The sequence below is a fragment of the Hibiscus syriacus genome, unplaced genomic scaffold (assembly GCF_006381635.1).
Source record: "Hibiscus syriacus cultivar Baekdansim isolate YM2019G1 unplaced genomic scaffold, ASM638163v2 tig00111132_pilon, whole genome shotgun sequence".
In the NCBI taxonomy this organism is placed as follows: Eukaryota; Viridiplantae; Streptophyta; class Magnoliopsida; order Malvales; family Malvaceae; genus Hibiscus; species Hibiscus syriacus.
The window spans coordinates 883,944-1,028,122 of record NW_024062992.1 but is presented as its reverse complement, the minus strand read 5'-3'; the positions used below and the strand labels follow the sequence as shown (position 1 = coordinate 1,028,122).

Genomic DNA, 144,179 nt, shown 5'->3' with positions numbered 1-144,179 from the left:
ATGTTCATGGTGTTTTACAATATATGCCTTTACCCATGAATCTTCAACTAAAACTGTCATTAAAAAAGTTAACTTATGAAACTCTAATGTTACGTGTTTCAAAGAAATCGAATTTAGAGCCCCTAAGTGGATTTAGGCTATCTTATCAGAGGAATGGTAAAGTTTATTTGTTAACCGACAATGAAGATGTTGAACGATTCATTGCTTACATTAGTGTTTCAAGTGATGATGTTACATTGTATGTTGTTGAACCTAGAAGTAGTATTGTTGGGTCAGTAGCGGGTAGTAATCAACTAAGTTTTTCTCAAACCCACAACCTTTCTCTAATCCAAATCCCAATCAACTTTCAGCACCAAATTCCGGTTTTCGTATTGACCAATTAGACGATGATGAGCCAAGAGAAAAAATTGTGAGTACTAGTCAGTATTCGAAATTTGATCTTGGTCAATACCCGGACTTTGATATTGGTCAATACTCGGATTTTGATGATGTTTCAGAAGAAGAAACAGACCCTGCGTGTAATGATTTTGATATTGGTCAATACCCGAATTTTGATGATGAAACAACCGTTGCCGAGGAGATGTTGTTGATGATAATGAGGAGGAAGTGGAGGTTGTGAATGAACATGTTGAACATCCATTTTGTAATTCATATATCCTGAAGAAGAAAAAGAAAAGAAAAAGTCCCCGAAGAAAAGAAAATGCCACGGGAGTATAACTGGAATGCCAGAATTACTTCAGATACCGGAAGAAGAGTTGGTAAAGAAAGCAGTTGATTGTTACACAAAAGTTATTCGTATCAAGAAAGATGATTGTTTTGATACAAAGGAAGACTTGAAGATAGCTTTGTATATGAAATGTGTGGAAGATGGCTATCAACTAAAAGTTAACAAATCAAGCAAAGATCGTTTCGAAACAAGGTGTATGATTGAAAAAAATTGTACGTGGCGTATGATTGCAAAGAGGATAAAAGATTGTGAAATTTTTCAAGTTAGGACTTTTATTAATAAACATACATGTTCAAGAACCCAAGTTTTTCCTAACCATAGACAGGCAAACAAAAAGGTGTTGGGTGGTTTTCTGGCTGAGTTAATGTTTTTGAATGGCAGGGTATATCGGGGACATGAAATTATGACTGACATGAATGCTCGGTTTAAGATTAGTATATCATATTCTCAAGCTTGGAGAGCTAAATGTTATGCCTTGAATTGTTGAGGGGGTCGCCAGAAGCATCGTTTGCCCAACTGTCGGCTTATTGTCACAATATAAAGCTGAAAAATCCTGGGTCGGTAACTCATATCAAAACAGATAGAGATGGATGCTTTGAGTTGCTGTTTATCGCCATTGGTTCTGCGGTTAGTAAATCAATATAATTCTGTTGACTCATTTCTGTTAGTTACATGCATTTCACATTTAAATGATTATATTTCTTGTGTATATTATTTTGTAGATTCGTTCGTTTATTACTTGCATGCGCCCAGTTATTATAGTTGACGGAGCACATTTGAAAGGTCGATACCTTGGAGTAAACTTATTAGCAGTAGCCATGGATGCTAACAATGGGATATTGCCAATAGCTTACGGGGTTGGCAAATCTGAAACCTCTGATTCATGGACATGGTTTATGGGGAATCTTAGGGATTGCATAGGTCCTATTAGCAATCTGATAATCATATCCGATAGGGCAAACTCAATTGACAACGCTGTTAGAAGGTGTTTCCCAGATGCTTTTCATGGACTTTGTGGTGTTCATTTTGTATAGAAATCTAAAATCAAGGTTTGATGGTATAAAAAAGCACAAATGGACATACTGGAAGGCTGTAAAAGCTTATCGAGAAGTGGATTTCAATAAGCATATAAACTGTTTAAGACGTGTTTTGCCTCAGTGTGCTCAAACACTAGAAGATGTCGGGTTTGAAAGAAGGTCAAGAGTACATCAAACTTAGAGCAAGATATGGTTTCATGACGTCTAATAGTGCAGAATCAATCAACGCTCTAAGTCGTCATTCCCGGAAATTACCCATTACTATGTTAATGGAGTTTTTTCGAGCCTCTATTCAACAGTGGTACTACAAGAAAAGAAACCATGCATGTATTATTTCTTTGAATTCGTAACTTATCATATATTTTACTAAGTATTATTTATTTAAATTTACAGGAACATTGAAACATCGTGTTACACCATGGACTGAAAAAAGATAACGAAACGTGTTGTGAAGTCAACGTCATGGAGAGTTGAACCATGTTCAAACACTTTGTTTGAAGTACTGGATAATAACTTAAATGGGCTTGTCGATCTAAATGCAAGGACGTGTAGTTGTATGAAATGGCAAACATCTGGTTATCCGTGTGGCCATGTTATAAAAGTTGCTCTTCATCTAAACCAAGATGATTCAAGCACATACGCTATGGATTGCTACACTACAGAAGTATATCGACAGACTTATGCCGAGATTGTCTACCCTATTCCACATCCTTCTGAGTGGGACATACCAGATGACTTACAAACAGTTTTGCCACTAGCCATGGACAGAAGGCTACCTGGCCGACCAAAAAGTCACGATCGTATACCGTCTAAGGGTGAAGAGAAGAAGAGATTGACATGTAGTCGGTGCAAGGAAAGTGGTCATACAAGGTTGACATGTGGATCACCAGTTCCATCACAATCATCTTTTCCTCTACCAAAATATGGATCATCATCAAAATCCAAAGCTCATATGGTGTCAAGAAAAAGGCAATCAAAATCGCAATCATCTTTAAAATCCCAATCACAACTGGCTTCACCTTTTGGGACTGTTAACTTAGGTGATTTTTAAATGCAAACGTTGTATTATGTAGATTTTATGTGTGAACTTTTAACATTTTCAGTTAGGCATGTATTAGTAACTTGAGTTTGAAAATTGCTATGATATGTTCAGTTGTTATCACTTAATAGGCAATCATCTTAATGTCTATCGCAATGCGGAAATTACTATCGCAATGCGAAATGAAAATCGCAACGAGAGAATCGCAATGCGAAATGAAAATCGCAACGCTAATTTCGCAATGCGAAATGAAAATCGCAACGAGGGAATCGCAATGCGAAATGAAAATCGCAACGCGAATTTAATTTCGCGTTGCGATTCTCTCGTTGCGATTTTCATTTCGCGTTGCGATTCTCTCGTTGCAATTTTCATTTCGCATTACGATAGTACTTTTTGCCTTCAACATAATGCAGATTGAAATCAACAAAATCAACCATTACATTTCAATCAATTAAACAAGCACAAATAAGAATTATGTTAACATCAATTAAACAAATCAACTTTTACAAATCACCTTTTACAAATCAATTAAACAATCAAAAAATAAGCAATAATTATTAGAGAAAATAACACTTATACTATTGAATCAACTTTTGCAGCCATACATCATTTTCACGCAGCTCACTTCTGAGATTAACCTGCATAAACCAAACATTTGCTCAAACAACACTTTCTACACATCTAAAACCTACAAACAGCAAATTATTGAATTCTAGGTACTTAACCAAACATTTTCAAACCACAAGCCTATAAACATACCAATTGTTTATGGACATTTTTATAACGCGGATGTAGGTAGGCAACGTCTCGTATATATCGATCTAGCCATATAATATCGAAACCACAAGCCTACTGCAGCTCTATCTATATCGGTGGGAGGTAGATACTTTATACTTCTGTGATCAAACGGTCCAACGCCAAGCATACGAGAGGACCACAATCCCCTCTGGGTCCTTTCGTTTGTTGTGGTGCTGTCTCGTCTCTGCTAACTGTAATATTGAGCTTCTTTGGCTTCTTGTTTCCAAAACGAGTCCAATAATTTATCGCATCCAAGAATTTAGCCAAATAAGAGCTCCATCCCTTAATAATATCTCTTAAATCAGCCAATGATATGTAATTTATCATGCTGTCATATACTATTGCCTTGAAGGATGGGATCTGAAGCTCGACGAGAAGCCAATGGTTACGTTCCAAAATAGGGATAAACACCTGCAATCATAAGTAATAATTCATTCATTTGCGCACTTATTTATGAATACCTTTAAACTCAATCTAAAATAAACACTAACCTTATCGACCTCCCACCATGCAGGATAAAGTTTAGCTTGTCCATTGCCCAACGCAAATGATTCATCTCGTTGATTCTTCAAGTGAACGACGTTAAAAGACGTCGGCATAATTGTATATCGTGTATTTCTTTTATTTTCCTTAAGTTTCCTAATTATTAGAAGACGTGACACCCACGCATCGATATGCTGTTTTACAAAAAAAGACATATATTAGTAACTTACATAAATTTACAAAAAAATAATTAAATTAAAATATAAGAAAAATATAAGACTTGCCCCTCCATCGAAATAGCCATTGTCTTCGACCCCTAATAATATGCCCCACCAAGACCGAACAAGCAACAAATAGATATCATTATTGAGCTTGCATATGTCAGTGAAACACCCCTGGCTTCGCTCATGTAGATAAAAATCAACTGCGGTCTTAGCCCAAAGGGTGTTATCCAGAATTGTGTCCGGTAGTTGTTTCCTCTCCACTTCAGATACCGGTATGGTACTGGCCGGTAACTCATACACGAGCCAACTTGAATCCATCATGTCCGACACGTCAGAGGGTTTCTCAAGAATCCTACATATGACGCCATGTGAATCGGGCTCTTGAATGGTGGGAGGGACCTCTTCAACGATGACAGTGGCCTCTTGAACGGTGGGAGGGGACTCTCGAGAAATGATAGGGGCCTCTTCAACGATAGGAGTGGACTCTTGAGGGATGACAGTGGCCTCTTGAACGGTGGGAGGGGACTCTCAAGGAATGATAAGGGCCTCTTTAACGATAGGAGTGGACTCTTGAAGGATGACAGGCGAGTCTGGCTTCTTCTTGCGGTGTCTTCGCACTATTGGGGTATACAGAGACTTAATAGAACGTGCACACCGTCTGATGCGTGAACTCTGTCGTGCAAGAAAAACCCGACGTAAAGCATCCACCTTATTGGTCCGCTAAATAATTAAATACAAATATCAGTAAATAAACAGACATGATATTTAAACAGTGAAAACAAAGACAAATATATTTCAAACTTTCAACCAAAAGACAAAAAAAAGACAAATACTAACTTCACAGTGTTAAAGAATACACAGTTTAGCAGAATTGGCAGCAACCGAATAAATTTACTTCAACCAAAAGACAAAACAAAAAGACAAATACTAACTTCACAGTGTTAATAAACAATTTAGCAGTATTGGCAGCAACCGAATAAATTTACTAAGCAATCTAAGTGAAATGGTTAATTTAAGTGAAATTACGAGTAAATTTATCATCAAGTTAAATATGGAAAATCTTAAACTTACCTCGTTGTGTAGAGTATGAACCTCATTCTGCAACGATACTACCATTTCGCGTAGAGCGGCAACCTCACCACGTAAAGTAGACACCTCCACACGCCATGCACCATCGTGATCGAGTAGAGTACCGATCTCCTCACGCAAGGCATTGACCTCATCACGTAACTCCCTTGACTCATCCCGTGGAGGTGGAGAACAGGGAGATAGAAGTCATGGCATCTTTGCCGGTCGCCTATCATGAGGTGATGGTGGAGAAGAGGCTCGATGATGTGACGGGATAGGTGATGGCTCTCGTTGTAGAGGTGTATAGTCGGGTCGATCAGGTGATGGCTCTGGGTGAGGTGATGGCTCTCGAAGTGGAGGAAGTGGAGGCTGCTCATCATTCATGCCATCAAGAAAACGCTGACTAGCTTGCCACCAATCAGTGGCAAGCTCAGCCTCCGTGGGTGTCAGTCTAATTAATGGAATGTTGGCCTCCTAAAAATATAAAAACTCAAACAAAGTTAAACGTCTACTATTAATAACTTGTTTATATATGATAGTATTTGTGTTAACTTACATTATTTATTGTCGCATATGGTATTAAGTCTTCCCAATCCAACAGACGTTTCCTCTTCCAGGAAATAGCCCTGGGAATATCATTTGAAGTTTTTATTGCATATGTCTTCATGGCGGGAAAGGCCTCGAATATCCAAATCTACACACAATATAATAACAAATATTAGTAATTGTTAAATAATTAATTATAATTTTGAAAACATTATATAGAAATTCTTACCTTAAAGGCCCAAACAAAGCCTGACAAAGTGTATTTCGACCCATCGCCCCACAAACTTTTGCGGTCATCAAAGGCAGACGACAACTTAGTCCAGATAGCTTTCCATATATATGAACCCCACGGAAACATATTCCATGCATTTAGGTCCTCTACCAATAATATTAGCTCCTGAGGAATAGGTTGTCTGGCCTCTCTGCCTAAAAAGCCGGCATACAAAAGTAGTAGAAGGCATACTCGGACAACATCAACGTCATTCATCCGAGTAAAACCATCTTTCTTATTAAACAATTTCTTCATGTCGTCGACGTGTAAGTTCAGCTTCTCTATTGACTCATCAGGAAAAACCCTGGATAACCATGATGGGCGGGTGATATGACGAGTGTACCGGCCTACATCATCGTGTCCGAATCGTAGACCAGTGATTAAGCAAAACTCCTTCCGCCCAAAACAAGTATACGCCGGTGGAAAATGAAACCATATCTCTTCCTCACCACGTTGTATACTGTCAGGTAGATCGCTAGTCATGGTTTGAAGCCACAAATGGGTCAAATTAGCATCTCCACCCGGATGTTGTACTCTCAGCCATGGCCCAAAGCAGGTTTCTTCAAACAATTTTCTTTGTGCAGGTGAAAGCTTCGAAGCAATTGTAGTGGCTAGGCTAACTTTATTCCTTAATGTCAATGAAGCCGAAAAAAATTTCTACAAAAACAATAAACATACCAAGTTAGATATACCAAAAGCTACACTGTCAAGATATACCAAAAACAATAAACATAAATAGTAGTTTATTCTTGAAACTAAAATTTGCAACACTGTTTTGTCTTTTGGTTGAAATGAAAATCGCAACGAGATAATGAGAATCGCAACGCGGAAATGACTATCGCAACGAGAGAATCGCAACGCGAAATGACTATCGTGACGAGAGAATCGCAACGCGAAATGAAAATCGCAACGCGAATGCGATTTTTATTTCGCGTTGCGATAGTTATTTCCGCGTTGCGATTTTCATTCTCGAAACTATTCTTCTTCTGCATTACTTCAACCAAAAGACAAAACAAAGACAAATACTAACTTCACAGGCTAAACAGTTTAGCAGTATTGGCAGCAATCGAATGAATTTAATAAGAAATCTAAGTGAAATGGTTAATCTATTATTAAAATTACCAGTAAACTTATCATCAATCTCAATATGAAAAACCTAAAATAATGCAAAAATTTCAAAAATAAAAATAAAAAAAACTAACCCTCGGAGGTTGATTTTCCATTTCTGAATGATTGTGAGGGATTTTTGACTGTGAATGGTTGTGAGGGATTTCGCCGACGATGGGGACGGAAATCTTCGGAGATGGGGATGGATTTCGCCGTAGAGAGTGAGAGATGGAGATGGGACTGAGTGTTGTGATTTTGGGTTTGAGGTTATGAGTTGCGATTACTGTGGACGGTTCAGTTTCCGATTTATTAAGAAAAAATTCGTGTTTGGAATTTGAAAAAAAAAATATGCGTTAATACGAATGGCGCTATGTAAATCGCGTTGTGAAAGTCAGAATCGCGTTGCGAAAGTCAGAATCGCGTTGCGAAAGTCAGTATCTCGTTGCGATTTTGTATTATCGCATTGCGATAGTAAGTATCGCATTGCGATAGTCAGTATCGCATTGCGATTTTCCCAATTCGCGTTGCGATTTACTTATTCGCATTGCGAATTGGGAAAATCGCAACGACACTGTAGACCATCGCAACGCGATTTCCAACTATCGCAACGCGAATTTGCGATAATGGAGATCGCGTTGCGAATTAGCGATCGCATTGCGATTTTGTTGGTCATTTTGGCAAATCCGGAAAAAGTTGGTTAAAATCGTATATTATAAGGCATTTTTGGTCACTGAGACGATTTTCTCTAAAATAAAAATAGAAGATGGTCGACGGTGGGAGATGATTATTTTGAAGTCTTTTTAAACTTAATAATAATAAAATGTTATTTTATTATTTATTTTAAATTATTTTTATATTTAATAATATAATAATAAATGTCACATCATACAAAAATAATAATAAAATAATCCATAGTGATCAAAGCATGAGCAATTTGAAAGTCCAGTGAGTAAATTATAAAAATTGAAAGTACAAGAAGTAAAATAAAAGAGAGAATAAAATTCACTGAGGAATGATATAATTTATCCATCTAAAACATATAATTATTAAAATTAAATATATTATGAAATAATATATTGCAAACTATATTAATTTTTAGTTGAGACTACAATATAATATATCCTAGGCAAAAGATATCCTTTCATAATTCCTAAGTACATACGTCCTATTGTTGATGTAAATACGATAATGGATCAATACAAAATGAGAGCAACTTAATCCTTTTTTATAATTTATAAAAACATAATTAAAAAAATTAAAAGATAATATAAGTTAATATATTCTTAACAAAATTAATTTATAATTGAAATCGTATTTAATATTCATCGTAACCATAATTCAATACTATTTTTAAATTTGTTTTAATTATAATTTATCGAAAACTATTGACCTTTAAATTTACTATTTGAGTTATGGGTTAATTAAAATAATAAAAATATATTTAGTATTTTTTATAAACTCATCAAATATTTTGATTTTGATTTTTTACACTGTTAATATTTTTATAGATTTAAAAAAAAGTTATTCAAGTATAGTTATTATTTTTGGATTTTTTTTAAATATTTTGAGTATAAATTAAATATAAAATCATTGGTCAATGACCTATTTAATATTTTAATAGTAATTTAGAAGTAAAACTAAATATTTATCTTTTTGTTAACGTTGTCACATCATCAATTTAACCAAGATAATAGAATGATCATTCTCATACAAATCGTTAACGTTAGTGACTCATTTGTTATTTTTAAAACTTAATTGAAGAAAACAAAATTTTATTCAAATATTAATGACTATTTATGTAATTTATCCTTATCTTTAAGACCGAGTGTAACAAATAAAACATAAATATTTTTTTTTTGTTAACATTGTCACATCATTAATTTAACAAAGATGATGAAATGATTATTTTGTTATAAATCGATAATGTTAATAATTCATTTGTTATTTTTAAAACTTCAATGAAGAATACGAAAATTTACTCAAATATTAATGATCGAGAGAGTAATACATATAACAAATAAGACACCGTGGGTGACTGTCAAGGAAGCAGATGGTTAAAAACACTCGATAATACTTCTTTCGCCTTTGATTGTTAGTTCAATAAAATTCCTCTTCCTCTAAACAGAAGTTTTTCAAAAAGAATCACGTCCTCATGTTCCTTCATCCCTACTGGAAGGGAAACTTGGTAATCAAGATATCTTGAAAAAGGGAATTCCGCATTACTTATTATACTTACCAGAAATGATGTATGTAAATCTTGCTGTCCAGGATCAATCCGAAAACCAAAATTGGGGTTGATTTCTGCAACAATTTTGGAATTCGGTGAAGACTAAAAGATCCGGCAAACATGGAATCATACAACTATGTTACAAATATACCCTTTCGGGTATGCCTTTATTTCTTGCTGGCCAATAAACAACAAAAGTGTAACCTTACAACTGTTTCACTGCATCATCAGACAGACATCTTGGTAAGTTAATGACCACAGTGGTTCGACGAGTCTGAGTTTGATATCGAGTTCTAATCTTCAATGGCATTTCCTCCTCCATCAGATTGTTTTTCTTGTTCTTGTTGCTCTGCAAAACACAATTTTAACACCGATTAAACAGATTTCGAAATGAAGTAAGCAGTCAGTCAATAAAAGGATAGCACAAGATCCCAGAAATTAACTATCAAGTATAAAATAAAGATCCAAGTCCATGGAGTCTGGGGAATGTCCCTCTGTACGCAGATATTTTGTTCTAACTCTTTTTTCCTGAGGTAAAGGATCCTCCAAATATATGGGAAAATAGAAAAATCTAACATTACCCCTATGAGATACATATCCATATCCGGTACTTACACCCGAATGCTACTAAATTAGACACACAGCCTTCCCACTGATTGCAAGAGAGGATGTTTCCAGGGTTTAACCCCATGATTATGCTTATAGCAGCACTAGACCATTACACCGTTAAAACATATAGCATAGAGGTATTTTATATAACTAGATAAGAAAACTAAAAAATCTAAATAAATAAATAAACACCAACTTTCCTTGTATATATTACTCGGACTCAGGCGTGAGGGTTAGAATACATGTATTTACCTGACATGGGTATCTTCAATTTTTTTCTAAGTTTCACATGTAATTGGAAGGTCATATCCCCATACCCGTGTCCAAAAATGTGTACAATGTAAGTGTCAGTTGATATACTTTGAATCCAATCAAATGGGATAGCTCGTCTGACTTTAAAGCAAATTTGGAGCATGAAATTCATTATTATCGCTAAAATCTAAGGTTCCCATGAAAACTGAATCTAATTTGAATATTCCATATATGTAGAAGAAAACAGTTGACTTGCTTACCCATAAGTTTGAACATTGCCTTCTGTGTGCGCCTTTCAAGCTTATCGAGCTTCTTCTGCACATCCCTTCGAAGATCCCAGTTTGGTTTCTTGGGAGCAATGTTGACAAATGGATCCTACACCATTTGATCCACAATTAGAACAAATGTAAAGAAACGCTGTTTTTTTGTTAAACATTATATTGAAGATAAACAAGCACCTCTTTTTCTTCTGATGCTGCAGGTGCTGCTGAAACAGGGTCTTCAAACTTCGGCAGCACCGGGGGAGCAACCTTACCCTCCTGAAGCTCTTTATCATGAGGCACGTAATTTCGAAACTTCATGCTAGGGTTACTGTGGAACAAAAAGGACAACGAAGGCATACATGCTAATGATCAAAACTGTCGGTGAAAGAGAACAAAGCAGACATCCATGTAAACAGATTCTATAACTTAATGCTGAAAACTCCATGTTACAAAAAAAGACCAGCAGCGAAGTAGTACGTTTTGATGATTGAAATATTGAGTTCAATGACAGTATACAGACAACCCTCTTTATATAAATTCTGTGATTCATACAAGTTATAAACTAGAAATACCTAAAATTTATTTAGATCTATGGGAAGGTTGGAAAGTGAAGAGAATTAAGGAAGACCAGTGCTGTTCATTGTTTCAAGAATTTTTCAGGAAGGCAATGAATAACAAGTGTTACCTGTCACAAGATACCCGACAATCCCACATTCATTCAGCTTGCAAAAATCGAGATGATACGAAGGGATAGGATGGATCATTGCCCTCATCCTTAATTTTTACAACTTTGATTCATTGCAGTTGACAAAAAATCACAAGGTTAGAAAAATTTTCTCCTGAACTTTGCATTAAACAACCTCATTCCTACCACACTAGCATGCATAGCCATTGCGAAAAAAATTCCCAGATCCGCCCAACTTCTAATCCTTCTTAACAAGCAAAGTCTCTTAGAAAACAGACACGATCATGGGACCTTCCCACCACACAACCAAAAGCCTTCCTTACCTTCCTCGTTCTCCAAATTATCCATAAAAGGGAAACCTTAGCCTCTCCTTTCCCTTCGAGTTTACAAAAGAACACCCAAAATCATAGAGCAGCTTTTACATATGGAAATATTTTTTTCAGTCCTATTTGGTGCTGTAATCAGTTCAAGCAAGCAAGATATATGAACCCCGGTATCTTAATACATGAATCAAGCAGCTCGTAAGCCTAATTGAGCTTTTTAATTTTTAAGATTATAAGTATATTTTATTTAATACTCCAACGAGTTTGTGTGTATAAAATAAAATTTAGAAACGAAAGAAAAAAACAACAACAATACAACATAGTCAAGATTAATGAAGTGGAAATCAAAGAACCTTCGAGGCTCGAGGTTCTAGCATAATGTTTCTACTAAGCTCGACTGCTTGAGTTATTTAAACCCTAGTTATATCAGTCAAATTCAACTATGAATAATAATATTCCTATACCCTTAGTCGAAAACAGCCATATTTTCACAAGATAAACAGAACCCATCATGAAACCAATTGTTAAAACATAGTTCACATTGAGTTTATGCTAAAATTGAAAGGAGGGAAAAAAATTCTGGGTTGGAAACTAAAAATATGTAAGCTTTTTCATGCTATTCCTATACCCACAGTCCAAAACAGTCATATCTTCGCAAGATAAACAAAATCCATTATCAAGCCAATTATTAAAACATAATGCATAGTAATTTTATGTTAATAAACAAAGAATACAGAAAATTAAGAAAATAAATAGCGTATGTATGCCTTTTAACTTACTCTTCTTCATTAGTTTCATCCCTTTGATTTTCAGCAGCTTGAGCAGAATCTTCATCTGGGGCATTCAAAAGTTCCTGAGCTGCTTTAAGAGCCTTAAGCCTCTCTCGACGTGACGCGGCCGCTTGTTCTATCGATTCCTCTTCGGTGGCCATATCTCGCCGGTTTCAATTGGGTCGAGCTGGGTTTTCTCCGATTTAAATAGGATTACAAGATTTTAAGGTAAAATACACCTTAGGTAATCAATTATGTATTTAATGACAAATTTACTAATTTTTTTCTAAAAATTACAAATAGGTCACTAAATTAATGTTTATTTGGATATTAATATTTTTAGATTATATTTGAGTAAAAAGGAAAAAAATTATCTACATCTAATATGAATATACCATGTGTTGTGTTTTTATCAATGACATTTTTATTTTTTAAAAATGGTAATTTAATATTAAAGTAGAATGAAAATTTAAGTATTAAAATGAAAAATAAATTTAATTCATGAGTCAAACTATGAATTAAGCCCAAGTTAAACAACATACCCATGCAAATTAATAAAATTACATATTTAATTTTTAGGATGAAGTACATTTATAGAGTGTTGTTTTATTGAGTCTCATATCTATTAAAAACTTATAAGATGTTATTTTATTAAGTCTTCAACTATTAAAAGTTATAAAATGGTCATCCAATTATTCATATGTTCTAAACTCATATTTTTCTGTTAAAAATATTGATTGTCTGAGCTAGACATTAACATGGTGACTGAGATATAATGAAATATGATCCTATAATCGTTTGAGTTGTATTTTACGGATCGATTCTCTATTTACACTATGGCATCGAGTTAGTGTTTGAAAACAACGACGGTTCTAGAATATATCATTAAAATGTTAGTTTATCAAATTTTAGTTAGTAAGTTAACACCCAACTCATATAATTATACATTTTTATTTAAAAATTGACGAGTTTAAAATACATGAACAATCAAATGATCATTTTATAATTTTTAATAATCGAATACTCAATAAAACATCAAATATATAATCAAAAGATATATTATAACTTTTAATAATAAAAAATTCAATAAAGTGACCTTCTATAACCAAAGCACTATTTACTGACTTTACCCTAATTTGTATGAGCTCCGCATCATAACAAAGGGTTGGGCAGGAGGTGAATCAAAAGAAAAGGAAATTTACATAATCTGCCAAAACCTACTTTGCGAATTGAATCACAAGTTTGTGATCCGACCAACAAATCCTTCGAACACTAAGCAGTGGCAAATTTGTTTTTTCGTTGCGAAGAAATCCTGCAGTCATGGGAGAAAAAATTGAAATTTGAAATTCTTCTTCAAAGTTTAAGCAGTCTTGTCTGCTGAAAAATCAATACTCGAGTTTTAATTTCACCTCATTTGATATTAGACAACACTGCAAATCTTACAAAGCAGCACGTAGCTTTCCCCTTATGTTTCCTAACCTCCACCGCCACCGCCACCTCCTCCGCCGTCACAACCACCCCGAACAACCAGTTCCCACCTTATAAACTCCCAAATTTCTTTGCAAAAACCCAAACTTTCCCTTTGAAAAACAAGAAAAAGTTTTCATTTCCACCCCTTCCTAATGTGTAGATCTAAAAAAAGCACAGATGTAGTCCAACCAAGATCATCGAATTCATCTCAAGTACCCAAAACCTCAAAATCCTCGAAATTTTCATCTTCTTTGTCTGAACCATCTTCCAGTACCACTTCCAAGACCAACAATTCAATTCTTTCTTCAAGCTACTTCGACAACAACATTTCAAATTACTCATTTTCAACCCAGACTTCCAAAAATCTCTCATCCATCAGAGATTCTCTCCCTGAAAATCCCCACATCTATGATTTCTCCGACATCTGCTCGGCCACCAATAACTTCCGGTCGAAGCGCTTTTCATCGTCTTCGGCATCATCTTCATGGCTCTGTAACCTTCAAGGTAAACAAGTTGTTGTTTTCCAAAGGAAAATGAGACGTTCAATCGAGTTAGCTAACTTGGTTCACACTCTATCAGTGATTTGTAAGAGTCACCATACTAGTTTAATCAAGCTTTTGGGTGTTTCCTTGTCAGGGAATTATATTTATCTTGTTTATGAATATGTGCATGGAATTAACCTTGGAGATTGTTTAAGGAATCCCAAGAACCCAAGTTTTACCATACTTTCTTCTTGGATTTCTCGTATGCAAATTGCTACTGATATCGCTCATGGATTGGATTATATTCACCATTGTTCGGGTCTCGAAACTAGCTTCATTCATAACCATATAAAGATCACAAGTATTTTAGTAGCTGAAGGTTCGTTAATGGCTAAACTTTGTCATTTTGGCACTGCTGAATTATGTGGGGAAGTGCTGAAACAGGAGGGGTCGCCGAAAACTCTTGGAAGATCGAAAAGTAAAGTTGTGAAAATTGAAGGAACAAGGGGTTATATGGCACCTGAGCTTCAATTTACTGGTTTGGTGACTCAAAAATGTGATGTTTATGCATTTGGGGTAGTAATTTTGGAGCTTTTGAGTGGGAAGGAGGCTTTGAAGTTCTTGGTTGATGAAGAGACCGGGGGGTACGAAAGAGTGAGTGTTATAGACACCGCTAAGGAGGCAGCAGCCGGTGGTGGTGCAGGGGTGAGAAGGTGGATAGATAGGAGGTTGAAGGACTCTTTTCCGGTGGAAGCGGCTGGGAAGATGGTGTTGGTGGCATTGGAATGTTGTGAGGAAGATCCAGAGAAGAGGCCTGATATGAACAAAGTTGCAGGGCAGATTTCAAAGTTGTATTTGGAGTCTAAGAATTGGGCTGACAGTATTGGTTTACCTTCTGATATCTCAGGCTCAATTGCCCCAAGGTGAATAAGAACATATTTTACTCAGTTTTGACGATGAGAGCGTCGAATATGTGTTGGCATTGTGGCGGTCAAGAGAATGTTCAAGTTTTTTCATTTATTTGGAGGTCTTTGGAAGATCATATCCTTCATACTCAGATAAAGAAAGATGGAGCAACATAGAAGCAAGCCATCATGATGCCTTTAAGCAATTGATATTTGTACACATTGTGAATATTATACAGATTTGAGATCATTTTTTGGTAGAGATGTTTTGGATCGTAAATATTGAAATTTGAACCTACATCATAAACCACTAGACTGAACTTTGAGGTCTTTTTTTGCAGAGCTTTTTTTTTTACATGATTGTTTCAAATTAGGTTCCTACATATTCTTTATTTTGTTGTACTAACATATTGATTTAAGAGGTTTTCCCTTACATTAATGTATTGTTATGGTTTTGAATCTTTTTTTAATTCAGCACTCTGGGTTGTCAGGATCTTTCCCAACTTGTGTTCTTCAACGAGAACTCGGTGTTTGTGTGTTTTTTGTCTCTTGAGGCCCCGTTTGGTTCATGTCATATTTTATTCCTAGGAGGAATATTTTTTTACGGGTAATGATACCCATGTTTGGATGGGCTACATTCCCAGATGCAGGTAAAGGATGAACACCAACAGTAGTATTTTTTCCTGTTTTCCCGGGAATATCAGTCCCCCATTTCTCTTAGGTATTTTCTTATTCCCGGTCTCCGTTGTCTAAAACACCCTTCTCCTCGCTTGGTTCTGGCTGAAAGAAAATCTGCTTCTTCTATTTGGTGTTCAGATTTGGAGTTCTAGTTCGGTTCGCTACCTCTGCTTCACTCTGTTATATTGCATTTTCTGTTTTCGATCCTACTGATCCTTGCTCTGTCTCCTTCGTTTCTTTTTCAAAGCTACCTGATCGCAAAACTTTATCTCATATTTTCTCTCTTATTTTTTCTTTTTCCAGGTTTGTTTATATTTCTCGTTTGTTAAGCTAATGGAAAAGAAAAATGTCAATGAATTAACAACCATTTTCATGGTTTAGGTTCCTTTTCCAGTCCCTTCAATACCCATCTAAAACTCCGCTTTCTTTTACATGAAAAATCTCTACGAATATTTTACCGAACACCCATTACTCAAATCGTATCCCTAAAACCCCCCATTAAACCCCATTTCTCATTCTGTCGAAGTGTCTCAAACTTTTCCTATTTCCGCTACAACCAATCGCCAAAATCTCCACTTTCTTTTACGAGATAGCATTTCTCTAGAGACTTCTCTTCCTACGAGCTACGTGATGATGATCTTTTGGCTGATGTATTTGCTGAAATAGAACTCGAGAAGCAACAAGAAAAAGAGGATAGGAAGAGAAAAGTTTTGGATGAAAAGGATATTGATGAAGAGGACAAAGAAGATTATATGGGTGTTATGCCACTGATAGAGAAGCTTGAAAATAGGGCGTTAAAGGAAAAGAATTTTCATATATCATTTGAGCAGCGCATGGATTCAGATTTCAAAAACGAGGATGAGGGGAATTAAGAGACGTGGGAAAACTAATTTGAGAGGAAACAAAAGATGCATACGCAGTTGATAAAGAACTTCTGTGAGTCAGGTAAATGAACAAACCTTGTTTTAGTTATTGCGTTGCTTATTTACTCTTACTAATACTAGTATAACATGTATATGGGTGCACATTGTGTAGAATGCTTATAGCACTCAAACACACTAGAGTTGACAATATTTAACACTCTATCAAGAAAAATGAAACACTCAAACAAAAAAACTCCATTGCCACAGGGATTCATGAACGTCTCAAAATTTATATCGAAAAAAAACATAAAAATGACATGTATACATTAATTGCAGCTAAAATTTTGATTTATAAGTGATATTTATGAAATTTTATCAATTGGTCCATTATTAAATTACATTTTTGAATTTGCCAGTGACACTAGATGATACTTTTAAATAGATGAATAGAATTGACAAGTTTGAGGAAAAGCATTTTAAACTTCGCCCTGAATATAGAGCCATTGGTGACTTGATGAATCTACTTAAAGTTACAGAAGGCAAGGAGAAATTTATCCTTAAGCCAAAATTGAATAGGGCAATGAGGCTCCTTCAATGGAAGGAAGCCTACGATCCTAATAATCCTGCCAATTATGGAATTATGAAGGATTATCAAGTTGGTCCTTCTGTTGATCGTGAGGAAGAAGCTGAAGAGGAGAATGAGAAGAAAATAATAAGAAAAGCTAGTAGGGATGAGGATAAAGAAGAATTTGATGACATGAAAGGATAACATACTATTAAAGAAGCTCAATGCTATTGATAAGGAACTGCTAGAGGAGGAAATCAGAGACCTTGCAGAGGAAAGAAATTCTTTGATAGAAAAGAAAATAAGACCTCTTTACAAAAAGGTAAGTGTATACCAGAGCTCCTTCATTTATTTTGCTTCAAAGGTCAAACAAATCAGTTATTTTTTAAATGGTTGAGGAACAGAATTCTAAGCTAATATTATTCTTACATTTTCTTTTATATATATATATATATATATATATATATATATATATATATATATATATATTATTCATATTCATGCTTTTCATAGGCAGGTCTGGTATTTGTAGTTCTTCTCTTTGACTCCCTTTTGTCATTAAAATAGGTTATAACATTGAGAAATTGAACTTCCTTCAACCGAATTTTATTCATTATATTCTCTATATTATGTGAATCCATATATTCATTGTTTTTCATTGCGTTCTGACTCCCCTCCTTTATGGGTATGTATATTAATTTTTAATACAACTTTAAGCATTACCAGTATGACTCATTTGATGATATATATTTGCATTGTATCGTTTCAAGTTACAAGTTTTTGTTTTTCAAACAGTTTCATCTTGCATGTAACTAACTTGGTTTTTGTTGAATGATGGCAGGGTTTTGATATGAGGCTGATAAACATTGATTTCATTTGAATTTGTTTTGTCGTTAAATTGATTTCCATGAAGCACATCCAAAGTTGATATTGTCCAGGGAGGGCAAGTGGTCAAGTACACCGCTTTCTTGGCGTGTGGAAACTATCATGGTGTTGTTGGATATGCAAAAGCCAAAGCAGTCCCTATTGCACTTCAAAAGGTAGCTTTTCACTGCTTTTATTTAAACTTTTTAATTTATACTTGGCTAGTAAATCTTGTCTGTTCAGACATGTTTTACATCCCTATGCCAGCATAGTTCCATTTTAATTTTGGAAAAGGCGTAGTATGCAGTTACAAATTAGCCATGTAAGTGGGAATAAGGGTAAAGCATAAGAAAATTTGACACTGGTTGATCCACTACAGTTTCACCTATGTTAATTGGCAGCTGGGCTTAGGTGTGAGGGTTAGGTGTGGATGTGTTCGAGATGGGTATATTCATTTTTAAAAAAGGTTTTCCATGTATTTGAAATTTCATTAGAGGATCATATCTCTATATTCATATCGGAAAATGTGATGGATATGGATATCATAGGTATTTCAAGATATTTTTAGAGTTGGAGCAATGTATGTTTCAAGTTTCAACTAAACATTGCAATTTTAGAGGTTTTAACAAATAATACAATCACCCCCACCCCCAAAAAAGAAGAAAACAATAAAAAAAAAGGCAACATTAAAAAATATAAAGAAGAAGAATCCATTTTATTTTTCTTTTATATGGATATTTTGAAAGAGTCCCTTCTATGCATGTTTTGCATGATATCTACGTTTTAGATTTTTTATACAACAAAATCGTACAATGTTACTCTAGAATTATTGTAAAGTAAATGTTTTGTTTTGTATGTTCAAAAGCTGTACATTTTAGTTTTTTCTTTGCTATGTTTTTAAATAAACCTTGTTCTGGCTTTTATCTAATTCCTTGGGGGCAGTCTTGCTAATGTTAAGGATTTTTGGATTTTCTTATGATTGCTTTTTATACTGTTACTTCTTACCATGCTGCTATGATTTCTGGGCTAGAGTAGTGAAATCAGTTTAATTTGAAAGGTGTTTAATATCGTCAATATTGTCCCTAATGAACATGTTCGTGAATATCATTAATCATCTTTTAATGTCACTAGCTTGATGAATTTATGTGACATGTACTGACAAATATAACCTACCAACAGGTATATTAGAAATGCTTTCAGAATCTTCACTATATTGAACGACATGAGGAGCACACTATAGCCATCCTATTCAAACATCATATAAGAAGACTAAGGTATGCATAACTCTCTCTTTTTTCACGATTTTTAATCTAGATCTTCCCCTTGAGTTAATTGTTCACATCTTTTGATGCTAGAGTTTCTCTACTTTCACTATTTTAATCTTTTTATGCTTTGGTAGGTCTATCTCTGGCCTGCACCAACTACAACGGGTATAAGATCTGGAAGAAAAGTTTAAAACATCTTGCTTTTAGTTGGCTTTAAGAATATCAAATCAAAGGTAATAAAGTGTTATCGATTCTGCATTTTGGTTGGACTCGGGTGTATGTTGGATATAGATAGATGTTTGACGCTGTTATATTTTATTAATTTTCCCAAGTTTGTTCATGTGTTTAGATGATTCCTAGAGTTTCATTTCTTGTACTCATATATAGATATATGTCATATACATGAGAGATGGAACAACTTAGAAGTGATTGGGAATGGTGTTTAGAATTCAACTCTTTGTATTGCTAATCTGAACAATCTTCCCAAGTTATTGGCTGTAGGAATCCTCACAACACCGTCAAGACTATTCTTGAAGCCTCAATGCAATAAGTAACTCATTCACCCATATAATCAGAATAGGGTATAGAACGACACTTTTGCTTGCAAATTATTTGGATTCTACTTTGAAAACTATTAATTTCTCTTGGTAATTGTTGAATCAAGGTTGAACAGTTGAAGGAGCCAAATTCGAATATTCTAATGCTTCAAGTAGCTTGTGAATTTATTGAGCTCTTTTTTTATATTTTTTTGTGTATCTAATATAGTCAACATATATGATTAAGTTTAGAATGTCATGGCTATTATCTTTTGTAAATCTGAACATTGTACAAACTTTTGATGGTTAATGTTATACTTCTTTTTGTTATGTAAGCTAAACGAAGAATGTAAGCTTATAAAATTGTATTCGGTATGGATGAGTTCATATCTGCTATTCGGTATATTGGATAGTCTTGTCAAAATTATCGTGGCTAATTTCTGTTGCAACAGTTGTTTGTAGTATATGGCTTGCAAGTAATAAATATTATATCTTAGATAACAAAAATAATTTACATCTTTTTATTATTATGAATATCTATGATAAATTATTGTATATAGAAAAATGTAAACCTTGTCGATTGAAAAATACAAGAAGCCTCTCAGTGAATGCGTCACGTATGAACCGAAACTAGTTTCCACAATGTAAATATTTAGTTAAATGTTGATGTAAAATTTTAATATATTTTTACATAAATTATGTAAAATTTAATATTAATTAAAATTAAAATAATACATGATATATTTAAATACTCAAGTAATATATTATTAACATATATAATTTTTATATAAATAATTTTTATTTAAATATTTAGAATTTCACTTGTTAAAAAATATAGAACAAGGACAATTTAGTAAAATATACATTCAAGTAATCTTTTATTCCTTCAACCAAACACTGTAATCTTACATTCCTACCAAACCTACCAAACACAGTAATGTAACATTCCTAGTAATCCTATTCTTTGGTAATCTTTTATTCTCATTGGTAATCTTTTATTCACACTGATAATCTTACATTCTGTGAACCAAACGTACAATAATGGATATACGTAGAAGTGCAGCAGATCCCAGGAATTAATGAAACATCGACCTTGTATTTAGGGACGGATTTAAAATTTTATCGTTTATTGTATTTTGGGGCGGACTTAAAATTAAAATTTTATATTAAGGGTATATTTATAAAATTTTAAGATAGATGAATTTATAAAAATTAAAAATGAAAATAAATTATTAATAAATATATAAATTTAACACTTTTTAAGAGGAACGACTGTTTTCTTTCTATGGATCCCTAATAGCGTTATCAATGCTGTCAAATAGCCTACAGGAGGAGTTTTTCAAAATTTAAGTTCCCTGGTACAAGACGTTCCTTTCATTAGTGCCTGACTAGACATCACTTTTGGTGGGGGGAATACTATTGTCTGGATCTCTCTCTTTCAGTCACAACCAAAGACTATCTACATTGGACATATATTGTACTCCTTCAACATTTACTTTACATTTGAATAATTGATCATAACTTCAAATGTGACAAATTCGTGTCTCACACTAAATCATCTTATTCCTCATTCCTAAAGTTGACAGCCCCGAGTTATTCTCTAATTTTCGACCAATTAATTTATACATGGTCCTTTATAAACTTGCGACGAAAATTATTGCTAATAGATTTTGTGTTATTTTTCTTAAAACTATTAGTCACATCATACCAGTTTTATCGTGAGACAAAACATTATAGATAATATCATAGCCGTTCAGGAAGTTATACACTCGATGCGGAAAAAGAAAGAAAATTAGATTGACAACTTTGAAAGTTGATTTAAAAAAGATCTATGATGGGGTTGATTAGGTTTTCCTCTCTGATTCTATTCAAGGCATGGGGTGCCTGGATAGCCTTCATAATAGCATCATGGATGCGGTTACTTTGACTTGTATTCAAATCCTATGGAATGGGTCCCTTTCTGAGGAATTCAAATCGTTTAGAGGTATTCGACATGATGTTCGCTGCCCGTTTGTTTATTCGTGTTGAGCATGGAACGCCTGGGTCATAGTATTAGCTATGCAATAGACATTGGTATTTGGGAGCCGATGATCCTCTCTCGCGGTGGCCCACCTTTATCCTATCTGTTTTTCGTTGATGATTTAATCATCCTCTGCAAAGCAACTGAAAACCAAGCTACTCTCGCCAGAAGCATTCTTGATTAATTCAGTAGATACTCAGGCCATAAGGTGATAGTCGCGCACCCTTGCATCCGGATTGGCCATGTGGGACAAAGCAGTTGCTTCAGCAAGAATCTTGGTTCCAGTTACCCCACTATCGTACCAGAATTTAATGTTTCTTTCATCGCCTACTGACTAGCGGATATTCTCACGATTAAAGTCCCAGACCCGAGTAAGCGATTTCCAAATAAAAGAGACGTTTCTTACTTCGATGTACGTTGGGAGAAGTTCTTTCATTTTGTATTTTGAGCGAAGCATTTTAACCCACAAAGTGTCCGAAAGCATCAGGAGATTGTACCCCAAATGAATAAAGAAAGCCTCATTTTGGGGTTGGAGGGTCTAATGCCAAGGCCTCCATGGGTAGTCGGTTGGCAACAAGATTTTCAATTGACGACAGCCATCATAGGATTTTCTTTCGTGCCTCCCCAAATAAACTGACGAGCAATTTGTTCGATTTGGTTACAAACAACTTTTGGTATTGCCACCGTCTGCATAAAGTAATTCGAGATTGTCATGAGTGTTGTCTTCGCCAAAGTCGCGCCCGACCATTTGAACAAAGCTAAAGTTTTCTTTTCGTTCAATACTAAAGATGTTGCAGACATGTTTTGTTCTATCCTTAATGGTCAACGTGCTACAAACCTGGGGAACTACTTGGGTATGCTGTTGTTTCATAGTAGAGTGACGAAGAGTACATTTCAATTCATTATCGATAAAGTTCGGAATAAAATAAATAGTTGGGTGGCGATTACTCTCTCTGTGCTGGATAATGGGGATTGAAACATGCGGTTCCTTAACATCCATTTGTAGAATGATGTTATTAAATCCATAATGGCCATTCCTCCCCCAAGTGATGACTCGGAAGCTGACCAACCTGTGTAGCGTGGAAGTGATAAGGGCTACTGTGCCGTGAGTTCAACGTTTTATAATCTTCACAGCAGCGAGTGGGATCTCCAAGACAACTTGGGAATTAGATTTTTGATGGACCCTAGAGATTGAGAGTCGAGCAATTCATTTGGCTTGTCATCCGACACCGTTTGTTGACAAACGCCGAAAGAACGAGGCGAGGTCTCACGCATGATCCCAAGTGCCCGGTCTGTCAACAAGGAGATGAGACTACATCACACGTGTCACGCGAGTGTCAAGCGGCAAGATTGGTTTGGGATCAACTTATTCCTAATAACAAAAAAATGCTTTCTACTCTATGCCTCTTTGTGACTGGATTTACTCTAACATTTATATGAATGCAGGATTGGATCGTGGAAAAAGCCACTGGAGACACGTGTTCGGGATTATTTTATGACGCTTATTTAAACAATGTAACAATTTTTATTCTTAATAAGAAACTATAATTAAATATAATTAAAAATATATAATTATTATCATCTCATAATCACTACATTTGTTTTGCATTTTTAATTACGTCTATGATTAATCCATAATGATGTAGCAACCTCTTCTCTAATTTAGCTATTTCAACGGTTTGTGACATATCAAATATAATATACTCATTTGAATTAGATGAATTTGTTTTTTTTTTCATAATTTTTGTTTATTTTCTCTGTAATCACCATTTTTTACCTTTCATACCCAGTAGCCCCTCCACGTTTCAAACAACCCAGCAACCCCTCCACGTTTCAAGTAACCCAGCAGCCCCTCCACGTTTCAAGTAACCCAGCAGCCCCCTCTACCACAACAAATTCCAGCAGCTTCCACCAACAACATCTAGTCCTCTACAACAGCCACACATACAAGGAGAAAGAAAAAATCATCTTTGATTCTTCTTTTGTAAATTGGGCCTATAAAAACCCCATAACAATATGTAAAACACACAGAAAAATCAAGAGAAATACACAACAAATTGAAAAGAAAAAAGCACTACAAAGGTGGTTTTATTTTTTCAGCTTTATATTTTATTTTTATTTATTTTCAAAAAAAAAGTAAGTTAAATAAATAAATAAATAACAGAAAAGAGAAGAGTTGAAAGTTGTAGGGTGTTATGCGTGTGAAATAAGGAGGAAGAAGATAGTTTTAAGTTTATAAAACTTTTAGGTAAACCATGCGTCAGGTCCCTACACTTTGGGAGTCCATTACTTTATTCACTTAAAATAGGGAAAATCACGAAATAATCCCTCTAATTTAAGAGCCTATTTACAGTTTAGTAACTGATTTCTCTATTTTTTTATTATTTCGAAATTAGCTACTATATTTTTATTTTCTTTTATTTTGATATATTTTCTTTATTTTATTATCATTTTAGTCATTAATTTAGGGGATAATCATGAGAGTGGTTTCCAAAATTCGTTGGTCTTTATTTTTATCCCTTTTATTTCACTAACTTTTAATATGACCTCCTAACTTTATTTCTATTTATTTTTATCCCTATTTATAGTAATATTTTGTGCCTTTGTTTTATTTATATTTAAGTTTTTATTTTTCCAATATTAATACTTTTATTTTATGCAATTTTAATTTAAGAATTCATTTAATTTTTATGTCTTTATTCTTTATTATTTATATTATAGCATTTAAATTTCTATATTTTTTATTCTAATCTTTTATTGTGACAAATATATTGCAATACTTTTATTTCACTTTATTTTCTATTAATTTTATTTTAGTCCTATGAATATATATGAAAAATTCATAAGCATAACTTGATCAATTTCATAATTTGATTAAATGATAATATTTATTTTTAAATATTAAGAAAGAATTGTCTTAACATAACTAGATGTCATATTTTAATATATAAAAATGAATAAATGTTTTGTTTATAAAACCCTAAAAAATAAAATATGTTTAACTTAATTATATTTATTTTTATATTTAATTTTTAGAATTTTCTTATAATTTTATTTAAATAAAATTATGCGATTAAATATGGAATAATGGGATTATAAATTGAAATTAAATATAAATTTGTTAAATTTATTGTAAATACATTAATTAATAAACAAGGTACCAATTTTGGGCATTGTGGGAGTGCTAATCCTTCTCTACACGTAACGACTCCCGACCTCATTTTCTAGTAAGCAGGCCATTTTTTTTTATTTTAATATTATTTTATAAATTTTATTAAAATAATATAGCATTTTTGGTGACCAATCACACCTCGATAAAATGATTGGTGGCGACTCCATAAATTGTATTTTATCTAATGTAAGAAGAAAAAACTTACTTTTTCGAGACGAGATTTAGAAAGCAACGACTCTTGTTTTTGTCGGGCGAAATACCGTCTCGACAGGTTGGCGACTCCACTGGGATTTTTTTTAAAGAGAGTCAAGCCATCAATTTATTAATTAATTGTCTTTACAATAAAAATTATAATTTTGTTTTAATTTTATTTTAATTCCTTGATTATTTTAATAACCATTTTCGGTATAAATAGTTGTACTAACTGGTTTGCTATTGTTTTCAGGTTTAATTATATGTCTTTATATTGAAAGAATAAATTTGTTTGTTGTACATTATTTGTTTCTTTAGATTTAAAGATTATATTTGTGTGTTGTACATTATTTATTTCTTTTATATTTTTCCTCGTATACTGAGCATTGCATTCATGACATGAGCTAAAACCCCGCTCTTATCCTATTTAGCTTGAATGAGAAACTACTCCCCCATGTGGTTTTCACCTCTTTATGGGATAGGGGACCATTCTTTGAGCTCACAACTTATTTTCTTCGTGTGGTTTTCACCTCCGTATGGACATAAGGAAGTGTGTTCCTTCGAATTGAACTCAGTCCGAAAGTTTGTAATGGACCAGGATTGAGGATTTGGCAGTCCAAGGGGGCACCAACAAAGGACAATTCGTTGACCCTTTTTACCTTAGAGCCATAAATCAGCATATAGTAAACCTAGAGCTTCAGTCTAGGTAGAATCTGACCCAAATAATTCTCGTAAGGTTAGCACACAAGGAAAAGAATGTTGAGTATTTTAATTTATTTAGTATTGTTTTATTTTCCGAAATAAATGCATGCGAACTAGAAATCATGCGGTTATATTATTTTTCCAAACAAAGTATGGAACTAGAAAACATGAGGTTAGGATGTATATAATATTTTCCTTTCCATTAAATATTATTAACCATTTTTCTTATCTTTGTCTATTCTGTAAATACATTTTATTTTCTTCTAACTTGTTTATATTGATTTCTTTTGCTTGCATTGCATAATCATGGAATAATCAAGGGTGTTGATTCAAGAGTGGTCATCAAAATAAAAGATTTTCATTATGGACAAAGGGTTTCATGATCAAGTAAACTATAACACAGCTAGGGAATGGCCTCCTGAGGAAGCTCCAAGGATAGAAAAAAGTTATGTGCCCAAATATTGTATGTCTATTGAGGAGCAAAAGGAGATACGAGAGATAAGCGAGAAAATTCCCAAGATGATGGATAAAATATCTGTTTTGGCCAAAAGAAAAGAGATTCCTACACAAAAAGAAAGAGAGCTCAATGAACATAATCCTGCAATTTCAGATATACAAAGGACTTCTGATCCTAACCAATTTGAGATATCACACAGTCATCATTCGTATCAACAATTTGTCTGGAGATACCAAGGAAATGATGACAACTGTAGAAGTTCCCAGAGATGAAAAGAGGTCATGCAATCAAAATTCGTCGGTATTTAAGAGTCTTTTCCCAACACCAGAAACTCAAGATCAATCCAATATGAAAGGTGGTTCTCGTTTTGATGATATCCCTATATCATATAAGGAGTTATACGAGAAGCTACTAGAAGCGCGAGAGGTAGCTCCACACTATGTGAAACAGTGGAAACCTCCATATTCGAATTGGTATGACATCAATGTTCATTGTGAATATCATGCCGGAATTCAAGGACATTCCATTAAGAATTGCACCTCTTTCAAGCATCGAGTTCAAAATCTTTTGGATTATGGAATTTTAGAGTTCAAGGTAAAGAAGTGACCTCGTTTGGTTACTGATTATCCCACCAGGTTAATATCAAAGGTATTCAAAGGTAAGAGTATTAGTGAGGGCATCCAAAATGAAGAAGATTTGCAGAAATATGAGGCTCAAGTTCATCATTTGAAAATTGAAAATGATAAATTGAGTACAGAAATTGAAACCATACGAGAGGATTTTCAAAATATGAGACAAACCTTTCAAATGGCTGGTATGAGAAATACTCTGGAAGAGTGGATAACAGAGGGCATTAAGCTGAAAAAGAATTGCAAGACACACGAAGATCGAACCAAGAAGTTTTCTCATGATTTATGGATTGCAAAAGAAATGCTCAAAACATATGTCATCAATTTGGAAAAATGTCAAGCCGAAAATCAAATGTTGAATATAGTTATAATCAACATGGAAGATTCATATCATATCCATCAGTGTGGAATTGAAGCTGAACATGAAGACATTAAAGCCAGAAATAAGAAATTGATGAAATTTGTGAATATTGTACAAGAATTCCTTGATCATAAAAGTTCTCTTACAAGAGAAAATGAACAATATTGTCTACAAATCCAAGAATTAACCTACAAGATGAAGGAAAAAGAGATTGTCATAAAGGAAGTTGCTGCCCAGGCAAGCAATGTGGCTCATAAACTGATTGATTTAGCTGGCTTTATGCAAGAATTAAAGCAGATTGACAACTCAACACCTGAGCATGAGTGGAAGTTAATTTGGCTTTTGAGGGAAATAGATAAATTGAGAGTTAAATCTATCCCTTATATGTAAAGTTTGATTGATGTATCGAAACTTTTGTGTTCAATGAAAGTTGTTTTAAGATAATCACTCTCGAATGACACCTTTTGCATACATGCATTTGCATTGCATAATTTGCATTCTCATTTTTGCATTTTCATATTTGCATCACATTTATTTATTTAAGTATTATTTCATGTATTAATTATAAGAGCATGTAAATAATTCATGAAAGGTTTTGTAATAGTTAAACCGAGATCATTCATATTACCGTATCATCATGGAAACAATAGGGGGATCACGAGATCAGTTGCCAGAACAATTGACTGGGTTACAACAAGATACGAGTAATGAAACATTGGGATCTCTACAAAATGGATCGAATCATATGGTCCAAGTAATTGAAATTAAGACTGCTGATGAAGAAGATATGACCGTTAAAGAGCAACAGTGCTATCAGATTAATGCATCCAGAATGATAACAAACCTTGGGGCATCCCACTCGAACCTAAAGAATAGCCTCAATAACTATGCACAACATGAGGAAGGATTCAAGCAGGTGGAGGAAGCAATCAGAGCTATGAAATGTGTTAATGCTTCCCACAAAGAACTAGAAGCAAGAGAGCTCAGTTTGGTTCCAGATTTGGTTATTCCCCATAAATTTAGGATGCCTACTTTTGAGAAATATGAAGGCACCAGTTGTCCCCTAATCCACTTGAGAATGTTTTACAGAATGGAAGGGTACCTAAATATTGATGATTTGTTAGATCACTCCTTCCACGATAGTCTCGTTGGGCCAGCAGTAGTATGGTACAATCATTTGAAATGAGAGCAGATTAAGAAATATGTTGATTTAGCTGATGCATTTTTGGGGCAATATCGATATGTTAAAGGCTTAGCTCCTAAACGTAAGAATTTTCAAATGATAAGGGTGAAAGCCAATGGAAGATTTAAAGAATATGCCTTAAGATGGAGAGGAGTGGCAGCACAAGTTCAACCTCCCATGATAGAAGAAGAGATGTCATATATGTTTCATGATTCCCTTCCAGCTCCTTTCTATGAGTTAATGCTGGCAAGTTCGAGAGATAGATTTAAGTATCTTGTGACAAGTGGAGAATTGATTAAAAATGCAATAAGAGAATGAAACTTAAAAGTCACATCCAAAAGCCCGCCTGATAAAAAAGTGAAAACTGATAATGTGAATGAATGTCACATCCAAAATCCCCGTAACCGCAAAAGAAATAGAGTAATTAGTGGTTCAGACCAGCCAAAGAAAATCTTACGATCAAGAAATACTTTGGAGGTATTCCAAACTTCTATCTCAGATCTGTACCCTCATTTGATTGAGAGTCAATACATCACATCAAGGCCAATGAAAGTGTCACCAAACCCTTATGCTCATAGCTATGATCAAGATAGTGTTTGTGATTTCCATTTAGGGGTACTTGGACATTCTATGGGGAATTGTAGGTCACTGTTAAAAGAGATAGAGATGCTTATTGATAATGGGACATTGACACGAGAATTAGTGGAACCATGGATGATAAGCTCAAGTAGAACATCAAAGTATGATTAAGTCAATTGTCATCACATTGGATGAGTAATGGGGTATCTTGATCAAAGAAGAGATCATTTCATCAATCATGGAGCTTTAACTTATTTTGTAGCATCTTGTTTGAACTTGTTTTTTCTCAGTCTTCTTGTAAATTTATGTTACTTTTATGGTTATAAGCAAGGAATCAAATTTTAATCTTGAAATTTTTTAGTATCAAGTAAATTAAATATTCTTTTAATTTTTCAAGAATTATAGATCTTTGGCAAGTGGTAAAATTAGACCTCTCATATTACATACAATTACGTGATCTATTCTTGGTCCTTATCAAAACCAAATCATGACATTACATTTATCTAAGACTCTGAAGTAATGTCTCTACCTGTTTTGAGACACCAAATCCATAAGTTTATCTTTTCGGGTAAAGCTAATTGGTTTATGATACTACCTTTCACCATATATGGCTTCAAAAGTCACACATTTGTCCTTCCAAATATAAAATCTTCATACTGGTGAAACCAAAATACCTCAAAAGTACCAAAATTTCCAAATTATCCATGAATCTTCTTGCAAGAAGAGATGATATAGGGCATCATGTATCAACTTGTCGAAGAGAATTTCGAGTGATTGGGGCATACTCAAAGCAAGAAGAAGAAAAAAGAAAAAGAGGGATTGATTTAGATAAATATATCATGCATTAATTACATTATTTTTATGTAAATAAAGTTAATCCTTAATATTCATTCCCCTGAGATATCTCTTTTCACAAAGACTTATGTGTATGAAATGATGAACGACCTTCTTTCATTTATCCTTTCACAAAAGGAGAAAAATATATCCCTTGTTGTCCCCATTTGAGCCTGAATGATTTTTCTTCTGATTCAACCCTAACCAAGGATCACCCTCCACACTAGGGGGCAAGGTGAATGATATCTGCTCACAGGAATAGAGATCTTCAATCCAGTTTTATTACGAAGACAAATCTTCATGAAGTAAAGAGAGTTTTGAACCACAAGGTAGGTCAAATATAAAGTTCTTGAAGATCAAATCCAGTCAAGAATAACGAAAGAATTTTCGAAATGCAAGAGAAAAAAGAGGTGATCAAAGCAATTAAAGTCATATACTCATCCATCAGGGAAAAAAAGAAAAAGAAAAGAAAAAATAGAAAAAAAAAGAAGAAAAAATAGAAAAAATAGAAAAAATAGAAAAAAGAAATTGAATCAAGATGGGTGATTCATTGAGCCTCAAGTTACAAGGTTGATCAAGTTCAATTAGTACAAAGATCCATATTTAATAAGAAGCACAAGAAATGCTGGAGATATAAGAAAATGGAAACGAACCCAAAAATTGGCAGTCTAGAGGGATCCAGAAAAAATGATGAAATACAAGTAGCAAAGCAGATCCAAGTCAAGCAAGGCAAGATTGAATGCATCATAATGAATTGATCCTTGGTTCAATTACCCTTAAATATTTGTTTGGGCCTTTTTATCCCTTTCTTTATTAACCATAAGCCCTGGCCTACGTTACGTACCTAAAAAGTCCATTCTAATCATACATGGATTTCTATTTAAAATAGATTATCTTCAGATTTCATTCTTCCTCTCAGGATTGATTTTTTATTTGTAAAAATTGGTTTTTAAAATCTTTAATGCATGATATGAAAAATGATAAAAGGGGGTTCAAGATGTAAAATTTCTAAATAACATCTTGAAACCAAAGGAGGATTCGAGTTCAAAACCTGAAAAGGCAGCTCGAATATTGAATGGTGCAACAACGACATAAGAGACAATCTTAAGCTCTTGATGAAGCACCACACATCCCAAAGACGTTCCTGAAATTCTGGAATCAAGAAGTATCTCTATGAGATGAGCATAATAACCATTTCTTCAAGTTAGTGGACGCTAAAAAAAATATATGCTAGACCAACCTGAAGAAACTTACCTTTCCAGAATCAACCTATACCTTAAATCAGTCAATAATTTTGACACTTGCTATAGGACTATGATTTTTGAATGATTTAAAAGAGTAGTTGATATTCTTTGAACTCATGCTTATGATTTGATTCAATTGTGAACCTGTAAAGGGTAATATTTTTACAGAATTCTTCAATTCTTTGATAAAGAAAGGAGGGAAAACATTTTCAAACAGGACAATCTCAAAGGAGAAAGGTCTTTGAAGCAAGTTGACGCTTATTCTACCTATATCAGAGAAAAAGAATAAGAAATACCAGAATAATTAAACACTTCACATTCTTGAAACAAAGTGGTTCAATAAACCAGAAAGTCTGGAGAATTGCACTTGTAAACGCTTTTTTGTGACATTATCAACAATTCATCAAGAAGGATTACCATATTCAAAAAGGCATATATCCCAGTGCATAGCAAAAAGGGCAAGAATGCGACTAAATCAAGAAGGAGATAATCATCTCATTCAGAAGAGACATATATATCAAACATTTCTGTCAGAAGGATTGATTACTTCTTAAATGTTTGTGGCGACAACATGGAGAGAATCTCTCAAGTTACTTAACAACATTGTTGTTTAGTAACAATGGAATGAGAGCATTCAAGAATAACATATTTGGTCACGAAGAGAGCTATAAGTACTCACAATGAGGCATTATCAAAGTTGTACCTCGTAGGAATCATGAGTTTCAAATTCAATAGACATTAAGAGTAAACCTTTTGACTTGAAGGTTGGATGTATTTTGAAGGTCCATATTATCTATCTGGGGTATCTTGAAGGCTCACATCAGCATAAAAAGACATAAATGATCCGTGTGGGTATCTTAAAGGCTCACATCAGCATGAGAAAGACAGAAGTAATCCATGTGAGGCATCTTGAAGGCTCATACCAGTATGAAAAGGTTAGGATATTTTGAAAGTCTATTTCAACCAGAAATAGAATGTTGGGACATTTTGAAGGCCCATTTTAGTCAGAAATGATTCATAAGGGGCATTTTTGAAGGCTCATATCAACAAGAAGCAAAAACTGGGGCATGCTAAAAGCCCATATCATCCTTTAGAAATATCATTGATTTGAACAAATATTTCTAATGATACAGAAATGTATGAAGAATGAAACTGGTGAAATAGTGACAATGGAGATGACCATATATGATCATTTTGTACATCATATGGTTGCATTATACTGGTAATTTTACCTACATTGATGCTGAAAAGTTAAGGCATCCCAATTGTATTCCCATTGAGCTTTGTTCTTAAGTGACGTCCTACAAAAGCTCTGAATGCTATGCAAAGAGATTCACTAAAAAAATCTGGGCAGGAGACATGAAAAGAACTAGGATAAACTCTCCTTGTGATGTGTTTCAAAAGTCAAATCAAAATAAACACTGTTATCCCATTGGTATTTGTTGAATTTGGCATATTTACATCTACATTCTCCAAAGATGATAGATTCTCATTTCAAAAATGAAAGCTTTATTGGATTTTCACACAAGTTCAAGGATAAAATAGGGACACTGAGGTCATAATTCTGACTGCAACAAGAGCTCCGTAAATGAAACATTTCTTATGAGACTTTAATGCAAATTAAGACAAGGAAGACACAAAGATACAAGTTGATCATATGGTTCTTCAGAAATGCAAGCCTGATAGCATAAATCACTACACTGATATTTGGAGGAAACCCTAGAAATAAATTATTAAGTGGAAGAAGATTGAATTCATTACTCTGAAGTCAAACGAAGATTGAATCGACATTTTGCATTCATAAGAACATTATTTGCATAAAAGATCATGCATTACATTTGATTGCATTTGTATAAATACATTTTTCACATAAAGATGTAGGGACAAAGTACCTTACAAATGTAAGGTAGAATTCAAATCCCAAATACATGAACATGTTAGGAGAGACAAACATCTGAAGAATAGCTGAACACAATCCACAAATGAAACATTATTTTAAATTGGGGCATGGTACCCAACCAACAGGTTTCTCATTTAATCTTTTTTAGAAAATGAAATTCTTGAAAAGTAAGAAGTTTCTTACCTAGTAAAGTATTTCCCACAAATTTGTAAATTTTTCAGGTCATCTGTTAGTCTTTCGAGCATGATGCTTAAAACCTTTGGGTCATCTGTCAGTCTTTCAAGCAAGATGATAAGTCCTTAGGGCCATCCGTAAAGCCTTTGGGTAAGATGTTCACATATGATTTTCGCATAAAAATGAGATAGCGATTTTCAAAGTTTCTCATTTAATGTTCTAGAAAATCAAATTCTTGAAAAGTAAGAAGTTTCTTACCTAGTAAAGTATTTCCCACAAATTTGTAAATCCTTCGGGTCATCTGTTAGTCTTTCGAGCATGATGCTTAAAACCTTTAGGTTATCTGTCAGTCTTTCGAGCAAGATGATAAGTCCTTAGGGCCATTTGTAAAGCCTTTGGGTAGGATGTTCACATATGATTTTCGCATGAAAATGAGATAGCGATTTTCAAAGTTTCTCATTTAATGTTCTAGAAAATCAAATTCTTGAAAAGTAAGAAGTTTCTTACCTAGTAAAGTATTTCCCACAAATTTGTAAATCCTTCGGGTCATCTGTTAGTGTTGAAAATATTTTGATGTTTCGATATAACAAATTAAGTATAAATGAATTTTAATATTTTACAAATGATTTTCTAAGTATATTCGATTTAATTACTTGAATATCAAATTATTACTCCAAGTCTTCAAGATCAATTTCAAACCTTACTAAATATGTAAAATTGTGTTTTATACTTAATATATTTTTGAAACAATTTTCACAAAGTATTTTGAACCAAAATCAAGCCTAAAATTAATTTTTCAAAGTGATGCACCGATGCACCAATCTATGCATCGATGCACCATGGAATAAATTGAACATCGAATGCATTTCATGCATCGATGCACATACTATGCATCGATGCACTCAGAGTTTTTATGAAAACATCGAATGCATTTGATGCATCGATGCACTCTGGCTATTTTGAAACATCGAATGCATTTCATGCATCGATGCACTCTTAGTGCACCGATGCACTAAGAGTCCAACAGTCAAAATATTTGAATTTTACACTTGATGCACCGATGCACCTTGGGTATGCATCGATGCACTGACGCTCCCAACTGATTTAATTAATTGTTTTCACACTTAAACAACTCTATTGACTCCACTAATCATCCCCAACTTTCAGAATCATTTGAAGGTGTATTTAAACAAGCTTAGAAGCCATTGATCAACAACAAGAAAACACAAGAAACAAGAATCAAGAGAGAATAAAAGAGAAAGCATCAAACCTCAAGTTTGAGCATTTCAAGCCTATTTTTCATTCAATATTCATTTTACTTTCAAGAACACTACTTGTACTAAATTGTATTCATTTTTAGTGTTCTTTTCTTTGTTCTAGAATTGTGTAAAGAATCTACCTTGTGAGGATTTCCTTGTAAGTTTTCAAATTTGTAATCTTCTCTTTGAGAAAGAGTGTTCTCAAGAATTGGGGTATATTCTTGAGGGAGTTGTAAGGTTATCTCTTTGGCCTAAAAAGAAAGAACAAATTAGTGAATTTTTTGGAAAATCCTTAGTGTGGATAGCTAAGGTAGTGGACGTAGACTTTGGTTGAGAAAGTCGAACCACTCTAAATCGCTGTGCAAATCTTTTCAATTTTCTGCAAAAGCTTTCACCAAAATTTTAATTGCCAATTCACCCCCCTCTTGACCAATTCCATCGATCGATTAATTCAAAAATTGGTATCAGAACCTCACTCATTTGAAGGTTTAATCGCATCTTGAGTCGATTCAGAAAGAGTTACATCGATTATCATGTCATCAATGGCCTCTACTTCAAATGTCGACTCCGGTCTCGATTCGATGCCCGTCAACAAGCCTCTTTTCTTCAATGGAGCTAACTATGCCTATTGGAAGAATAGGATAATGTATTTCATTCAAGCAAGTGATAATGGGAGCATGGAATGTTGTAGAAGACGGATATATCAAGCCTCTCACTCATCCAAGATTGTGGAGTAAAGGAGAGACAAGAATGTTCCAGCTCAACTCCATAGCCATCCATATCATATTTTGTGCTCTTGGACCAGATGAATATGGAAGATTTTCATCTTGTACAACTGCCAAAGAAATATGGGATAAACTACAAGTCATTCATGAAGGCACCGACGAGGTAAAAGAATCCAAAATTAATCTTCTAACACATAACTATGAAAATTTCAGGATGAAACCAAATGAAGATATCAAAGCTATGACGGATATATTCTCAATGATTGTCAATGGTCTCAAATCATATGGAGAGATCATTCCAAATGAAAAGCTTGTGAGGAAGTTAGTTTAATCACTTCTAAAATCGTGGCAATCCAAGAAGACGGTAATCATCGAGGCTAAGAACCTAAAGTCCTTAACACTTGAAGAGCTAATTGGTTCCCTTCTCACTCATGAAATGATGCTTGAAGATGAGGTGGACCTCGATAAGATTGACGAGACACCAAAGGAGAAAAAGAAAAATATTGGAGTTGTTCTCAAATCCACAAAAGATGAGAGTGATTCGGATGAAGATGACGATGACGAGGAAATGGCATTGTTTGCCAAACGGTTCAGAAAAATGATGAGACCTTACCGGGGAAGAAAATTCAAACGAAATGAAAGCCTAAAAAATGAACCAAAAGAGAAGGACCCTATCATTTGCTATGAATGCAAAAAGATGGGGCATGTCAAATATGATTGTCTACAATTGAAGAGAAAGGGTTAATCAAAGAATAAATACAAGGCTCATGTGTCTACATGGAGCGATGAAGAATGTTCTGATGAAGAGGAACAAGAAGTAGCAAACTTGTGCTTGATGGCATTCGGGGAAGATTCTAAGGAAAAGTAGCATTGCTACAAGGCACGGGAAACAAATTCAAACTCATAGTACCTTGATAGTGGATGCTCAAGACACATGACCGGGGACAAAAGCCGTTTCATAGAGCTTAACGTCAAAAATGGAGGAGAAGTGACTTTTGGTGATAATTCAAAAGGTCACATTGAAGGTATATGTACAATAGGTAATACCTCTTCCATACAAATTAAAAATATTTTATATGTGAATGGGTTAAAGCATAATCTTTTGAGTATTAGTCAATTATGTGATAAGGGATTCAATGTCATGTTTGAAACTAATGGTTGTAAAGTCATTGACATTGCATCTAATCGGATTATGCTTATTGGTCATAGAATAGGAAACATTTACATGGTGCATTTAGATTCTATTGATATGACTAATTTATGCCTAGTTGCTAAGGATGAGCATGATAGTTGGTTATGGCATAGGAGACTAGGACATGCTAGTATGAGCGTTTTGCAACGGCTAATTCAAGGTGATTTAGTTCGAGGGTTGCCTAAACTAAAATTTGATAATGATAAAATATATGATGCTTGTGCTAAAGGAAAATAGAAGTGAGTTTCTTTTAAATCCATTAACGATGTATCAACTAGTAGAGTATTACAATTAATCCACTTAGATCTTTTTGGGCCATCTAGAACTACTAGCTTGGGTGGAAAACAATATGCATTTGTCTTGGTAGATGACTATTATAGATATACTTTGGTTCTATTCTTAAGTACTAAAGATGAAGCATTAGAAAAATTCATCACGTTTTCAAAAGTAATCCAAAACGAAAAAGGTTACTCTATAACTAGTGTTAGGAGTGATCATGGAACTGAATTTGAAAATCTTGCATTTACTGAATTTTGTAATTCAAATGGTATTAGCCATAATTTTTCAGCACCTAGAACCCCTCAACAAAATGAAGTTGTTGAGAGGAAAAATCAAACTTTAGAAGAAATGGCTAGAACCATACTTTGTGAAAACAATTTGCCAAAATATTTTTGGGCAGAAGCCACAAATACCACTTGTTATGTTATTAATCGAGTAATGATTAGGCTTATTTTAAAGAAAACTCAATATAAACTTTTTAAAACTAAAAAGCCTAACATTAGCTATTTTCATCCTTTTGGATGTAAATGTTTTGTTTTAAACAATAGTAAAGACAATCTTGGAAAATTTGATGCTAAAAGTGATGAAGGAATTTTTCTGGATTATTCCTTAAATTCTAAAGCTTATCGGGTATTTAATAAAAGAACTTTGGTTGTAGAAGAGACTATACATGTTGTTTTCGATGATAATATCCTTCCGAGGAAGGATCCTTGTTTGAATGATGATGTAGGTGTTATAAATACAAATAACGTTAGACATGACGTTGGAGAACCATCATCAAAGGAAGAAACGAAAGATGAGGAAACCCATGATCCTCTCGAGAATCCAACCATTGAAGAAAGGGAAGTATCTTACCCAAGAGAGTACAACTATGTCAAGGATGGTGAAATTATAGGTGATCCATCCAAAGGGGTAACAACTCGATCTTCTCTTAGAAATATTTGTAATTATGTTGGATTTATCTCATGCATAGAGCCTAAGAATATTAAAGAAGCACTAAAAGATGAACCTTGGATTATGGCTATGCAAGAAGAGTTAAATCAAATTGAGAGAAGTAAAGTTTGGACATTAGTTGAAAGGCCTATTAATAAATCTATTGTAGGTACTAGATGGATATTTAGGAATAAGCTTGATGAGAGTGGTAATATAGTGAGAAACAAGGCTAGACTTGTTGCTCAAGGGTATACTCAAGAAGAAGGCATAGACTATGATGAAACATATGCTCCCGTAGCTAGGATAGAAGCAATTAGAATGTTATTAGCATTTGCATGCTTTCATGAATTTAAATTATATCAAATGGATGTTAAAAGTGCATTTTTAAATGGTTTTATAAAACAAGAAGTGTATGTGGAACAACCTCTAGGTTTTGAAGATTCAAAATTTCCAGATCATGTTCTTAAATTGACAAAAGTGCTTTACGGTTTAAAACAAGCTCCTAGAGCTTGGTATGAAAGGTTGTCAAACTTTTTAAATGAAAAAGGATTTTCAAAAGGGAAGGTTGACACTACATTGTTTTTAAAGCATAAATGTAAAGATTTATTAGTAGTTCAAATTTATATTGATGATATAATATTTGGTTCTACTAATGATGTTCTTTGCCAAGAATTTTCTAAGCTAATGCAAAGTGAATTCGAGATGAGCATAATGGGGGAGCTATCATTTTTCTTTGGACTCCAAATCAAGCAAACAAAAGATGGCATCTTCATTAATCAAGCTAAGTACGTCAAAGACATGCTCAAGAAGTTTGGACTGGAAAATGGGAAACCGTATGACACTCCAATGAGCTCATCAATAAAGCTTGACATAGATGAAAAGGTAAATGTGTGGATGTTAAATTATATAGGTCAATGATTGATTCTTTTCTTTATCTAACTGCAAGTAGACCGGACATTATGTTTAGTGTTTGCTTATGTGCTAGATTTCAATCATGCCCTAAGGAATCACATTTACTAGCTGTTAAGAGAATCTTTAGATATCTTAAGGACACTCCTAATTTAGGACTTTGGTATCCTAGAGACTCTAGTTTTAGCTTGCATGCCTTCTCTGATGCAGATTATGGAGGATGCAAATTAGATAGGAAAAACACCTCTGGTACTTGCCAATTCCTTGGAAATATGCTAATTTCTTGGTTTTCAAAGAAACAAAATTGTGTTGCATTATCTACCACTGAAGCGGAATATATTTCAGTTGGTAGTTGTTGTGCACAAGTTTTATGGATGAAACAACAACTTTTTGATTATGGAATTGAAGTAGGTACCATTCCTATCAAGTGTGACAATACTAGTGCTATTTGTCTCACTAAAAATCCTATCCAACACTCTAGAACTAAGCATATTGAAATAAGACATCACTTCATTAGAGACCATGTCGCTAAGGAAGATGTAGTTCTATAATTTGTTGATACTTTGCATCAATTAGTGGATATCTTTACAAAACCTTTAGACAAAGAAAGATTTTGGACACTTAGGAGAGAATTAGGTTTAACTGACTTATCTTCACTTAGTGTTTAAAATAATTTTAACTTTTTTAAGAATAAATGAAAAATGCTTATAATAGTAATTTTTGATTGCATTCATTGCTATTAGTTAGGGGAGTTTATGTTCTTTGGTGAAAATTAATTTTATGTTCAAATGTTGTTTAAGGATTAATTTGATTGATTGAACATGATTAATTTTCAATATATGAGTTGCCAGTACCACTAGAGCTAATTAATTTAGCATTTTGAGTGTTTAAAACGAATTTTTGACATTTTTCCGCTTAATGCATCGATACACCTAACAGTGCATCGATGCATCCTTGAATGTGCATCGAAACACCATGAAGGTGCACCGATGCACGCCTTGAATGTGCATCGATGCATAAGGCCATGCATCGATGCATCCGTCGGGTTTTGGGTTTAAAAAGATTATTTTCTTATTTTTTTAAACCCTAAAACTAAACCTTCTCTAGCCATACGCCTCTCTTTCTCTCTAAATCCACCATTTGCTCAAAATCAACGAAAATTTGTCAGAATCTTCTAGCTTTTCATCTCTATATCCTGCTACTATCATTAAATCGTGCAACACAACATCTCATTCTCTTCAATCCAAAATTTTTCAAGGTATTTTTCTAAAAACTTCTAGTTTATCATATTTTGATCTTAGGACTAGTTCTAGGATGAACATTATATCGGGCATTGATTGTTTGATGATTTCAAACTAGATTTTACAACCAATTTCATTAAAAACTCACAAATTTTCAATTTTTTTTTGAATTTTTGAAATTAAAAAAAATCAAAAATCTAAATTTGATTTCTAAATTTGATGTTTTTGATTTAATTATGTTGTTTTCATAAAAAAACTATGCATATTGTAATTTTCAAACATAGTTTTCTAAATAGTTTTTCAAAACTATGCTCATTAGGATTCGATTTAGAGAAACTTGAATTATTGCGGACTCAATTGAGTTTTGGGATTGATTAAATTGCATACATGTGTTTCAAATTGCAGGTTATATTCCTTTTTCGATTCCTAAACCATGTCTAATCCCAAACGCCCTAGAACTTCATCGAGTCATTTTCGTTCAAACCAACCTCCTAATCCCGTTCCTCCTCCACCTACATATCTTATAGGATCCTGTTTTAATATGCCTAAAAATCATTGAGACGACTTGTACCATAGGTATATAAATTCTTTCCAATCTTATAGAATCCAGGAAGAGCGTATTCCTTCTCTTCAAGCCATGATAGATATTGACTTCGAATACCTTCTGATTCTTAAAACATGGAAGTTTAATAAAATGTTTCACCTCAAACCTATTGTATATCATTAGTTAGTCCGCATTTTCTACTCTAATGTGGTATGCATTCAAAACCAAACTCAATGTGGGACTATAGCAATTAGATCATATCTTTTAGGACAATATATTAATATTGACCCCGAGACTATAGTTTTCCGTTTTGAGTTAGATGACAAGGTTTATTTAATGAGAATGAAACTGTTGATTATCCATATGTTCCAAACGCTAGTGTTAGTACTCTACGTTCTCATCACGATCGTTTTCTTCATTTGATGATCTCTTGGTGGTTTCGACCATCCGGAGGTAGGTACTCCACTCTTCGTGCTAGGGATTTATGGTGGATGCATTGTCTCAAGAATAAAAACAAAATAAATCTACCCCACATTATTTTTAGTCAACTAGTAGATATCATAAACATTGTTCCTTCAAAACATGTCGAAACATTAGTTTATGGATGTCTTCTTAGTAACCTTTTTATCAAACTCGGTCTACATATTTCTCTTGAAAATCCTATTCCTCTCCAAAACCCAATCAATCTTACCTCATTGAAGAAAGTGGATTGGAAACAAGACGAGGAAACCGGTCTTTGGGTCTTTCGACCCGGTAAGCAAACTCCGGGAGCGAGTTCTTCACGAGCTGCTCCTCTCGTGCTCCTCCTCCTCCTCCAGCACCGGCTGCTGACGATGATCCAGAATTGCAGCAGCTCATACAAGATATCGACGATCACGTACCAGACGATGAGCCTGCACGGAAAGAAGATCAAACGCCACCATATTTTTAATTTTTCTTAGAGTCGTTTGATCTGAGGTTTGCCTCCATGGAGTCTCAGATTACTGAGTTTCAGCGGGAGATGCGTGAACGAATGGACGCTCTCACTCTTGAAGTTCGAGCTCATTATCCTCCTCCTCCCGATCCTCTGATGGAGTAGATTTGTTTCCTTGTTATGCTTTCTTGGTTTTCTAAAACTTGGATTGATTTTGATGTTTCTAGATTGTTTATTTTGGATCCTTAAATGTTTGAATTTGTTAGGAGTTATGTTTTGGATCCTTGGGTGACTGAACTTATTATATATATTTGGTTTGATTTTAACTTTATTATTTTGAGCTTAATGTTTCTTAATTTTTGCATCATTTTAGTTCATTATGAGCAATTATGCCATTTCACATTTGATTATGAATATTGATTATAAAACTAATGGCTAATCTCTCTTTTGATCTTTGATCTTAGAAGCTTAAGCTATATATATATATTTAATCAATTGGATATGTTTTTCAAAACCTTGTTTAAATCGATTTTTAAGTCTTTTTGATTTAACAAAAAGGGGGAGAAATGTTAAAGTGTTAAAATGTTTTAAAGGGGAGAAGTGTTTAAGTAAGGGGGAGTAATTTCAAACTTAATTTTTCAAAATTTATTTTCAAAGAAAATCTTAAAATTACACACATGTTTTATTATATCAAAAAGGGGGAGATTGTTGAAAACATTTTGATGTTTCGACATAACAAATTAAGTATAAATGAATTTTAAGATTTTACGAATGATTTTCTAAGTATATTCGATTTAATTACTCGAATATCAAATTATTAATCCAAGTCTTCAAGATCAATTTCAAACCTTTCTAAATGTGTAAAATTATGTTTTATACTTAATATATTTTTGAAACAATTTTCACAAAGTATTTTAAACCAAAATCAAGCCTAAAATCAATTTTTCAAAGTGATGCACCGATGCACCAATCCATGCATCGATGCACCATGGAATAAATTGAACATCGAATGCATTTCATGCATCGATGCACTCAGAGTTTTTATAAAACATCGAATATATTTGATGCATCAATGCACGATGCACGATGCACCAGCCATGTATCGATGCACTTTGGCTATTTTGAAACATCGAATGCATTTCATGCATCGATGCACTCTTAGTGCACCGATGCACTAAGATTCCAACGGTCAAAATATTTGAATTTTACACTTGATGCACCGATGTACCTTGGATATGCATCGATGCACTGACGCTCCCAACTGATTTAATTAATTGTTTTCACACTTAAACGGCTCTATTGACTCCACTAATCATCCCCAACATTCAGAATCATTTGAAGGTGTATTTAAACAAGCTTAGAAGCCATTGATCAACAACAAGAAAACACAAGAAACAAGAATCAAGAGAGAATAAAAGAGAAAGTATCAAACCTCAAGTTTGAGCATTTCAAGCCTATTTTTCATTCAATATTCATTTTACTTTCAAGAACACTACTTGTACTCAATTGTATTCATTTTTAGTGTTCTTTTCTTTGTTTTAGAATTGTGCAAACAATCTACCTTGTGAGGATTTCCTTGTAAGTTTGCAAATTTGTAATCTTCTCTTTGAGAAAGAGTGTTCTCAAGAATTGGGGTATATTATTGAGGGAGTTGTAAAGTTATCTCTTTGGCCTCAAAAGAAAGAACAAATTAGTGAATTTGCTGGAAAATCCTTAGTGTGGATAGCTAAGGTAGTGGACGTAGACTTTGGTTGAGAAAGTCGAACCACTCTAAATCGCTGTGCAATCTTTTCAATTTTCTGCAAAAGCTTCCACCAAAATTTTAATTGCCAATTCACCCCCTCTTGGCCAATTTCATCGATCGATTAACTCAATAGTTAGTCTTTCGAGCATGATGTTTAAAACCTTCGGGTCATCTGTCAGTCTTTCGAGCAAGATGATAGTCCTTAAGGCCATCCGTAAAGCCTTTGGGTAGGATGTTCACATATGATTTTCGCATGAAAATGAGATAGCAATTTTCAAAGTTTCTCATTTAATGTTCTAGAAAATCAAATTCTTGAAGAGTAAGAAGTTTCTTACCTAGTAAAGTATTTCCCACAAATTTGTAAATCCTTCGGGTCATCTGTTAGTCTTTCGAGCATGATGCTTAAAACCTCCGGGCCATCTGTCAGTCTTTCGAGCAAGATGATAAGTCCTTAGGGCCATCCGTAAAGCCTTTGGGTAGATGTTCACATATGATTTTTGCATGAAAATGAGAAAACGATTACCAAAGTTTCTCATTTAATGTTCTAGAAAATTAAAACCTATGGGTAATTTGTAAAACCTTCGGGTCATCCATAAGACCTTCAGTGCAGGATATTTTCAAAAAGCCTTCGGGTCATCCATAAGACCTTCAGTGCAGGATGTTTTCAAAAAGCCTTAGGGTTATCCATAAGACCTTCAGTGCATGATGTTTTTCAAAAAGCCTTCGGGTTATCCATAAGACCTTCAGTGCAGGATGTTTTCAAATGAGATCTTAGAAACCAATCCTTCAGGGGTTTACTAATTATCTCAAAATGACTGTTAAAGGAAGTTGAGCCTAACAAAAGAGGTTCTTTGACAACTAAGAAACTAAGCCTTCGGGGGTTTCTTGATTTATAGAGTTCGTAATCTAAAGAACTCATATGAAGAAGAAGAACTTGTTCGACCTTAATTTGATTTGTCACTTATGGAGTTGAATTAGAGAAGAACCTCATTCGAGGGATCAACAGTTTTTAACCTTAGCTCGATTCATCGCATATGGAGATATATCAGCATCAACATTTCCAGAAGGAGTACGTAATAAGAAGAACTCATCTGAAGAGGAAGAAGAAATTCATAATCTGAAGAACTTATTCAACCTTTTGCTCGACTCTATCACAGAAAGAGATAGATCAGCATTGTCATTTCCAAAAGGAGTTCGTAATAAGAAGAACTCATCTGAAGAGGAATAAGAGTTCATAATGAGAAGAACTTATATATCAGAAGTTTGAACCATTAAAGCTAAAGATGGTACTTTATGTCTTTGCTCCATTCCTGTTCCACAGTAACGAGTAAAGAGGGGCAACTGTAATCACAATTTTTTACCTTTCATACCCAACAACCCCTCTACGTTTCAAACAACCCAACTGCCCCTCCACGTTTCAAGTAACCCAACAACCCCCTCCACCACAACAAATTCCAGCAGCTTCCACCACTAACTGTTGGTCCTCTACAGCAACCACACATACAAGGAGAAAGAAAAAATCATATTTGATTCTTCTTTTGTAAACTGGGGCTATAAAAACCCCATAACAATTTGTAAAACACACAGAAAAATCAAGACAAATACACAACAAATTGAAAAGAAAAAAGCACTACAAAGGTGGTTTTTACATCTGGTTTTATTTTTTCAGCTTTATATTTTTATTTTTTTTCGAGAAAAAGTAAGTTAAATAAACAAATAAATAAAAAACAGAAAAGAGAAGAGTTGAAAGTTTTAAGGCGTTCTGCGTGTGAAATAAGGAAGAAGATAGTTTTAAGTTTATAAAACTTTTGGGTAAACCATGCGTCAGGTCCATACACTTTGGGAGTCCATTACTTTATTCACTTAAAATAGGGAAAATCACAAAATAATCCCTCTAATTTAGGAGCCTATTTATAGTTTAGTCACTGATTTCCCTGTTTTTTTATTATTTCGAAATTAGCTACTATATTTTTATTTTCTTTTATTTTGATCTATTTTCTTTATTTTATTATCATTTTAGTCATTAATTTAGGGGATAATCATGAGAGTGGTTTCCAAAATTCGTTGGTCTTTATTTCTATCCCTTTTATTTCACTAACTTTTAATATGACCTCCTAACTTTATTTCTATTTATTTTCGTCCCTATTTATAGTAATATTTTGTGCCCTTTTTGTTTTATTTATATTTAAGTTTTTATTTTTTTAATATTAATACTTTTATTTTATGCAATTTTAATTTAAGAATTCATTTAATTTTTATGTCTTTATTATTTATATTATAGCATTTAAATTTCTATATTTTTTATTCTAATATTTTATTGTGACAAATATATCGCAATACTTTTATTTCACTTTATTTTCTATTCATTTTATTTTAGTCCTATGAATATATATGAAAAATTCATAAGCATAACTTGATCAATTTCATAATTTGATTAAATGATAATATTTATTTTTAAATATTAAGAAAAAATTGTCTTAACATAACTAAATGTCATATTTTAATATTTAAAAATGAATAAATGTTTTGTTTATAAAAATCTAAAAAATAAAATATGTTTAACTTAACTATATTTATTTTGATATTTAATTTTCTTAGAATTTTCTTTAAATAAAATTGTGCGATTAAATATGAAATAATGTGATTATAAATTGAAATTAAATATAAATTTGTTAAATTTATTGCAAATACATTAATTAATAAACAAGGTACCAATTTTGGGCGTTGTGGGGGTGCTAATCATTCTCTACACGTAACCGACTCCCGAACTCATTTTCTGATAAGCAGACATTTTTTGTATTATTTTAATATTATTTTTTTTTATAAATTTTATTAAAATAACATAGCATTTTTGGTGACCAATCACACCTCGAAAAAATGATTGATGGCGACTCCATAAATTATATTTTATCATATGTAAGAAGAAAAAACTTATTTTTCCGAGACGAGATTTAGAAAACATCGACACTTATTTTCGTCGGACGAAATACCTTCTCGACATTCTCTTTCACCATCTTCAAATAATTCGTCCTTTTCAACTTCCAACTTAATAAAATTATGCATATCTCGATTGATGTCTGCCTATAAAATCACGTGCGTGATACATGTGTCCATCAAATGGTGCTAAAAAACTTGATATACTTGGATATCCAACATCTATCACATATTACTTGCCTACAATTAAATACAAAACACTTACAAATAAAAATTAATAATCAAATAATTAAACAATACATTCAATTGAATTGATCGAGAACCAAATAAAATCAGCTTAAGCAACGACAATATATTTGGACTAAGGATAATGACTTTTCTCTCACAAACATGAACAAAGAATGGCATTCTCGATCTTGAGTTTAAGGAAAATAATTAGTGAAAGCCTCCTCACCATCACACCATAGGTTTTGCTTTTCTTACTACTATAAATGAATTGCAAAACTTTCTCATTCTCAATAACAATACCACAAACAATTTGTCATCCTCACATTATATCATAAATTTCAGCAACAACAAAATAGATTTCATTATTGCTTCACTGACAAAATTAAGTTTTCTTTGAGTGATACCCGAGATGCAATATATTACAAAATTTTATTTGATTAAATGATAGCTAACAAAATTAAGGTAGAAAAAAAGTGGAAGTGGTAATAGGTTTGCATGGATGAAGATAACCCGCTGGTCACCACGGTGTCACAGGCGGGAGAAACAACTGATCAGACTAACAATGGTAACAAAAGATTTCGCCCTTCTGGAGGGGAAGAAGCAACCGAAGAAAGAACTTGGACCAGATTTTGGAGTGATACTGTGGCAGATTCACCAATCTTCACTGGCATTTTTCAAGGTTCTTCGATACATGAGGAAGAAGAATACGAATCTGAGGAAAAAGAGGAAATAGTTAGTGATGATATTCCTACGGTAAAGATTCCCAAAGAAATCAAAGAGAAAATCAGAAAACCATGGAAGAAAGCACTAATAATAAAACTACTGGGTAAATCCATTGCCTACAAAACCTTGATCAGCCGAATTACTGCTATGTGGAATCTTGAGAGCGATTTTGATTGCATCGATCTTGGAAACGGATACTATGTGGTGAAATTTCAAAGTATCAATGACAGACTAAAAGTTTTAACAGGGGGACCATGGTACCTAACCGTACAGAAACGGAAACCATTTTTTTTTTTTTTGCGGAAGAAGCGTCTCTTCAACAGCAGTTTGGATCCACATCCAGGTTTACCCATTGAATATTTCGACGAGGGAATCTTAGTTAACATTGGTAAACTGGAAGGGGCACCCTTTAAAGTAGATTACCGTGCGACATGGGCAACAAGAGGAAGATTTGCAAGAATATGTGTCGAAATCGATTTGAGGAAACCCTTATTATCCAATGTTAGACTGGGAAAATTCACATTCAACATCGAGTATGAGGGACTACATATGATCTGCTTTAAATGTGGTATGGTAGGACATAAAGAAGACCAATGTCCGATTAGACATCTTGAGAATGTTCAACAAGAAACTACACAGGAAATGCAAAAGGAAGATGTGAACCAGGAAGCCCAAACCAAGTAAAACAACAAGAGACCATTATTTCAGAAGCTATGACTAAAAAGATTAAAGATTGGAAGGCGTCGGCATTTGAAAATATTTTCAAGCAGAAGCGCACTTTGAAAAACAGGCTGAAAGGTATTCAAAATTCAGCCAAGTATTTCAGGTCTGAAAGGTTGCAATCTCTTGAAAGATGTCTGAATGAAGAGTATCAACAAATCCTAAATCAAGAAGAGATCCTATGGTTGCAGAAATATAGATTGGATTGGACCTTGAAAGGGGAAAGAAACACAATTTTTGGTGTACCGAAAAAGAAGTTTTAATCAACCATGTGGTGGATTTTTTCAGCAAGCTGTTCGAACATAGAGACGTGACTAATTTGAGACAAGGCTATAATAAATTCAAGCTTATTTTATCAACTGAAGAGAGAATTATTCTAACCAAGGAGGTTACCATGGAAGAATTAAAGGCAACAGTTTTCTCTATGAAAAGTCTCAAAACCTCGGGGCCAGATGGGATTCAACCGATTATCTACAAAAGCAATTGGGACATCGTTAAGGAAACTTTATTGAAATTTACTCAATCGGTGTTAGACAATGGTAATATTGATCCTGAAATTCTGAAGGTGTTCTTGATTCTCATTCCTAAAACAGGGGCAGCAGATAATTTAACCCTTTTTCGCCCTAGTAGTTTGTTTAATACTTCTTATAAAGTTTTTACTAAAGTTCTTGTTCAGCGTTTCCATCCAATGCATCAAAGAATTATTGGCCCCTTTCAAAAAAGCTTTCTACCATACAGAATAACGGTCGAAAACATCATCGTGGTTCAAGAAGCCGTGCATACTCTCATGAATCTTAAAGGAAAAAAGGGAGCATGAATTATGAAAATCGATCTTCGGAAGGCTTATGACAGAGTGAATTGATCTTTCCTCCGCAACACTCTTCATGACTTCAATTTTTCAGAGGAAATTATCAAGCTCATCATGTTTTGCATCAAAAACAGCAAAATTAATCCTCTGTGGAATGGTGAAACAACTGAATTTTTTTGTCCATGACAAGGACTCAGATAGGGAGATCCTTTATCCCCTTATTCATTCTTGTTATGGAACATCTTTCTCATGTGATTTTAGAAAGATTTGAATAATAAAATTTGGAAAGTTATTAAATTATTTAGAGGAGGGACTAATATTAGCACCTACATTTCACAGATGATCTTCTACTTTTCTTTGAAGCAAACGTCGAGAAGATTGATAGAGTTAGTGAGTGTCTTCAAGAGTTCTGCGATGCTTCGGGTCTGGAGGTTAATCTCCAAAAATCAAAGCTCTTTATCTCACCAAATGTTAATGAGGAGTTTGTGAATCGCCTCAGTGAATGAAGTGGTATTCCGAGAACAAATAACTTAGGCATCTACTTGGGAGTTCCTATAATTCACAAGAGAGCTAATTCAGAAACATATGCTCCGTTGATCAATAAAGTGTTAAAAAAGCTAGCTGGTTGGAAAGGAAAAATGTTCTCTTTAGCAGGACGACATACTCTAATTCAGTGGGTCACAACAGCTATCCCTATACACACCATGCAAACTACCTTACTCACAAAATAGGTTTGCACTAAACTGGATACTATCAATCGAAATTTCCAATGTGGAGGGGGAACATATCACTCCCATAATCATTTAGTGAACTGGGATATTGTCGTAACTGATTTCCGGCGGTGCGACGAGTCTCGACTTATTTTGTGAAAACCCGATTTTGTAAAAGAAATGTTTCGGAGTCGCCATCGACCTTTTGAGTTAGGTAGGTCGAATACCTAAAATTTTTCTTTTAAAAGAGTTTTTAGGAAAACATCATTTAAAATATTTACCGATCTATGTGTAACCAGAAATTCATTTTTTAATAATAAAACGGGTTCGGGGGTCGATTACGTGTGGGGAAGGATAAGCACCCCCACAACGCCCAAAATTGATACCTATCGATTATATGTTGTCTCTAATTAGTAGAAATCTAAGAATTTGAATACATATTTAAATCACGATTCCATTATTCCGAGTTCAACCATACAATTTTAGAGAACAAAAATTCTAAGGAAAAATAGAAAATATTCTCCTATTTCTAATTGAAGAGAAAATACTCCCTAAAATAATTTAGGACGAATATTCCTCTTTCTAATTGAAATAAAATGAATATAATAATTTTTCCTAAGAATTTAATATTAAAATAATTTGTATATAATATTATAATATATAATAATACAAGCAAAATAAATCTCTAAAAAATAAAAAAAACATATGTTAATGGTACAAATAGACAATATACATATGAATCTATTCATTACATGGTGACAAAAATAAATGCATAGTAACCTTAGTATCCTAAACATTAATAAACAAATATCATGTCATGAGACAAGAAAATAACAAAATAGAAGCACCAGAATCATAATAAAACCATAGATACAGGACTAAAACAGAAAAACATAAATATCAGTAGCTAATCTCGAAAGAAAAAAAATTCAGAAAAGGACTAAATTAACATAATACAAAACCAAGAACCCAATTCACAAATCTTACAAAATAAAAAGAAATGGTGACCAAACTGCAATAAATAAATAAAACAGTAGCTAAACTAAAATGAACAAAATAATAAAAATGGTGATCAAAATAAAATGACAGAAAACAAATTAACTAAAATTGAAACAAATAAAAAGATTAATTGGTGGCTATTCTGTAAAAATGTGCTTAAATTTAGGGGGCCTAATTAAAAAATAGTTCAATAAGTAATAACACATGTACAAACACGGTAAATGACAGAAATGATCCCTCCCTTGGGACTGGAATGCAAAACATGGAAAGAACTAAGGGGACCTAAAGCGAGATGACCCATTAATTAACCTTATATAATACACTTTAACCTCTTTTCATTTCATTTTAAACCCCAACCTCTAAAAAAACTAAACACTCTCAACTCTCCCTCTTTCCCCTCGGGCGAGAAACTCGCCGGAGCCTAACGTCGCCCCTCCAGCTGTCGCTCCAGCCACCACATGAGTTGGTCGGAGCCCCTCAACTAAACCCAAAACGCTCGTCTCTCTTTGATCTATCCACTCAAACCGAACCTTACACACACAAAAAAAACCACAAATGACCTCGACTCTAACCCGAAAAGAACTCGACCTCCTCACAGATGACTCACCCTACGACCCCAACTACAACGAGACCCCTTCATTTCTCAGGTAGATTCGAAACTATTCCCCATTTATTCATTTTTGTTATTTTACTGGTTAGTTGGGATGATTAGAGTTAAAAAAACTTATTTATTTTTTTATACATATTATCTCGAATATATATATATTATGCTCGAAAGAAAATAAAAGGTTTATATTCGTCTCCGGTTCGAACATGCAAGGTCTGGGCTTTTTAGAAAAATTACCACAAAAATTTTAAGAAATAGGGTACTATATGGTGTCTGATCGAGCAAAAAAATAACAAAAGAAAAAAAAACAACTAACTATTAAACTCGAAATAAACAGATCATAACTAAAAACGCATTCGAATAATAATAATAAAAGAGACAAACAATATGTGTTAGACAACTTTTGTAGTCTTGTTATTTCTTGAAGATGAGTTTACAGTGTGTTCTTTGCAAGGATTTTCTGACCCTTTTTACAGACTGTTTGCTTGGGTTAAATACCCAGTTACAATTGAATAATAAGAAACACTCCACTTTCTTGTGTTCTGTCTTTGCAAGTGGAGTGGGGTGTTGGTGTTTGGAGCAGCTCGTTGGCCAAGGTGGAGGCATGGGTATGGTATGGGATTTGAAATAAAAAATGATGTGCAAGCACATGGGATAGTGGTGGGGTTTGTGCTTCACGTGGGGAATAGGTTTGTGCTCATTTCAATTAAGTATGGTGCTCACAGCTGCCCCTATTTGCTCATTACTGTGAAACATGAATGAAGCAAAGATAAAATAGCACAATTTTTAATCTTGATCTCTTCTTGTCACGTTGCGAACTCTTCACTGGGAATGTCAATTCTTCTCATTCTGTGAAATCGTCGAGTCCTTGCTGCAAATGATGTCATCTTGCTTCATTTTCTTGGCTGAGTCTCCATCTTCAAGTCGTGGGTTCTTCTCATCCTGGTATTTTCACTGGAAATGATGATCCTTCTAGCGATGTGTTGCTGATTCAACTTCATTTGTGATGAATTGAGTATCAAAAATGTTGAAAACACCCTGCCCGAAGGTCTTATGGATAGCCTGAAGGACTTATCATCTTGCTCGAAAGACTTATAGATGACCCGAAGGATATAAGCATCATGCTCGAAAGACTTACTGATGGCTCGAAGGACTTACTCTTTAAGAAACTCTTGAAAATCAAGCTCAGTTTCTTAGTTGTCATCAAGGAACCCCTACATATCACGTTGGTCCCTCGAGTGAGGTGTTGCTGATTCAACTCTATATGTGATGAATCGAGTATCAGAAATGTTGAAAACACCCTGTCCGAATGTCTTATGGATGGCCCGAAAGACTTATCATCTTGCTCGAAAGACTTATAGATAACCCGAAGGATTTAAGCATCATGCTCGAAAGACTTACCGATGGCCCGAAGAACTTACTCACTAAGAAACCCTTGAAAATCAAACTTAGTTTCTTAATTGTCTATAAGGAACCCCTACATATCACGTTGGTCCCTCAAGCTTTGTTTCTTATAAAATTTCATTGAAACCCCTGAAAATCAGGCTTAGTTTCTTAAAAAATATTTTGAAAATATCATGTTGTTTGGGTAACGTGCCCCCACATCAAAGTAATGATTCTTCTTGGATTGGGCTCCTCAATTCTTGAGGTTATGCCAATTGAAATATAATTCCCTTCATTCAAGGCTTGAATTCTGTCTTTTTATTCTCTTCTTTTCTTGGAAAATCTGTAAAAAAAATATGCTTTGATGCATGAAATATGAACACAACATGTAATGCATGACTTTCTTATGTGCAGAAATAATCATCTTTTGGCTTCAAAATGGAGATCTCGGCCTTCCTTCACTCTTGTATAGAGTTTGCCCCTAACAATAGCATGGTCAAACTAATCTTCTGGAACAATTATGTCCCTCTCATCTTCTATATTTTGTCTTGCTTCTTCAACATGATTCTAGAAGAAGTGCTTTCTCATTTGAATTCTTGTTGCGATCAGGTAGATGACTTGGCTCCTTGTACATCTTTGACTTGACATTTCAATTAGAATTGTTTCTCTAGAGTCTTTGGCTAAATGCAGCGTGAAGATCCATTTCTTTGGGTAAGCTCTAGTTGTATTCATCTTTCGACCCTGGCACTCCAAGCGACGAGGGTTATTCATCATGTATGTTTGGTTTAAATCTTGTGATTTTAAAGACATCTGGCTTTGGTAATGCCTCAGTGTGGGTTCTCATGGCTCTCTTTGTGCCAAAATCTTTGTCTCGAATGGTCTTGCTCTTATATCACTAACCAGTAATGTTAACGGATAGCTTGAGGGCTTCTCTTCATGATTTCACCATCAGATTGACACTTAAAAAGTGATCAATTTCTCTAACGTGACTGTCTTTCATATTTTCTATGAGCTAGGATATGTGTCACCTTCAACTAAGGCGATCATCTGGTTCTTATAATTTCACAATGAAGTGTTAGAAGTTCCATCATCTAGTCCTTATGATCTCTCAGACTATCTTCTTTTAAGAAATACTTCATTGTTCTGGCATCGTTTGCTCTTTTCTTCGTTAGAGGCAGAATGAGCTTCATCAGCTTCAATGACCTTTTTCACTTGAGACTATCTTGCTTGAAAATGTTTCTCTTCTTTCTTTCTTTTTTAGAAATGTGAAAAAAATTGTTGAATAAATTTAAAAAACGTTATCAATTTCTTCAGGCTCACAATCAAAACAATTTGTAAAACAAGAATTCCTTGAATATCAAATCAATTAATTTTTCCTTTTAATCATTCAAAAATTATATATATTTGAAAAGTGTAAAGATTAATGTTGATAAAAGGCTCAGGTTAATTTGGGGAGGTAATGTGCTTCAGGTTATTTTGGGGAGGTAATGTATTTCAGGTTGGCTTCTTGCGTTCTCGATTAAGGATTTCATTGATCTAATGAAGCAACAATCATGCTTCTCTTCTAGAAATGTTCACTGGTTCCTAACCTTCGCGAACGCCTTTGGATTGTGCATTGCTTTATCAAGAGATGTATAAGATTGTCCTTCTGTACAGTGGTTGACAATCTTCGTGTTCGAGCCGCCTTTTCAAGTTTCCAACTCAAATTCTCCTTTAGTTTCAAAACGTCATCTAAAATTTTACGTCTTGAACCCTCTTTTTATTATTTTTTTCTATCATGCATTAAAGATTTTAGAAATCTAATTTTTGCAAATAAAATTAACCCTGAGGGGCGAAATGAAATCTGAAGATAGTCTCTCTACTTAGAAATCCATGTATGATTAGAAGGGACTTTTCAGGCACGTAATGTAGGCTATGTCTCATGGTTATGAAAGAAAATGATAAATAGGCCCAAACAAGTGTTTAAGGGTTATCGAACCAAAGATCAATTCATTCTGCCATCTTCAATCTTACTCTGCCTTATTTGAATCTTCTCGCGTGTCCTTTTTTTTATTTTCTTTTGGTGTTCTCTGATTTTCTAATGAATTGATTCTAGATCTTTAAACTGCTCATCTTGAAGTGTTGGATCTGTCTATTTTCTTCTTTTTTCTTTTTTCTTTTTTTCCTTTTTTACCGCTTTCTTATGTTTTCTCTTTTTCTCTTTTTTTTGTTTTTCTTTTTGTTTTTCTCTCTTTTTTCCTGTTTTTACTTTCTTTTTCTGTTTTTTCTATATCTCTTCTTTTTCTCTCTGTGTTGTTAACTCGATTTGATCTTCGAATTCTTCGTATTTGATTGATTCACCTTGTGATATCTTGTTATTTCTTCCTATGACTTGCCTTTGTAGTGAAATCCAGATTGATGATGTTCACTCATGCGAGTAGATGTCATTTATCTTTGCCCCCCATTGTTGAGGGTGATACTTGGTTAGAGTTGAATCATAAGAAACAATATTATAGGCTCAAAAGGGGAAAACAATGGGTATATATACATATAAAAGGATAAATGAAACAAAGCTGTTCATCATCTCATACACGGAAGTCTTTGTAAAAGAGATATCCCTAGGGGGACGAGTATTCATGATTAATCGTATTTACATGAAAACAATGTAATTAATGCATGATAGAATTATTTCAATGATTCTCTTTATTTTTTCTTCTTTCATTTTCTCATAGTATGCCCCAATTATTCGAATTCTCTTGCAAAAACTTGATCTGCAACACTCCATCTTGTCTTTTTTGCAGGAAAGGTCCTGTCACACCCTCATAATTTATTGAGGTTGCTAAACGAATGTTGGTTCTATGCCTAGGAAGGGAAATGTGTGATTTTAAAGTCGTTATTCTGAAGAAGGTAATGTTATTGAAAGGTTTTTTCTGTCTAGAAGGAAGGAGTTCACATTCTGATATCCCCACTGGAGGAAATGAAGAGCTTGATTCAGGCAGACAAAGTGGGAATTGAATTCATTAGGTGGTAGGGTTAAACACTGTCGTTTTTGCCCTTTCTTTATACCAAAAAAAATCGTTGAATATAAGACTCCAAGTCGTCGTGAGTGACGAGGGAAGCACAAGCTTTAAAGCTTTCAGGATCGATTCTGCAATTGAAGCCCAAATTCTACAAAGCATCGGTGTTCTTTTGTTTGATTGTAAATATAATCATAGATATTTTTTCCCTCTAATTTAAAACCTGAAAACTCGAAAACAGTTTTCTAATGAAACACCGAAATCATCATCTTTACGTTTTGAGTTTTTCACTGCCTTTTGTTTTTGTTTAAAAAACATTTTCTATTTTTATTCAGTTTTTTTTTAATATTTTTTCATTATTTTCTAAGAAGATAAAAATAACTTCCATTTCTTAATCAATAATTGAAAATAATTATTGTTTCAATTTAATTAGTATTATAAGAGGAGATGAGATTAAACATATTGAATCGTTGAATATAATCTTCCAATAATTGATTCGTCGGGTTCAAACCGTTCTCTCGCGTCTTTCGCCTGAAGATGTCTCAGTTTCGGCGGGTACTTTTTTACAGTAGTTTTAATGTTTCTGTGTTTCTCTTACTAGGGCTTTATTCATATGAGCTGAAAACTGGGGTGTGCGTCTGTGGAACTTTACGAATTGGGGTTTCTTTGCATTTGTTTCAGCACTTTCAATCAATAGAACATTTGGGTTTTTATTTTGTCTAAAGACAACCTTTTGGGTTTCCTCGTCTTGCATTTTTTGAAATGAAAGGCTGTGAGTTGAGATCAGTGACGATCTAGAAATTAAAAAATAGGGGTCCAAAATTGTGATAACCTATTTTAAAAAATTTTGGGAATGTAAATTTTCTTATTTTTTTCTATTTTTATTAACAAATTAAACTAAATTTAATATTTTGGCTCCCCTAGGGAGCCATGTACATCCGCCCCTGGTTGAGATATATTGAAAATCTTGATCTTTTCTTGTGCTGTGGATTTTTTTCCCTGGTACAATGTTTTCAAAACAGTGTGGTAATATAAAACAGTTCATAGCTATGTTATTCGAATTCGGTGTGAGTTTCAGATGTAGGTACTAGTCCAGTATATTTATGCTCAATTTTTTGAAGTTTTTCCATGTATTTAGAGAGGTTCCTCAAAGAGGGTCATATTTTTGATGTAAAGTGTATTAGCATGCATTATTGCAATGCATGTGAAACATGGCTGTATTCTTAGGGGAGGGATATCTAATTTTTTGTGGTATTATCAGTAGTCTTGTTAAATGATAGCATAGCGGGGTAGAGGATAGAAAACCAGAGGTTACTTTGAGTAGTTTAATGCCGGGGAATTGTGAATACAGGTCTGATTGTGATGAATCTAAGTTCAATTTATGAGAAATAGAAATTTATGCAAATGTCAGTGTATACTTTATGATAACATAGGCACTTCTTTACAGCTAGGGGCCTAAATGGCTCCATGTTTTGAGTTTGGTTCATTGTGTTTAGCTCATTGGCTGGTTTCATCAATCTGTTATTTAGAAATTTTTACCGGGACTTCCATTCAAAGATCTAGTGTTAACGATTTTGCCTAGAACTAGCTGTTCAGAGTTTAAGGTTTAGTTCTTCTGCGTTAGAAATGTTTTTGGGTCATTGAGGTGGTAATAGTTTTTTTAGTGTAACAGACGGATGTTTTCTAGCTGCGTTAAAGGGGTTAGCTTTCCATAGTTTTCTCAATCCTACATATTTAGCAGATTCCCTTGAGGAATGGCAACTGAAAATCAAGGCAAGTCTGATTTAGTAGTGGATAATGAAGTGGTTGTGTATGCTCATTATCATGTTTAAACTGTAAAGTCTTCCGATCGATGAGACTTTAGGCCTTCTTTTCTTTTGTTAGTAGATGTGCCAAGAAAGTTGAACACTATAACCTTTGTTATTCTTCGATTTTCTTGATGTACCATTGTTTGACACTCATATTTGATGCATGGAGTCTCCAACTATGTAAATCTTCAAAAGAAAAATGAATGTACTCTTTTCGAACATGATTGTTTGACACTCACACTCGAGTCTGAGTAACATGTCGTCCGTATATATGTCTGACACGGATGTGTTCAATTGTTAAAGTTTTTCCATTTAAAAGAGTTCTTTAGGGGGTCACATCCCGGTACTCTTCTCCTAAAATGTTCTGGACATGTGTACCTAAAAGATAAATGAAGATTCAGAGAACCATAGATTGCAATTCTTTTTTGCCTTTCTAGTTCTGAATGTTAACCCTTTGCTGAAAGAACCTCCTTCACCAGCCTTATCTTCTGCAAGTGTATCCTTGGGCACTAGGTATAACTTTTTTAGAAGATGGCTCCAGAATCAACCCGATCCTTCCGGCCAGGCTAATGATAACACCAAGATCCACGAAGCTGACAGTTTAAACCTGCTTCTTGCATGGCCAATGTACCTTCTGAGACGAACGGTTCTTCCGTGAAGCATAATGCTATATCTAACTTGAAAATGTCGGCAAGACACGATCTTGCAATGATATTTACGTGCAAAGTCTGTGAAACGCGATCTGTGAAGACAGTTTGCCGTGAATCTTATGAGAAAGGTGTGGTGGTGGCAAGATGTGGAGGGTGTAATAATTTACATCTGATCGCGGATCGGCTCGGGTGGTTTGGGGAACCCGGAAGCATAGAGGATTATCTAGCTGCTCGAGGGGAAGAAGTGAAGAAAGGCTCTGTTGATACCCTGAATCCAACTCTTGAAGATTTAGGTGGAAAGGGGGCCATTTAAACACGCAAATATGAAAGGGATGAGACTTCTTTGACATTTTTCAGTCTTGTTTATTAATAAATTTAAATGCTATTTTGATGCGGATAAATTTAAAAATAAATAATCATTAGGAATAGTTGAAAAATTGAAAAGTAAATAACGAACAGCATTAGGCAGGTTGAGGATGAATTCTCATAGGTGACATCGGGAAAGCTATTGGATCCCTTTTTCTTATATTTTTGCATATGGAGTTCATTCCATGTTTATTATAATTTGAATTTTTTTTAAATATATTTTCTTTAATTTTTATAAAAATATCTTGAGACAAATACCCTCCTTTTCCCACTCAAATTACATTTTTACATTCCTTGAAGTCCCCACTCCACCCTCCGTTCTCCACATCGCACTCTCTAGAGACCTCTCAAATTTTCCACTTGTCTTGTCACTCACAAACACCTCCAAATCCAATGGCCGCCGCCGCTCCACCGCTCCACCATCCGATGTCCCGGACGCATCCATGGCGGAAACAACTCCGATAGGCCACCCTGTGTTCACCAGGATCCGCCTAGCCACCCCTTTAGACGTCCCTTTCATCCACAAACTAATCCACCAAATGGCCGTCTATGAAAAGCTGACCCACCTCTTCACCGCCACGGAATCCTCCCTCTCTTCCACCCTTTTCGTCTCCCCTCCTTTCCAGTCCTTGGCAGTTTTCCTCCTCGAACTTTCCTCTTCTCCTATTCCTCCACTCCACTCCCTTCCATTTCCCCCTCCCCCTCTTTCACCCCCATAGAGAAAACTTTGTACTTCGACCTCCCCTTAGACGACCCTGAAAAAGATGCCTTTTCGGTTCATTATGGAAATGATCAAGTTGCGATCGCTGGGTTCGTTTTGTTTTTCCCCAACTACTCTACATTTCTGGGGAAACCAGGGTTTTATATAGAGGATTTGTTCGTCAGAGAATGCTATAGGAGGAAAGGGTTTGGGAAAATGTTGCTGTCGGCAGTGGCGAAGCAGCCGGTGAAAATGGAGTACGGGAGAGTCGAATGGGTGGTTTTGGATTGGAACGTAAATGCCATTAAGTTTTATGAACAAATGGGTGCTCAAGTCTTGCCTGAATGGAGAATTTGCAGGCTGACCGGTGATCATCTTCAAGCTTATCAGAATGGCAATCTTTAGCTGTTTTATTTGAGCTTCATGGTACTCGAATAAATGAGAGGGGGCTTCTGTGTGGTTTTAGTTGGATTCTCAGTCAAATACTGAAACTTAATATCCAGAAATTCCGTTTTAATGTTTCAGCTTATATTTGTGTTTGCTTGTTTCAGAAGTTATTGTGGTTGTGTATATTTACTGTGATCTTTTGACATCTGCTTTCTAAATGAAAAATGGATTTAATTCAGAATTTTATTTTTTTATCGGATTGAACTTTTGCTGTTAGCAAATTAATTTCATGAAATTTTCATTACTGATAAATTAAAATTACTTATAAAACTAACTCAAAACTAATTAATGAACAAACCTGAATGAGAGGCCACAGCCTTCAACCTTGCACTTATATGGGCGTTCTCCGGTGTGCACCCGTATATGGTCAGTCCTAGCCCATGCCCACTTGAATGACATGGAACAACCTTTCCATGGGCACTTGAGGGGCCTATCATCATCATGGACTCGTTGATGAAGGATTGCATATTTGTGGGAACGGAATTTCTTTCCACATCCATCATACGCACACCGATTCCATTTGTGCAACCTCAACTCTTCCTTTGTCTCGAAACTCAAATGGCAGCCTCCCAGGTCACATCCATGAGACCCTTTTTTTTATTGTTTTCTTACTCTGGGTATGAACTGAAGGTTTCCTCATCTCTTTTGTTGGCAGCCCCTCAGAAGATGCTTTACACGCATTAAGACTACTGGTTGCATCTTTCCGAGCCCTTGGTCTCAACCCTTCACATGGACTTCTAATAAAGCCATAACCACCAACCTTTTCAGGTGTTTTCTCCAGTTCTCTCTTCTTCTTTCTTCCATAGATGGCCCTTGGCTTACAACCTGCCATAAAAGACCCGTGATCTTCATTCTCTTCCAACGAACAAACTTCCTCGCCATCATTTGCATTCACGGTAGTATGAGTTACTCTATTTGTTCTTGAGTAGCTTTGGGTTGCGATAGTTGTCTGATTTACAGGACTATGACAGCAAGAAACAGTTTCTTCATATGCTGTTGCAGCATCATTCGGCTTCTCCAGATAACCGCTATCTTGGTGGACCTCAGAGCAAGCTTCTATCACCAATTGAGTAGGGTGCTTTTCTTGGATTGGCAAATTGGAACCAGTTATAACTTCATCCTCAGCGGTTCTTTCTGTACCTCGAGTTTCTTGCAATACTTCAACATCTAAGGTCACATCAGTATGATTGATACAAGGATTCTTGGAAATTGTGGAATAATCTTCAACAGAGAGGTTAGCAGACCGATCACTTCCCCCTGGCATGACAGAACCAGAGAGAAGCCCTTCCTTGCTTGCATTAATCTGGATTTCCTGCCGCTCTTCTTTATTCTTGGAATTCGTACCATCACAAGAATATGCTGCAGCACAGGGCTCCTTCGGATCCTCAGATCTTAACATCGCCTTGCAGTTATTTCTGCTGGTAGCTTCAGTTTCTTGCTGCGCTTCGTTCTCAGAAGTCATACATGAGTTTATGGAAAATTTTGGAACAGTCATGTCCTCCCATCCTTGATCAAATCTTCCAGCACATCGCTGAGCAGAATGATAACTTGTTGAGCTACCAAGATTTACCGAACCATAGCCAGAAGCCAGTGCCTCACTCTGTCCTTCAGAAAGTGGATTGCTGCAAACCTCAGTAGCAATGGCAGTGTTCTCCACATACCTTTCATCATCCGAAAAAATGCAGCATTTAGAACCCTCATCGGCAGGATAAATCTCATCACTCTTACTGTTACTCTCCATAAGCTTGATCACGCTTTTCTTTTGAGAACTAGCACAGGCTGTCAAACTCCAAGTTTCATCATCCAGATCCAATTCCTCCAAAATTTTGTTCTGGTCCTTTTCTGCCACTGAAGAAGGCAGGATCTCAAGTTGTCTCTGAATTGAGTCACTTCTGGCATTTATCTTGGATTTATTTCCACCATGTTCATCAAGGAGTTGACTCGACGCATCCAAATATTCTCTTGGCAACTTAATCTTCAACATTTCACTGCCCCCGCCAGCTCCAGTAGAAAAATCATGTTCTCTCTTTTTCCTTCTTAAATACTGAATAATTTTATGTCCATAATTAGAAATGTTACTATCAAAATTTTCCACCAATATTTCATTTACTTCCGTTACGACGCTTTGATGTGGTTTGGATGGTGATGGATGGTTTAACTTGCTTTTTGAACGGGATTTTCGTAACTGCCATTTTATGTTTAATAACTCCGAACTGCTGTATTTATCAGCAAAAGGACCACTCAATGGTAGTGCATGCTGAACCTGCTTAAATGGATAGTTTTTTCGGACTTTGATACAGTACCGCGAGTTAACACCAAGTTTGGAGGTCCAGTCTTCCTGAATTTCATCATGTTCATCATCAATTGCAAAATTTATCAAATTCAGATCCTCCTCGAATGTTGCATCTAGTGGAACATCACTGTAATTAAAAGGGATGCCAATAGCGTCCGCAACCGGTATTGCATGTGCCTTTATTTTCTGATAATCTGACAGATCAGAGAAAAGATCTAAAGAACTATTTCAAAACAACGAAGAAGCAAATATATGAAATGGTTGAATAGCAGATAGCAGCAAATATTACAATTACAGACCTATGTTATGTTGACAAAATCTGACATTTTTTTACCCGGATTTTTAAGAAGACATATCCTTAAATATCTGGCAATGGTTCAAGGAATAATTTCCTAAAATTACCAATGCAAGCTGTAAATACTGAAATCAGTTCTGATTTCAGTATGATTTAGACTAGCCTAGTTTAAGCTAATATTCCAAAATAGTTGAACACTCTTGTAGGCTATAAAAGGCTGTATTTGATTGTCAATTAAACAAGTGAAAATTACGATTCTTTTCTTAATTCTTCTATTTCCATTGTTATCTAGTTTTAACATGTTAACTCAGACTTGGGTGTTTAAAATTCGGGTATGAGTCCAACAGGGATGGGTTCAAGTTTTTTTAACAAATTTTCATGTATTTGGAGGATCATTAGAAGATCATATCTCCATACTCGTGTCCAAGTATGATGCAGAAACAGATGTCAGGAATGGGTAGTCACGTCATGGGTCTGCTGTTCATTTCTACTTTTTGATCAGTCATTGATAAAAACTGGAATGCAGCCTAAATGTAGATAAACTGATTTGATGAATAGAATATTCGGGCAGGCAGATCGGAAGTCAATCTTACCTGAATGGCAAATCACCAGTATTTTTGCTCCACCTTTGGACTGCAAAAGCTCATCAACTTGAACAGCATGCTTCAGGCAGAAAATCCGAGGTCTCAAATATTTATTACAGGTGTTCCATCCTTTGGAAAACTTGGTTATCGATTGTAATGGTGAATCCTTGGAAGGAAGTGATAGATCTGCAACATGGTTGAGGTTGTCTGCAGAGTAAAGCACTAGGTTTACTTTAATTATCATTTGAAAAGCCTGAAAAGATGGTGAAGCAAACTTCTCCAGTTCAATTAAATGCCTTCAATTTCTACCGTGAAAACAAACAAAGAGCCTCAATGGAAAACATTCAACCCTCTTCCATAAACCTGAATATTGAGAAAATCATAGCACATCCAACCTATGCTACTACTGGATTTGGGTGTGAGTGTAGGATATAAGTATGTATTCAGCATATCATATCCAAGTCCATATATAAGTAAAACATCGCTGTTGGACATAACTACTTTAAGAAAATTAAGATAAGTTCTAGACTCCAAGTTTAGGGCAACACATTTAACTCACACGAATATTATCAGACCATGTATGTGACAATTTGAGTGATGGACAACATTAAGTCAGAAATGAACTGATGATAAACTTGAGAAACAAAAGTTTATGAGAAAGGGGTCTCATACCCAAAACTGAGCCCTTGACACGGCAAGAACTCTTAGTTCCCAAGACTGTTGGACCTTGTCTTGAAACATGATACGCAGGTAGTTCCATCATTGCTCCCTCAGATGGTTGTACCACAGACATAAATGGATAACCTAGAATTCCGCAAGCCACACAGACCAGTGTCCCTGAATTAACTTGTAAATCACATGTCAGATCGTCATCATTAGAATATAAATGGTTCAGATTTTCCATGTAGAAGCTCATCTCATCTAAGAGATTCTTTTGATCAGATTTATCTTCAATGTGAATGTCAGAAATATTTTCTTGCAGCATCCCAGATTCTGTAGCATTTCCGCTGGGTAATTCGGAATCTTTGCTCGTATAAGGAAGTAACAAAGGGTCCCACATTATTGCACTATAAGTCGATTCTCTTTTTAGAAGAAGAGATAACAATTTATTTTCAGTTAACAAATCTTCTATAAATGCCTTCTTTACTAACACCTCTCGTTCTTCCTTCAAGCGATCTCTCAGACGTGAACTGCGAGAACCAGGAAGCAAGGATCTTGGTATCCTATAATGGAAACAAATTATGTGAAACAGACATGAGAAACGAGACAGCTCAATAGATATTATTACAACCAAATTTTAGAAAAATAATGCAAAGAACTACAAAGATTTACGCAGAACCCTATGTGAATTAAGCTTGATATTAAAAAATGGCATAATTTGCGAATTATGGATTAACTGCAGTTGATTAAAGGACAAAAATAATGCCATAATTTTGGTTACAGATTGTTCTAAATACACAAGTTCATTTTGTGTCTAAAACTGTTATAAATAAATAAAACAATTAAAAAAACAAAGATGCCATAAATTTTGGGATGAACTGCAGTTGATTAAACAGTATAAACAAAAACAGTGCCATAAATTTTGTTACAGTTTCCTAACAACTAAAAACATAGGTTTCAAACATAAGTACTAAACAAATATAAAGAGTCGGATCAACATAGCATATTACTATTTTATCAAAAAAACATAGCATATTACTATACTGAGCCTTATATTTATTAACTTTAAATTAGAAACAGAAACAGCTGCCTGTAGGCCCACTGTTTCAATTCTTGACATGCTATCTGCATCGGGCAACCCTCATCCACTGAGCAAAGAAATATCAAGAATATAAATCTTCATAGTGCCAGATTTCTGAACAAACAGATATAGCATAACTTCAATCCATGTTTTGCTTAGATAAATACAAACTGACCTTGACACAAAAGACATGGTCAAAAGGTATAACAGCTGCTGATGAGAAAGCATTGGAAGATAGTTCATAGCCGCTCTACGCACAGCAGCTTCTTTAGCGACTGGAAGCCACTGTGGAGTTCCGAAGTTTGCAGCTTCCCCGCAATTAAAACCTGTTTAGTAAAACAATTGACCACAGCAAACAATGAGAATTGGAAAGTGATAAAAAGTCCACAGTAAATGTATGCTCAATTTATTTTCACGGATTTCAATGTATTTGGATGGTCCAGGGAGGATCATATCACCATAAATATGCGTGGTTATGCATTGGACATTGGGACTTCAAAAACAATGAAGAAGCAAAGCAACACAGTCTCAGACAATATTCAGATGTAGGTTCACAATGACCACACTAAAAGGCCCTTCCGCATTGTGGTGGTTTATGAAACATTGGTACACAGATAATTTCAGGTTAGTCCTAATTCTAGTTCCATGGTAAAATCACACATACGTCATAAGAGTATTTTTCACATAAGACGTCCACCTTCAGAACTCATTTTAAATACCTTTAAGCATGATGATTAATGAGATCACCATCAGCAAGACCTTGCTCACAAATGATAGATAGATAGCCTCATCCCCCACCCAACCTAGACCAAAACGCTTTGACAATGAAATTCTTCCCTGTCCCCTCCCTTTTAGTTCTTCTCCAGAAGGAAGAAAATTAGAAGGGAAAAAGAGAACTATTTTTCTCATAATTACGAGTCAATAATTTCCAAAACTAACAGAGGAAGTGAAACTTATCAATCCCGTTTGGAGCCTCAAATTTTTTAAATATAAACACATTTGTTATGCCACGCCGATAATTTTCCAGACAATTTACCCCTATGAGAACCTCTCTATCCATTCTTACCAGATCATGTCAAGCTAAAATGTGTGCCTATTAAAAAAAACTGTTTCTTGAATAAGGCATGTTCATTAATATTTTGCACAGTTTCCATTATGTGCTTCTTATAGTCAATAGAACATAAATATGCAGTATTAGATCCCCATTCAGGAGCAACACAATTGATGAAATTCTCATAAAGGTGAAAATCAACTATAAAGAAATTACCATGGCTGAATCCTACGTGGTCGGCTCTCGAAAAAGTCACAACAAATTCACCAGGATTCTGTACTAACCTGAAGAAACAACAGAATAAAGTAGAATTTCAAAATTTCAGAAGAAAACACCAAATCGCAGACTTTGCAGTACAAAGCAAGCCTCAAAAGTTTTCCAAGAATGGGATGTTAACATCCTCACATCTGCAAGTTCAATATCATTAGGAGATCAGGGAAGACTAAGGATACAATTACTCAAAAGAATAAAATCAACTCACCTACAACAAGGAATGCCAGATGTGACAATCATATCAGGTGATAGAAGAGTTGTCTTTTCACCCAGTAATGACAGAGCAGCTGGCAATAAAGGATACAATTACTCAAAAGATATAAAAGTTGCAATAATCAATTATGTCCGATAGGATATCAAACGTTCCTAATATATGATGAAATGAAATAATGTCAACAAAATATGTACTATAATCCATAAACCATGAAATGAAATCATGCAAAACATTCTTGAATCCAACCCCGATGTAATTCTCAACAACCTAATATAAGATGACAAAAAAGTGACATACCTAAGCGGTCAATGTTACCACCATAACCCTCGGTGAGGATAACTTCCTCAAACATGATCTCCAGGAACAGCATACCAAGTCTTTGAAGAGCCAGTATGAAGAAAATTCATGCTATGAAGCTCATGATCTTCAGCATGCCATGCAAACCAGCTAAACAACATGCCATGCAAACCAGCTAAACAACATGCCAATATAAACCATGGGAGAAGTAACACCAGAAATATCATCAGGCATAAAACGTGTAAGTGAGTCAGCGGAGAGAGCAATCACTTGAAGATTCCAAGGACTATTTGATAGCTTCCAACCAGCGGTACCTTCCATATCATTTCCAGCATTTCCATTCTTTCTTTTAGAATGAGAACTTCCATCTGATGCCATGGTTGACAATGTAGTTGATGACTTGGGTGTTTCTACATGTTTATCTAGGTTACATTTAACGGAAGTATCTTTAATCTCATCCCTCTGTGAATTATTTACAGTATCAATCTCATCTTTCTTAAATTCTGAGTTTTTCCTCCTGTATGACATCCTATTCCTCCTCCTCCTATGAAAATACTGAAATTGATCGTCCGGTTCCCCAAAACCTGATCCAGGGACATCATTAGCATATTCCACATATATAGACTTCTCTGAAGCCAACTTCCAATATAATGCCTCAATATGCAATGGTGATACCTCCTTAAGCACACCCAATAAACTATTTGCCAATGTCTTAGACTTGGATTCAAACTGCTCTACTGTATAAATCGCCCCACTTTGCCCCACTTGCTTCTGAGCACCACATAGTGGACTATTAGCCACCCCTTTCATTCTCTTCCCACTCTCTCCCAGCTCCTGATGTCGAGTCGTAAACACCGCCCTTCTTTCCGCTTCATCACCACCAATATCCCCAAAACTCGAAACAGAATCAACATTCACATCACTTCCTAATTCCGGACATTTGGACAGCGACCTATTCAAATTGTTAAAAACATACTTTTTCGATGGTTTTGGAAATGGCGGGATAATCTTACATATACCATAAGAACTAACTTCTTTCTCAATCTTTGATATATATGCAATGGGGTCAGCAAACTCTGTATCAGTCGGCCGAAGTTCAGGTGCCAATGGCAACCTTTTAAGCCACTTTGGTACTTCAACATTTCCCATTTACAACAAAGATTCTAAACAACGAAGAACAACATAACCCAATCAAATCATGAGCCCTTAACAAACATTGCTCATGGGTGTTTCAAAGTGAGGCATGACAATTAACAAAAACCCTATTCTCTAAATCGCTCGATTCCATTGTTCTAACACGTTTCCAAACGTGGATTTCTCTTGTTTCTTGGTTTTCTTCAATCGAAACTACATAAAACCCCAAAGTTCTAGGGTAAAAGTTCCAAATCCATTGCTTTTAAAAATCTATCAAATAAATTGGGGGAAATAAAAAAAAAGAATTAAAACCTGGAGAACCACCTGAAGCCGCTTGAAAATCTTGACAATAGTCTTTACAAAGCGGGAAACAACATGGGGAGGAAGCTAGGTTTAGATCAACCCAGACGGTGCAAGTTAGCAGGGGAGGGTGGAAAAGGCTAACGTGCAAGGGGATGATGGTGCAGTTGTATGGACCGTACGATATTCGATGACATGATGTGGAGGGCTGTAAATGAGAGAGACATATCGCGAGCTATTTAACAACTCGGTTAAAATTTAATAAATATTTGAATCGAATGAACTCGAACTTAAATTAGAGCTCGACTCGAATTCTTAACGAGTCGAAACGAGCTACTTGATACTCGATTCGAAAATATAATATATTAAGATTTTTTTTTTTAAAAATAAATTATTAATAATATTAACATTTATGTGTTTATTTTTTAAAAAATACAATAAGACTTTTATGTATTTAAGGTTCATGTTCGAGTTTGAGGATTCAATCTTGTTAAGTTTAAGAAAAAAAATTTCATTTCGAGCAATTTTCGAGCTGCTTACGAGCTTCAGTTCAAGATTTCAAATTCGAGTCGAGCTTAAAAATTTTAAGCTCGCGAGTTTTCGAGTCGAGTCAAGCTCTATTTTAGATTTTTCGATTCGAGTCGAGTTCAATAATATTCGAATTCGACTCTTTTACACCCCTAATAATATTCGAATTCGAATTCATTTCGAGCAATTAATCCTTGTGTTGTTTAGAAACCTTGCGGATAACTCAGTTAAATGATCTCGATAATTAAAGATAATATTATTTTTTAAAAAAAATTATTAATTTTAAATAAATATAAAATAGAATTTGTTCGAAGATAATTTCTTATGACATTAAATGCTCAACTCTTAACATTTTTTTTCTCAAATTTGAGATTTTAAAGAATAATAATAATTATTTACCGTTTAAATTTAAATAATTATGTCTATAAAATATATATTATCAATAATTAAAAAAATAAATAAATATTATCTTATAATCATCTCATATTATTATTATAATAGTTAATAAAACGCTATAATAGATCAGCTGTGCAGCGGTTGATGACAGTAGATCCCTTATAAGTCCCATGAAAAGATGTATAGTGCAGTAGCAAGGCCCAATGGAGTTGACACAACCAATCATTTATTATTTCTACGTTGTTGGTCCTGGAAGACTTTGCCCCAAAATCGAAGCCAGTTTTACTCCAATGGAGGCTCCGATCAGGGCTACAAAAATCCTGGGTTTCACTCTCTTCTTTCTTCTATTCTTCGTATGCAGATCCTCTCCTTTACATAATCTATTGATCTCCAACGCTGAGCGTAGAGTAAGCATCAACCCCTCCCTTCTCTCATTTCTATATTTCCACTTTTTAATCTTGGATTTATTCCAAATTGTTAAAATTATGATGCGTGGTTCAGAAATTTATTTTAAAAAAACTCATTTTAGGTAAGGAATTATATGTGGGTTTATATTTTAAATGCTCCAATCGTTAAAGAAAATGTAAGATGCTCGATCTTAATATTCTTTGTCTTGTTTTGGTTAATTTGGTTCCTTTTGAGCTTACTTATTTAATTTTTTTGGCTAATTTGGCTTAGGATATACAGTTCCAATTTTTTAAGAACTGAGTTTAGGTAAGATTATATATGAGTTTTGGATCATAGAAGCTCCAAATTTTAAAAATAAAAATTACAAGATACTTGATCTCAATATTTTTATTTCATTTTGTTTAATTTGTCTTCTTTTGAGCTTATTTATTTTCTAAATATTGTTTTTGGTTGTTGCAGATTGAATTGACCTCCCACATTGTCAAAGTTTACCTGACTTTGAAGGTAATTTCTCTCTTAATACTACAAGTTTATTTAATTTGATTACTATAATTTATGTATGTGTGTGTGTGAATATATTATATATGAATTATTAACGAATGACGAGAGCGATGGAGACTTTTCTGATGAATGGGTTGAAGAATCACCGGAGAATCAGTGCGATGTTGATGGGATTTTGAGGGACGATGTTGCCTAAGGGGTTGGAGTGATGAACAAGGTTAGTTCGATTCCGTGCGATCCAGATTTGCTGACAGGTGGCGTCCTTGCCTCTGCTACCGGAATTATTGAGGAATTAGTTCCGAGAAATCAAAATTCGGTGGAGGTGGATATTAATAAGAAGGACAATTGTGAAATCCTAATGATGCAGAAACTATCGGGTTCAAATAGGGATATTAACGAGCAAATTCGAGATGGTGAGATTGGGTCCATCAGACATAATTCTCCTGATAAAAATACTTCCAACTTACGTATTGTTCCAGGTTACATCGAAGGAGGTTCGATTCAGCTTGATGCTCAAGGGAAATTCAAGTTAGTGGGCTCTCTTCCAAATCATGGCTGCTCGATAGAAAAGAAGGCGTCAAACAACAGTGTCGGAAATAAAATCTACAAGAGAGTATATAGTAGAAGTAGGGGAAGGAGCAATTCGAGAGAGAAAAAGGAAGGAAAAAGCAAAGTCCTTAGGGCATTGTTCGGATGAGGAGGAAAAAGCTCGGGCTAGTTGGGAAGTAAGCAACTTGATGGGTGTTACGTTTCGAGGAGGAAAAAAAGCTTTCATGGAAAAGGCGAAGACAGTGTTTGAGAAAAATACGATGGCGGATGAACAATGATATCCTGTGGGTAGTGGGTGTTTTTTTTTCTTTTTTTTATGTCGAGTTTTAGTATGATAACGTGGAATGTGCAGGGGTTGGGTAGGAAAGAAAAGGTTAGGGCTGTGAGGAATATTATCTTAGGGAAGAGGCCAATGCTAATGGTCATTCAAGAAACGAAGTTGGAGAGTATCATTCCTTCCTTAAGGAGGAGGTTGGGAGTAAATCTTTTGAAAGGTTTTGTAAAATCTCCAGCAGTCGACTCTTCAGGAGGATTGTTAACGCTTTAGGATGAAAGTAAATTAAAGGTGGAGACAGAATATGTACAGGACAGGTTTATTGCAGTAAAAGGTAATCTGAAAGAAATGTTTATTTCTTGTTGGTTTATTAATGTTTATGGACCGACTGTTGATTTGGAAAAAGAATCTTTTTTTGAGGAGTTGTTAGCCTTTGAAAGGTCCTATTTATTTGGGATGAGACTTTAATGCATACCTGTCAGAAGAAGATAAAATGGGGAGAGGTCACAACAGGTTCTCAATGACAATCTTTAATGAGTTTGTACAAAAAGCTAGCCTGAATGATCTCCCTATGTCGGGTGGTAACTTTACTTGGAGAAATAATAGGGATTGTCCAACATTTGTCAGATTGGACAGGTTTCTAGTGGATTATAACTTCTTGTCGGTCTTCCCATCTGTGAGTCAGATTTTGCTCATGAGATCTTTATCGGACCACAATGCAATTAGTTTGGAAAGCAAGGGTTTGGATTGGGGGCTGAAACCTTTCAGATTGTTCAATTACGTGATGGAAGAAGATGGATTCAAGGATAGAATGGTCGAGGAATTTTAGAGAGCAAGGCTGGGTAGTAGAAGAAAAGGAATATACAATATTCTTAGAAGCGCCAAACCGGTAATGAAGGACTGTTCTAAAGTTAGTTTCAGCAGTATACAACGATCAATTTGGAGTTGGAAAAAATAATTCATGAATCGGAGCTGCAAATGCAACAAGGTTCCACTACTATCCCTATGGAATCTTTGGGTTCGGCAAGAAGGAAGCTTTGGGATCTATACAAAAAAGAAGAGGCAGTGTGGTTACAGAAATAACGTGTTAAGTGGTGCTTGGAGGGTGATTGCAACACTAGATTTTTCCATATGTGTGCAGCAAACAGAGGAAGGGTGAATGCTATTAAAGTCCTGAAAGTGGGGGACATTTGACATCAAATCCTGAAGAGATTAAAGAAAACGTGGTTACTTATTTCAAAGAAGCGTTCAATAAGAACCCTACAGTGGAGGTGGAGGCGATGGAGTTTAATTTCTCTAGGATTTCAGCGGATCAGAATTTGTTTTTAGAGAGACACTTCTCAGTGGAAGAAGTTTGGGATGCAATTTCGTCGTCGGATAGCAACAAGGCACCGGGACCTAACGGATTGACAATGGGGTTCTTCAAAAAGTTTTGGCAGGAATTAAAAGATGACACCATGAAGTTTTTTTTGTGATTTCTTTGCAGGGAAAAAATGGGATAAAGAGGTAAATCATTCATTCATTACCTTAATCCCGAAAAAATCGAATTCGGAAAACGTCGAGGATTTTAGACCAATAAGCCTTATGGGTGGACTATATAAGGATATTGTCAAAGGTGTTATCCAGAAGATTAAGTCAATGTATGGATGCAGTAGTTGACCCTTCCCAATTTGCTTTCATTCTGGGTAGGCAAATCACGGATTGTTCCTTTATCGCGAACGAGGGCATCTACTGTTGGAGGAGGAAAGGTCTTCAAGGAGTAGCGTTTAAGGTTGATTTTAGAAGAGCGTATGACTCAATCGATTGGAATTTGCTATTGAAATTAGTGGATTGCATGGGGTTTGGTCAGAGATAGAGATCTTGGATGAAAATGTGTGTTTCTACGGCTTCCATTTCGGTGTTGGTGAATGGTTCTCCTTTGGATGAATTTCGGATTGCGAGAGGTCTTCGTTAGGGTTGCTCTCTTTCCCCGCTCCTTTTCAATTTGGTTGTCGAACTGTTGAGCTTGATGTTGTCGAAAGTTGTGAGGTTAGGCTTGTTTAGAGGTTTTGAGATTGGGAGTCCGGGAGATACTTTTGAGCTCTCCCATCTTCAATTCGCAGACGATTTGTTAATTTTTTGTAATGCGTCTATTGGGGAATTGAAAAATGTTAGAAGAGTGCTTCTGATTTTTGAGTTGATGTCAGAATTGAAGATTAATCTTTCAAAGAGCAGGTTATTCGGTATCAACGTGAATGATGAGATTATTTCTGAGTGGGCTGTTGCAATAGGGTGCACAGTGGGTTCTTTTCCAACGGAATACTTGGGGCTTCCTCATGGGCCAAAGAAAAATTCAATGTCTCTATGAGATACGATTATTCAAAAGTTCTACAAAAAGTTGACCGGGTGGAAGTCTGCCTCTCTATCCATCGCTGGTAGAGTGGTGTTGATTAAGTTGGTCTTTTGCTCCTTACTAATATACTTCATGTCGTTTTTTTAGATTACCGAGGTGTATTTTGAAGAGGCTCAACTCAATTATGGCAAATTTTCTTTGGGGGAAAGTCGAGTATTAAAAATAAAATTCATTGGGTTAATTGGGAGATTGCCTGCAAACCTAAGGTGTTGGGAGGGATTGGGGTTCCAAATCTTGAGCTTATGAATAGAGCTTTATTAGGAAAATTGACCTGGAAGTTTGCCAAGGAGAAACATTCCTGGTGGAAAAAGGATAATTTGTTGCAAAAACAATAGTAATCCGAATACTATGGGGTGGATAGTTCGGCCTCTTACAAAGCTTCTTGGATATGGAAAGGGGTTGTGAAGAATTGTTGTTCCGATGATGAGTTTGGGGAATGTTTTGCGAAGTAACTTTATGCTAAAGACGGGCAATGGGGACTCAATAAGATTCTGGCATGACGCTTGGCTGGATGGAGTTTCATTGAGGGCACGTTTTCCTCGCTTGTTCGCATTATCAATCAACAAGGAGGGGAAGATCACCGATTTCAGGAAAAATAATTCGTCAAGCTATTTCTGGGATATTCCCATGAGGAGAAATCTTGCTGATTGGGAGTTGATGCAATGGAATGAGCTTATGGCATTGTTGTATAATTTAAATCCTTCGTCATCGATGGATGATAGTCTTGTATGGGCGGGAGAAGGAGATGGGAGGCTTTCAGTGAAATCTTGTCTTGAATTTTTTTGAGATCGTCGTTCGATAGTTTTCCTTGAGAAAGAAATATTTGGGCCGGTGTAGCTCCTCCTAGGGTTGACTTTTTTATTTGGCAAGTGGTGCACAAGAAGGTTGTGGTCAAGGTAGAGCTAATAAAACGTGGGGTGCAAGGTATAAAAGATCCTAATTGTTCGTTCTGTGGGTTGGTTCAAAAAACGATTTCTCATCTATTCTTTTCTTGCAAAGTGTCTTAGGGGTTATGGGATAGCTTTTTGCGCCGGTGGGATATTTCCTTTGCAATTCCAGAGTGCCCTGTAGCCTTATTTTCAGTTTGGATAGATCTTGTGCCATGCACATGCGTTTGGACCTTCATCCCAGGAGCAGTTCTGTGGTCAATTTGGAAAATGAGAAATTATATTATTTTTAATAATGGGAAATTAGATTGCACTTTGTTATCTTTTCTATCAAGGTACAGAGTGACATCATGGTTTTCTTCAAAATTTCCTAAATTGATGGTATCTTTTGATAGTCTTGTTGGGGATCTGGTGCTAGCTGATCGTGTTATGTTCGATGAAATAATATCACAAAAGGTATTCAGTTGGTCTCCTCCTCCTACTGGTTTTGTTAAAGTAAATGTAGATGGTGCGATGGACAGGTGGTGGTCGAAGGGAGGAATTGGTGGGCTTATCAGAGATGAGAAATGAGTGATGTTGGGTTCATTCTTAGAAAAAGTGGGATCCGGTCCTCCTATTATGGCAGAATTGATGGCAGTGAGGAGAGGTTTGAATCTGTTTCTAGATTCGAATTTGTCAGTGAATCGAAGACTCATTTTGGAATTAGATAGTTCAGTGGCAGTGGAGTGGATAAAATATCTAGCTAGCTCCACTCCAATGTTTCTATCCATTGTTAAAGATATTGCAGCCATTGTGGTCAATAAAGAGGTCATTGTCCGTCATGTGGTGAGAGTAGCTAATTGTGAAGCGGATGAATTTGCCAAACAAGGAATTGGTTAAATGATGGGGATTAATTGGGTTGTTATTTTTCTATTATTGGTATATCAGGAACATTAGGGAATGTTATTTGTTTCTAATTGGTTGATTAACCTATGAGGTAGTTTTGTTGTAGGGTATAAACATATTCATGTAGGTAGTGATGTTTTGCATTGTGTTGAGTGGCCTGCCATCATTTTTGGGTGGTAGTCTGATCTTATTGTAATTGGTTCTTATGCAATAAAATCTCTAAGGCACTCTTTTCCTCCTTCCAATGTCCGTTGACTCTTTGTTGCTTGACGGTTATGAAGGGGTTTTTAATGAGGCCTTCCCTTTTATCAAAAAAAAAATATATAAATTATTGTTTAAATCATTTTAGTGTAAAGGAGTCGAGGTTTTATATTTCAGTTTTGAATTGGGTGCCTAAAATTGAACTGTGAATGTAAGTTTCTGCTAGTTTTTCCTATGTCGGGCACTTGTTTTTTAATGCTTTTATCATTTTATTTTGTGCTTGCCATAATTATTGTTTAAATCATTTTAGTGTAAAGGAGTCGAGTTTTATATTTCAGTTTTGAATTGGGTGCCTAAAATTGAACTGTGAATGTAAGTTTCTGCTAGTTTTTCCTATGTCGGGCACTTGTTTTTTAATGCTTTTATCATTTTATTTTGTGCTTGCCATTTTTTTTGTATGTGTCTATGTGTTTCAATACATATATTTTTGAAGAATTAACATTTTACAGAAATAAATTTAAACTATTTTTAATAGGGAAATGCATAATTTACTTTTTTATCAAGCGCTTATATTTCAGTGAACTATTTTTAGGTAATTATGTGGTTTTTTAATCAAAGAGGATTTTGCCTTTTAGCAACTTCTGATGCAGCAGATTTTATATAGCAAAACAATCATAAACAATGGAATCTATAATTTCTTACGGGTTTATGCAGGTGAACTAATTCGAGGCACCTTTAAGTACTAACATCAATAGTACGAGTAATATATTATTAACATCTAGTGTTCTGAGATTTTTATGTATTTTACTGTGCACAATTGTATATAAATATATGTGCTTGTATGTATCTCTTTTAGGTTGAGAATGCCGGTAGTTCGACTACTTCATAAATTCTTCTTGCTTTCCCACCCACTCAAGTTGATCATCTAGCAACAGTTGAAGCAGTAGTGACAAAAGGAAAGCGGAAGAAGACTACTTTAGTCCGTCTTGATGTTAAACCGACTGAACTGCCTGATGCACCAAATGGCACTAAATATTTTACTATTTATTTGGCTAATCCCATAAATTCTGGTGAAAGTACGACACTAGAAGTGTTGTACTTGTTTACACACTTCCTAGAACCTTTTCCAGCAGAGATAGGCCAATCAGAATCTCAATTAGTATATTATCGTGATAGTGCGTTAATATTGTCGCCGTATCATATTAAGCAACAAACAACTTTCATTAAGACACCAAGTACTAAGGTGGAATCGTTCACAAGGGTGGTACCCACGAGCCGTGCAGGCACTGAAATGAAGTATGGGCCATATGAGGATCATCCACCATACTCTTCTTCTCCAATTCTTGTACATTTTGAGAATAATAGCCCATTTCCTGTGGTTGAGGAGCTTGTTCGTGAAGTTGAGATATCTCATTGGGGCAACCTTCAGGTCACAGAGCAATACACATTGGTTCATGGCGGTGCTCGGCACAAAGGTGTATTTTCAAGGTAGAGTAGATACTGCCTAACTGGATTCAGCTTGAAAGATCGAGAAATGCACATTTCTATGATTTTATAGTCGTTTTCTGGTGCATACTATTTTCAGGGTTGAGTACCAATCCAGGCCAACTTTGAGTGGTACGTCCTCATTGCGATACCTTCTGGCAAGACTACCTCCTAGGGTTCATTCTGTCTACCGGGATGAAATAGGGAACATCTCATCATCACACCTGCGTATGGATTCCCGTAAGGTATTCAAATGTGTTTCTCTTCAATTTTGTCTCTCCTTTGTTCCCTTGCAGCTTTTCTTTAACTACCAAATCATTTACCTTGCCAGCTTTAGAATTTTCTTGATTTTTGAGTTATTCCTAAAAACAAATATCCCAGTTTCCTGGTTGTCTGACCATGCAGATGTTTAAAACCCTTGTATTTGTAATTCTTCTGTTGGCATGTAAGTTTCTATTTGAAATGACTTAGGAATGTGTTTTTAGGAACGATGGGTTTTATTCCATTTCCACATTGATTCCTATTACAATAGTATGCATTTATAATGGAAAGAGGTCCCTTGCATCTTGCGTTTTAAATGCAAGTTTTTTTTTATATTTCTGGCTTAGTTATATTTTGTTACTATTGCACAACAAGGTTTTTCCCAGTCTTTTAATCATCCATTTATTTCTTACTGCATCACTTCCCATGTTCCAATTAAGCAAAAGTCAACGTAATATGAAAGGTTTTCTTTTTAATCTTTTTATATCGTTCTATTGCAGCTTTTTTCTCTTTGGTATGTTGATTGTTGACTAAGTTTGTTCTCTTATAGTCTGAACTGGAAATTGAACCACGGTATCCTTTATTTGGAGGTTGGAAAGCAACTTTTGTCATCGGTTATGGGCTACCGTTACAAGACTTCCTTTTCGAGTCATCTGATGACAGGCGTTACCTCAACTTTACCTTTGGATGCCCCCTTCTTGAGACTGTGGTTGACAAGTTAACTGTCAAAGTAGGCTTATAGTTGTTTTTACATTTGTTCAAAATTTGGAAATATGAATTTACTATGATCGGACCTAATATGCTATGCTTCAGGTTGTGTTACCTGAGGGATCAAAAGACCCATTGGCTGTGATTCCCTTTCCCGTGGAGCAGCATCTTGAGGTAATTATTCCCAATTTGATGATCTCTTTTGAGTTTTCATATCAGATTCACAATGCATGCATGTATTTATATACGTTATGGTCAAGCTTTTGTCTTTTGTCATATTCGTCAACAAAGATGTGTTCCATTTGAATCTTGCAGACCAAATATTCTTACCTTGATGTTGTGGGAAGGACTGTGGTGGTCATGGAAAAGAAGAATCTTGTTCCCTCGCACAACTCTCATTTCCAGGTAATTTATCACCTCTTCCATTTGCATTATACCTTTTCATTGGTATCAATTTTATCGTTGTCCATGATGAGTCCATCTCCTCGTGATTTTCTAATTCGGTGCAAAGATCACCATGGTAACTGAAACCTTCAAGTGATGAATGATTGATATACAGAAGTACTATTCTGGAGGCTCTTCGAATGAATCTAGGTAGTCTTTAGTCCTTGCAAGTCTGATATTGGTGCAAATAAGTAGATTTGATAAATGTGTTATAGAAAACTGTCAAAATGCTGGCATAGACTTGTTTGTAGGTTCGGCGCCAATATCAGATTTACAAATTAAATTACTCAATTCTATATCACCAAGATTGAATTGCAGTTTCGACTATAATAGAGTAGAGACACTGCCTAGATCTTTTAGCCTCAAAAAGCACGCCCATTAATGTTAGCAGAACATGATTTTCTTCAATCTCATGTGTTTTCTTTATGGACCCCTCTTTGCAGGTTCACTACACCTTCAAGCCAATCTTCATGCTTGCAGAGCCTCTGATGCTGGTGTCTGCATTCTTCTTGTTTTTCGTGGCTTGTGTAGCTTACCTGCACATTGATCTTTCCATCCGTAAGTGAAACATCGTGGTGTTCACAATCGGAAAATTATCAAATAGTTCTAAATTGTCACTCTTTAGATTGCTGTGAAGCCAGATTCCATCAGGTGAGATAATACACAAACTCTAGAATTAGGGCATTGTCTTGTGTGCTGAAATCACAAAACCTGAGAAATTTTCTGGGACGAATAATAGTTTCCCACTAGAAAAACTTTTGTTTTTACCATGGTTATCAAAATCGGACCGGACCGGCTGGTTCAACCAGTTGAACCGTGAACCAGTGGCCTGTCCGGTCCGATTAACTTCCAAAATCAGTTTTGCAATGAACCGATTGAAAACCGGCTGAAAATCGGTGTGACCACTGGTTCTGTTTTTTTCTTTTTAAAAAAAATTAAACCAAAACGACTTCGTTTGTTAAACGAGCCAAGTCGAACTCAAGTATTGCTGAGCTCGACTCGAACTATAAAAATTTAAAAGTAAGCTCAACTCGACTTAAAAACTCACGAGCTAAAAATTATCAAGTTCAACTCGAACTCGAAATATAATATTGAAACTTGAACTCGAAAAGGCTCGAACTCAAAAAAAATTTAGAAGCTCGATTGAAGCCTGAAATTCAAGTTCAATTGAAGCGAAAGAATAGTTCGTTCTATGCTCACCAAAAGGTTCCATGATTTTGAATGTCAAATTACTTCTATTATTTATAGAATTCAATTGTGATGCTATTCTATGTTTCTTAGTCATGTGGGATTGTTTGGTTTTCATATTTTTACTCTTTAGACTTTTGGGATGTTATTCTATGTTTATTAGTTATGTGAGATTGTTTTGTTATCATATTTTTACTCTTTAGACTTTTGGGATGTTCTTCTATGTTTCTTAGCCATGTGAGATTGTTTTTTTTAAAAAAAATTAAACTAAACGACATCGTTTGTTATGATTTTTTTAAGTCCCAAATTTATTTTTTGATTATAGTTATATAATTATATTTATTATTTAATATGTTTTACCTTAAATATTATGTTTTAGTTGATTTGAATCATTTTGTTTAACTGGTTTTTAATTTATATATGTTATGACTTGTGATATTTTTATACATTTTAATATTGTAAACTTAAAAAAAAGTGTTATATATATGTTAATATTGCTTTGAATATTATGTAAAAAAATTTTAAAAAATTATTTTATATAAAATCCGGTTCAAACCGGTTGAACCACGGTTGAACCAGTGAACCAATACCTTCACCGGTTCATGGTCTGATCTAGTTTTAAAAACATTAGTTTTTACAATGCAATTGTTTCAAGTTTTGGGGTAAGCAATGTTATCCGTACTTGGGGTGAATATCAGATATGAGTTTTGCTTCGATCATTCAGCAGTACCAATATCCAAGCTTGTATTAGACATAAAAGAAATGAAGCGTTCGAGTCCGGGTTCGGATCCTGCCAAACTGATTCGAATAATCCAAGTCTTTGAAGTGATCTTAAAACTGCAATGGTCTAAGTTTTCATCTGCCGATATTAACTTTCCATTTTTTTTTGGAAAAAGTATTAACATATATTTATCTAACATTTGTGTTTAATAGATTTTTTTTTGAGTGGATACAAGTATAATTATAAAGTCAATGACAATCAAGTGCAATGTACAATGAAAATCATAAAGATTATCAATATATCTAAGAAGTGTAACTAGAGTTGATATAACAAGATATAATTGAATGAAAGTTGGATTTGTACGCAACTAAAAGTAGATATTAAGAACAAGCTGCCTGAGACTAAAATTTGAACTTGTAATAATTAAAATAAGAAATCATAAAGAGATGGGATAAGAAAGGTACACGTATATTGTTTTGATGTTAAATAACAACTGGGGTTGTGGATGGCGATGTCCAACTTCCAAATTTATGATAGCAGTGAGTCATTCAATAAATGTTTAATTTGAGCAGAAGGGACTAGGAAGTACCAATTAAATGAGTTAGATTTGACGCTTCTGCATTTATTTATTATATGCAGTCACCGCATCGTTAATATTGAATCCACTACCTTTTTAAATTTCAGCCGTTCAACAGTTGTTCAATCAAAGCTGCTCATAACTTTAGTTCTGGTCTATTAAATCCTAAAATCATCGATACCTGCTTATAATTTTGGTTTGAGACTTTGGTCAATCGTTGAAGCGAATGCTTTTCTTGTTATTTAACTTTTTAATCGGTCACTATCGTCTGAGTGTACTGCTTCAAGACTACACAAATATATAATTAACAAGGGCCGGGTCATTGAGATAAGCTATAAACCTATGCGAGGAAAATTGGTATGTGGATTATTTCACTAACTAATGGTCGTGAAAGAGCCATAAAGTTTGCTTCCATCTCTAGATAGTGAGTCACTCATATCATTTAATTTTCTAGATTGTTTGTTGAGTGAGTTCTCTGAGTGATCTTTGATCGGTTATGATAATGAATTTCCATTCGAGAAGGTATTGTTGCCACTTCCTTACTGTTTGGGTGTAGGCTGATAACAAACATCTCCGGATGATATGTTGAAGCCCCTTGCATTCTCGGACTCAACTTCTGGCTATAAAAAGCTAGTGGTCATTGTCCTTGATGCAGCACTACCCCGATTCCCACTCCGGAGGCATCAATTTCCACGGTGAACTCTTTATCAAAATTCGGTAATCCTAAAACTAGAGTGGAGCAAAGACAACCCTTCAACTGTTTGAAAGGCTTCTCGGGTCATTCAAACAAGTTTCCCTTTCAAAGTAGATATAATAGTGGTGCAACAATCGTGGCAAATCCTTTAATAAACTTACAGTAATATCCCGTTATTCCAAGAAATCCCTAAAATCTTTTCACCGAAGTTGATTTCGGCCAAAATCGAATAGCTTCCACCTTTGTTGGATTCACTGCCAAGCCTTCCCGTGATATCACATGATCCAAGTATTCAACTGTCTCCAGCCCAAAAGCATATTTAGAACGTTTTGCCACGATTACAAGATCTCGCAATGTTAGCAGGACTTGTCCTACGTGCTTTACATGTGCTTTCCAATCTTTGTTATAAACTAATACATCATCTAAAAACACAAGCACAAACTTATATAAAAAGGGTCTGAACAAGTCGTTCATGGTTCAAATTTTGTAGTGGCATTACGAGAAATTTGTAGTGGCCCTCGTGTGTTCATAATGTGTTTAGGAAACGTCCTCTGTATTTAGCCTTATTTGATGAAACCCAGCAAGCAAGTCAAGCTTCAAAATTTTTTTTATTCTTCCAACTCATTGAATAGCTCTTTGATCGTCGGAATCGAAAATTTATACTTGAGGTTCAACATTCGATAATCGACACAAAATTGTCAGGTTCCGTATTTCTTTTTCACCAACCGAACTGGGGACGAAAATAGACTGGCTCTTACGAATAAGTTGTTGTTCCAGGAGTTGTCGCACCTGACGTTCTACTTCTTGTTTCTGAAAATATCGATATGGCTTCTTGTTTATCAGCTTGCTATTTGGATCTAAATGAATCGAATGATCATGTTCTCTTTCTGATGGTAACCTATTTGGAGCTAAAAACATATCTGTAAATTCTTCTATCACTGTACACATCTCTTTTGGCTCAGTTTGGACATTCCTTCCATGTCTTATTTCAATTACAAGTAATAATAATTGGCCGCTAACTTGGTTTCCGATATTCGTCAAAAAGCTTTGGTAGCACACTGATTGAGGTTTTGAACGCACTTTTCCTTATCACTGATGCTCCACTTCACCTTGCTGATATTGACAACGAAGTATAGAGAAATCCATGGTGACCAGTCTTAACGAAGCCATCCACGCAACTCCTAAAACCATTTCAGTCCCTTCTAGCGTAGAAATCAGACTGCACTTCGGTACCCTGAACCCGCAGCTTGAGATTTCGGACACATCCTTCATTCTGTAATTTCTCCCCACTGCCAACCAACGTCCTAAAATTTGGGGTAGCCATGATTTTTAATCTCAATTATCTCGTCGTTCGAGACTGCATAAAGTTGTGGGTGCTTCCCCATCGATTAATATTCGTATTGTTCTGCCCTTAACCTCTCACTGAACCCGCAAGGTGTTGGGTGTTACACATCCGACAAAGACGTTAAACAATACCATAAACTGCTCATGGCTTTCTTCCTCGCGATGCAACCGTCTTTCCTTCTCATCAACAGTCGTTATTTTTTTCTAACTCATTCTTCTAATGGCGATCTTCACCATCCAAAATAAATAGTTGAGGGTTTTTGCACTAGTGTTTCGCATATTTCTCGTTGTAGTAATAGCAAAGGCCTTTCTCTTGTCATACATGAGCCTCCGCTATCGAGATTCTTCGAAGATAAATGGGATTTTCCCTAATAAGAGGAGCCTCTAAGGGTGAGGTTTGTCCTGGTAATGCCATAGGCCCTTGTATCTGATAAGTGGGTGTTGGCAGTAATGGAGGATGTTTGGACCTGGATACTCGCCCCAATATTCTATTGCATCCCTAATTTTGGCCTCATAAAATTGATTTAAAGCTAACACATCCATCATGGTATTGGATCGTTAAAGCTAGCATCTCATGTTTAATATTTTGCCTAAGCCCGAAATAAAACACTACGTGAGAAACCCTTCAGTCAAGTTCGTCGTCGTACGCAAAGCCATCTTCTCAAACTTTGTTTAATATTCCTCCAACGTAGAAGTTTGGGTCAGTTTTGTCAGATGTCCTTCCAACGACTCAATCTATGTCACCGTAAACCGCGAATGAATTGATTCTACCAAGTGATTTGTTGGCTCAACGGGGTAAATTGACTTTTTGAAATTTAGGGAGTAAGGATTATAAATATAGGAAAAATTTTAAAATGATTTATAATGATTCAACTCCATCAATGAAGTATATGTTCACTATCTAAGCTCATTATTTAGGATTTTCCAGTAAATCCATTAATTTGTTCTTTATTTTTTAAGGATAAAGAGATAACTTTTACAATCTCCCTAACTTTTCAAAGGCTTAGCTAGAACCAAAACCCTTTTAAAAAGGAAAAGAATTGTAAACAAGAAAACCTCTAAAAAATGTGTTTACAAATTAAAGCTCATAAAAACACAAATATTTGCAAGAGAAAGAGAAATAAAGAATGAAAAACTTTTCTCTTGTGTTTAATTGGTTGGATAGGTGTTGATCAACCTTCTTCAAATGTCCTCAACTTGTTTTTATATGTTGGAATGAGTTACTATTCGTTTTCAACCGTTTGGAAAAATTTGGAGCAGTGAAAGACTTTTTGCACACAAAGTATCAAAACTCTATAGGGAAAGTTTTGAAACTCTTCAAGTTTCAAAAGAGCCGTTGGAAAAATTTAACCGTTGGACACAAAATATCGAAAATTTAGGTAAAGTTTCAAAACTCTTGAGATGATTTCGAAACTCATGAAAAGTATCAAAACTTTTTGGGAAATTGTCATTGAAAGTTTTGAAACTTTTGGTCATAATACTCATTTTAAAGTTTTGATTGGACTTTAAATTATTTTGATGAAAATTTTAAATAAATTCAATTTAGTCAAAACTAAAACATTTTTCCCTTATTTGTTATATCAAAATATTAGTTCTACATGATTCCATCCGGTCAACTATCTTTGACGTTGCATCCACCGATACCACTTCTTGGTTGTTCCCTCCATGCAAAACGAAACCATGATGACGAGATGATGGTCTTCGGTATGGTAGAGCGGGATGAAGCTAACAATTCTTCGGGATATTTGCTGGTGAAAACAGGTAACTCCACTTACACTGGTCGTGGAGCAAATGGGAAAGTGTCATATTTTCCCCCTTTACTTTGGCCTTTCCTTGGACGACAACTGCCTCTCCATTTTCGTCGAGTTGAACCCCAATATGAGCAGAAATGGAGGTCAATTGACGACCTAGTTCTTGCAACGTTCGTTGCGTACTCACATTCCAACGAGTTTGTTCTTCGACGTGCTTTTGCTGTGATGCAGTTGTTCTTCCTCTCTCAACGAAAACACCAAACTATCGTGATAAACCTGAGAATAGAAAATCTCAGTATATATACCAACTTGGCCTTTCTCAATTGTCGGTTTCTGCTCACCAGATTTCTCATAATCAAGGTCCGTCACCGAGTGTGATGACTCATCTATTCCATCCATAATATACCCACTTTTAAAATTAAAAAAAATGAAAATTTTGAACTTGTATTACTTGGATTTTAGATCAACTATTAGCTCCTATGACAAAATTTTGAACTTGTATTACTTAGATTTTAGATCAACTATTAGCTCCTATGACAAAATTTTGAACTTGTATTACTTAGATTTATTTACTCACGTTCAATCTAATTATATTGAATTATTTATTTTTAATTTATATTTTCATGTTTAAAAATATTAAATTTAAAAAAACATTGCGTGTAAATACATTTTTATTTCATCTATTGCAAAATCTACAAATGTTAATATATTATTTGATTTCAGAATTTAATTTTTAAGATCTAAATTGGTACATAAATTTAACTTATTTGAATTTAACTTCTATTATATATTTTTAAAACATTTTTTCAGTGATAACGAATTCAAATTTATGTATTAAAATGTGTGACAAAAGTTAGATTAAATATCAAATTGGTTTAAGAAAAAAACGTAAGTATCAATTTTGATCTGAAAATTAGATTTAAATACTAATTTAGATTTATGTAGAAACCAAATTTAGACAAAGAAAAAAATATTATTTTAAATATAAAATCAAATTCAGATATCAAATAATATATTGATTCAATATATCAATTACATATTTTTAAAATAAATATAACAAGGAATGTAATTTAAAATAAATATGACAAGGAAAAGAGGGAAAATTTTCTACACTTTACCAAAAGTAATGCTAAATCAAATTATTTAAAAGTATAACACGTTGAGTCAAAATAGAGTAAAAACTCTAATTGATCGAGAAGAAGAAAAAACTCTTTAGAATAATCTCACAAAATTGCAAAAGGGAAGAACTCTTAAGAAAGCTTTCAAATGCTTGTAATTAAGCTTTGATTGTTAGATGATAAAACTCAAATACAAGTAGGGTATTTATAGGTTACAAGAAATAATCTAAACCACTCATTAAAATAAGCACTAAATAATCTAAACCATTGAAATTAAAACATGAGAAAAATACTTAATTTTCACCTAACTAAATTGATGTAAGCAATGACATCAAAACTAAATTGATGTAAGCAATGACATCAAATTAATTTAGGTGTGAACTTATTTAGGCTAATATTGAATTTTCAACACTCCCCTCAATGTTAGCCTCCATTCTTTGAATCACGCCATGCTGACGACGGAAATGTTCAAACTTTCCAACACTCAAGCTTTTTGTAAACAAGTCAGCAATTTGCTCATCTGTCTTGATTTGCCTCATCTCAATCTCTTCTTGCAAAACTTTTTCCCTAACAAAGTGGTAATGTACTTCCACATGTTTAGTTCTTGCATGAAAGACAGGATTCTCCACCAGCAGAATTGCCGATTGGTTGTCACAATACAACGAAATTGCATAATCTACTGGTTGATGTAGATTATTCATCAACTGTATCAATCATGTACTCTCTTGAGCTGCCATTGCTGCTGCTCGATACTCAACTTCAGTGGTTAACAATGATACCGTTGGTTGTCTTTTGCTACACCAAGAAATTGTTCCGAAGCCAAGCTTAAACACATATCCAGTTGTTGATCTCCTGATGTCATGATCTCCTGTATAATCAGCATCACAATAACCAACTAACTTGCAGTCTTCACCTTTCTTGTACAAAAGACCATAGTCAATTATATTCTTCACATATCTCAGTATTCGTTATACCGACTCATTACACCAACTGCATAAGAAATGTCAGGTCGGGTCAAGGTTAAGTAGATCAGACTACCTACCAATTGTCGATACATTGGTGCATCTTCCAAATCTTTTCCTTCATGTGCACACATTTTGATATTTGGTTCCATTGGCGTTGAAGTTGACTTGCATTCGAGCATTCCAAACCTCTTCAACAAATCTTTAGCATATTTCTGTTGATATAGAAATATTCCTTCGTGTGTGCTATCAACCTCTAGACCAAGGAAGTGCTTAAGTTGTCCAAGTTTCTTCATCTGGAAACGAACTGATAAATTCTCCTTCGTCTGAAGAATTTCTGCCTCATCATCACCGGTTATGATTAAGTCATCCACGTACACTAGCACGATAGCTAGCTTACTTTTATTGGCTTTGACAAACAAGCTAGAATCTGCAGGTGTTACTGAATAACCACTTTTCGTTAGAAATTCAACAATCTTACCATACCACGCCCTAGGTGCTTGTTTCAATTCGTAGAGTGCTTTTCGCAGCTTACACACATATTCAGGATGATCTTGATTCTGAAAACCCATTGGTTGGGTTATGTAGATCTCTCGATCTAGCTCTCCATGAAGAAAAGCATTCTTCACATCCATTTGCCACAAGTTCCAGTCTGTGTTGGCTGCAAATGCAAGTAAGACTCGTACGGTTGTAAGTTTCGCCACTGGACTAAATGTTTCATCATAGTCTAGTCCATACTGTTGATAGAAACCACGAGCTACCACCTCTCGATTGACCCATCTGGACAACGCTTTTTCTTGTAAACCCATTTGCAAGATATGGGTTTCATATCTTTTATCTTTGGTACAATATCCCAAGTTTGGTTTTGATGAAGTGCATCGATCTCTTCTTTCATAGCTGTCATCCACTCAGAACTCTTCGATGCTTCTTCAAACGTCTCAGGCTCCGTTGCTTCTTCAATTATGGCTGCATTGGCATATTTGGGATTTGGCCTTCGTATTCTTGTTGACCTTCGGAGTTGAGATTGTGGAATTGATTCTTCTGTTTCACTAGGCCCACCTTCTTCGTTTGGTTGTTGATACACGCCAGTTTGCCAAGGATTCCGAGTCACTATTTGTTCGATATCATCGTTATTTGGATCTTATGATTCATCTGAACTTGTTTGAAGTTGAACATCATGCTCCCCCATCTTTTGTTGTAGTTTGTCTCCAAATTCTCTCAAATATGGCAACACCTCCTACTCTGAGGACCACCAAGAAGATGTTTCATCAAATACCACATTTCGTGACGTGTAGCATCTTCCACTAATTGGATCACAACATTTATACCCCTTTCTCTGGCTGTCATATCCCACAAAGATACATCTAACAGCTTTCTTGTCAAATTTGCTCCGTAAATGATCAGGAACAAACACATAACATACACAACCAAATACTCGAAAGTAGCTAACTGTAGTTTTTATGTTCCATAGTTTCTCAAAGGGTGAAACAAATCCTAACCTTGGTTGAGGAAGTCTGTTGATCACAAAGGCTGCAGTCCTCATTGCTTCAGCCCAAAACCTTCCTGGTACATTCTTTGCATGTAGCATACTTCGACAAATTTCTACAAGATGCCGATTTTTTATTTCCGCTACACCATTCTGTTGTGGCGTGTTGGCACAAGTGTACTGATGATGTATTCGACATTCCCTTAGGTATTGAGAGAACTCGTTTGATCTATATTCTCCTCCGTTGTCTATGCGCAAGTAACATATCTTATTTCCCACTTCTCCTTCAGCTGAGTCTCTGAACTCTTTAAACTTTGAGAAAGTATCAGATTTTTCTTTCATAAAGAAAACCCACACATACCTGGAGAAGTCATCAATGAATGTTACCATGTACCGCATACCGCTAATTAATTGTTGCTTAACCGGTCCGAACACATCAGAGTGAACCAACTCCAACGGTTCTTTTGTTTTAAACTTCGACTCGTCATATGGTAATTGGTGTGCTTTACCATACTGGCATCCCGCACAGACCGTGTCTGTTCTCACGTCTAGTTGAGGAAGCCCCTTAAGCATCGACTTTTTCACCATCACACTTAGCTTGGAATAACGTGACCTAACCGCATGTGCCATAGATATGATGTCTCATTTTTCCTTGTCCTATCTACATATGCAGACTCTGCTGATATCACGTAAATTGATTTCAAACGTCGTCCCTCCATTGTTGGTGTTTCTGAGATTTTGACGTCATGATAAACCTTCATGATAAACCTTCACATCTTGGGGACCAAGTAAGACATAATGGCCTGATGATGTTAGTTGAGCCACAGATAGCAAATTTTTCTTCATTCCTAGGACATGGTAAACATCTTGGAGTTGCACCTGGTTAGTATTATATCGAGGCGTAACTATTGTCTTACCGATGTGAGTTATCGGTAACCTTGAGTTGTCAGCTGTCACCACAACACGACCTCCATTATACTCAGACAGGTTTTGTAACTTATGTTTGTCACCCGTCATATGATTTGAGCAGCCAGAATCTAAGATCCAATCATTCTTGTAGTCAATCTGTTCTGGTGTTGTTACCGTGAGAGCTAATTCTTCTTCCTCTGTAGCAAATAACGCTTCAGCATCCCAACCATCTTCACTATTCTCCTTCGAACAAGAAGTAGCAGTATTACTTTCAACAGGCTTTTTCTTGGTCCAACAGTCTTTTGCCATGTGACTCATCTTCCCGCAGTTATAACACTTGCCATCGAACTTTCTACTATTACCGCGATTCTTGGATGCTCCCCCTGAATGAGGGCCTCCATTTCCTTGGTAATTTTTCACTTTGTCACCATCTTTTTTAGATCCACTGCCAGTATACCGCTGAAAAGTGCCTCTGCTTTTGCTGGTGTAGAGCGCTTCCTCTTCACCCTTCAGCGAGACTCCTCCCATTTGCTTGGCCATGGCTTCTTGACCTGCAAGCAAATTTTCGAACTCAACAAGCGATGGCTGTGTCGGCCATCCCTGTACAGTGACAACAAACCCTCGATATTCGGGTCTCAAACCATGGACAATTATTCTTTTTATCCTGGCTTCCCCAACAGTAGCTGTCGGATCTAATTCTGAAATTTCGCGACATATCGACTTCACCTTGTGAAAGTATTGGGCAACCGCCATGTCGCGTTGCGACATTGATAGAAGTTCATTCTCGAGAAGTTACAATTTTGTATCGTTCCTCTTCGAAAAGAGTGTATCAAAAGTGTCCCATGCTTCCTTTGGTGTTTTAGCATCCCGAATGTGCTCCAATATTTCTTCTTCAATTGTGGTCTTTAAAGCAAACATTGTTTTGACTGCTTTAATTTTCCACTTTCGCAAGATTCATTGGCATCTTCTGTCGCCGGTTGTGTAACTTCACCACCACCGATAACCTCCCAAAGGTCTTGACCTTGTAAGTATGACTCCATACATGTTGCCCACGTGTTGTAGTTTTTGTTGTTGAGCTTCTTGATTCCTCCAACTACTTGAAGATCACCCATATTAACGGCAAGGCTTTGACTACACCGAACAAGCTTGAGTAACAAACGTGCAGAGTACTAAATTACTCTAAACACAAAGAAGCTCCACAAGGTTTGTAATAACCCCGACAATAACTCAAGAAATATTTTTTGATGTGGAAGATCAGTTAAAAACTGCAGCCACATAGCATACTCAGAATTTCAAGAGACATTAAAAACGTGGCTCGGATACCAATTGTTGAGTCAAAATAGAGTAAAAACTCTAATTGATCGAGAAGAAGAAAAAACTCTTTAGAATAATCTCACAAAATTGCAAAAGGGAAGAACTCTTAAGACAGCTTTCAAATGCTTATAATTAAGCTTTGATTGTTAGATGATAAAACTCAAATACAAGTAGGGTATTTATAGGTTACAAGAAACAATCTAAACCACTCATTAAAATAAGCACTAAATAATCTAAACCATTGAAATTAAAACATGAGAAAAATACTTAATTTTCACCTAACTAAATTGATGTAAGCAATGACATCAAATTAATTTAGGTGTGAACTTATTTAGGCTAATATTGAATTTTCAACATAACATAATTAAAACATATCATAATACAATATGTGGAATTAAACTATAAAAATATAAAATTTTAATTAATACGTCTGATTAATTGTAATTAAAATAATACATAATTAAATTGACACTTAAAATATATTTGAACCTAAAATTAAATTAAATTTATATACTCTTGAAAAAGACGAATGTTTGATAAAGTTGTCTAAAAATTTGAAATTCAAATTTTTTGTTAATTATTTATTTTATTGATGTTACAAAATTTTATTTGTGTTCATTTTATATTAAATTTTTTGTTATTAATATACATGTTTATCTTAAAAAATATTTTTAAAATTTTCATTATTTAACAGTTTAGATGGTGATGAAAACTATTTTAATTTTTCACATAATAATTAGATATTTATATTTTTGAAATAGGAACATGATAAAATTCTCAAAGAAATATATATTTTGTTTTATGTATTCAACTGAAAATATGTTCTAGTAATAATAACAGACTCAGACTAATGAGGTATAATTGAATTTTTTTTTATAATGTGTTCGAAATTTTTAAATATTTTATATATTTTTATGAATTTTGATTTTATAATCATTTATAATTCATTATTTTACAACTTCTCATATTTCTTAAATTTTATTTTATTTTTTAAAAATTAAATTTTTATTTTTGGTATTTTTTATATTTTTGAATATTTTATTATTTGAATATTTTAAATTTTAAATAGTTTCTTAACTTTTTAGTTTTTCTTAAATATTAAATAAGTTTCAAACTTTTTAAAAGGATCAATTAAACTATCAAACTTTCAAAAAGAGCCAATTAAGCTTATTTATCATAGTATCATTCACACGAGAATCGTCTTATTAGCATCTTAAAATATAACGTTAGTAACGTACAGAAAAAATGTTTTTATTTAATTTATGTATATAATTTAAATATTTATGGAATAACTATGAAATGTATTCCCTAATTTAAAAAAAGTTATATTTTATTTCTTTCGAGTTGAATTTCTAACTCTGTCCCTAACAATGTAACGATCAGAGATAATTTTCGTTGGTCAAAAGGTCACATTAACTAATTTTTTGAGTTTAAAGACTTAAACGGATTAAAGAATTCTAGGACTCAATGATTTTTCTTTCAAAAGCTTGAGGGCTTATAAACCATTAAACCTTAAAAAATCAACCAACTTGACAACATAACTTTTACTCTTCGTTAAAGGCTACTTTAGTAATTTAGCACGTAGAGACCATGAAATCATGCTCTATTTGCAAGAAAATAAAATAAAATAGAAGATAAAAAAAAAGAGTTGGCTGTGAATTTAAAAGCATATTGATTTCACGTTAATTTGATTCTCTGATTCCCTTAGTTTGGATCAGAATATAACTTTCCCCCCTTAAAATCTCAAATGAAAATCCAGAAAAAGAAGAAAAAAAGCATCATCATAGAATAAATGTTTGCCCATTAATGTTGAGGAAGAAAGAACTACTACTTGTTTAAGTTAGAAAGATTAAAGATATAATAAATACAGAAGAAAGAGGAGAAAGTTCGAGTTATTTCGGAGTAGTTGAAAGAAATGGGTCTCTCTCAGAAGGAAGCCAAAATGGAAGGCTGATGGTACAACAATATCTCCATTTCTGAGAAAAAGAGGTGACTTGTTTTTAATCTTTCTCTTCGTTCAGGGTTGAATAATAGATTTTCATGTGTTTCGAAAAGAACCCATTCTGCAGACTCTAATGAAAATTCTGGGTTTTTTTTTTATGTAGTGAAACTAATGTTAGTTTATATTTTTTATACATTCAATTAAGACATACATGTATTATTGCATGTATGTATGTATGTGTGATATAATGGATTTCAACTTTGTGTGGTTTTTTTATTTTATTTTGATGATTATAGGAAACAATCAATAAAATCAATCATTTGCCGAGAAATAATAAACCAAAGGAACTAAGAGTACATTAATGATAGTCAGATTCAGCCCATTTAGAGGCTTTTTTTTGTTTGTTTTTTGTTTTAATATTTTGAAAATTCTGCTCAAGGCTTTGAGGAATTATGCTCTCTTACCAACAGATCAAAAAAATATGTTACCAACTTCAATTGACTAAGTATATAGTTTTAGTTCCTGTACTGACAGATCCAAAAGTATGAGGAAAATAAGCCGAAAGAACTGTCAGTTGGCCATTTCGTTCATCCGTTCATGCGGAGGCTATGATATCTGATATAACTGTACCCTCATCTTGGAAAATATTTGGTTGTGAAAATGGCGAGGATTTAAGCTCCTAATGACATTATAAGTGTATAAATCCTTGCATCATTGACAATTTGTGTTGCTAATACAGGGTTACGGCTTTTCAAATAAGCAAAACATCGGGATTCGCATGGAGGGGTGTGTTGCTCTTTGGACACAGTTCATGGTTGTTGTACTTAATTCTATTTTTCTTCTATATGGCTGAAGATTCTTCTTGTTGTCAGCATTGGAATGATCATCCAGCTATAATGGCTGTTGGCATGGTGGATGAGACCTCGGAGGCTATTTTCCTTGCACTTATGTCTCTTGGCCCCTCAAGATCAGAGTAAGATGTTCATTCGTGTTCGATTACCTCAAATGCAGTATCTGTCTAAATGGAATTTTCCAATTTCTCGATGTTAAACAACGGTTTGTCTTTCAGATGGGACTTCTGTGTCTACCAAGGCAGCGTGGTCGAGTGCCTCGAGGAGCATACGGATATCATTCACAAGAAGTTGTATAGTGATTGGCTACCATGGTCAGATTCTATGCTTTGTCTGAACATAATTCACGCTTTATGTTTCGAATTGACCACAGAAGGTCTTGCAGGTGAATGAAACGGAGAGTTTTATTGCTTCAACGCTATTGGAGACAAGAGGATGATGGCACATGCGGTACTAATTAAGGCAAACTCATGAAAAATTGCAGGAATGTCGGTTTCGAACCTAACGTTCCATTATCTGTTCTTGTCGTAGTGATTCTGTACCATTCCATGGTCCACGAGAAATGTCCCCCTCAAAGCGGCTATGTTCTTGCTCTACTTAAAAGTAATGTAAGCTCTAGAATAGGAATTCATAGGAGTTCTCGATCCTCTTGAGTGCACATGAAACATCACTTCATTTTTGTTTATTTCAGATTTTGTTCTATGTTTTGAACGTTTTGTGTTGCAAAAAAGCATAGGTAGGGGATATGTCATCACTCCCGTTAACCGGGGGCAACAGTCAACTGTGAAGCGCATGCTTTCCATTGATTGGAAGTTCTGGAAATTCTATGTACGACCATCCGCTGCTAGATCCTTGACAATTTCAATGCTCAAGAGAGTTGCAGGTGTCTCACTACTCACTAATAGTAGTCAAAGTTCCGGTAATTCCATTCCATCAATGTTGTGTTAAACGTTTTATTGCACTTGTATTTTGCAGCATTAAGGGAGCTGTTTAAAGGAAAACAAGGAAATTATTCTTCCAAATGTTTGTCCAGGGAGTGGCTAAGGCATATACACTTGCCTCGAACCGAAAAAATAGATAATAATATCGACACTGAGAGTGCTGAAAAGATTGAGGAAGATGATTTGATTGAGAATGAGGAAAACCGGCACAGACTCAGGTGACTCCAATGGGTCTGATTGAAGAGTCTGATGAATTTTTTGATGTACCCGAAGCATCTGAATTTACGGATGATGATCATTTGGAAAGTGAGTGGGATACTGAGCCAAGTTCCAATCTGTGTGCCCTGGTACACACTAGTACAGATTCTGACTGTTATATATCCTTGTAATATTCTGAAATTCCCAAACCCGAAGTTGATACAGTTTGATGGCAGCATGCACTGCATAGGAAGCCAGTTTTTACTGCATTTTATTTCTAACCATCAAGGGATTTTGATCGACTTGAGTGTCTATCAATGACACCCTTGGTTGATCGATCTACCAATGCAATAATGTGATAGGATTTTCTTCGAGATCGGCTCTTTCTATGCCGAACTGCTTCAAGCAAATCGGACTAACAGCTTTCTTTCTCCACCGTTCTTATTCTGTACTTCAAAACCATTCAATAAAATTCATTTCTATGATCTGCACATTTTTCATATTTCTGCAGAACTCAAATTACCCTAAATTAACATCAGCAGCCGATTTTGTGAGAAAGTTACATGATCTTGCAAGTGAGTGCAACTATGTTAGCCAAGGTTCTTCATATCTATGTTATTTGGACTCAGTTTAGAATGTCAGGGCAACGTAACTTGAGATAGATTAATGGAGCAAATGCATCATTTTCTCAGTTTTAAAATTACTACCTTCTGATTATCAAGCGTTTGATCTCATTCTTGCTGCAGCTCAAAAGAAGGGTTACATGGACTTACAAGAGGTGGCCAAGGAAGACGCCCTTCCCTACTGCTATGGAAACTCACTCCAAAAGGACCCGACCTGAACTTTACCTTGCAGTTGGTCGGACGGCAGTTCGTCGTGGTTCTTGAATCGTGGTAAAAGTTACTTGCAAGACAACCAAAAGGTATTAATTCATTCATTCACGACAGTTTCGTTTTCAAAATGCACTTGATCAAAGTCAGATGTGAGTGTTGAATATGAGTATACTCATATATTTTTAGGGACCTATTGCCTATGTCGAACATGAATACTTCTATGATGGTTGTGAGAGAATTAGAGGAATAGAGAGAAGAGAAAATAGGAAATAGAAGTAGAGAAAGGATGAATGAATTCAGTTTTCATTCAAAATATGCATATCCATTTCTTTACAAGTACCCGTTTTATTTACATACATATTACTAAGGAATCTAGCTAATCCAGCTAGCTGTCCTTGCATAACTAATTCAGTTTTCATCACAGGAATTGGGCTTCCTTTTGGGCTACCCGCACACCACTTGGATATGCTGGACTACCCACCTGGATCTGCTGGACTGCTTGGTTAATTTCTCTTGTGCTCTTCATGTGCCCACTCATCAGGTAAGTAATCCCCAATTCATTCTCAATCCCTAACCCTTGTCTCTCTCTTTCCCCCAATTCATTTTCGATCTCTTGCCCTTCATCTTCGATCGCTCGTCTTTCTCCTCCCACTGTGACAATATCCGCCCCATGAGACGATCCTTGTCCCCAAGGATCAAATGATGGAAACTGCTCTCGGAGCACGGAGTAGTCTTCCTAGGTATCATTCATCCCATCCAGGTTAGTCCATCGAACCAGCAAATGAGTTACAGGTTTATTGTGTCGATTAACTATGCTTCTGCCCAATATCTTACAGGGTTCTACTTTGAACTGACCTTCTTCATCAACCACAGGAGGATCTGTTGAAGATTTTGCTGCTTTCCTAACATGTTTCTTCAAGAGACTGACATGAAAGACTGGGTGCAGGTGCGATGTCTTTGGTAAGTCTAATCGGTATGCCACCTCTCTAATTCTTTCTGTAATTTTGTAAGGACCATAAAATATGGCTGCTAATTTCAGATTTTTTTCTCAGGGCAAGGGAAGTTTGTTTGTACGGTTGCAATTTCAGGTAAACTTCATCCCCTACTGAAAATACTCTTTCTGACCTTTTCTTATCTGTTTTTTGTTTTATGCGATTGCTGGCATGTTTTAATTGTAACTTAACCAGCTGTCTGATTTCTTCTTTGCTATGCATTATTTCCCATATAGCATGTACTTGTGTTTTTGTATGCCATACCATAATAGGAGGTTATAGCCATATAAAGCTTGAAAGAGTGTTAGTTTTAGGGCAGTGTGGTAGGTGGTATTGTACCACCACTCAACATGAGGCAACCATTTAGCCCACTGTTTTGGTTGAAAAAAATAGAGGCCCTTTAGATACTATTCTAAACATTGGTTTACCCATTCTGTCTGTCCATTAGTTTCAGGATGGTAAGTAGTGTTGAATACGGTTTTAGTCCCCAATTGCTTCATTAATTCTCTCCAAAAGAGGCTAGTGAATGTCTTGTATCTGTCTGAAATGGCCATTTTAGGCTGGCCATGAAGCTTATAAATATTATCCAAATACAGTTTAGCTACAACAGCTGCAGAGTAAGTGTGTGACAATGCCAAAAAATGGTTGTATTTAGTAAACTTGTCAACCACCACTAGAATACAATTTTTCCTAAATGATGTAGGTAGACCCTCTATAAAGTCCATAGTAATTACCTCCCAAGCCTGTTGAGGAATAGGCAGTGGTTATAGCAGTCCTGGTTTAGCAACATGCTCCACTTTAGTTTGTTGACACATTGCATAAGAGATCTTACATAAGTTGCCGCCATAGCTTTAAGTCTGGGCCAATAGAAATAAGATCTAATCCTTTGATAGGTAGCTTGGCTTCCTGAATGACCTCCATGAGGTGAATCATGCAGGGTTTGAAGAATCTGTAGTCTAAAAGACCCAACAGTACCAATATAGACCCTATCCTTAAATCTAAGGATACCCTTTGAATATTTATCAGCAGTTGGATTAACAGTTAATTTGGAAATCCATTCAGTAGCCATTAGATCCTCCTTATAACTTTCCTCCACTTCCTGAACCCAGCTAGGAATAATTAAGGTAGTTCCCATAGTAATACACTACATTGATCTTCCCACTGTCTAGATAAGGCATCTGCTACCACATTTGATTTGCCTTTTTTGTATTGAATAGTGTAGTCCAGTCCCAATAGTTTAGTCAATCATTTTCTTTGAATTGCAATAGTTAATTTCTGCTCTAATAGGCACTTCAAAGGTTCATGGTCTGTTTTGATGACAAAATGATTGCCCTCTAAGTAATTTATCCACTAAGAGACTGGTAATAGAATAGCAAGATACTCTTTTTCATAAATGGAGAGGGCAACATGTCTAGGACTAAGAGCCTTACTAAGATAAGCAATAGGTCTATCATCTTTATATAATACAACACCCATGCCTCCTGAACTGGCATCTGTTTCCAAGTAAATATTATTGCCAAAATCTGGTAGAGCTAAAATAGGGGCAACACACATAGCTCTTTTTAGATCTTCAAAAGCAGTCAAGGCTGCATTGTCCCACTTAAAACTGTCTTTTTTAAGCATCTGTGTCAATGGTCTGCTGATAGTGTCATAATCTTTAATAAACATTCTGTAGTATCATGTTAAACCCAAAAACCCACACAAAGATTTTAAGGATTTAGGCACATGCCAATTCCTCATTGCTTCCACCTAAATAGGATCAGTAGCTACTCCTGCAGCTAAAATAATATGTCCCAAATACTCCACTTGAGTTTGTCCAAAAAAAAACATTTGGACAACTTTGCAAATAATTGGTTAGCTTGAAAAACATCCAAAATCATTTGTAAATGAGTAATATGGTCTGTCATAGAACTGTTGTAGACTAGGATGTCATCAAAAAACACCAAAACAAACTTTCTAAAGAATGAACTAAATAATCCATTCATTAATGCATGAAATGTAGCAGGGGCATTAGTAAGACCAAAAGACATTACTTTAAATTCATAGTGGCCCTGATGAGTTCTGAATGCAGTTTTGTAAATGTCTTCATTCTTAATTCTGATTTGCCAATAACTTGATCTTAGATCAATTTTTGAAAAATAGACAACACCATGTAGTTCATCCAATAAATCTTCCACAACAGGAATATAAAATTTATCCTTGACTGTTATAATGTTTAGCTGTCTGTAATCCACACAGAACCTCCAAGTACCATTCTTCTTTTTAATTAGGAGACATGGAGAAGCAAATAGACTTTTGCTAGGTTGAATAATAGATGAGGATAACATGGTAGCAATTTGTCTTTCCACTTCAGCTTTCTGGTTATGGGGAAATTTATAGGGCCTTAAATTAACAGGCATAGACTCATGCCTAAGAGGAATAGCATGATCATGGTTCCTTGTAGGTGGAAGGCCTGTAGGTTCAGCAAAAATAGATTTGTATCTCTCTAATAGAGGTTGAATAACTGTAGGAATAGGTTTTGAATTCTCTGTCATATTTAGCAGTACTACATGCCCCAAAATAACATAGTCTGAAGCTGTCATTTTCAATAGTATAGCCCCTGAAATTTTTTATAAAAAATTTAAGGGTTGTTGGCCATGTATAACAATTTGTTCATCTTGATGTACAAAACTTAGTGTCATTTTGTTGAAGTCCATCAAGATTGGACTGAATAATTTCATCCAGTCAACACCTAACACCACACCACATCACTTACACCCAACACCACATCACTTACACCCAATTTAAGAAGTCTAAAATCGTGAATAAAAGAGTGTCTATGCATCTGCCATTCTACCTTATTACATCTTGTTGAGCTGTAGAGTTGTTGTCCATTAGCCACTGTAATAGCCAAAGGGTAAGGTATAGTCACTTGAATACCAGCATCAGCCCATTGTGGTGTTAAAAAACTGTGGGTACTATCACTGTCAATTAAAATGTTTAATGGTATGCCTTAAATGGTGCCCTGAATTCTCAATGTATTATGGCCAATACACCCAGTGATAGCATTCATAGATATTTTTAGGCTCTCCTCTTCTTGTAGCACTTGCTGATCTGAATCATTTGGTAAGGTTTCTGAAGGTATAACAGTCTCATCTTCAATCATCATGCTCAAATGTCTTGTCTTACATTGATGGCATGGAGCAATTTTTTCACCATATTTAAAACATAAGTTATTTTATCTTCTGTAGTCTAGAAGATTTTATTTTTGGGGTATAATCTTGGACTCTTTGGTGGGAAGTTTGGTTTAGAAGTAGGTAATGGGTTTGGGTAGGGTGGGTTTCTAAAAGATGTTCGCACTCGTTTATTCTCAAATTCAACAGAGTGCTCATACAGTTTAGCTTGCATGCAAGATTCAGAAAGCATCTTAGGTTCTAGAGCCTTGACTCTGTGTTTAATGTCTTCTCTTAATCCACTGATAAAAAGAGAGACAAAGAACTCTTCACCTAAAGTAGGGTTTTGTAAGAGCATGTGAGGCTATAGTTCCTCAAATCTGTCCTGGTACACCTCAACTGACCCTTTCTGCTCCAATTTTGTAAACTCCTCAACTATGTCAGCAAAGGACCTGTCACTGAACCTATGGCAAAGGTCTGCCTCAAACTCATGCTATGTCATATGGTGTTTCTGCATGATGTAACCATCAAACCAAATTTCTGCCTTACCTATTAAATACATCGTGGACACCTCCACTTTTTGTTCCTTCGCAATACTACATAGAGAAAAGTACTTAAGGCATTTTTGTATCCACCCTCATGGATTAATTCCCTCAAAAAAAAGGCAGTTCAATCTTGGGTCTATGCCACATTAATCCTGAAGTGTTAAAAGACCCCCGTACCTCTTTTATCCTCCTCTAGGTCAACTATATTGTTCTTAACAGCATTGTTCTTGCCCATCTGATTATCATTTTTAAAACTAGGCAAATCTTCTGGTTTGGATCTTAAAATCCCAGGTTCATCAGGTTTATAAGTAAACCTGGTCTTATCATTAATCACTGTAACATTCACAGGTTGTTTTCCACATGTTTTAGAAGTGTTAGGGGTTTGTACCTGGTCATTAGTAGACTGGTTCTGATCCCCGTTTCTGCCAGTTAGAATCTTTAAAAGTTCCTCCACGTACCCCTGATTTGTGGCTATCCTAGATTCCAAAGAAGTGATACGATTCTCTTGGTTCTCCCACCATTTAGGAATCTTGGTTTCATCTTGGGATTGTTTGACCAAGGTTGTTAAATCATCAAGTTGTTTTTGTAGTGCAGCAAAATCGATTGTTTCAGACATTGTTTGATTTTTCTCTGGCATTCCCAACGTCGATTGCCAAAAAAATTAGGCTCTGGATACCAATTGTGATGGTTGTGAGAGAATTAGAGGAATAGAGAGAAGAGAAAATAGGAAATAAAAGCAGAGAAAGGATGAAGGAATTCAATTTTCATTCAAAATATGCATATCCCTTTCTTTACATACATAGTACTATGGAATCTAACTAAGCCAGTTGGTTGTCTTTGTATAACTAATTCAGTTTTCATCACAGAAATTGGGCTTCCTTTTGGGCTACCTGCTCACCATTTGGATCTGCTGGACTACCCGCCTGGATCTACTGAACTGCTTGGTTAATTCCTCCCGTGCTCTTCACGTGCCCACTCGTCAGGTAAGTAATCCCCAATTCATTCTCAATCCCTAACCCTCGTCTCTCTCTTTCCCCTAATTCATCTTCGATCTCTCGCCCTTCATCTTCGATCTCTCGTCCTTCTCCTCCCACTGTGACAACTTCAAAATAGATAAAAAGTAGAGTAATATAATCGATTCAATTTAGTTGAGTTACATCAAACAACTTTTTATTCCTTAAAACTTCATCTTTCCAATCCCCAAAGTTTTACTTTTAATACGATTTATCCTTGAGGCTGAAAATAAATACAAGTTTCAGGATTCATCTTCTTTATTTTCCATAAAGTATCCCTCTGTCCAACATATATCTCCTAAAAATATTTGTACATGAGCAATGGAATATCATGCCAGCATATAACACTCATTCGTCTATGTAACATAGCTGGATATACTATTTTTTTTTTTTTGAAGATTTGGATATATTCATTCAAATATATACATTGAATTCAACATTATTTCCTTTTCGAATTATCTGCATATGTAATTTTCTTTTTAAATCTTTTAGCTTCAATTATCTATGTATTAAACTTCTAATCTTTCTTAAATCAAGGCAAACGGGACCTTGATGCAAATGGTAGGGGCAGACTGGTTAATATCCGATAAACGAGAAGATGATCTTGGCAACCGACTAGGTGGTATCGTGCAGGTTCCAGCTTTAACAATGTGTTATTTGTATGGGTACAATCTAGTTGAGCCGAACTCTATTTGTAAGAGCCTCGAGCTTGACTCTGGCTGGATTGAGTTTCACTTTTAAAACTTCAGCTCGATTTCGAGAAGAAAATCAAACTGTCCGAGCTTGTTCAACCAGGCCAGATTTCCTATCAAAGAACAGGCTCGACTTGTTAGCTGGTTTAGTCATGCATTATAACGCTAAAATTCAGCTTGTTTGACACATGTTTTAATCAAATCTGAATAACTTGCCACCATTAATATCTTGTTTACACCTCAAGTATAAGCTTATTTCAAGCAATTGTTCCATGTCACTAAACATCTGAGATAACAAACCAGTGGTAGAAAACTAAGTTTGTTGCTAACATCATTGCAGAAACATGCAGGTCGAGGTGGATCAGAATTTTTCTTTATCATTAATTTCCAGGTATGACTGATTGTTCTACATCTTAAATCACCTTCTCTGTTTTCATCAATAATCATGTGACATACTTCCACAAATACGAATCAGATTCCCAACGACGTCGAGGCATACACTGGCAATATACTATATGATGAAATCCCCTTTGGAAGATCATCCTTTGCTGTACAAATTCGTAAACGGAGATGATGCCTATAGGAACTCGAGATTGAAGATTATACCATGCATTTCTAAGGTGAGAAATGCTTTGATATACAAACATCATGGTTTGAATTTCGAATTTAGCATGGTTTTTTACTCTAAACAATATGCATGTTTAGGGATCATGGATAGCAAAGCAAAGTGTTCGAAAGAGAGCAGCCATATTGGGTCAATTTCTTGAAACTCGTTATTTCAGAGGGAACAATTACATCGAGGTACATTTCTTTATTGTTTTGCAAGTAATTGATGCTGATTTCCCGATACTTGAAGGGTTCATACTAATATCCAAATATGCATTATATGTAAAGACATTTCAAGAAAAACGAAGTATCAAAGTAACGTAGGATATAACGATCACATATGTTTAAAAAATTTGCAGGTTGACATTGATGTTGGATCATCAACAATGGCACGGGGCATATCTAACTTTCTTCTAGGATATCTTAACAATTTGGTCTTAGAAATGGCTTTTATTTTACAGACAAGTCTTCTTCCAACGTGCATAGTCAGATAGGCATGAACGAAAACAAAACACGTCGAAAAGTAACTCCAATATGATATGAAAATATTAAGGTCTTACAATCAAATTTATAATTGTTGTACTTCCTCATGATCTTCTCCGGAGTCATACAATAATGTCATTCTCGGGTATTCCTTAAAGCTTCCCAAACAGCTATAATCCTCCAAACAGCTATAATCCCTTCATTTGACCATTGTCAATCCCATCACGGTCAAAGTCTATTATATAGATATGACTAGATCTATTTATGGGGATTTGACATAACTGACACCAATTTTCTTTAATATTCTCTTTCTGACACCGTTTGACCAATATTTCCCGAAGTAGCACCCTTTCAGCTGAGTTTGTAAAGGCGCGTCCCCGGGGACGCGCTTTACCCGTGTTTTCGCTGAGTTGGATGCCACGTATGAAAGGCGCATCCCCGGGGACGCGCCTTTCGCCAGCTCGACTGCCACGTATTTTGTTTAATAATAAATATTTTATTTTTATTATTATTATAAATTAATAATATATTATGTAAAATGTTTCGATTATAATATAAGAATTATCAAATGTATTTTTAATGTGTGTTAAAGGTGTAGTGAATTATCTACATTAATATGATATAACAATATGAAAACCAGTTTTGACTTTATTGTAGTTATAGGAAAAATGTATGAAATTATAATATTACACATATGGTTATTATTATTTTTGATTTTGATTATCGATCTATTAATTTTATCAGTTAATTATTTAAATGTTATCAATCTAGTCATCTCATATCAATATTTAACGAAAATATTGATGCATAAGTTAATAAATTAGTATAATTACATATTTAATCTTCAAGACTTACATATTTTATAAAATTAGTCTTATTGAAATTTAATTTAATAAATTTAATCCTCCAATCAGAACATGAAATGTGTCATCGTATACATAAATTTTTTAATAACTTTTAATTTGTTTAATTTAATTTTTTTCTCTACTTAGAAGGTGGAATTATTATTATATTTTAAAAAAATTATAACTAATAATTAATTATTATATTAAATAAATATATAAATATTTATGTATTTAAAAGTTAAAAAAATTATTTAGGTGTACATACATTGACAAATTATATAAATGCAATAACATTAAATTATTAGAAACAAAAACATTCATTTAAATACAATATTAATTACATAAGAGTTAACGGTTATATGATGATAACAGAGCTGGACATTTTTTTCTATTGTGCCCGATGTTTCTACAATGCCCACATCGTTTTTGTTCTGTTGACTTCTCCCGAATATCCATATCACAATGTATTCTAGTAGATTTTGGACGACCTGAGTCCCTCAATAGCAATGGATCTGGTACAATTGTAAGCCAAGTTTGAATCTCATTTGGGTCTCTTTCGTTCCTATGGGCGGAAACTCAAATTCATATACCTTGAATACTTGTGAAAGTTGGTATACGGGATCAACATAATTTTTGTAGTCCAAATGCGAATGTGAGCAAGCAGCAATGACATGAGAGCATGGATATTTGAGTGCTTGAAAGAAACCACAATCGCACCACCTCTCTTGCAGATTAACTCTGAAAGAGTTAGCTTCAATCCCTTGCAGCGGACGTGACATTTCGGTTACACGAAACAATTCACGGGTGCGAGAAAAATTTGTAACTAACATCCCATTTTATGCAGCCACTTTTTTCTGTAAATCAACTACTAGTCTTGGGTGGTAAATATGTCCGTTTTGCATCCAAGTAAGAGCTTGTCCACCGAGCTTTGCAAAGAGTTGACCCAAACGAAAATAAGTCATTTTAACCAACGCCGTGACTGGTAAATGACGCGCCCCCTTTAAGGTTAAATTTATTGCTTTAGCCAAGTTTGTTGTCATATGACCATAGCGATACCCCCCGTCATATGCATTTGTCCACATTTCTTTGCTGATGTCCATAATGTACTCGCACCCCTTCTTATTTTTGCCAAACAGCTCTTGTAGCATCGACTCAAACCTTTGAGGTAAGAGTTCGTAACCTAAGCCATTAGGAATATGTAATAGTTAATATGAAGTATAAATAAGTAATAAGAAATTGATAGAAAAATTGGGAAAAAGTAACATACCCATCCGCACTACTAACTGACGTTCATCGTTCTTCTTGTATTTTCCGTAATAGTTTGCAGCAATATGACGGACACAATAACGATGTTGAACATGTGGAGGTCTATACATTGTACCCAAAGATTCCATTGCTGCTTTTATCCCGGCTCCTCGGTCTGAAATAATGCATACTCGTTCCCTGGTGACAACATGTAAACGTAAATTTTTAAGGAAAAAAGCCCAAGACTCAGTGTCTTCTCCTTGAACGAGGGCAAACACAACATGAAGAATATTGCGGTTTCCATCTTGAACCACAGCCAATAATAAAACTTGCTTGTATTTCCCATACAAGAAAGTACCATCAATTTGGACAACTGGTTTACAGTACTTGACTGCATTAATACACTGAGGGTAAGTCCAAAAGACACGGTAAAATTGGCAGCGATCGCGAACCATTCGATCATTCACGTAATGATGTTGAGTTATGAACTCAACAATTGTCCCGGGATTAAGTCTTTGCACAACATGAAACCAACTGGGCAGCTCGTTGTAAGAGGAATCCCATTCACCATGAAGTTTGCAAATGGCATTCTGTTTTGCCAACCACGCTTTTTTATATGAGACAGTGTACCCATATTGTGACTGTATAGCAGAAATCAACACTGCAACAGCTATATGAGAGCTTTGCTTCACAATGGGCATGATTGCTTGACAAATAATGTTGGAGTCCAAGTTGGGATGATCTTGGTTTATACCTGTTGCACAACATGTATGAGGACCGTTGTATCTGGTTAGTTCCCATAAGTTGTTCTTCCTCTTCCTCTTTGATACACGGACCATCCATTGACATCCGTTGTCACGTTGGACATAGTAGCATACATATTTCTCCATGTTAGATCGATCAACTCGGGACTGAACTGAGTTACGAATATTGTAACTCTTTATTGCCATCATTGTTTCCTCCTTCGATGCGAACTCCATTCCAATATGTAAATTACCGTCATTGACTGATGATTGAAGTCCATAGTTGCCAACATCAGGAAGATCTGGAAATTCATGCTCATACATTGCATCATAATCAGCCTCATACATATGTGCAGGAAGTTCGTTGGTGTTGTATTTATCGGAACGTCATCCTCATCATTATCAGAATGTACGTTAAACTGTGGTGAGTCAGGTTCAACGAATAATCCCGTTTCAGCACTATCTGCACCTGGCTCTCGAAGAGGTTCTTCTGGTGGAGATGAGGGTTCCTCCGATAATCCAATGTTGAGGTCAAATAAGTTCCCTCTTGCGTGTCCTCCCCTTGAACTTGAGGCCATTGTATCATGTGGGATGTGAATAGACTGTCGTCTCGTTGGCATTTCCATATGTAAGTCGAAAACATTGGCAGATGAATGTTTGCCCCTTGAAGTAGAAGAGATGTTGCCATATGGATTATTGGTGAAGCCACGTGAGTTGAGATCATAAGCAGTTGCAGATGAATGCCTTCCTATTGAACTTGATGGCATGGTATCTGGCGTTGGATCCGCCATTAATGATGTGAAATCATTACAGATCAGTTGTGTCGGGCTATCAACTTGATCAGTTTGATATGCAATGCCAAAGTGAGAGGAATATGAGAGACCACGAGTTACACGAACCTCAATAAAAGTGACATACATTTCAATAATAGATTATGAACTCCCCATATGAGCATCAACCATCATAGAAACATCATCATCGTTTGAAAGCTGAAATGATGTATACGTGAGCGGAAAAAGTTCAGTAGGAAATCTGTACTGAAGTGAAGATAGTCTTCTCTGGCCTGCTACACTAATCGTTAATGAAATTTTTGTGATTAACTCCTCAATTGTGGTGTTTCTCTTCAAGGTTAAGGGGATATAATGATCTGACTCAAAAATAACCCCCTCTTCAGCTTCCTTAATTAGTCCATCATACAAAACAACAGCAGAAAGACGACTCATTTTCAGAGAATTTGAGAATTTAGAGTTTGGGAATTTGAGATTTTGAAAGCTTGTGAACTGAAGTTTGTTTTGAAAGTTTATAATATGTTGCATATAATATTGTCTATAATCGGAGTACAATTCACATGAAGGCGCGTTCTCGGGGGCGCGCCTTCCATTATTTCAGAGAATATGTTATCATTGCCCTATTATGTCACTCATGTCCCTCGGGGACACTAGATATATCAGTACCTATTATTTCACTATTCACATTAAGGCGCGTTCCCGGGGGCGCGCCTTCCATTATTTTGTCAGAGAATATGTTATCATTGCCCTATTATGTCACTCATGTCCCTCGTGGACACTAGATATATCAGTACCTATTATTTCACTATTCACATGAAGGCGCGTTTCCGGGGGCGCGCCTTCCATTATTTTGTCATAGAATATGTTATCATTGCCCTATTATGTCACTCATGTCCCTCGGGGACACTAGATATATCAGTACCTATTATTTCACTATTCACATGAAGGCGCGTTCCCGGGGGCGCGCCTTCCATTATTTTGTCATAGAATATGTTATCATTGCCCTATTATGTCACTCATGTCCCTCGGGGACATTATTCATATCAGTACCTATTATTTCTCAGGGGACTTGAAGGCGCGTTCCCGGGGGCGCGCCTTCCATTATTTTGTCATAGAATATGTTATCATTGCCCTATTATGTCACTCATGTCCCTCGGGGACACCAGATATATCAGTAAATCAGGTAAATTATAACTAAAATTTAACTTCTTTGGAAAGTTCAGCAAGTTAAGAATAACTTAAATTAAAACGTTATGTGAAGTTTGAATAAATTAGATAAAATGTTATGGATAAATTGAATAAATGTGAAGTGATAAGTTGATTGTGACATTGAAATTGTATGGAATGAGCATTGAAATGTGACATTGAATAAATTGCCAATTCACCCCCTCTTGGCCGATTCCGTCGATCGATTAACTCAACATAAGTTGATTTTAATGTATACGTTTTAATATATATGTTAATGATAAAATCATATGTATGGATAAATTTAATTTCAATTTAAGTATTGTGAACTATAATTGGAATATAACTTTTAATTTCGAATACAATTGGAATATTAAGTTGAAATTTAATGTTAAATTTCGAATACTATAATTTATATTTTAAATTTAAATTTCGAATAATATTATTTTTATTTTTATTTTAAATTTCAAATAATATAATTTGTATTTTAAAAACATTTATCAAACATTTAATGTTAAATGTGAATAAAAAATAACATTAAAAAATATGTATGTAACAACCATGAAACATTTAAATAACATAACCAAATTACATAAAATTCTGAAATATAATTATTTAAATAACATTAAATACAACTGGATCACCGATGTCGTCTTCTCGAATGAGTTCCACATGGCGGTGGTTGTCTATTTCGTGGAGGATTTCTTCGTGGAACTTGTTCTTCAGTCTCCTCATCTTCACTATCATCATCAGCAACATTTTCTTCATTTGGTGTAGATGACGCTGAATGGGCTGAAGGGCCTGTATAAAATAACGACCCTGGAGGAGTGCTAGTAACAATCCCACCGCTCCTCGGGAAGTGTAAAAACTGTGGAAACATTGGCATCGATGTCTGTGATCCAGATGGAGATTGAGGTGTCTACGGAGAAGCACCACCAGCCAAATAAGATGCATATGAACCATATGCTGGATCTTTAAACATAGTCGTATATGCACCTCCATATGGTATAAAACCCTGCGGGCTAGGCATGTAACCTGGTGGGCTAGGAATGTAACCCTGCGGGCTCGGAATGTAACCCTGCGGAGATGGCATATAAACTGGTGGGCTTGGTATATGAAGTGGAGGGTTGGGCATGTACCCCTGCGGCATCGACGAATAAGGATGTTGTGGTGGGACTGATGCAGAACCGGTAGCGCCTTCTCTCCATCCACGCGTCGGGGGACGATGATATTGAGACGGTTGACGTCTTTCTCGGCGCCTAGGAATGTTAACCCCTCGTGCTTCCGCCGAAAGTAGAAACGGCTTCCCATTTTCATTAAACCAGTCCATATAGTTATCCGTAACCATATGACCAGTTTTAGCGTAATATTGTCGAGGGGCCAACAGTGTATATCGGTTCTCCCAAAGCGCAATCCAATCTCTGTGTCTCACCACCCAGTTAACATCTTTCTTTCCTCGTCTATCTATGTTATGTACGTCGTCTAAATTCCTAGGAGCTCCAGGAATATATTGCGTACAACCATACTGACAGAGCACGCGATCAACTGGATGCCACTCAATAATAGCATAACATATAAGAGGTATAACCGATATCCATACCTCTAATGACCCACTAAGGTGGGGTGGGATGCAAGCTTTCACTTCATCGCTCGCATAAGGTATCCACTGAAACTGAAATATAAATATACAATTCAAATAAATAAAATATTCTAATTATATCTAACATTTTAAATTAAAATATTAATAATTAAACAAATTTAAAAACATACCTCAGACCCAGCTTTCGTATCAATAAGTAAACGAATTTCCTCTAACCCAGTAGGTATACTTTTATGGTCCTTTCTTTTCATCGACCACCTATGAAATATAATATAAACTAAATATCACCCTATTTAATTGAAAATATTTAAATCAAAATTTAGTTCGAAAATTACCTCAACAATAAGGGGAATACGTATGGTTCATTCACGATCGGGCATAAGAAAGGCATGCGGAACCACGCCCATGATTGTAGAAGAAGAAGACATCCACCGATAGCAGTTTTCTTATAATTTGTCGCCCGACACATTTCTCTAAAGAGAAATGCCAAAACTGCAGCGCCCCAACTATATCTTCCAGCTTCATCAAAATCGATCAGATGCCGCAACCACATACAATGCACCTGGTTGCGAGATTTGTCGGGCATCAATATTCCTCCAATTATTCGTAGAATATATGCCCGAGCACATGCCTTTGCTTGATCCTCTGAAGCATTTTCATTTAAAACCTCAAAATTAGCTTTCAACCAAGATAAAGCTATTCTACCTCCATTAAACTCTGGCGGAGTAGCTCCAAGATAATCAATGCACATTGATTGCCAATCACCATCCGCCATACCACACATCATATTTCCGTCGACGGGAAGCCCCAGATGCATAGAGACATCCTCCAATGTAATTGTCGCCTCTCCACATGGAAGGTGAAAAGTGTGTGTCTCGGGCCTCCACCTCTCAATCAGTGCAAAAATTAGGACAGGTTTGAGTTTGCAACCGCCTATAATTGTTGCAATATACCCGAACCCGGCAGAAGCCAAATATGGCAAAATACGTTCCGGTGTCGGTATATGTGGATTTTTAATAAAAGTCTCTAAAATATGATCAGTATCCTAAATAATATACATTATAAAAAATAAAAATTAATATAAATTCATAATAACTTTAAAATAAAAATAAATTTAAATATTAACATTAATTATAAAAAATATTACCATATCGCTAAAATGTCTGGAGATATGATCAATATCCAATCGCAACAGCATTTCGTTTTCCATTATAACTGTAGACAAAACAATATAATTAGCAAAAAAAATTAATAATTCTAAATAAATAATAATTATATAAATATATTTTAATAAAAAATAATATTTACATAAATATATTAATATAAAAAATAATAACTATTTAAAAAAATACTAACATAAAAATAAATTTCTTACCTCTAATAACAAATTTAAAACTCAAATAGTTAGAGAATTTGAGTTATATAAGAGAGGAGAATATGATTTTGGTGTGAAGAATGAGGGAGGGTTGAGGGGGTTTATATAGGGGAGGAGGAGGGGTAGTTAGGAAAAATGGATGGGGGCATTTATAGCATTTAATGGAAGGCGCGTCCCCGGGGATGCGCTTTCCACACGTGGCAGTCGACGCCTTCCACACGTGGCATCCAACTGAGCGAAAACACGGGTAAAGCGCGTCCTCGGGGACGCGCCTTTGCCAACTCAGCAAAAAGGGTGCTACTTCGGGAAATATTGGTCAAACGGTATCAGAAAGGGAATATTAAAGAAAATTGGTGTCAGTTATGTCAAATAGCCTCTATTTATTTTATCGACCTACAAATATAATCATGACCATGTGCTTAGTACAAGCACTGGATTTCCATATATAAATTACCATGCAAAACTGAGAGGGGTTCTTCTTTAACTGTCTTTATGAATCTATCATTGTTCATCTTCCTTAGCTCACTTACTCTACTACTCCATACATTGGCGAATCTACATGTAGTTCAAGGTGGGCACATGTACACCTTGAAATTCGAATTTTTATATGTTAGTTATTTATTTTATTGATGGTGTCCACCCTGAAATTTTATATATACCTACTCTATACGAAAAATTTCAGCTATTATTATACATGTGTTCACGCTTAAAAATATTTCTAAATCCACCACTGCCTTCATATAATCACTGATTACGGCTCTCCGCACAAATAAAAAAAATGAACCATCTATAACCGTCATAACCCACATTTTATCATCAACAATTCAGTCTATAACCATCATAACTCACATTTTACCATCAACATATACATGTGTTAACACAATGTTGTTTTAAAATTTGTACATTCCAAGTGGAAAAAGGAAAGAAAAAAAGAAGATAAATATTAAAACTATACATGAAATTCATTAAAATATACAATATAATACATAAATTTTCAGTTGTTCTTTTTTTCTTAAAAAAAACCTTTATTTGTTTAAGTTTTATTCACTTGTAATTTTGTTTAAGAAATGTAATTTGGTTGATGGATTGGTTATGATCAAAAGCTAATTGTTCAGGGTAATACAGAAGAAGAGCTCCCTGAAGCCGTTATCGGAACATGCAGGCTTAACCACCCAAAGCATTGCCAGCATTGCCATGACCAAATGTTTTGAATTCCTTTATTCAAAGTTAACCCATTTTAGTACACATGAGTGTTTCACTCATTGTATTTGGGGATACGAATTTTAAATTTTATTTGCTTTATAAAGCATACTAAAGAGATGTACACGTTATGAATGAACTAATTTAGAAAGAAAAAATAGTATAAATTTGTGAGATTCCTAAATTCTTTAGGAATTTCACAAATATGTAGATTTTATAATTAAGGATTAAATATACAAAAGGTGCCCAATCTATGCCCACTTTTTTAGTTTAGTGCTTAATGTTTTTTTATTCCATTTTGGTGACTAACGTTTCATTCTGTTACTAAAAATGAGTTCAGCCGTGACGGGCCGTTAAGTTTGGTTGTTAACCCATTAAAAATGACAGTTGGCATATTTGTTTAGGGTAAAATATATAAATAATCCCCAAACTTTTAGGGCGTTGCATTTTGGTCACCCCGAAAATTAAATATAAAGTAACTGGAGCTTATCTCGACGACTGATGGAGGAAATGGCGACGGGAGGGAATGATATTGGCTGGGTTTTGATCGAAACAAAGCGAGGAACCAGGTGGCGGTGAGGTGAACGGAGCTCAGGATCGGCGCAAACATCATGAAAACATCGGTGGTGGTTTAGTGTTTCCTGACGAAGCTTTAAGTCGTTCTCTACGGCGAACGACTATAATTCATGGGGCGAGGGTGGTCGGGTTTTGGTCATGGGCAGACGACGGTCATGTTGGTGGAGACGGTGCGACATACGAACGCCTATGGTGGTCGGAATCGTGAAGAATATCAAAGGTGGACTTTTAGGTTTTCGACGGAGCTTCAAAGGGCTACCCATGACGATCGGTGACGGTTTACGGTGAATAACCATAGGGGTTTTGGTCAGGGAACGGTGAGGAATGTTTTTGGTGGTAGCGGTGCACGTCACCACCGGGAAACGACGACAGAAGAATAAGAAAAAAAAAAGAATGAGGAGTTTAACGAGATGATGAAAATGAAACATCCTAAAAGTTTGGGGATTATTTATATATTTTATCCTAAAAATATATATCAGCTAGCATTTTTAAAGGTCAAACTTAACGGCTCGTCACAGCTGAACCTATTTTGAGTAACGGAATGAAACGTTAGACACTAAACTAGAAAAATGGGCATAAGTTGGGCACTTTTGGTATATTTAAGCCTATAAATAATCATGTTTATATATGATAGTCTGTCATTTTCACTCTTCTTAAATCCAAATTTAAATTCTTGATATACCAATATTTTTAACATTTAAATTATTTTCATTTCTGGCCCTCGTGAAAGGTGAAGTCATGTCATTTTTCACCAGCTTTCATAAGGATGTTTCGATTGAGTCCGACATGAACAATACATTTATCACTCTTAGTCCAAAGAAGTTTGATGTTATCCGAATTGATGATTTTAGGCCAATTTCTTTGGTTGGCAATTTATATAAGATTTTGTCTCGCGTTCTTTCAAAAAGATCGACGACATGCATTAAAAAAATTATTGGCAAAAATCAGTTTGCGTTTACTGCAGGAAAACAAATCATGGATTGCTCCCTCATTACAAATGAAATGATTGATGATTTGGGCCGAAGGAAGAGGGAAGCAATTATCTTCAAAGCTGATTTTCAAAAGGCTTATGACTCAGTTGATTGGGCGTTTCTGGATTTTGTTTTGAAGAAAATGGGTTTCGAAAAACTTTGGCGTCGTTGGATACATATTTGTATCTCTTCTCCGTCCATTGCAGTCCTGGTAAACGGTTGTCCGACAAGTAATTTTAGTATCCGGAGAGTCCTTCGGCAAGGCTGCCCCCTTTTCCCTTTCCTTTTCAACATTGTGGGAGAAGTTATTAGTTTTTGTTGAACAAAGTTGTTGAATAAAGCTGCTGAAGTCAGAATATGCAAAGGGCCCCTGTGGGTTCAGGCAGTTTCCTCATCTCTCATATTCAATATGCAGACGACTTAATCGTTTTCTCTGAACCTAGTGCAAAATCAGTATTGAATATAAAGAAAGTTCTAAAATTGTTTAAAGTTGCTTCTAGGCTAAAGCTTAACATGGAAAAATCATCCATTTTCGAGATCAACGTTGATGACAGCACCATCCAAGGGTGGGTTACTCCTTTCAATTATGGTTGGGGAAATCTCCCTTATATTTATCTTGGTCTCACTCTAGGTCATGTAATAAATTCCAAAGATATTTGGAAATCAATCATCGATAAATTTCATCAGTGTTGGTGCACATGGCACCGAAAGGTGTTGAAGAAAAAAAATAATTAAGTCAAGAATTGTAGGCACCGAATGGTAGGTGCAGAATTTGTTGATTTTTCAACAATGGTATAACCTCAATTTTAGCCATTGTAAGTTAGGATATTTACAAAGTCCTTAAGCTTCAACTATAAATACCCTAGCTCATTTAGCTTCAAAATCATCCCAAAGCATTCTAGCTTTCTTCTAATACTAGAGAGAATTTAGAGAGTTTCTTGAGAGTTGTTTTCACCTTTTTATCAAGAGAGAATTATCATTGTTTTCTCCTTGGTAGATCGAGAGAAGTTGTAATTCCTATTTTCTCATAGTGAAATTCTTCTACCGTTGCCCGTAGTTTTTACCTTATATTATTTAGGGGTTTTCCACATAAATTGTGTGTCTTATTTATCTTCATTTTTATTCAGTTGCGATTTTGCTCTTTCCGTTAGCTGTCTTCCGCAACAATTGGTATCAGAGCTAGATTTGAGTGTGTAATATCTGCTTATTGTCTTTGTGGTTGCCACCAAAAGGTGGATCCTCCAACATAAGAAAGTAAGAAGTTATTACCCATTCTTTGAAGGTTCCAGAGAAATATTCACGATAGTGAAATAGTGGGAGCTATCCGTAAAAGAAGTTATGGCAACGAAATTTGATATTGAAAAATTCAATGGGAGAAATTTCTCATTGTGGAAATTGAAGATGAAGGCCATCCTGAGAAAAGACGGTTGTCTAGCAGCTATCAGTGAAAGGCCAGTGGATTTCACAGATGAAAACAAATGGATCGAAATGGACAGAAATGCTATGGCAAACTTTCATCTAGCATTAGCAGATGAAGTATTGTCAAGCATCGAGGAGAAGAAGACAGCTAAGGAGATATGAGATCGTCTCACCAAATTGTACGAGGCCACATCGCTGCACAATAAAATTTTCCTTAAGAGAAAATTGTACACTCTCCGTATGCCATAATCTACTTCAGTGACGGAGCACTTAAATACACTGAACACTTTATTTTCTCAGCTTGCATCCTTAATCTGTAAAATAGGAGAACAAGAACGTGCTGAATTTCTACTTCAAAGTTTATCGGATTCATATGATCAACTCATCATCAACTCGACAAACAGTAATGTCACTAGTCTTGTCTTCGATGACGTTGCAGCTGTTGTTCTACAAGAAGAAAATCGGCGCAAGAACAAGGATGACATACAAGTAAATCTGCAATAAACAGAAGCATTGACAACGATGACAACGATGAGAGGGAGATTAACAGAACGTGGCCAAAGCAGCAGTCACAAACATGGTAGATCGAAGTCGAGGAGCAAGAAGAATTTAAAGTGCTATAACTGTGGAAAGAAGGGTCACTTGAAGAAAGATTGTTTGAGTCTAAATAAAAACTCCAACCCACAAGGAAATACCGCAAACACTTCAGATGATGGAGATGCTCTATGTTGTGAAGCGTCAACCACCGTGGAAGGTAGAAACAAATTTGCAGATATATGGCTAATTGGTTCGGGAGCAACATATCACATGACCTCAAGAAGAGAATGGTTCCATCATTATGAACCTGTCTCAAGAGGATCTGTGTATAGTTGCAATGATCATGCCTTAGAGATCATTGGCGTGGGAACCATAAAAATTAAAGATGTATGATGGAACAATTAAAGTTGTTCGAGATGTGCGACGCGTGAAAGGCCTGAAGAAAAATTTATTATCCTACGGATTGTTGGATAATAATGCAAGTAAGATTGAAACACGAAAATGAATCAAGAAGGTGTTCCGTGGAGCTCTTGTGGTGCTGAAAGGCGAAAAGATAGCTGCAAACTTGTACATGCTGAAGGGAGAAACTTTGCTAGAAGCAGAAGCCTCTGTTGCCTTATGTAGTTTAGATTCTGCAATGCTATGGCATCATAAACTTGGACACATGTCAAAACAAGGAATGAAAGTCCTTGTGGAGAAAAAGCTACTTCCAGGCTTAACAAAGGTATCACTTCCTTTGTGTGAGCATTGCATAACAAGTAAGCAGCACCGGTTGAAATTCAACACGTCAAATTCTAGAGCCAAAAGTGTTCTAGAATTGGTTCACTCTGATGTATGACAAGCACCAGTTACATCCCTAGGCGGAGCAAAATACTTTGTTTCATTTATTGATGACTACTCCAGGAGATGTTGGGTGTACCCTATTAAGAAGAAGTCAGATGTGTTTTCCACTTTCAAAAACTTCAAAGCGCGGGTGGAACTTGATTCTTGAAATAAGATCAAGTGTTTCAGAACAGATAATGGAGGAGAATACACAAGTGAAGAATTTGATGACTTTTGCAGGAAAGAAGGCATAAAAAGACAATTCACACTGGCAAACACTCCTCAACAAAATGGAGTGGCAGAGAGGATGATGAACAGAACCTTGTTAGAAAGAACAAGAGCAATGTTGAGGGATGCAGGCCTGGAAAAATCATTCTGGGCAGAAGCAGTCAATACCGCCTGTTATTTGGTGAATCGAGCTCCATCAACTGCAATAGAGCTGAAGACACCAATGGAGATGTGGACTGGTAAACCAGCAGATTATTCAAACCTCCATGTATTTGGAAGTATTGTGCCCGCAAAGTGATCATTAGCAGAGATGTTATCTTTGTATAAGATAAGCTACAAAGAAAAAAAGATGATGATAGCGCTGAAAAGTCAGAGACTAAACAAATACATGTGGAAAAGGAGTTTGAACAAGGAGAATCTTCTGAAGCAGAACCAATACATGATGAACAAGAACCAGAGAGTTATGAAGCTCCAACAACTCGTCAATCAGATCGTGTGAGAAGACATCCCAATTGGCACTCAGATTATATTATAGAAGGTAATATTTCATACTGCCTTTTAACAGAGGACGGTGATCCATCAACATACCAGGAGGCAATAAACAGCTCAGATGCTTCACTGCGGATGATGGCGATGCAAAAAGAAATTGAAGCCTTTCATAAAAATAATACATGGGACCTTATGCCACTACCACAAGGAAGGAAGCCAATTGGTAACAAATGGGTCTTCAAAATCAAGCGAAATGGTGATGATCAAGCTGAGAGGCGTCGTGCAAGACTGGTGGTCAAAGGATATGCTCAAAAAGAAGGTATTGATTTCAATGAAATATTTTCTCCTGTGGTTCGACTAACAACAGTTCAAGTAGTTTTGGCAATGTGTGCTACATTGAACTTACATCTAAAGCAGCTAGATGTTAAAACAGTTTTTCTTCATGGAAATCTTGAAGAAGAGATTTATATGCTCCAACCTGAAGGTTTTGAAGAAAAAGAAAAGAAGAACTTGGTTTGCAGGTTGAACAAATCTCTGTACGGTCTAAAGCAGGCGCCGAGGTGTTGGTATAAGAGATTTGATTCCTTTATTATGTGCCTTGGATACAACAGACTTAATGTAAACCCTTGTGCTTATTTCAAGAGGTCTGGTGATAACGATTTTGTTATATTGTTGTTGTATGTGGATGACATGTTGGTTGCAGGACCCAACAAATATCATATTGAAGAATTGAAGGCACAACTGGCTAGGGAATTTGAAATGAAGGACTTGGGATCATAAAACAAGATTCTAGGGATGCAAATTCACCGAGACAGAAGTAATAGGAAGATTTGGCTTTCACAAAAGAAATACTTGAAGAAGATCTTGTCACGATTCAGCATGCAAGATTATAAGCCAATTTCTACCCCTCTTCCTATTAACTTCAAATTATCCTCCAGTATGAGTCCTAGCAGTGAAGAAGAGAGGATAGAGATGTCTCGAGTACCGTATGCATCAACAGTGGGAAGTTTAATGTTCGTTATGATATGCACAAGACCAGACATTGTACAAGCAGTGGGAGTGGTTAGTCGGTACATGGCGAATCCAGGCAAAAAGCATTGGAATACAGTGAAGAGGATCCTGAGATATATATCAAAGGGACCTCAAATGTTGCATTATGTTACGGAGGATCAAACTTACTAATCAATGGGTATGTCGATTCTGACTATGCAGGGGATTTGGATAAAAGCAAATCTACTACAAGATATGTGTTTAAAGTTGCTGGTGGAGTTGTAAGCTAGGTTTCAAAATTGCAGTCAGTTGTGGCTACATCCACAACAGAAGCAGAATATGTAGCAGCTACACAAGCCAGTAAAGAAGCAATTTGGTTGAAGATGCTATTGGAGGAGCTTCGACACAATCAAGAGTATGTCTCTTTATTTTGTGATAGTCAAAGCGCCTTGCATTTAGCAAGGAATCCAACATTTCATTCAAGGACAAAGCACATACGAGTTCAGTACCATTTCATTCGTGAAAAGGTGGAAGAAGGGACGGTAGATATGCAGAAGATCCATACCAAAGACAACATAGTAGATTTCATGACAAAGACAATCAATGCTGATAAATTTACTTGGTGTCGATCCTCGTGTGGTCTGTCAGAAACATAAGCAACATGATGGTACAAGGTATAAAGAATGATGTGAAGATATGATTGTTCCAATCAAATCTTCAAGTGGGAGATTGTTGGTGCACATGGCACCGAAAGGTGTTGAAGCAAAAAAAATAATTATGTCAAGAATTGTAGGCACTGAATGGTAGGTGCAGAATTTGTTGATTTTTCAACAATGGTAGAACCTCAAATTTAGCCATTGTAAGTTAGGGTATTTATAAATTAGTCCTTAAGCTTCAACTATAAATACTCTAGCTCATTTAGCTTCAAAACCATCCCAAATCATTCTAGCTTTCTCCCAATACTAGAGAATTTAGAGAGTTTCTTGAGAGTTATTTTTCTCCTTTTTATCAAGAGAGAATTATCATTGTTTTCTCCTTGGTAGATCGAGAGAAGTTGTAATTCCTATTTTCTCATAGTGAAATTTTTATACCGTTGCCCGTGGTTTTTACCCTATATTATTTAGGGATTTTCCACGTAAATTGTGTGTCTCTTTTTATCTTCATTTTTATTTTCTCAAATTATCAGTTGTGATTTTGCTCTATCCGATAGCCGTCTTCCGCAACAATCAGAAGGGTGGACGCTATTAAAATGCCCACTTTGATAGCATTGGATCTAAACAGAATGATTGCTAATTTCCTATGGAGGTCGAATTCGAAAAAATCAATCCATTGGGTGAGATGGGAAAATGTTTGTAAACCGAGAGATTTGGGGGTTCTCGGTTTTCATGATATGCGTCTTCGAAATCGAGCGCCTCTTAACAAATTTTTATGGAGGTATAGCTCCGAACCCGACTCTTTGTGAAAGAAAGTTGTGTAGACACCCGTTTTTGTCTATGGTGGATGGGTTGCCCAAATGGTGTTTTTTCCCCTCGTGATTTTTGTTGGATTGTTTCGAACTCTACAGGCGAGAAGGATCCTATTTGGAAACTGGTTTGGGCGAATCTCCCCCCAAGGTTGAGGCATTTGTTTGGAAACTTGTTCATCACAAGATTTCTCTTTTGTCGAACTTGCCAAGCGTGGTGTCCAAATCTTTGAGGTAGCCCTTCTTCGAATTGGTATATGGTGTAACAGTAAATGGCCTGATTTGATTCCATGTGGTCAAGATTTTATTAGATGTCCAAACTCATCCGCTCATGGTTCTTTGGTTTAGAGGTATGTGGTATGTCATCTATCGTCTGTTTTTTTATTTTTCTAGTTTTGTTTGTTTCTATACAGTGACATGTGGTAGCCCTTTTAGTTGTGATTATTGATGTGCCCCAAGGAGATTGGATCATTTCATTATTTAGTCGGGTGGTCGTTTGCCTAGTTCTACTTTCTGATGTGTGTGGAATGTGTTTATCTGGTTTGAATCTATTACTGAATTAGCCCTTTGTGTTGATTTGTGATCGGAATTTTACATTGTTGGTCCTTTTTTTTTACTTTGCCATTTGTCTGCACATTTGGAGCCAAGGGAGTTTGGGTTATTTGCAATTAAAATTTGGAAGGCTGTTCTCTGCTATGTTGTTTCATTGTGGGTGTCTGGGTTGTTTGAAAATTAAGATTGAGAAGGTTGTTTTTAGCTGCGACATTTTCTGGAGAGTTCTTACAGTCGTTTTAGTTTTAAAGTACTGTTTTGTCGCTATAGAGTAGTAGATGGGGTATTAATTTCGTGATTTTTTTCGATATCGATTAAGTACACTCTTTTTCTTTATCTTAGATTTTGAAAGGTTTTTTAATGAGATTTTATCGATCGTATGGTTATATAGGCTCTTGCTTCATAATTAAATCATACAAAATTTTTCCTTTCAAAAAAAGGTTATTTTCATTTCAAAAGTTATTTTTTACTACAAAATTGTATATGCAATAATTAAGTTACTAGGTTTTTGTCGCAACCGTCTTTCAGTTGGGCCTCGGAATTGGGCTTCGACTTAGAAAAATGTGGATTGGAGTCGCCACCGATCATTTATTTAAAAATAAATGGGTTGATCGGATACCCTATTTCTTACCTGATCTGCTTTTTACCAGAGATGTGTCGGATTCGGGAGTCGGTTACAGTCAAGGAAGGGTTAGCACCATTGAACTGCCCTTTCGGTACTATATAATTTCCAGTTGTCTTTTAGCAAGAAAATTGTAATTTTAAATTAAAAGGTAAAATAACGATTCCAAAATTTACCCTTGATGAATTTGAAAATGCATCCTTAAAAAGTTCCGAGTAGCGTTAGGTAAAGTAAAAGAAATTAAATCGACTAGTTGAAATCAAGTAATAAAAAACGACAATAGATAAAAAAAAAAAGCAAAAAGGAAAATAAATAAAACAGAACAATAATAAAACGTATGTACAGAAAAGAAAGGAACAAATTAATGAAAACATGTATGGAATAAAAAAACAAAACGAATTAATGAAAGGAAAACTAAAGAATATGTACGTATATAATGCAAAGTAAATAACAAATAAGATCAATAAAAACGAAGAAAATGTTAATCGTATACATAGGTATATATAATGGTAAACTAAATAGAAAATAATCAAACAAAGTTAATTAGGATATACGTGCAATAATAATAGGTTTATACAAATTGTTACAAATATATACATATAAAACGATATATATAACATAAAAAAAATTAATATATATATATATATATATATATTAATAATACAAATTAACGAAAAAAATATAAAAATATATATATAATAAATAAGGGACCAGAATTAAATAAAATCAAAACAGAATGTCAAATTCGAAAGTAAATTGAGTTTAAAAACTGGATTTGGGGTTCAAATTGAGATCTTAAAACACAGAGAGGATCAAAAGTATAGTTTACCCTTTTCAAAGCAGGAAACACGCGGGTCAAGGATGTGGGTCGGGTTGACACGCGGGTTATATTCGGGTTGGCGGGTCGTGTATTTAAACCAAAAAAACGTTTTAAAATTCATTTCTCTTCTTCTCTCGCCGCAACCCTCCTTTTCTCTCTTCATCCTCTCCTTTGTTCATCGAGGATGAAGAACACCATCGTGCGCCACCTCACCGCCGCCGTTCATCGGTGGCAAAACCAAAAAAATTTTACCTTCTCTAAAAGCTTTTTTCCTCGACATTTAAAATATCCGAATGTTTTTTTTTAAAAACGGCCTCGGGAGGGTTAGATCTAAGTAGATAGATCTCGACTGCCCTCCCCATTCATCGGCCAAAATGGTTTTTGTTGACAAAAACGGGTAAAGAAAACGAAAGAACACGAGAATTTTACGAGGTTCGGCAATGTGCTTACGTCCTCGGTGCCTAGGCGACGCTAGAAGTTTTATTCAATGATATTTTAGGTCTAGGTTACATCTCTATTTATAATAGAAAACCCTGGTACATAATTACAAAATCAACCCTGTACCGTACCGCGGGGGCTGCGCCCCCACACCCCCAACCCACATAATTCGTAACCCCACAACGAGACTTTTTATGAGCCATACATAACAAATCTCCACCTTGGCGAATATCCTGCCCCTTGGAAACTTCAATGTGGGTTGGGTTACCTTGCTTCTTTAACAACTCGAAACATTCAGCAAGTCCAAGCAATGCTTGAACTTGTCTGTCGTAACTGGCTTGGTGAACATATCAGCGGCATTCTCATCAGTATGTACCTTCTGAAACAAAACCTCTCCAGATGCAACCAGCTCTCTGATCTTGTGGAACCTTACATCAATATGTTTAGTTCAACATTCAGCAAGTCCAAGCAATGCTTGAACTTGTCTGTCGTAACTGGCTTGGTGAACATATCAGCGGCATTCTCATCAGTATGTACCTTCTGAAACAAAACCTCTCCAGATGCAACCAGCTCTCTGATCTTGTGGAACCTTACATCAATATGTTTAGTTCTAGCACGATACACCTGATTCTTAGCCAAGTGAATAGCACTTTGATTATCACAAAGCAACTGAACTCCACCTTGTTGAACACCCAACTCGTTCACTAAACCAGTAAGCCATAAAGTCTTTTGCAGCTTCAGCTGTCATGTATTCAGCTTCAGTTGTAGATAGTGCCACGATAGATTGAACAGTAGACTTCCAGCAAATAGGCCCTCCACCAAGAGTAAACACATACCCTGTCGTAGATCTTCTATTATCCAAGTCACCTGCATAATCTGAATCCACATATCCTACAACCAAAGGATTATCCCGCTGACTCCCAAAAACAATTCCATGTCCCATAGTACCCTTTAAGTACCGAAAGATCCACTTGACTGCATCCCAATGTTGCTTACCAGGTTTAGACATGTACTTACAAACTGACTAACAGCATGAGCTAAATCAGGACGAGTACATACCATCGCATACATCAAGCAGCCAACAGCATTAGAATACGGAACCTTTGCCATATTTTCAGCTTCCTTATCTGTCTTAGGGCACTGTTCTAATGAGAGCTTAAAGTGATTCGCCAATGGAGTGCTAACTGGTTTCGCGCTGCTCATCGCAAACCTTTCTAGCATTTTCTCAACATAACCCCATTGAGATAGCCGCAGTTTCCTTGAGTCTCTGTCCCTGCAAATTTCCATTCCAAGAATTTTCTTTGCAGCACCTAAATTTCATATCAAATTCCTGACTCAATAAAGTTTTCAAACCGATAACATCATCCATGTTCTTCGCAGCAATCAACATATCATCAACATACAGTAATAGAAAAATAAAAGAACCATCATCAAGGCTTAACATAGACACAACAATCATACTCACATCGGTTGTAGCCAATCTTGATCATATAGGAGTCAAACCGTTTATACCACTGTCTCGGAGACTGTTTTAACCCGTACAAAGATTTCTTCAAACTGCAAACTAAATGCTCGTTTCCAGGTTGAGTGAAACCTTCAGGTTGCCGCATGTAGATCTGCTCCTCTAAATCACCATGAAAAAAGCAGTTTTAACATCCATCTGCTCTAAATGCAAATCCCAACTAGCCACCAATGCAAGTAGCTCGGATTGAAGTGTGCCTGACCACAGGAGAAAGATTTTCATCAATCAACTCCTTTTGCTGTGAAAAACCCTTCGCTACCAAACGCCTTGAACTTCTCCCCTCTTTTTCTGTTACTGCTGGTTTCTTCTTATACACCCATTTGCAACCAATCGGCTTCTTACCCTCAGGAAGGGGAACTAACTCCCATGTGCGATTGTGATTCAAAGACTCCATCTCCTCAACCATGGCTGCCATCCACTTGTCGTTTTCCTGACTAGTAACGGCATCATGAAAAGTAACTGGATCATCACTGCTAACAGTAAGTGCAAAAGATACCAAGTCTTCAAAACCCAATCTGTTCGGAGGCTTTATATTCGTCCGTCTCACCCTGTCTCTGGCGAGACTATAATCCTGCAAATCATCCGTAGTGGAACCACCAGAAGTCGGTTGAGAAGTTTCTGGTTTCTCAACTGGAAACTGCTCGAAATCTACCACTGTCGTGTCTTGCTTCTGCTGCAACATAGACTGTTCATAAAAATGACATCTCTACTAATCACAACTTTCTTCGCAACTGGATCCCAGAACTTGAATCCTTTGACACCTTCTTGTAACCCAGAAAAATGCACTCCTTCGATTTTGCATCAAGTTTGGATCTCTCATCAGCAGGTACATGCACATAAGCAGGATAACCAAAATCCGTAAGTTATCAAAACTAACATCATGACCAGTCCATACCTCTTCTGCAACTTTCCCAGCCAGCGATGCCCTTGGCGATCTGTTGATAAGGTAACACGCCATGTTAACAGCCTCAGCCCAGAAGTGTTTGGGAAGCCCCGCATTCAACCGCAAACATCTGGCTCTTTCATTCAACGACCTGTTCATTCGTTCCGCAACACCATTCTGTTGTGGTGTCTTGCGCACTGTAAATGCCTCTGAATCCCATGCTCCTTACAGAATTGTAGGAACTGTGAATCTGTGTACTCCGTACCATTATCAGACCGCAAACACTTGATTTTTCATCCTGTTTGGTTTTCTACCTCAGCTTTCCATAGCTTGAACTTCTCAAAAACTTCAGATTTCTTTCAAAAAATACACCCAAACTTTCCGTGAAAAATCATCAATAAAAGTAACATAGTACCTAGATCCCCAAAGACGATGTCGTGGAAGGCCCCCATACATCAGAATGCACATAATCAAGAATCCCTTGAGTTGTGTGCTTCGCAGTCTTGAAACGGACTTTAGTCTGTTTACCAAGAACACAATACTTGCAAAAATCGAGCTTACAGCTTTGACACCATGCAACAAGTTTCTCTTGTGTAATTCTGCCATACCACGTTCACTAAGATGAGCAAGGCGCATATGCCACAATTTTGTCGTATCATCACAGGACTCAACAGAGTGAACTCCACCTGCAACGGTACTCCCTAACAATCTATAGATATTCCCTGCAGTCATCTTGCCTTTCATCACAGTCAATGCTCCTTTAACAATCCGAATGGTTTCCCTATCCTCGTCAGCCTTAGGGGTAAAACCATTCTTGTGCAAAGTGCCCAAGGAAATCAAATTCTTCTTCAAGTCTGGGATATGTCGAACACCACTCAACGTCCGAACGGAGCCATTGTGCATCTTAATTCTAACATCACCAATACCAACAATATTGCAACATCGATCATCACCCAAATAAACTGAACCAGAATTAACCGGCCTGTATGTCGAAAACCATTCCCTATTTGGCGTTATGTGATAAGAACATCCAGAATCAAGAATCCAAGCATCCGTCAATTGTGTCGTTGAAATAGAAAGCATATCACCCTCACTGCAATCAGAAGTATCATCCTCGACCACGTTCACAGACTTGGATGAGCCATCACGCTTCTCATCGGTCTGCTTTTTCAACTTCGGACAGTATCGCTTCATATGTCCCGCCTCCTTGCACTTGTAACAGTGAATCGTCTTCTTATCCCTGGATTTGGATCTGGAATTCCGCTTCTCGGACCCTGCCTTCTCTGGCTTCCGTCCACGATCTCGATTACCCTTGACATATAAGCTATCGGCTTGAGAGCTTTCCCCTGCATTCTGCTTCCGCTGGTTGTGAGCCAACAAGGCTGCAGTAATCTCCTCAACGTTGATAGTCTCTTTCTCATATGTAAGAGTAGTCACCATGTGTTCGTAAGAGGAAGGCAACGAACACAACAGAATCATCGCTCTGTCTTCATCCTCAATTTTCACATCAAGCCGAGCCAGATCAGAAACGATTTGATTGAAGACATTCACGTGTTGCGCCAAATCGTGATCGTCCTGCATCTTCAGCCCATACAGCCGCTGCTTCAGATACAGTTTTGTCGTTAAGGATTTGGACATAAACTGACTTTCCAACTTCCTCCAAATTTCGTCTGGAGATGATAGATGCATGACGTGATACATGACCTCGTCCGCCAAGCATAATCGTATGGTTCCTGCCGCTCGCTGCTGCAATTCTTCCCAATCTTCCTCATCCATCGACGCCGGCTTTGTAGGTCGCAAAGCCTTCAAGATCCCTTGCTGCGCCAATAGATCCTTCACCCTCGTTTGCCATAATCCGAAGTTACCCTGACCATCGAATTTCGCGACTTCAAATTTTGCTCCTGACATCTGATACCAATTGTTGACAAAAACGGGTAAAGAAAATGAAAGAACACGAGAATTTTACGAGGTTCGGCAATGTGCTTACGTCCTCGGTGCCTAGGCGGTGCTAGAAGTTTTATTCAATGATATTTTAGGTCTAGGTTACATCTCTATTTATAATAGAAAACCCTAGTACATAATTACAAAATCAACCATGTACCGTACCGCGGGGGCTGCGCCCCCACACCCCCAACCCACATAATTCGTAACCCCACAACGAGACTTTTTATGAGCCATACATAACAGTTTTTGTCATCGTTTCCGAGCTAAATCTCTGGCAATATTCGACATGCAACCAATCAAAACGAACGAACGAAGGTAAGGAACAAAATATGCTACCTTTTTATTCTCTTTTTCGAAAATATTTACAAGGGCTTGAATCTTCTTGGCTATTGCGTGTGAGTAGTTGTTACACAGTGATCTCATGTGTGAATCCAGTGTAAAATCCCCCCCTTTTTACTGTGTGATTACATTGAATATTTATAGCCTAGAATTTTAAGTATTTCATTCCTATTATGACTCTAACTTGGTTGTTTGGTTGTTTGTTGGTTGTGGGTGACTTCGGGATAACCTTGCACCGAACGGCTCGGAGTGGGGGGCGTGTGGCTGTGAAATCCGTAGAGGAAGTCGTGAGGCGTGGGACTCTCGGCCAAGACTCCATGCGGCGCTGGTTGCTGAAACGAGAGCTAGGGTTTTACACGGTGGGCGGCTGGGGTGTATCAGGTCACGTGGGACTTGGGCTTGTAAATAATAAATAAATAAATAAATAAATAAATAAATAATATATGTTTATTATATATATATATATATATATATATATATATATATATATATATATATATATATATATAACGAATGAATGGATGAAATGAGGGGTGTCTACAGTTTTATAATAAAAAAGACGAATTTACATTAATTAGTTTAACCTATTTTTAATGCAATAAAATCAAAGGAAGAGACATAACTGAAAGTTAACAAAATATATAAAGGAAAAATAATTATTTAAATTATTGGGTTGTTTTCTTACTAAATAATATCTTCTATCTTCTATCTTTTATTGGATTTTTATTATTATATAATCTTATTTATTTTGAATTAGATAAAATAGCAAGATATATTACACATTTACTATATAATTTAATTGATTGAATTATATCAAAAAATAAAAATTTGGTCACCAATGATTTTATTTGGTCTATAAAGCTAAATTATAAATAAATCAATTGTATGAATCAACTTTTCACATCATAAAATAACAGTTTATTTAAGAAAAAAATATAAAATCAAGAAATTATTTATCGGTAAAAATATAATATATTTCCGTTTTTTAATATTTTAAGTTGAAATAATTGATTAAAAATAAAATCTAAGTATAATATATATATATATATTTTTAAAGCTATAAATGTCAACGGTAGAACACCGGAGAACAAACGGAAAAACCGTTACGAAGGCGGTGTTTTCACGAGAGAGACAGAATCCTGCACCGACACGTAAAAACTATTGCCTTAATTCTCGTGCATGAATTTCCGGGTCAATTTATGATCTTTTTCTCCCCTGATCTCTTGTTTGGAATTTCAGTACCCGGTTACGCAACCGAGTACCGATTTCATGACCTGCTACACCCAGTCACTCTGTCGGTGCTCGAAGTGTCGGCACCGACACGCCAGATTTACTGCCGGTGAATCTAGTAGGTTTTTTTAAGGCTAATGAAAGAATGGATTGGAAGGGTATCATTAGGTATTTTGTGGTGCATGATAATGTGGTGGAGACTATGGGATTTGAAAAGTGTTGATTGGTGAGATTTAAATGGGATCCACGTGGAGTGCTTCCATTTCCGTAGGGTGATGTCATTGGACTATTGATCGTCCCTGCACGTGATTTGCAACCCAACGGATCAATCATCATGACGCATTTAAAAGCAAACACTCTCCACCCATATAAATTTAATAGTATATTTTAAGATAATATTAATCAAGTTAACATTTAAATTAGATGTTAGATATAATTTAAAAAATAAAAATAAAATTAAAATTTTAAAATGAAATAAAAATAATAATGTAAATATTAAATTTATAGTTCATCCTTAATAATATAGAGTATTTTTATAATTTTAATTTGTGTTTAAAATTTAGTTGTTTAAATTTAAAATTGATCTAAATTTTAAACTATAAACTAACAACAATAAATTTTGAAAATATTTTGGGTGTGGTTTTTTTAAACGTGCTTGTTTGAAAATTAATTTTGGATTTAGATTATTTGTGATAGTGTATATAGAATTTGTCACGAAAAAGTGACGGATTCTATAAAATATATTAAAAATATAAACTATAAAAAATTGTAACTAGTCATTCTCTCGTAAAGAATTCTAATCATTTATTAAATTTTATAAAAATGACCTAAATCTCAAATTAACTCTCAATGAACAACAAAAGCATGAACCTAAAAAGGTGCTTTATTAAAAATCTTAAGAGATATATTTCGTACGTGTATTTTTTTATTCAAGTCAATCAAATATATTTTAGATGTTAATTGAATGTGTCCTATATGGTAATGATATATCCTATTAAACATGTGTGACTATAAGACATATTTAATTTGATATTTTTTAAATAACTTATGATAATTATAAGATAACATTTGTTAAGAATCTTTCTTAATCATTAATAATGCTTATACACTTACATATGTAACTTCTTGAATCTAGAATTTCTAAAGAGGACATCGCTCTTGTTAATCAATGAAATCACTTAATTAATTCTTATTTGATGTTTTATCAACAAAAATATTATTTTGATAAATAATTGATTGAAAGTATTAAATCAATAACTAATTAGTTTATGGAAATCAATGAATCCACTTGATTAACTCTTATTTGATATATTCCATCAACAAAAAAAAATTATTATTTTGATAAGTAATTGATTAAAAGTATTAAATCTATAAAGAATTAGTTTAAGGAAATTTTTGGAAAGGAAATCATGATTTTTATCTTAAAAACAAAATAAATAAATTCACAAGTCCATGTATTAACGTGTCCCACCAACAAAGGACGTTTTTCCCGAAAAATCACCGGTGATTGGTATGTTTACCGATCTAGCAGTAAAGCGCGCCCCCTGTCCCGCGGTATATGCTGATTTGGCGCCACATGGGGGTATAGTGCGCCCCCTGTCCCGCGCTATACGCTGACATGGTTACACGTGGGTAAAGCACGGCCCCTGATCCGCGCTATACACCACGTAGGGGTATAGCGCGGATCAGGGGTCGCGCTATACCTGGTTATTTGACATGTGGCGTATAGAGTGGTACAGGGTGCGCGCTATACCTTTAATTACCCACTTGTCCACACCCTCAATCCTCCCGTTAAATTGGTTAGATGCCAATTTTCGGGAGTTGAGCGCAGACGCCTCTGAGGATGAGGTTAAGATGTATGCACGGGCATGCATATTGCAGTTGATAGGAGGGTTGCTGATGTCGGACAAATCGCGCAACCTAGTTCACTGCATGTGGTTGCGACATCTTAGCGACTTTCATCTCGCCGAATCATTCAGTTGGGGCTTAGTAGTTTTGGCTTTGTTGTACAGGGAGATGTGTGGAGCCACTGACTACAGGCGTAATGCTATTGGCGGATGTCTCCTACTGCTGCAGTCTTGGGCATGGTATCGATTGCCCTTTTTATGTCCCGTTGTGAAGAACCCATTCGTATTTCCACTACTTCTGAGGTAATTATAAAACTAATTTTGTATATTAATAATTTTATATAGCGTATAATAAATTTTTTTCCTTGAATAGGTGGTTTACTGATAGGAAAAATCATCAGGAGCTACCTGATGATTTAGAAAAAAATTAGGGTGCTAATCGATCAGAAGGCTGGCACACATGTATGAATTTTAATGTTTAAAAATCGATTTTAGATTATAGTTATATAATTAGATTATTATTTTGATAAAAATTATATATATTTGTTTTAGTTTGAATGGGTGCCATATTCTACTGATGATGTGAGGGCGGTGATCCCACCTGAGTTGAGGGGTCCATCAGATGTTTGGATGGCGATGGTCCCTCTGATCTATTATGCTACCATCGAGTGTCACTCCACTGATCGCGTGCTCCTGCAGTTTGGTTGTTTTCAACCAATTCCAGAAGCACCTCGCAATATGAACGAGTTGTATAGCTTAGATAGACGCAGTAAGACAGATACAGATTGGCTGGTGAGGCATCATGAGTGGGTCGTGTTGTGGGAGGATCGACATCGGCACCTTCCTCGTAGAGAGCCCATTTTTTATGACCTCTTGTTGTATGCTGATGGTTATTATGAGTGGTTCAACAGTAATGGGAAACCATTTATACTTCACGAGGATGCACGAGGGCAAACCTTTCCGCGACGTCGACAGAGACATGATCCGACACAGTACCATCATCCCCCGACTCGTGAACGGAGAGCAGGTGCTTCCGGTTCATCCTCAGCTGCACCAGCAGGACCTTCACAGCAGCCACCGCAGCCATATATGATGTCACAACCACATATGATGCCATCATCACCTTTCCATTACCAGATGCCGCCGCCACCTTCACCTGGTTTTATGACCCCGCCGTCGCCACCGTCACAGATGACCCCTCCTGGAGGCTATTATGGGTCTATGTTTACAGATCCGACTTGGGGTTCATATACTGGATATTTGGCGGGTTCAGCCTCATCACTCATGGCCGCAACACATACACCTCCTGTACAGTTTTCACACTCAGCGATGTCTGAGTTTTCCCAATTTTCCCAGTTTTCGCAGGCCGGTGGGATAGTCAGTCATACACCTCCAGGGCCCTTATTCTATGGAGGTGCTTCATCGTCATCAGCTCCTCATCAACCTAATGTACCTGCTCAGGACGACGACGGCGACAACGAGGAGTCAGAACCAGTGATACGAAGAAATCCTCCTCGAGACCGATAGCCATCGTCCTGCTGAACACATTTGCGACGCATGCATCGATAGATTTTTTTTATTATATTTGTATTTACTTTATTTTGTTTAATTGTAATTTTTTATTATTTCTCATTTAATACTTACTTTATTTTGTTAAATTTGTTGGACTTTTTTTTTAATATATTTCAGTTAATTTTGTTTATTACCATTTAATATCAGTTATTGTAATTTGGTTATCATTTACCATTTAATTCTTATTGTAAGTTTGTTGTATTTAAATACCAAATTGTTATTAGTTTGATAAAATTTAATGATTGTATTCATTTTTTTAATCTTCATCAGCGATTATCGAATGACATTAACTTGAAGTAAATGCAAATTAAAATACAAGAATTATTATTTGATAAACAAGTACATCATTTCCTCATCAATTGTTACTTGATGACAACAGAAGTGGACATGGTTTTCTAGTGTGTCCTAGGTTTCTACAATGGCCACATCTTCTGTCTTGTCTAGATCTTTCTCGAATATCCATATCGCAATGAATTCGATTGGATTTTGGACGACCACGCTCCCTCAATAAACTCGGATTTGGTACAATCGGAAGCCAATCTTGAACCTCATCAGGGTCTTTATCATTACCTATGGAGGGAAACTCAAATTCGTATACCTTAAAAACTTCAGATAGTAGGTATACGAGATCCACAAAATGGTTATAGTCTTGACGTGTATGCGAGCAAGCTGCTATCACATGAGAGCATGGATACTTCAGAGCTTGAAAAAACCCGTAGTCACACGTTTTGTCCCTTAGATTTACTCTTAACGACACAACTTCAATCCTTTGAAGAGGTCGCGGCAACTCTGTGACACGAAACATTTCATGCCTTCTAGAGAAGCTTGTTACAGACATTCCATTTGACGCATCAATTTTTTTTCTGTAGATCTGCAACTAATCTAGGGTGATAGGCATGATCGCCTTGCGTCCAGGTTTGAGATTGTCCCCTGAGCTTCGCAAAAAGCGCTCCCAAACAAAAATATGTAGTTTTTACCAAAGCCGCTACAGGTAAGTGACGTGTACCCTTTAAGGTTGAATTGATTGCCTCAACCAAGTTGGTTGTCATGTGTCCATATCGATATCCACCATCATATGCGTTCATCCACATTTCTTTATCGATGAGGCTGATGTAATCGTATCCTTCCTCGTTCTTCACCCACAAATCTTGAAGCATTGATTCAAACGTTCGAGGAAGTAGTTCGTAACTTGATCAAAAAATGTATAACTTACTAACTTGCTTTCTTTGCAAAATTAAAATAATCAAAAAATGTATAACTTACTAACTTGCTTTCACTTACCCATGCACACAATTAATTGACGCTCATCATTCTTCTTGTACCTTCCATGATAGTTCGCATCAATATGTCGGAGACAATACCTATGTTGGACAAAGGGTGGTTGCCACATTGAACCCAAAGACTCCATTGCTGCTTTGATCCCAGCTCCGTGATCTAAAATGACACAAATGGTTTCCCTCGTGATAACATGTGAACGTAAATTTCGGAGCAAAAAAGCCCAAGAATCTGTATCTTCTAGTTCGACAAGAGCAAAAGCAACTGGAAGAATGTTGCGATTGCCATCTTGGACAACTTCCAATAATAAAACTTGCTTGTATTTTCCATACAAGAAAGTCCCGTCGATCTGGACCACATGCTTGCAGTATTTGGCAGCATTAACGCACTATGGGTAACTCCAAAAAACCCGATAGATTTAGCTTCAATCGTGAAAAACTCGATCATTATGGTATGCATAGGAGGTTTCGAAGTCCACAATTGTCCCAGAATTCAACGTCCGCACCAGCCTAAACCAACCTAGAAGTTCGTTGTAAGATGCATCCCATTCGCCATGAAGTTTGACAATGGCATTTTGTTTTGCTAACCAAGCTTTTTTATAGGAGACAGTGTACCCATACTGCGATTGCATAACTGAAATCAACACTGCAACAGCTATATGAGAGCTTGCTTTTACCATGGGCATGATGGCTTGGCATATCATTTCAGAGTCCAAGTTGGGATGATCTTGGTTGAACCATCCAACACAACATGTGTGAGGACCGTTGTATATTGTTAGTTCCATATGTTGTTTTTCCTCTTCATTTTCGATATGCGAACCATCCAATTGAATCCGTTTTCGCGTCGGGTACAGTAACATACATATTTTTCTGTCGTCGATCGGTTGACTTTGGACTGAACAAAATTACGAATATTGTAATTTTTGATAGCCATCATCACTTCTTCTTTGCTTGAAAACTCCATGCCTAAACATAACTCACCATTATTTATTGATGAGTAATATCCATAGTCACTGAGATGAGACATATCCGCAAATTCTGGCCCGTACATTGCACCATAATTAGCTTCATACATGTGTGCAGGAGGGTCAGTTTGTGTCACATTTCCTGGAACTTCATCTACATAATCATCATCGGAGTTGAATTGCGGTGATTCTGGGTGAATGAATAGTCCTGTCTCAGCACTATCGTCGCCAAGCTCACGAAGCGGTTCTTCTGGTGGAGATGATGGTTCCTCCATGCGCTCCACATTTAGGTCGAAGAACCTACTACTTGCATGTCTTCTCCTTGAACTAGAAGGCATATCGACATTGAGATCGAAAAAGCTCGCAGTGATCTACTACTTGTTCTTGTGGGCCTCACCAGCAACACTGTGAATCTCTATCCTGCAGCTCTTTTTCGCATATTTTTGTTTCCTAATATTCTTTTAGTTTACGAGTTATACCTTAGTTTATAAGTTCTAGACTTATTAGACGGTTGTTCGATTCATGAATCTAAGATTATTTTTAGAAGTAATAACTAAAATATCGTATTATATGAAGAATATTGTATTATCTTATTTGATTTGTTTAATAAAAATATAAGATTGTAATGTTTCATTTAAGTAATATAAGATTACTTAGTTATATATTTTACGAAATTATATATATATATATATATATATATTATATATATATATATATATATATATTGAATATATTATATATATGAATATATATTTAATTGTTACATTATCTAACTTTTTGATAAAAAATACATTTAACATATGATTATTATAATTAATATGTTAAAATTATATTTTAAAATAATTTGCACAAGTATCATATTTATTTATATACAATACAATACAATACAATACAATACAATACAATACAATACAATACAATACAATACAATACAATACAATACAATACAATACAATACAATACAATACAATACAATACAATACAATACAATACAATACAATACAATACAATACAATACAATACAATACAATACAATACAATACAATACAATACAATACAATACAATACAATACAATACAATACAATACAATACAATACAATACAATACATACAATACAATACAATACAATACAATACAATACAATACAATACAATACAATACAATACAATACAATACAATACAATACAATACAATACAATACAATACAATACAATACAATACAATACAATACAATACAATACAATACATACAATACAATACAATACAATACAATACAATACAATACAATACAATACAATACAATACAATACAATACAATACAATACAATACAATACAATACAATACAATACAATATTGTTCAAAGTGACAAGAATTGTGTAATACCTAAGAATTTAGAAGTAATTACATTTTCACCATTTTAATAAAAAAAAATTGGTACTATTAGTAATAAATTATTACATGATAATGATCTTTTTGCAACCGAATGTGAAAATATAATTCCAAAAAGATTATTTTCCTCGATAATATTCTTTTTCGCAGACCAAACACTCCCTAAAAGTATTTTGCTTTCTTCTGTAGAATGTTCCTTTCCCTTCCTTCCAAATAAAACTATGATTAGATTTAAAATTTATATAAAAAAATATTTTTAACTTATATTTAAATAATTACTTTATTATGTTACATATAACAAAAGAATCATTTATGACCCATTATTAGTATTTCAAAATTTATATAAAATAGATATTTTTTTATTAAGTGAAAGGATATTATATTTTAAAGATAAATACTAGGTAAAAGGTAACTTTTGTTCTGTTAGTAGACTTAATTTATCACTTTCACCTCTATCATATTTTTGCATCAATTTAGTATTCGAAGTTGCTCAATTGCATCATTCTATACCTTACCCCTAACTTAAAACACTAACCATAACCCCAATAATCTCTAAATTATAAACCATTAACCATAACTTAGTATTTATAATTTAGGGTTTTAAGTTAAGATATTGTATAGAATGATGCAATTGAGCTATTTCAAGGACTAAATTGATGCGAAAATACGATAGAGATGAAAGCGATAAATTATGTCTACTACAGGGGAAAGATGACATTTAAGCTTAAATATTAATATTTTCTATTAATATAAGATAAATATAAAATGATGTTTTTCAAAATTGATTCTCAATTATTTGATATTAAATATTTTGAATGAAATTATTTAAAAAAAGCATACCTATGATATGAATATACCAATTATTAAATTTATAATATGATATCCCAATTTGCTCCGCTAATTAGGCAGGTGCTGCCACCTGGAGGTTGACTCTAATTATGATTTTGGCCATGCCTTGTTTGCTTGTAAACAAGATTACAAAGGACATATTAGTCATGAAATTATAGTAAGGTAACCCACACTTTTCCTTCATCAACTCCATGTGTATGTGACGACTAATTACTAATTGAAAATGATATACAATTCCCTGTAAACTGGCCACTTATAAAACATCGTACATATATATATAAATACTAGATGTGGAAGCGTATTTGAATTAATTGATAGGTTAAAATTCTTGAATCTTTTTTTTTGTGATCTTCCAAAAAGATAAAGTTCCCTTCAGTATAAACTCTAACATGAATAAGAGTAAATAAGGGATTATCTATTTTTTAGGGACCATAACCCTTTTATATAGTTGATTTAAGAATCAATTATTGTCTGTACTTATAACTCTGCCCCTCATCGAATTATAAATACAACTTTAATAATATCTACACTTTTATTTCCATGACACTTCTAATACCTTATGACTTTATAATATAATTGGTTACTAAATTTACGTCATATTTTATGATAACAATATACATTATAAATATAAGCCCATAGTTATGGATTTTAATCAAGAATCTCCCACTTAAGCAACATATGTTTCCTGATAAATGTATAACATTATGAGCTTAAAATTTGTTATCATGCAATAGGTATTCTATAAAAATCTCATCCATCAACTATATTCATATAGGATCAAAGCAGTCTTCGTCGTATTAATCATGACTAGACCCATCAATAGTCACATATACAAACATTGTAACACCCTAGACTAGTACGACACACAGTCGACCGTTTTAAAGTGCTACACGGAACCACCAAAATTGCTAACAGAATTGTTCTAACTTTAAAACAACCATTATATGAACCGATAATAAATAAAATAAAGACAAAATAAAACTTAGATAAACTTTTCATTGGGGAGCTCCCAAAATAAAACATTTACATTACAAAATACTATAGACATTTTTACTGAATTTACAACTCAACTGTACATAAATGTTTACAAATATACATGTCTTTCCAAAAATGCTGAGACATACTTTTAATCTACACTGGTTTGAACTGGGTTTTGGTCTATCTACAACTCCTTACCTACTGGATCTACTAACCTACCCACGGAAACAATCCGAAGGCTGAGCTAACTAGCTTAGCGACACACCAATAACTAAAACATACTAACTACATATCACTGAAAGGCTAGCTATCAAGTCTACTAATTTGGTCTGCTTAGTGAATATCCTTGTGATATTCACTCTCTACGCTAATGTAGATATCATGGTACGACTGAGGGATTACTGCATCTTGTAGCTCACACACCCATCTAGTCTACTGGGATATGACCCCCGAAATTTCTACATTGGACACCATACCCATGACTTACCCACCCCTTACGAGTGTCAGGCCTCAACCTTAGTTAGTCAGTTTTAAGGGCCTCACACCCTCCCTAAGGATATATCCGAATGACATATACACTTTTGACTCCACTAGCTTCTAAAGGAACTCGAGTGTTTGAATCGTTTCCTGAGCATCAAACAATGTTAGTCTTGTTTGTCCCTAATTATTTGGTTTCTACGTTTGAATTAAACATCAATTATAATATCACTTGTTTTCCTATTTGGTGATATAACAAAGTGTTGTCTAAATCCCTTGAAAATGGACTTTTTTTTACCCAAAATAGACTGAAAGTATTGATACAAACTAAGTGTATTGATGCTCTTGCAAAGGTTTCAATACTTTATATAAGTACCGATACTTTTAAACATTCTTTCAATACTTTCTGGGAGTTTCGAAACTATGGCCCAAAGTTTCAATACTCTTGCTTAGAAAACACAATTTTACATAGAAACAAAGAATAAGTATCGATACTGACCCCATAGTATCAATCCTCTACCTGCAGAAGTCATAAAACAAGCACGGAAAACTCTATTTTTTAATCCTAAATACCCTAGTGAGGTCTCCAAACATTCTTAAAGTCTTATGTGATATTAAGGGAACATAACTAAGGCTTAGAAATATGATGAAAACATTAAACATAAAATCCCCCATGAAAGGCTAATAAACATGCTCATACTCAACTTTCAAGCTAAACTTCTTTTTAATGATCTTACAACTGGTATGGAAAAGCTAATAGTGTGTTACCTGGATTTTTTGGATGCTAGAACACTTTTTGAATCAACTAGGTATCCACTTTTCCTTTTCCCTTGGTTTAAACTCTTTCTTCAACTTCTTTAACTAATCAATGTATAAAAATGGATTACTTACTTAACTAGGTATTGGATAAAGCTTAGATACACTCCCTACAACTCAAATACTCTCCTAAAATGACTTAAAACATCTTATTTCTAAAAACCCATAAGAACCTATTTTTGAAAATATAAACCAAACCTTGAAATTTAGGGCTCTAATGGAAGCTTATGAGATGATGAATACGTTTCTTACCTTGGTTTCTTCAATCTAGACTTGAAATCTCAAGAGCTCTCACTTCTTTGTTTAACCGTGGGAGAGGAACAGAAGAATAGAAGAGGAGATATTTTGGGTTTGGTTTTTCACGTGGAAATTTATGGAGAAGAAAGGTGTTTATAACATTTAAAATAATTATGAGTAAATTGCTAAATTGGTCTCTCTCTTTTTTACCTCAAGTTAAAACTATCACTTATCTTAATTCTTGGGTCTACCTTAGTCCCAATACTCTAAAAAAATAGTTTAATTTGGTTTGGAAGAATCTAATGGGCTTTATTGGCGGGTTTCGGGTTGACCGAAACTATTGACCCAAAAATCGAGGTATTGCAACTCTCTCATCCTAATAGAAAATTTCATCCCCAAAATTTCGACAAACATCTACTATTAATCTTAATTACTAAGACATCTAATTCTAAGGGCTGAACACTAAGTCAACTATGACAATTGTTGGAATAGAAAATAGGGTAAGGTTACTTGAGATCTCATTAACTGTACCCTTATCCTCCTCTAGAGCTCTAATCACATACTGACGGGTTACTACTATCGGCTCTCCATCAGCTCCTAACTGAACTATGCCTCTACCAGTCTAACTAGATGAACTGTCGTTTCTCTACAATCCTCTTCCTCTCTGAACAGTCGAAGATGACTGTTAGGTCAAGGTTAGAATTACATTCTGAGCCTCTGGACAATCTCGAAGAAAATGATCTAATGACCTACAGTGGTAATAACCTTGAGCCCCAAATCTATATAATCCTAGATGTTTTCTACCACAGTGAGAACAGGTGGGATGAGTAGGCACTCTCGAGATCATCCAACACTAGCTACTAGTGTAATAACCAATGGCCTCATGTGTCGAGTAGTCCTACTTCCTCATCCGCTAGCACTCTGTGCTGGTCGACTAGACTGACTTACAACAACTCTCCTGGGCTCTTGATATTTTCTCAACCTCTTGCATGAATGTATTGGTTCTATTGACTCTGTCATTTCTCTGCCCTGACCTAAAGTAGAGTATTCTTCTTCTTCTTATTGCCACAACTCTCCCTATTGCTTTCGCCTAGAGAACTAGCTCGGCAAAGACTCTTGGTGGATTAGCAGCTAAATAAGTCAAGATATCTAACCAAAGACATTCTCTGAATTTTCGATATTGATGTACTCTGACGAAACCAACTCTGGGGTGTATCTACTCAACCTGAGGAACTCCACCTTGTACTCAAATACTAATCTATCTTCTTAGGTCAACTAAGCAAACAGATCTCTCATTGCATCCATGTGGGCTTCTCCTATATAATTCTGGCAAAACTCTTTTAAAAACTGATCCCATATGGGTTGTTCGGGCTCTAACGACATCTCCACTATCTCCCACAAATTAATCGCGTCATATTTCAGCAGCAAGATAAAGCACTCCAACATGCCCTCAGGTGTAAGATGAAATCGACGAAGGGTTCTAAAGGTTTCCCTTAACTAAAGGTCGGTTACAATTGGATCATCATCCCTTAAACCAAAGAACTCAATAGTCCGGTACATCCAGAGCCTCTCTACTGTGGCTTCCTGAGGTTCTACAATTGGAGGAACAGGCTGGACAAATTTGGTAGCAGGTGCTTGAGAGGTTAGATTCCTAAAGAATGTAGCTTCATATACTCCTGCATCTACAAGCTCTCCATGCTCGAAGTTGGGATGATCTCATCTCATGAATCCCCTGCTAGGGAAGCTCTACTCTTATATCTACACTCTCTGCTACGGTCTGGGCTTCTATCAATATCTAATTATGAGATTAATATGAAACAAGAAATTACTACTACTATTGCAGATACAAAAGTATGACATAACTCTTTAGGGGCATATATACTTATAAACTCTTTACTGACACTCACCGACATTGACCGACAATAACCATCAATGACCACCACTAAAACGGGGGTCCTAGGAACATCAATTCTGACGCTCTAATACCACTAAATGAAACACCCTAGACCAATACGACACATAGTTGACTGATTTAAGGTGCTACACTAAACCACTGAAGTGGCTAACTGACTTTTTTACTTTAAAACAACCATTATATAAATTGACTATAAATAAAATAAAGACAAAATAAAACATAAATAAACTTTTCATTAGAGAGCTCCCAAAATAAAACATTTACATTACAAAATATTACATACTTTTTTACTGAATTTACGACTCAACTGTACATAAATGTTTACAAATATACATGCCCTTCCAAAAATGCTGAAACGTACTCTGAATATGTATTGGGTTTTGGTCTATCTACAGCTCCTCACCTACTGGATCTACTAACCTACCCACGTAAACAATCCGAAGGCTGAGCTAACTAGCTCAGCGAAACACTAATAACTAAAACATACTAACTACGTATCACTGAAATGCTAGCTATCAAGTCTACTGATCTGGTCTGCTTAGTGAATATCCTTTCGATATCACTCTCTATGGTACTGTAGACATCATGGTGTGGCTGAGGGATTACTGTATCTCAGAGCTCACGCACCCCTCTAGTTTACTAGGATATGACCCTCTTAATTTCTACAACGGACACCATACCCCTGACTAATCCACCCCTTGTGAGTTCAGACCTCGGCCTTAGTTAGTCAGGTTTAAGGGCCTCACGCCATCCCTATGGATATATCCGGACTGCATATATACTTTTGACTCCAATGGCTTTTAAAGGAACTCAGGTGTCCAAATCGTTTTCCTGGCATCAAACAAGGTTAGTCTTATTTATCCCTAATTATTTAGTTTCTACGTTTGAATTAAACATCAATTATGTTCTCACTTGTATTCTTATTTGATGATATAAAGTGTTGGGGTATCTCGAGTCTAAATCCCTTGAAAATGGACTTTTTGACCCAAAACATACTGAAAGTATCGATAATAACCAAAAGTATCGATACTCCTGTAAAGATTTCGATACTTTATATAAATACCGATACTTTTAAACATTATGTTCTACATAGTTTTGATACTTTCTGGGAGTTTCAAAACTATGACCCAAAGTTTCGATACTCTTGTAAGAGGTTCGACACTCTTGCCCAAAAACATGTTTTTACCTAGAAACGAAGAACAAGTATTGATACTAACCCTATAGTATCGATACTCTACCTGTAGAAGTCATAAAACTAGCAAGAAAAACTTTATTTTTCAATCCCAAAGACCCTAATGAGGTCCTCAAACATTCTTAAAGTCATATGTGATATTAAGGGAGCATAACTAAGGCCTAGAAACATGCTGAAAATATTAAACATAAAATCTACCATGAAAGGCTAATAAACATGCTCATACTCAAATTTCAACCTAAACTTCTTTCTAATGATCCTACAACTGGTATGGAAAAGCTAATAGTGTGTTTCCTGGATTCTTTGGATGCTAGAACACTTCTTGAATCAATAAGAGATCCACTTTTCATTTTCCCTTGGCTTGAACTCTTTCTTCAACCTCTTTAACTAATCAAGGTATAAAAATATATTACATACTTAACTAGGTGTTGGATAAAGCTTAGTACACTCCCTAAAACTTGAATACTCTCCTAAAATGACTTAAAACACTTGATTTCTAAAAACCCATTTTTGAAAATCTAAATCAACCTTGAAATTTAGGGATCTAATGGAAGCTTAGGAAACGATGAATATGTTTATTACCTTGGTTTCTTCAATCTAGACTCGAAATCTCAAGGGCTCTCACCTCTTTATTTAACCGTAGGAGAGGAAGGGAAAAAGAGAAGAGGAGATATTTTGGGTTTGGTTTTTCACGTGAAAATTTATGGAGAAGAAATATGTTTATAAACTTTAAAAAAACTATGGGTAAATTGCTAACTTGGTCCCTCTCCTTTTACCTCAAATTTAAAATATCATTTATCTTATCTTTTGGGCATACCTTAAGCCTAATACTCTAAAGAATTAGTCTAATTTGCCTTGGAAGATTCTAATGGGCTCTATTGGCGGGTTTCGGGTTAACCGAAACTACTGACCCATAAATCGGGGTATTACAAACATAGTCAAATGACATAGATCAATCATGGAACATTGCATGGAAATTACATGCAAAGTGAATCGAACATTTTTATTTCCAACTGGCCCTTTTTAAACATGAGAGAGATTAAATTTTACCGAAACTAGAGTGTAGATAAATCAAAATAAACTTTATTTCTGTAAGAAATAAATTCAACATAAATATCCTTAAACTGAAGTAACTAAAATTGTGTCTATAACATATGAACATTAATATTACAAACTCCCACTAAAACCAAATATCCTTAAATGATAGTACACCCCCATGAGTAGTGTGCTCATAAAAGACCTTGGGTAACAACTCTTTAGAAAGCGCACAATTATGAGTTTGTACCAACATGTTGTATTAACACATAATCACTCTGAAATTTCTTTAACAAATAGAAACATAATGTCTATGTGCTTAGACTTAAGGTTTTTCTATTATATATGGAATAAAGGACTACAACTTAGTTGTCACAAAATAACTCAAGTGGTCTTTCTTATTAATCTGTAATTAGTAGTTCATGTGACAAAAAAATTTGCATCCATATTCTAATAAGTTGATTCCATAAACCTGATGATCTCTTCCTTACTAGACCTTCGATATGTGAGCATGTAGCATTTTTGTTCTTAAATGTATTGTATGAATCAATTTGGATACTATCCAATGATCCATACCCAAATTGCTTAAATACATGCTTAATATCCTAAAATCATACATGATGTCTAAATGCGTATAAACTTAAGTATACCTTAAATTCTTTATTTATTTTGAAGTATAAGGAATCTCTCTGAATTTCCTTAATTTCAAAATCATCCTTAGGACACTCATCAAAAATAAACTTGTTTCCTTTAACAATAAGGGGTATTATTTGGTTTACTCCCATTAAACTTATAGTGTATACAATTATCAACCAACTTCATCTCAAAACCAAACGAGATAATCATTTGGTGAAATTTATTATACAATTAACGAGAGTCATACTTAAACTCATAAATGGATTTCCTTAATTTGCATATCATTAATTTTGTATCATCAAACACAATTTTATAATTGCACCTTATAAAACATCTCATCAATGTTATCATTTTGAAATCCAACTTATGTAACTCAAAATTAAATATTAGTAACAAATATATCATGATTATCTTGAAAGATTCTTTCAATGAAACCAAAGAGAAAGTCTCTACAAAATTAATGCATTCTTCATGAATATATCCTTTAGATTCAAGACATGCCTTATGCATGTTAACATCACATTTTGCATCTATTTCGATTTTAAATAATCATTTGCAACAAATTAATTTTTCACCTTCATGTAACGAGACAAGTTCTTGAACTCCATTATCTTGTATAAAACTTATACTCTTCTTTCATGACATTAATCCAATTATGAGAGTCATAAGTTTTATGACATGACGAAAGTTGATTAGATCATCCTTTATCATTCCACTGTCATCTTTATTTCTCTGAGAAATACAACATAATAATCTAAATATTATTTCTCTCATATCGTGGATCTTCTTATTGACACTTGTTCTATGAAGTTGTTGAGTTTGTTCTTCCGAAATGATTTTTCATCTTAAATTGAGAGTTATTTAAAATAACCTTATTGAGATTCTAGATTCACTTCTTGATTAACGACATTTATAAACACATGGATATCATCAAAAGTGATAAAAGAAATTGAGTTATTGTTGAGTTAATCGATCGACAAAATAGGCCAAGAGGGGGAGAATTGGCAATAAAAATTCCGATGGAAGCTTTTGCAGAAAATTGAAAATATTTGCACAACGATTTAGAGTGGTTCAACTTTCTCAACCAAAGTCTACGTCCAATACCTTAGCTATCCACACTAAGGATTTTCCACAAATTCACTAATTTGTCTTTCTTTTGAGGACAAAGAGTAACCTTACAAAACCCTCAAGAATTATACCCCAAATTCTTGAGAACACTCTCTCCCAAAGAGAACAATACAAAATTTGCAAACTTACAAGAAAATCCTCACAAGGCAAGATGTTTTCACAATTATAGAACAAAGAAAGAACACTCAATAATAATATAATTGAGCACAATAAGTGTTCTTGAAAGCGAAAATGAATATTGAATGAAATAGGCTTGAAAATGCTCAAACTTGAGGTTTGATTCTTTCTCTTTGATTCTCTCTTGATTCTTGATAATTGTTATTGATCAATGGCTTCTAAGCTTGTTTAAATACTCCTTGGATCATTGCTGAACATTGGGGATCATTAGTGGAGTCAATAGAGCTGTTATTATGTGAAAACAATTAATAAAACAACTTAGAGCGTTGGGGGGTATCGGTACCTACCGTGTAAAATTCAAATATTTCGACCGTTATGAGACAGAGGGTATTAGTACCTACTGGGGGGGTATCGGTACCTACTGGGGGTATCGATACCCTTCGAGCAATCTGTTATTTCTAGGATCCAAATCTTACATAGGGGTATTGGTCCACTCTTGGGGGGTATCGGTACCCTTTGGGAAATCTGCCTTCTCGGTTTAATATTTATTAAGAAAATATTTTTGGCTCGATTAAGGCTTGTTAAGGCTCGAAATACTTTGTAAAATTGTTTAAAAGATAAAAACACACTTTTATACTTGAGTAAGGATAAAAATTGACATTTGAAAAACTTTGAGTAATATTTTGATATTCGAAAGGTTTAATCAAATATATACTTGAAAATGATTAGAAAATCTTGAAATCCAATAACATCTAATTTGTTATAACGAAACATCAAAATGTTTTCAACAATCTCCTCTTTTTGATATAAAAAAACATTTTAGTAATTTTAAGATTTTCTAATTTGAAAATCATTTTTTTAAATCAAATTTTGAAATTACTCCCCCTTACTGTAACACTTTTCTTCTCCCCCTTTTTGTTAAATCAAAAAGATTTTAAAACAGTGTAAACAAGACAAAGCGTAAATTTAAGCCAATTGATAGGTTAAGATAAAGCGTAAGCTGCTAAGATCACAATCAAGAGAAATGGTAGCCATCAGCTCCATAATTCATTATTCAGAAATAATGTGAAATGGTAAATTGGTCATATTTACTAATATGTAAATGATGCAAAAACATTAAACCAAACCAAAATATAAGCATTAAAATTTAAACATTCAACATCCATAACAAATTCAAACATTCAATCCAA

The 144,179-nt window shown here is 35.3% G+C and overlaps 4 protein-coding genes, 1 long non-coding RNA gene and 4 pseudogenes across 5 annotated transcripts; 7 read left to right on the top strand and 2 right to left on the bottom strand.

The window, feature by feature from the left end:
• Window positions 1–9,587: 9,587 nt before the first annotated feature.
• On the bottom strand, window positions 9,588–12,623 carry LOC120154584 (coiled-coil domain-containing protein 12-like). Its single transcript, XM_039166284.1, has 5 exons — window positions 12,439–12,623; window positions 10,847–10,979; window positions 10,649–10,763; window positions 9,736–9,876; window positions 9,588–9,689 (listed from the first exon to the last, which is right to left on the bottom strand). The coding sequence occupies exons 1-4, from the start codon at window positions 12,588–12,590 to the stop codon at window positions 9,821–9,823; spliced, it is 456 nt and encodes a 151-aa protein (XP_039022215.1). The 5' UTR covers window positions 12,591–12,623; the 3' UTR covers window positions 9,588–9,689; window positions 9,736–9,820.
• Window positions 12,624–13,797: 1,174 nt separating this feature from the next.
• On the top strand, window positions 13,798–15,613 carry LOC120154586 (lysM domain receptor-like kinase 3). Its single transcript, XM_039166286.1, has one exon. It carries the CDS (start codon window positions 14,052–14,054, stop codon window positions 15,306–15,308), a length of 1,257 nt encoding a protein of 418 aa, XP_039022217.1. The 5' UTR covers window positions 13,798–14,051; the 3' UTR covers window positions 15,309–15,613.
• A 283-nt stretch (window positions 15,614–15,896) lies between these two features.
• LOC120154582 lies at window positions 15,897–20,071 on the top strand (annotated as a pseudogene).
• A 30,905-nt stretch (window positions 20,072–50,976) lies between these two features.
• On the top strand, window positions 50,977–51,596 carry LOC120154595. The gene is made up of 2 exons (XR_005518890.1): window positions 50,977–51,012; window positions 51,528–51,596. It is a non-coding gene; the product is annotated as an uncharacterized LOC120154595 (long non-coding RNA).
• Window positions 51,597–57,105: 5,509 nt separating this feature from the next.
• LOC120154581 lies at window positions 57,106–58,171 on the top strand (annotated as a pseudogene).
• Window positions 58,172–58,521: 350 nt separating this feature from the next.
• On the top strand, window positions 58,522–59,319 carry LOC120154558 (annotated as a pseudogene).
• A 292-nt stretch (window positions 59,320–59,611) lies between these two features.
• On the bottom strand, window positions 59,612–67,531 carry LOC120154599 (probable lysine-specific demethylase ELF6). Its single transcript, XM_039166297.1, is given in 10 exon segments — window positions 59,612–60,786; window positions 60,850–61,809; window positions 62,504–62,680; window positions 63,167–63,717; window positions 64,411–64,561; window positions 65,503–65,570; window positions 65,768–65,846; window positions 66,071–66,126; window positions 66,128–66,225; window positions 66,227–67,531. Coding segments are annotated over 10 exon segments (4,023 nt in total). The 5' UTR covers window positions 67,220–67,531; the 3' UTR covers window positions 59,612–59,896.
• A 7,883-nt stretch (window positions 67,532–75,414) lies between these two features.
• LOC120154580 (dolichyl-diphosphooligosaccharide--protein glycosyltransferase subunit 1B-like) lies at window positions 75,415–78,079 on the top strand (the record flags this gene model as incomplete). Its single annotated transcript, XM_039166281.1, has 6 exons — window positions 75,415–76,013; window positions 76,111–76,255; window positions 76,822–77,001; window positions 77,085–77,153; window positions 77,295–77,384; window positions 77,867–78,079. Coding segments are annotated over 6 exons (1,206 nt in total), but the record flags the coding sequence as incomplete, so codon positions are not given.
• Window positions 78,080–91,954: 13,875 nt separating this feature from the next.
• Window positions 91,955–111,500, top strand: LOC120154578 (annotated as a pseudogene).
• The last annotated feature ends 32,679 nt before the right edge of the window (window positions 111,501–144,179 follow it).

Bases quoted from the DNA above. Each gene is read 5' to 3' on its own strand.
- LOC120154584 (XM_039166284.1), bottom strand. From the start codon at position 12,590: ATGGCCACCGAAGAGGAATCGATAGAACAAGCGGCCGCGTCACGTCGA. The intron at 10,980-12,438 runs GTAAGTTAAAAG...TTTGTTCCACAG, and splicing joins GATGAAACTAATGAAGAAGA to TAACCCTAGCATGAAGTTTC. The intron at 9,877-10,648 runs GTAAGCAAGTCA...TGTGTTTTGCAG, and splicing joins GGCAATGTTCAAACTTATGG to AGCAACAAGAACAAGAAAAA.
- LOC120154586 (XM_039166286.1), top strand. From the start codon at position 14,052: ATGTGTAGATCTAAAAAAAGCACAGATGTAGTCCAACCAAGATCATCG.